At 47.9% G+C, this 112,393-nt stretch overlaps 2 protein-coding genes and 3 pseudogenes across 7 annotated transcripts; 4 read left to right on the top strand and 1 right to left on the bottom strand.

Annotated features, from left to right (window-relative positions):
* The first annotated feature begins 8,581 nt into the window (after positions 1 to 8,581).
* On the top strand, positions 8,582 to 9,303 carry LOC101976101 (schwannomin-interacting protein 1 pseudogene; annotated as a pseudogene).
* A 12,502-nt stretch (positions 9,304 to 21,805) lies between these two features.
* Ubl7 (ubiquitin like 7) lies at positions 21,806 to 36,012 on the top strand. 5 transcript variants are annotated; one of them, XM_005316794.5, is made up of 11 exons: positions 21,806 to 21,896; positions 23,204 to 23,416; positions 24,420 to 24,539; positions 28,619 to 28,701; positions 29,473 to 29,557; positions 30,121 to 30,178; positions 30,857 to 30,990; positions 31,245 to 31,294; positions 31,556 to 31,723; positions 32,300 to 32,422; positions 35,761 to 36,012. In XM_005316794.5, the coding sequence occupies exons 1-11, from the start codon at positions 21,857 to 21,859 to the stop codon at positions 35,896 to 35,898; spliced, it is 1,212 nt and encodes a 403-aa protein (XP_005316851.2). In that variant the 5' UTR covers positions 21,806 to 21,856; the 3' UTR covers positions 35,899 to 36,012. The 5 variants fall into 5 exon arrangements, with proteins under 5 accessions (XP_005316851.2, XP_005316850.1, XP_077905421.1 ...); XM_005316793.4 differs by having other exon boundaries at positions 21,845 to 21,946; XM_078049295.1 differs by having other exon boundaries at positions 21,885 to 22,016; positions 32,342 to 32,422.
* A 10,101-nt stretch (positions 36,013 to 46,113) lies between these two features.
* Positions 46,114 to 69,880, top strand: Sema7a (semaphorin 7A (JohnMiltonHagen blood group)). 2 transcript variants are annotated; one of them, XM_005316790.4, is made up of 14 exons: positions 46,114 to 46,334; positions 59,967 to 60,118; positions 60,583 to 60,624; positions 61,318 to 61,410; positions 61,611 to 61,695; positions 61,843 to 61,953; positions 62,492 to 62,631; positions 63,166 to 63,350; positions 64,171 to 64,279; positions 64,370 to 64,568; positions 67,184 to 67,311; positions 67,495 to 67,649; positions 67,843 to 67,904; positions 68,219 to 69,880. In XM_005316790.4, exons 1-14 carry the CDS (start codon positions 46,163 to 46,165, stop codon positions 68,578 to 68,580), a joined length of 1,995 nt encoding a protein of 664 aa, XP_005316847.1. In that variant the 5' UTR covers positions 46,114 to 46,162; the 3' UTR covers positions 68,581 to 69,880. The 2 variants fall into 2 exon arrangements, with proteins under 2 accessions (XP_005316847.1, XP_021583979.1); XM_021728304.3 differs by lacking the exon at positions 46,114 to 46,334 and adding an exon at positions 51,910 to 52,803.
* Positions 69,881 to 102,041: 32,161 nt separating this feature from the next.
* LOC101966657 (large ribosomal subunit protein uL10 pseudogene) lies at positions 102,042 to 103,120 on the top strand (annotated as a pseudogene).
* Positions 103,121 to 107,560: 4,440 nt separating this feature from the next.
* Positions 107,561 to 107,982, bottom strand: LOC110598012 (high mobility group nucleosome-binding domain-containing protein 3 pseudogene; annotated as a pseudogene).
* Between the last annotated feature and the right edge of the window lie 4,411 nt (positions 107,983 to 112,393).

Below are 112,393 nucleotides of genomic sequence, written 5' to 3' on the forward strand. Positions count from 1 at the left end.
ACTAATCTTTAATTCTATGAGGGGAAACAGAGTGAAGTTAGCCCTGTGTCCTTGTGTTTGCCCTCAGTGCCATGGGGTTGCTGCTATCCGTGCTATGGAATTGAGTTCTCTTTACTTCCTAGAGGCACACAAACCTAGGAAAGGCCACCGGAGGACTCCTTTAGCTCCTCTGTTGAGTTTCCAAAGAAAATTAAGATGTAATCAAGTAAAGACTTAATGGGCTGCAAGGAAGGAAAGGAAATGATGTCAGCATGGGAAGGGAAACTTGAGCCAAATTTGGAGGGTGGTTTGTGGACGGTTAGACCTAAGTTTATGATGGTTGCAGAAATGGTGGGGAGAAGACTGGAAGGGTAAGTTGCAGGTAGATGTGTGCTTGGTCTCAGATGCCAGGTGTTATGGTTTTGATAAGAGATATTCCCCAAACCTCCTACGTTAATGCAGGAATATTCAAAGGTAAATGATTGGGTTATGAGAGCTGTGACCTAATCAGTTCATCTTAGTTAAAATGAACTAACTGGATGATAACTATAGACAGATGAGGTGTGGCTGGAGGAGGTGGGTCACTGGGGGCATGCCCCGGAAGGGTTCATCTTTCCTGCAGCCGCTTCCCCTTTCTCTCTGCTTCCTGGCTGCTTTAGGAGGAGTAGTATTGTCCAACCACACCCTTCTGCCATGAAGCTCCATCTCGCCTTGGGCCCAGAGCAAAGGAGTTGGCAATCTGTGGACTGAACTTCTGAAACTGTAAGCCAAGATAACTTTTCCTCCTGTCAGTTGTTCTTGTCAGATATTTTGGTCATAGCTACAAAAAGCTGACTACATACCACGCTCATTCCCCAAAGCTGTCCTTATTTCACCCTCTTATCCTTGTTTTTAAAAGGCCAGTACATTGACTCAGAGGGGGTTAAATGTGAGAAGCTTGTTGTTGAGGCAGGAAAATTGCTTGAGCCTAGGTGTTTGGGGTCAGCAAGGGTAACAGTCTCTTAAAGAGACCCAGTCTCTTAAAGAATAAAAAATAAATGGCATGGTAAAAAGAACTAGTTTAGTTTGCTTTCTTCTTTTATAGGATTCTGTGATGAGATTCCACAAATCTTGGAAAACCTTCTAAAATCATAGTATCAATTATTGAACCACGGTACTGGGAAAAAAGGAATTTATTCCCGGGGCTGTGGCTGTGGTTCAGCAGTAGAGTGCTTGCCTAGTGCATGCAAGGCTGTGGGTTCGATCCTCAGCACCACATATAAATAAATAAATAGAGTAAAGATATTGTGTTCAAATACAACTAAAAAATAAATATTAAAAAAGGAATTTATTTCCTTAGAAGTAAGATCTCTATTTGCAGGATGAGATGGGCAAGGAATGGTATGAGGTTTCATCAGGTGAACTCAACAGTAGATGAGACTAGAGCTTAACTTCACTTGAAGACATAAAAGCCATAAGAATTTCAAGAGGGTGACAGGTGGGTTGTGTGGTAGCTGTCCTTATATCCAATTTGTTTAATTTACAGAATAATTTCATAAAAGACATGTTATTTAATATAATTTACTATATACTAGAAAAATAAGTCTAAAACATATTTCTTGTATCCCTTCTGTTTATCTGGTTTTGGACCAGAAATATTATTTAATGGCTGCTGATAATAAACTATTCATCTGAGTCCAAAATTCATCTCAGAAATTTCTAAGCCATATATATGAACTTGATTGTTACACATGATTCTATTGGGATTAAAACAAATGGCTTGATTTTACAAATGAAAAAGAAAATAAAAATGAAAAAGAAAACAGAAAAAAAATCTAAAAAGAACAAATTGATTCAATTGCTCTTCCTGAGGAAAAAGTCAGTCAAGTAGACAACCCATTAGCTAACCTAAACAAGAACAAAAAGCAAAAGACATAAATATACAAGAAATGACAAGGGACATAACTATTGAAACAGAAGAAAAATTTAAAAATTTCAGTCATTACTTTTCATAAGTCTGGACAAACATATCTGAAAACCTACATTGAATAAATAATTTCCTAGAAAAAGTTTACCAAAATTGGCCCCAGAAAACAGAAAATTGAAACAAAGAATTAGCCCTCAAGAAGTTCCAAGGATTCACTGGAATATCTACCAAATCTTTGAAGCTACTTAAAGTGTTCCAGAGCCTAGAAAAGAAAACTCCCACATTATTTTTAAACAGCCACATGAGGGTTGGGGTAAAGCTCAGTAGTAGAGCATAACAAGGTTCTGGATTCAATTCTCAGCTCAAACAAAAACAAAAACAAACCAAAAAGAAGAAACACTGATTCCCCCCCCCCCATTGAAAACAAACAAAAATCTCATGCATTATGAAGAAAGTAAGAGGCGGGGGAGAAACACCATAATGCCCCATTTTGCTTTCCACAGTTTTAGTTACTCAGTCAACTGTGATGTGAAAATATTAAGCAGGAAATTCCAGGAATAAGAAATCACTAAGGTTGGGGCTGGGATTGTGACTCAGCAGTAGAGTGCTCGTCTAGCACGGGCGGGACCCGGATTTGATCCTCAGCACCACATAAAAATAAAGGCATTGTGTTGTGTCCATCTACACCTAAAAAATAAATATTAAAAAAAGGAATCACTAAGTTTAAAATTATGCACCATTCAGAGTAGCATGATGAAATCTGTCAATGTCCTATTCTGTCCTCATGTATACATGAATGCCCCTTTGTCCAGCATCCATGCTGTATACACTGACAGCCCATTAGTCACTTAGTAGCTGTCTTGATTATCAGACACTGGCCTGGCATCCCAGTGCTTATGTTCAAGCAAACCTTACACAGTAGCTCAATGCTACATCACAGTGCCTACATCACTCAGCTCATTTTCTCACACATCATCATAAAAAAGGGTGAATATAGTACAATAAAAAAGTTTTGAGAGTGAACATTCACATAATTTTTATTTCAATATATTATTGTAATTGTCTTATTTTTTATTGTTGTTGTTAATCTCTTACTATGCCTACTTGATAAATTAGACTTTATCTTAGGTGGGTGTGTATGTACAGGGAAAGAATACAATGCTACATATAGTGTTGGGTGCTACATGGTACCAGGCATCCAATGGAGGTCTTGGAATGGATCCTGATGGATAAGAGAGGACTACTGTAGTTTTTAATGTGTATTCACGTATTCACCATTTCAGATGTCCTGCATTATTTCCTGAAGATACATGTTTTCATCTGGTTCTTGTGGGAAAAGAAGTAGAAAGGAGAGAGTAAGTGACCCTTATGCCCGAAACTGAAGTTTTTCAGATATTCCAGGCATGGCTTTGCTTGTTTCTCATTGACTGGAAAACTGATGGTCACCCCAGTTGCAAGGGAGTTGGGAGATTGCAATCTTTTATCTGGGCACTTTTCTTACATTGATGAATTCAGGATTCTAGCAATGAAGAAGAAAAGAATAGCTGGGTGCTCCATACACCTGTAATCCAAGTGTCTCAGGGGGCTGGGACAGGAGGATCACAAGTTCAAAGCTAGCCTCAGCAATTTAGTGAGGCCCTGTCTCAAAATAAAAAATAAAATGGGCTGAGGATGTGTCTAGTGGTTAAGCGCTGTTAGGTTCCATCCCCAGAGAAGAGGAAGAAGAAAGAGAATGAGGAGAAGAGAAGGAATCATTGGATAGAAAGAAAGCTGTGACAGCCTGGTTTATTCTTTTGGCCTTCCATCTGTACATGCATGGAACTCTCTGAGAAAGATAGTTCAGAAGTCTCATCTAGAAACTATATCCATCTTAGAACCCAGAGTCTCCAGACACTATATCCATCTCAAAAAGTAGAATCTCTAGTTGATGCATCATTTTCTTCATTGAATCCTGATGTCAATCCTCATAGTCTATAATCTATAAACTAAAAGGCAATTTATCTTCCCCCAACATGTCTCAGACAAGAGTGGAGAAGGAACTTCTATGGGAAACTTCTAAGGGAAAGGGAAGGAAGGGAGAAATCCTTGTTTAAAGCACTTCAAATCTCTAGCAAACATCAAGTCTACAGCAAGTGTCAGATTCTGCTAGACATGAGTGACCTATGCTCCCTTGAAGACAGGGGTTAATTTCCTTACTCAGCCAACCTACTCTGTACAAGGAACTCTGTTTCCTCTTGTACTCAGTGTCCTGAGTCTTATCTTGTTCGGTTCATCATTCTCTTTAGCCATATCTGAGGTAAACTTGGGAGAGGATACCCCTTCTGATGTGTGAAAAATTAACAGCTTTTGCTATCTAGGTTTTAAAATTTTTACTTTTGGTAATATGATTCCCTCAAAAGTATTATAGACTCCTAGTATATTTGCCTCTTGTTGCTTCTGTGTGTGAATAATCATAGCCAAAAATCCTACATAGCTATAGTCTTTTAAGCCTGAACATCCTCCTCTATTTCCTATTGGTCTCTGTGCTCTGTCTATCCCTCTAACCTTTATGTTTACTGACTTGAGATAATTTGAAAGAACAAACTCTAGTTGAAGATCATTTGCAGAGCCCATTTCCTCTGTTGAGAGGTGAATTTTTAAAGGAACGTGATTAGAAAGGCCTGGGACGCCAGTCTTATCTTCTTTCAAGGTATAGCTTGACAGTGCAACCACCATTCCTGTTTGGAACACAGTAGCAACGGATCTCCAAATAATGAAATGCTCAAAGTAGATTTGCAGGCCATGGCAGAGAGTGCTGTCTTTAATGAAGTGGTATTTCATTCCCTTTCTCCTTCAGCCTGGATAATTCTGGTTCAATTGGTCTCTTTCAGGAATTAATTCAAAGTGGAACAAAGTCATCAGCACATACCAAAATTTTGCATTATTTCAGTCACTTCCCCTAATACTACAGACTTGGTTGACATGTGACGTGTTTCTCATAAAAATAGCAGATTGATCAAATATTTCACCTGCATAATAAGGTTATCAGTATTCCAGTCCTGTAGTCTCTTTGCTCTCACTGTCCCAAAGTCCCATCTCCACCACTCAACAAAGTTCACATTTCAGGTGATATGACATAGAGCCCTCCACTTCAGTGTGCTAAGTTCTCTATTTGATGGGATTGCATTTGGTGGCATTTAACAGAAATCCATCAAAGTGGCTTAACCAATTTTTTGGCTTTACTCTATTTTTTTATATATATATTATAAGGAGTCTGGGACAGGCAGTCCGGGGCTGGAGCAGCAGTTGAAGAAATCAGGATCTTTTTACCTACTGCCATCCTCAGTGTGTGTCTTTTGGCTTCATGATAACAAATAATTCTCATTGTTTCAGGCATGGTGTCTGCTCTGCAGGCAGAAAGAAGGGATGAAGAAAAGCAGAATGTATGTGAGAGTTGAGTCTGCCCCCCCTCTTTTTTAATAAATATTTATTTTTTAGTTGTAGATGGACACAATACCTTTACTTTATTTATTTTTATGTGGTGCTGAAGATTGAACCCAGGGCCTGCACATGCTAGGCAAGTGTTCCACCACTGAGCCACAACCCTAGCCCATGAGCCCAAACCCCAGCCCAACCCTCCACTCTATTTTTATTTTTTATTTTGGGACAGGGTCTCTCTACGTTGCTCAGGTTCTCGATAAGTTGCTGAGGCTGGCTTTGAACTCATAATCCTCCTGCCTCAGCCTCCAAGCTGCTGGGATCACAGGCATGCACCACTGTGCCTGGTGAGTCTATTCTCTTTTTAACATTTTTAAATTGGGTAGTCAATAGCTATTTCAGAAGCACCAGCTAGTAACTTTCACTTCCATCTTGTTGACCACAATGTCATCCTTAACTCCAGGGGAGTGTGGGGAGATGAATTTTTTTGAACTATGAATAGAATGGAGTTTCTATAAGTAAGAAAAGAACAGATGTTGAATAGTCAACTAGGTTTGTCAGAAAATACAAACTGGTACACAGAAAAAAAATTTTTTTCTTTGGTAGTAGAGATTGAACCCAGGGGCATTTTGCCACATGGCCCATCTTTTTTTTTTTTTTTTTTTTTTTTTGAGACAGAGTTTCCCTAAGTTGCTGAGGGGTCTCACTAAGTTGCTGGGCTGGCCTTAAATTTGTGATCCTCTTGCTTCAGCCTCCTGAGTCACCAGGGTTATAAGCATGCATGGCTGTGCCCAGTCAAGAAAAGAAATTTCTTGACTTAAATCACTGAAAAGTCCAGAGATTGTGCCAATTTGATCCAGGACTTACTGAAATCACCAGTAATCCTAGTTCTCTCCAGCCGTCCACCCTGCCTTACTCCATGATGTCAGAATAGTCTGAGACTGGGTCTCTGAATAGTTCACCAATAGCTTGCAGGGATTCATGCCCAATAAACAATACAGAGGATCAGGATCCCAGTATTTGTGGCTAACAAGCTGAACCCGTCACTGGCCTTAGAGGAGGGACTGTGCTGACTGGATTCACCCATGTAGTGAGTTTCAAATTTAGAGCTAGGAAGAAATCTTCAAGGAGCTACATGGCTTTATCCCCAAAAGGAAAATATTGTCTGTTGAAAAGAGACCAGTGACCTCCAGATAGTGAGATGGGGAAAATGATGATAAGAAGACAACCAGCAAATGTTCTCTAGGATGGCTAAAGAAAGAGCCCATGAGACTGGAGATTAGTTACCACCAGAAACACAGAAAATAGGACAGTCTCTGAGGTGACATTGGCAGTGTTCATCTGGGCATGCTGGGGAAGGGGGAGCCCTGATCCAAGGTCATATTCCTATCCAGTTGCAGTGGCAGGTTTATCTTTACCATGAGGGTCTTGGAAGCACACTCCTTATCTTTCTTGTCTTTTCTTCTGTGCTGGTGCTTGGCTCTCTATTGAAGTCTGCTGATTATATTTGGTTTCCATTGCTGTTTTCCTGAAGGGAGAGAGTGTCCTAAGCAGAGACTGTGATGCCTGGCAGCTGTGGTAGATAGTATGAATCAATATATCAGCATTCTGGTGTTGATATTGATTTCTGATTCACTGCATATGCAAAAACTCTTTTCCAAGCCTGTGTGGCTGAGGACCATAGAATTCCTGGTGTTTTCAAGATATCTGACAACTTGTGAGTCTGTGAGGAAATAGATGATGAATTTCTCTTGTGAGGAAACAGATGATGAATTTCTCTTGGAGACCCCCACATTGCCACATGCCTAACCCATCACCTATTTCTTGGGTATTAGTATGAGGCCTCAGAGAGATCAGTGTTTTATGCTGGAATCCCATTGTGTGTGTCATTCCTGGTTTTGGTAAGGCTGGGTTTCAGCTGGTGCAAAATTCCTTTTCATCTTAGCATCTCTTGCTGTGAGCATCATGACAAGACTTGCTGCTCTCTGGTCTTAGAGTAGAAGAGCCATGAGGCAAGCTTGAATCTTACTTTAACAGACATTTCATCCATAAAAGAGGATGTCCAAATGTTCATATGAAAATTTACTCATGCTCATTTGTCATAAGGAATATGTCATTGAAAACCAAACTGAGATGCTACTTAATAATCATTGGAATTACTTTATCAGACTAATAATACCAAATGTTGGCAAGGATGTGGAGAAACTGAGACTCTTTTATAATTCTGGTGGGAGTGTAGTATAGCTACTGGGAAGTCTGTTTGGCAATCTAATACTGAACCTACATTGATACTATATCCCAGCAATTCCATTCCTAAGTACTAAATTTAACAACAGTAATGTGTACACATGCTCACCAAAAGACATGTACAAAAATATTCATTATTCTTAGAAGCTTTAAATGGAAAATAACCCAAATATGCATGAACACTAGCATTAAAAATACACTGTGTTATATCCATATTGTGGTGTTCTAAAATGCAATGAAAGTGAAGGAACTACTGTTATTCACAGCAACCTGCATGAACCTCAACATAATTTCTAATGAAAGAAGCCAGACACAAAAGATTATATGTATAGGGTATTTAGAAGAAGTTTAAAAACAGACAAAACTAATTTATGGTGTTAGAAGTCAGGGTAATGTTTACCTTTGGGGGAAGAGTGGTTATGATTGGAAGCAGCAGGAGAGGGGCTTCAGAGGTGTTGTTAAGGTTTTTATTTTTAATCTGGGCAGTGATATACATGTGTTCACTCTGAAACTCCATCAAGTAGTGCTATTAGAATTTGTACACTTCCCATGGCTGGGCTTGCTCTTATGTCTATAGGTGATCTGGCAGATAGCTAGCTTAGACTGGCTTAACAGGGGCAACTCAAGAGACTGAGCTTTGCAACATGTATGACCTGTTCCCATGGTAATAGCAGAAGAGCAAAAGGGGAGTTCCAATGTTCAAGTCCATTTCAAGCCTCTGCTTCTGTCATATTGACTAATATTCCATTTGTCAAAGTTGGTTACATGGTAGAAGCTAGGCACGGTGCAGGCTGTTCCACTCTTAATGGGAGGGAAACTGCCAGGTTATGTGATAAAGGCCTCCACTTCAGGAAGGTGATGAATTGGGCCATCAACATAATCTACCTTAATGTTAGAGAAAGAGAAGTGAATAGTGACAAGATAATGAACACATACAATAACTGAGAGAAAGAAGCACAGGGTGCTTTAGGGGTACAGAAGAGGGAAAGCTCCATATTTTTGCTTATATGAAAAATTATTCATGGAGGCCCCATGCCTGCTGTGGGCTGTGCTAAGCAACCGTGGGTCTGCGTACTAGGATGCCCATACCAGGCACAGAAAATCCAGAGTCTATCAGACAAGTTGGTGATCAGAAGCTGCTTCAATGATGGTCCGGGAATTTATACCAGCTGCAGCAGGAGTGGCAAGCCCAAACTCTCCTCTGGACTCCAGAGTGGGACAAACCTGCATATTTGCTTGTCAGTGACAGTGATAACAACAGCAAGATGGGACACATCCTCATCCCCTATGAGCAAACAGAGCTCTTTCTATTCCCATAGAGATACTCCTAGACTCCGAGACTTGGGATGATGTGGACTTCCTAACAAGGCAGAAAAAATTGCAGGCTGAAGCCAAGATGGCCCTCATCTTGGCCAAGCCCATGGACAAAATGCAAGTGGAGGTGGAGAAACAGAACAGGAAGAAGTTTCCCATGGCTAATCTCCTGCCTCACCTGCCTCATAGCAGGGAGTGCTTGATAAAGAGGAACCTGAAGATCACTTGACCTTCATGGCATAACCCTGGTCAGCTGCAGGTGATAAGTCAATGATCTCCATTCCCAGATCAAAAGCTCTAATGAAGAGTTGGTGCAGTTGCTCCTTAACCAAGACAAGCTGAATACAGAGCAAGATACCATGCTGGTGGACATCAAAGTCTTGACCAGACATGCTGAAAGTCAGCAGAAGCACATGGCAGAGAAGATGTCTGCAAAGTGAGGAACCATCAGCCAGAGCCCAGTGGAGTTGACTTTGCCTCTATACTTTGAAGTGCTGTTGCTGAAAGTGACTCAGAGGCAGACAAACTGCAGTGTCAGTCATGGATGATGCCTGAAGCTTCATGTTCAGTGATCTGCCTTTGCTTTTTAATTTATTTTTTTATGTGTGTACTTAATATTAGGCATTTTAACAAAATGTTGTTATAAAAAATGTACTGTATTTATACCATCATAAACCATGGTTGATCGGAGGGTGGTTTTAACTTTATTTTTACTTATTTAGAGGTTTTTAAGTTGGAGCAATACTTTGCATTGACTACTTCATCCTTCACTATAATTTAAAGATCTGTAAATGACAGTGCTACACAAGTCAAAATATACGCCTGCCTCCTTGTGAAGTTGTAGCTTTCCCTAATATGTATCTGAATCAGTTTTCAACATTTTGTGAATGTTGACTACTTGAAGTTCATTTTCAGATGTGCTATGAACATTATGTTGGCTTCAGACAGTTTCTTGAAAGTTTTACATATAAATATCTAAAATAAAGTTAAAACTTTGTTTAAAAAATTATGCATGGAAAAACTCATGCATAGACCTGTCCCCTTCAGGACTGTGAATTTCTTGCATCTGCTTCATTTCCACATTTCTCACAATTCTAAGCATAAGGCCTTGCATAGAACAAGTATCTGAACATTTGTAAAATAAAATTTCATCCATAAAAGTAGTCATCTCTTCTTTATCCATTTTTATTTCTGCTTCCAGGAGAAGAAAGAGACCCATGGATGTAGCAAGACATATCTTTGTATTTTACAATAACTTCCATTCTTAGAATAGACCCCAATCAAGTGAAGGATTGGTGGAGTTCCAGAGTAGTGATTGTTGAGTGGAATCCTTCAAACTTTTTCGTTGTCTCTTATATGTTTCTTTTCAAAATTATGGGTATATATAATGTAGAACTAACACATTTACAATGTTGTACAACTATTGCCATCATCCATCTCTAGAATTTTTTTCGTTTTCCCAAACTAAAACTCTGTCCCATTAAACAATAACTTCCCATTACCTCCTGTTGCCAGGCCCGGGCAGCATCCATTTTACTTTCTGTCTTTATAACTTTAACTATTGTAGTTATCTCATATGAATGGACACATATAGTATTTGTCTTTTAGTAACTGATTTATTTCACTAACATGTTGAATGACATACATTTTTCATCTCCCTACATTCCCTTTAGGAAAAGGGCAGCTAGTTGTCAAAAATCAAAAACCCATGGGCTAGGGATATAGCTCAGTTGGAGATACACACACACACACACACACACACTCACACACACACCTTTCCATTAAAAAAAGCAATGAACAATGTAACAAAACTAAGTGTTATGATCTGAATTGTATGTCCCCCTCCAAAATTAATTTGTTGAATCCTAAATGTAACTTTAAATAATATTTGGAGATAGAATTTTTTTGAGGGGGTACCAGGGAATGAACTAAGGGGCAGTCGGCCACTGAGCCACATCTCTGGCCCTATTTTGTGTTTTATTCAGAGACAGGGTATCACTGAATTGCTTAGCACCTCACTTTTGCTGAGGCTGGCTGAGCTCTTGCTTCAGCCTCCTGAGCCACTGGGATTACAGGCATGTGCCCCAGTGACTAGCGGGAAATAGTATTTTTAGGAGGTAATTGGGATTACATGAGGGCTAGGGTAGTAGTTCAGTGGTAGAGTGCTTGCCTCACAAGCGTGAGGGGATGGGTTTGAACCTCAGCACCACATAAAAATAAATAAATAAAAATATAGTATGTCCACTTACAACTAAAAAAAATATTTAAAAAAGAAAAATTACATGAGAGGTTGTGGTTGTAGCTCAGTGGTAGAGCACTTGCCTAGCATGTATATATGAGGCATTGGGTTCAATCCTCAATGCCCCATAAAAATAAATTAATAAACAGCTGGGGCTGTGGCTCAGTAGTAGCGCACTTGCCTGGCATGTGTGAGGCAGTGGCTTTGATTCTCAGCACAGCATATAAATAAACAACAACAACAAAAAGGTTTATCAAAAACTAAAAAAATTTTAAAAACTAAAGTAATAAAAATAAAGGTATTAGAAATTAAAAGAATTATGTCAAAAGAAAGCCCAAATTATATATAACTGTAATGCACTAACTTAAAAAAAAGATTAAATGAGGTCATGGAGGAGGATCCTTATCCAATAGAATTGGTAGCCTTATAAAGAGAGAAGGAGTTTTTTCTTTCTCTGTCTCTCCCTTTCCAATTGCACACACTGGGGAAAGGTTGTGTTAGAATACAGCGAGAAAGTGGCTATCTGCGAGGGGAAGAAAATCCTCATCAGAAACTGAACCCTGCTGGAATTTGACCCAGCCTCCAGATCTGTGAGAAAATAAGTGACCATTGTTTAAGACATCCTTTAGCATGCACGAAGGCCCTGGGTTCAATTCCCAGCACCACCAAAAAAAACAAAAACAAACAAACAAAAACAACAACAACAACAACAAAAAAACAAGGTATCCCCAGTAACTCATAAAAACAAGTTGGTGAGGACAAACTACTGGCAGCTAGAAGTCTCATCTGGTCTCAGCTCCTGTGCAGAAAGAATCAGAGGAAGAAAACAATACATCTGATGGATCTGAGATTAGGAATTCCTTCAAACAGCCAGCAGATATTTGTTAGAAAACTCAATTAATTTGAGACAGTAGCTGAAACTGGGAATTTGGGGCCTGTTCCAATTGACTATGTGCAAGGGTCTGTTTAAGATTGGAAGGGACAGGAGCAGTCTAGGCTAAAGCTGACCTTCCAGGATATGGCCTCACACTGAGGAGAAACTGCGAGTAATGGAACCAAAACTGAGCAGGACGGAGATAAAAATGGAGGAAACAGAATATCTGGATAAAAATTGGGAAGGGTAGTTGAATTGCAAAAATCTCATAAAGCAAGCTGCCATATATTTTAAAACTACATGAAAACAGTAGAGGAGGGACCTCTTCCAAGTTTGAAATGCACCTTGAGCCATATCTCCTTTTTAAAACTCAGGAAAAATAATTTCACACAAAAATGAACAAAAGAAAAGAAGCAAAGCTAAGTTTCATACTAAATTATTATAAAAAAGAGCCAAGTTTCATTCCTATGCATATAAAAATATAACAATAAGACTTGACCAGAAAACAGATAAAAACCATAATCACTTATTCCAAAATAAACAAGAATATTAAGCAAATGGTAAATAAAATCATAATATCTATTATAACTAGGAAAACTCAGAAATGAGGTGACAGAACTCTGGAAAGAAATGTATAAATAAATGAAGAAATCAATGCAATATGAAGATGAAAAGACACCCAGGACAATGAAACCAAAACCCCAAACAAAAAAATAAAAGGAATAGAGAAGGAATAAATATATTATGTCCACCTACAACTAAAAAATAGATAATATGTTTGGGACAAATAAAAGGTAGAAAGGAGGAACATATTAAAAGCAAAAAAAAAAAGAAACAATGGAAGATATATAAAATATTTGAGAAAAATGATAAACGTTGAAGAGCAATGACAAAGATCCAACATATGGAAAACAGGAGTCCTCTTACAAAGCAAACCAAAATAAAAGAACAGAACTATTCTAAAACTTGCAACACAAAATTTTCACTGAAATTTTAAAAAGCATTTGAAACTACATTTTGAAAGAGCATATCACATGTCTGAGACTATTGACCTTAAATTAAAGACATTGGTAAAATTATTTGACCTTAAAGGAAAGATTTTTTAAAAAATTATTTGGGCAACTATGTTAATAGAGAAAGTAACTTCTAGGGGAAATAAAATTAGATTTTCAGCATCAGAAGAAAATAGAATGTCTCCAGGAAAAAAAATGTGAACCAAGAATTTTGCATTTAGAAAACTAATTTTCAAATTGCTATTATGCAAAATCCTGGGAAATAATTATTATTAGGGAATATTGCAGCCCTTTATGAGAAATCCAGTAGAGAATGAGTTTCAATCATAAAAACCAGGAGTGAGCATCAAACATATAATTCTTTGTAGAATTAAGAGGTTAAAAGAAGGTAAAATATTTGATAGGTATAAATTCAGATGATATACAATACATCTGTTAAAATGGAAAAAAAAGGAAAATAAGAACATGTGCAGAAATATTTATCTCATGGAAATTTAAGACTTTTTAAATTATTGGTACATTATAATCTTACATATTAATGGACTTTGCTACATATTCATATATTTAGAACAGAAAAATTTTAAACTTTTCTCAATAGTTATATTGGTTATGATAGAGTTAGTTATTTTGAGATGATTTAATATGTATTGTGGGATAAAATAAATCAGTAATTATAGGATATTAAAATTATGTAATCCTATATGTTCTCGAGAACTGGGATTCTCAATGTCAAAGAAAGGAAATAAAGACATAATTTAGAAAATGTTAAATTAAAACCTTGTAGCAATATAAATGATCTCTATTTCTAATTCTATAGATAGATAGATAGATAGATAGAGATCTTTCTCTAGACCCACCCACTAAAGCAGTTTGGAAATGACCAATTCAGTAGCAAAAACATTCCTACTGCCCAGATTGTGGTCTTGAAATACAATTTCCCACTAAAAACTATGTGAATGTCTTAAAGAAATGACTAATTCTTGTGTCTGGGGAAGGAAATAAACAAGGTGAACTTGTAACTCTTGTCATGCAGACAGCAAGAACACTATCAAAAACTGAAAGTTATGTCAAAAGGATTCAGGAATCAAATTGAAGAGTCTCCATTGCTATGGTACCATTGATTTGAACATGAGAAAATACAAGTAAATACATGGGAAAATGGAAGCTGAGTTTCTTTTTTTTTTTTTTTTTTTATTGGTTGGAAGCTGAGTTTCTTACTGTTGGAAATGGGTGAAAATTACAGAGAAAGGAAAGGCCAGAAAAAAACTGTGGTGTTGGATTGAAATTTGGGGTATTGATATGAATTCATATACGTAATCTATATATGTATAATGAACTCAGTATTAAAAGAGTAGTGAGTTAATTAATGTTAGAATCTGTAAACAAGTCAAAATAACACCTGGCATTTTGCCAGGGGAATGTTAGAGTTGGTAAACAAGTCTGCATGGTGCCTGGCAAAATGCCAGAGGGAGTGGTTTCAGAAGTAACAAAAGCAAGCCATTAAGTGTGGAGATTCCTTATTGGTTGACTGCTGTATCTAGTTTATGCTAATTAAGATAAGCTGTGTAAAATGTATAAATACCTCTGTTGTCCTACAATAAACGGCTCCTACTCCTGCTGTATCAATGTACACAAGTTATTCGTCACCCCTGGGTTATTTTGCTGCAGCCAGACTGTGGCAGATTAACTTAAACCCTACTGGGACACTTGATGTAATTTTCTTTTTTTAAAATAGGGTCTTGCCATGTTGCCCAGGCTGTCTCAGCCTCCCAAGTAGCTGGGGTTAGTGTGCACCACCATGTCTGGTGATAGTTGATGTAATTTGAATGAGATCTGTGGATTAGCTGGTAGTACTGTTTAATTTCTAGATTCTGATGGATTATACCATGGCTGTATGGTAGAGCATGTCCTTATTTTCAGAAAATATAGACTGAAATATTTAGGGTTAATGGGACTTCATGTATGCAACTTGTTCTCAAATGATCTGGAAGGGGGAAAAAAAGAATAGTACATAAATACACAGAAAGAATCATGGGCATTATGTTATACAACGTTAACAATTGGGACTTTGGATGAAGGGCAGGAGGGAGTTATTTTGTACTATTTTTGCAACTTTACTGTAAACTTGAAATTATTTCAAAATGAAAAGTAAAAATATCACTCTCAAGGACAATTTGAGCATATGGGGAAATATTCAAGTTAAGTGAAATATGTAGATTACTAAACAAATGTGCAGTGTAATTTAAATTTTGTTGAATATATACATATTTATTTAATTCAACAAAATTTTAATTTTAGAAGCATATAAAAAGTTAACAATTGTCATCTACAGCTATGCCCATCTTAAGTAAAATTAATTTGGAGGCTTATGCTACTAGATATCAAGACCTACTCTGAAGGTATAGAAATTAATTAATATGAATCAGCCTGAGCAACACAGTGATATTCTTTTAAAAAAAATTAATATGTGAGGTATTGTCACAATGATAGAAAAATAAATGAAACAGAATAGTCAAAAACTGACCCATTCATACACAGTCATCTGATTAATGACAAAGCTTCCTCTGAAATTTGGTGGAAATAGGATTTTTAAAAAATAGTGCTGAGTCAACTGAATACCATATGGAAAATAAGAATCTTGCTGCCTATCTCATACACAAAAATTAATTTGGAGTCCATCACATATCTAATGTGAAAAATATTAAAACTGTGGAAAGGGTGATGGGCTGGGTAGGGTAGCTAAATGGTAAAGCATTCGCCTAGCAGGAGTGAGACCCTGGGTTTGATCCCCAAAACTGGAAAACAATAACCACCAACTTAAAAAAAATAGGAAATTATCTTCAGAATTAGATTAGGGCAGGCAAAGATTTATAGAATAAGACACAAAGAACACTAACCATCAAAACAAAATTTCATAAACTGAACTTTACTAAAATTAAAAAATTCTTTAGAAATATAACTAAGAGGAAAAAAGCAAGCCACAAATGGGGAGAAGATATTTTCAATATACATTTTTATAAGGATGCACTTATGTTGGATTTTTAATTTTAGTGACAATAGTTTTTATTCCTAAGAGTTTTTTGTTCTCAAATGTGTTTTATAATTGTCTTATTTTTAAATAAAATTTGTAATCCAATGAACACCCAAAACCATGCTGAAAAAACAGTTTCATAAGTTAATAAGTGTTAGGAAGTTGGGAGAGAGGCCTAGGTCACAGGAGGAGTGGACAGACTATCTTTTTATACAGGTGCTGTGTGGCACTTCTATATTGAGGAAGCATGGCCCATGCTGAAAGGATGTACATTTATTAATGAGTGACAGTACAAAGTCTAAGTTTGAAAATAAGATTTTTTTCTAAAAGCAAATTTTTGGCACAGATTTAAAAAGTGTATGTCAGGGAAATTTGACTTTTTAAAGTTATTATATAAAAATATGTTATATATTTATATATTCACATATTTGAGTTCTTCACATCCCACCAAGAAATAAAATCCTTCTGTCTGTTCTTGCTCAATTGTAAACTGTACATCCTGGTGAGTCAAAAGTGGTGGAACTAGAAAATTAGAAAGGTGACAAGTCATATGAACAGAGGAAGGGAGGGGATGTGGCAAAACAGAAACAAAAACCCAATGAAATGTTCTTGACTCCAAAGTTTCAGCAGAAGTTCCAAGTTCCTTTTGAGAGTTTGTGATGTATGTTCACATACACCAAGTTGTCCAGGGTGTCATGGTCTGTATTTATTGTGTCAAAGTCCAAGATGATAATTTAGTGCAAAGGGGGTTCTGTTTTTGTTATTGTTGTTTCTTTAAAAAAAATTACACTGATCTGTTCCTTTTCTCCGAAAAGAGAAGCCACAGCCCCAAGGTGTCTGCAAGTCCATCAGTTGGTGGTTTGTCTTGGGCAAAAGGGTCCTATAAACAGACAAGATAGGAGCAGCACCACCACCTGAAGTCTGTTCCATGGAGTTAGACAGGTGCATGGTACAGGAAGATGGTGTTTGGTGGTAAGAGTTTGTCCCCTTTGCAACTTCTCCGTCATCTGGCTGGATTTTACAGAGTTCATTTTTTTGCAGCAGTGTCAGGAAAATACACTCAGGTGATGACCAGTCAGCAGCTCACACAAAGACAATGAAAATCCTAAGGTGGGGAGAGATTTTGGAGATGCTGGCAAGGAAGTCAGGGGCCAGACTGGACAGGTGACTCTCAGAGAACTCACAGAGTGGGAAGATCTGTAGCACACTAAGGGAGCTGATTAGAGCCAAGGTTGGAGACACTGATGATCTCTTATACCTGCTTGGCCTGCGGGTAAGTGATAAAGGTAGCCTAAAGAGAAAGTCTGGCTCACCACATCCTCCTGGTCATGATCACAGGGCAGAGCTAGCAGCAGATAGTAATTTGTCTCTACTATCACATTTAGGCAATCCCTTCCAGCTGTGAGGCTTCCAGCTGCATCTTCTGGGGGATCTCTGATGAAGGGCCTCCTTCAAGAGAAGGGGAAGGACCATTGGGCCAAGACATTGTTGCCAGAGTCAAAGTGAAGTTGCAAAGCAGTGGTGTCATTCTTGAGTGCCAGCAGGTTTTGCCACATGATCAGGTGCTTCTTCAGAAATGACCTTATCTGCAGCTCTCTGCGAAGTCAAGTGTGGAGAGGAATCTTGTTTGTGGGTTGGCTGGTGTTGTGTCTAACAGACTTGTTATCTTTATGTCTTTAGTAAATTTTATTTCCTATCTTACTGACTTCCTAGTATCTGACATTTTTGGTGTTGTTGACTCTCAACAATGAATTGTTTCCATGAATATTTGCTAATTCTTGGTGTGAAATAATTTTCAGTTTGCTTTTCTTCTTACCTGTCAGATGGTATGGGTTTGATACAAAGTCTAAGCATAAAAATAAGTTTTTCTCCAAGCCTGACCCTTGTTTTGGAGCATAGCACCTATTTGCTAACTTGATTTCCAAAGACCCTGTTTGGTTGGTTCTGGGTTATCCTTTTATTCACTTGCTCATTTATAATTTATCATTATAATGCTTTTGAACATTGTTTGATTAAGAATTCAGAAAATAAGTGTTACTCCAAAGAGGATTTATATTTGCTATGGAAAATGCACCAGGACCAGTTTTGGATGTTCCTGGATAGCCTTGGAAGGTTTGACCTCAAACATATATAAAGCACATGCTTGAGGTTTCATATTCTCAGGGAAAACAATTTTTTTTTCTACATAGACTCCCCTTTCATTGCCCTTAGAACCAGAAAGAACTTTGTCTTCTTACAGTGCTAATACAATTTTCCTTCTGTTTTTTTCTCTCTTCCTGTCTTGCCTGCCTTTTCACTTAGGGTGCAAATATTTTAAGGATTTCAACTTTATGTAGTTTCAGTCTTCTCCCCTTTCATTGCCCTTAGAGCCGGAGAGAACTTTCTTGTCTTCTTACAGTGCTAATACACTCCCCCCGCCATTTTTTTCCTGTCTTCCTTTCTTGTCTGCCTTTTCACTTAAGGTGCAAATATTTTAAGGATTTCATCTTTATGTAGTTTCAACCTTTAAGGGGCCCAATCTTCAGTGTGAAAATAGAAACCCCAAGCAAGATTTCAGGACCACAGATCTTTCTGGAGAAGTACTCATTCACTCTCAAATTCACTGTCATGTTTTCAGTTCCTTCTTCATGTCTAGTACCTGAGGATTTCCTGTCTTTCCGTAATCACAGCTATGTGATTAAAAATATATATTTTTAGTCGTAGTTGGACACAATACCTTTATTTTATTTATTTTCCTGTGGTGCTAAAGGATTGAACCCAGGGCCTCACACGTGATAGGCAAGTGCTCTACCGCTGAGCCACAACCCCAGCCTCCATCTGATTTTTAATGTGCATTATTTTATACCACATTTGTGTTTGTAGTAGGAATAGAAATACTTTTAGTTTGCTATCTTGCCAGACTTAGAAACCTGGTATTAATTTTATAATCTTGAAAAATTTTATCTTAAATATACAAATATCCATTGTTATGTTTTCCAACTGAGTGACGGACTAGGTCAAATAATCCCTTGAATGTTTAATAACTGCCCAGCACTTTCTAGAAAGAGCTAATGAGATAACAAGCCTCCAAATGTGAATTGGCTGAAGGACTGGGCCTGGACACTTTTCTTCTCAACAAATATCTGCTCCACCTTTGTCTTGTGTCCAGGTTCTAATTTTCTCTAAGATCTGATTCTTGTTTTGGAGCACAGCACCTACTTGCTAACTTGGTTTCCAAAGAACCTGTTTAGTTGTGTTATCCCTTTATTCATTTGCTCATTTATAATTTATCATTACAGTGTTTCTGAATACTGTATGATGAAGAACTCAGAGAAGCTTCCTCCTTCTCTTGGAACATAAGACTATACCAAGAGAATGACATTTGGTAAATAGCTTTGGCCTGAATTGTTCATTCAATACATATTTATTGCTAACCTACTATGTGCCATGCCCTGGTCAACTGCTGAAGGTAAAGGGGACAAGATAGTCATAGTCCATTCTTTCATGGAGATTATGATGAAATCAACCAAAACAGAAATTTATGAGCAGCTAGTATATTCAGCTCCACTTTGGGGAAAAAAAAAAAAAAGAGGCAGGGTTCCTGGTTTCTCCTGGAGGCAGTGAAGACACAATATTAAAGTTTAAAAAAACGTGGCTCAAGCGGTACCGCGCTTGCCTGGCATGTGTGCGGCCCAGGTTTGATCCTCAGCACCACATACAAAGATGTTGTGTCCGCTGAGAAGTAAAAAATAAATATTAAAAAATTCTCTCTCTCTAAAAAAAAGTTTAATAAAACAATAAAATATGGGGTTTAGATGCAAGTACCACAGTAGATAGGACAGAGCTCAAGAGAACTGTACACTTCTTAGGAAGAGTTTCTGAGCCGGACCTGTAATGCCAGTGATTCCAGAACCTGACAAAGGAGGATAGCAAGAGGCCAGCCTCAGCAACTTAGGGAGATGTGTCTCCAAATAAAATAAAAAGGACTAGGAATGTAGCTCAGTGGTAAAGTGCCCTGAGTTCAATACCCAGTTTTTTAAGAAAAAAAATTCATGAAAGAGGGGGTATATTAAAGATGGGAAGGATGGGGAAAGGACTTTGGGGACCTCCATGATTAGCCTCTTCCCAAACTCTGTCATGTTTTCAGTTCCTTCTTCATGTCTAGTACCTGAGGATTTCCTGTCTTTCCTATAATCACATATATGTGATTTTAAATATATATATATATATATATTTTAGTTGTACACAATACCTTTATTTTATTTATTTTCCTGTGGTAGAGTGCCACAGTCTGGCTGGGCACAATCAGGAGCCACTTGTCAAAAGAAATTAACTTTATTTTTAGAACCACACAAGCCAAATAAAACAGCTCCTCAGGAAAAACCCTCAGAGCCCAACTGCCACCACCGGCTTCCCACCTCCCACAATCCTCCTGCTCTTGGGGCCGATTGGCTGGGTCGCATGGGCGGAGCCAAAAAAGTCCCCCAATGAGCAGCTCCCTGGTCTGAAAGGGCAGGGAAACAGCCCAATGAGCATCACCGCAGAGGAGCCAATCAGCTAGATGTTGCTGGGGCTGTGAGCCAGTCATCAGCTGGCAGTCTGAAAGTTTGCTGGGGCCCCTTCAGCAGTGGCTCTCAACAACTGCGGACAGAGCTCCATGATTAGCCTCCTCCCAAACATGAAGTTTGTCTGCACTCCTCAAATTATCTTGCTCAAATACTGCCCTAGTCCCAGGCTCTACAGAGGAATGTTCAAGAATTCAGCTTTTACATCTGTGCATGCAGGATCAATCTCTATTATGATCAACTTCATTTTCTGTTTCTTTTTTGGTACCAGGGATTGAAACCAAAGGTAAAGTTGCTGAGGCTGGCTTCAAACCAGGATCCACCAGCCTCAGCCTCCGAAGCCACTGGGATTAGTCATGCAACACCACACAGGGCTCTCATTTTCTTCTTTTCTTAAATATTTAGTTATAGGTGGACACAATATCTTTCAAACCCAGTGCCCCACGCATGGTAGGCTAGCGCTCTACCTCTGAGCCACAAACCCAGCCCATTTCTTATAGCCTCCTTTTGTTGTTATTGCTTTCCTTAGTTCTTTAATTCCTTGACTCCAATCATAGCCCCTTTTTGATTTTAGATAATTCTAACTGTTGTGCAAGCACAATCTAATTTTAACCATGTGAAACTTTTTCAATCATCTAAAATATGCAGTTTCTCTATGAGTTCAGTGGAAAGTCCCCTCCCCACACTGACTCTACGAATGTTATATGAACCTCAACGCTGAATGTTCAAGGTGTGCCAGGAACCCGACTTTGTAACTCCTCTCAAGGACCCAATTTTTGAAGGGTCCCTGTACATCCCATTGGTAAGACCCCTGCAAAAATTCAGCGGCGAGGAGCACAAGAGGCTGACTTCACCCGAGTACAGCCATCTTCGCCGTGAGGTCTGAGGGGAATCGGTGGGGCATGTTGAAGAGGCCGCCTGGGAAAAGGCCGTTAGGGAGGGCAGGAACCGGGCGGGAGGGGACCCAGGGTCAGCCATCCCACCGAAGGCCCAGCAACAGGCGTTCCCTCAGCCCGGCAGAACCGCTGGTCTTCATAGGCTTCTCAGGAGAGCGCGGGAATCCAGGGTCTGTTTACCTCTTTGGAAAAAGCTACACCAGCCCTCCCTAATTCAATATATCGCCGGTTAATCTGACAGGAAATAGTATCACCTCCCGCGAAAGCTCTCCCGCCGGGGATTTCAAACGGATCAGGAGCCACGCCTCCCCGGAACCGGAAGCATGACAACTAGCGCCCCTTGCTGGTCGACTATTTATAAGGGGCGGGGCTGCAGCGTAAACTGCAACTCCCGGAATGCAGCGCGGAGCTTCCGGTTTCCGGCGAGAGGGCCAGAGTGAGTGTTTACACCGGCGGCTCTGCGGCCGGGTTCCTTCCGCGGGACGGGTGAGGGCGCAGGGCCCCTGGTCGCGCGGGCTCGACGTGGGTCGGCTAGATAACTGGTCCCACCGGAGAGGTGGGGTAGCTACCAGACAGTGTTCCTACCTCACTACTAGCTATCTGTGACCTTGGCCCAGGTGACTTCACCTTTCTGAATCTTGATTCCATCATCTGTAAAATGTGGACAATAATGCCTTCCCCGGGGAACAGTGAGGATTAAGTGAGATTGGTGTACAAATCTTGTTTTAAACCTGGAGGCGGATGGTGCCTTGAGTATAGATGTTTTAAGATGGGATGGGCAGCCTTTTCTTTTCGAATACCCTTTCAGAGACCTCTTTGGAAGCAATAATGATGACTAAAACAAGGACTTGTCTTGCTTTGCCAGACTTTTCCATCCTCAGAACTTTTGACTTCTAGCCATCCATATGTGCCAGGCATGTGGACAAGAAAGGCAAAAAATTCTAATGTTTGTATTCAAGGACTTTAAAGAGTTGGTGTGTGTGTGCTGGTGGAAAGTAAATAGCTGTTTTTTGCCCAGTGAGAACAACAGGAAAAAGAAGAGTTTAGAGGAGATAGTATTTGTGTTGGCCTGGTAGGAGTCTGCTAAGAGACCAAAAAAGGAAGACTTGAAAAGTCAGGAAATTAGCAAAGGTGAGAGCTTTGTTTTGAATGGAGACATAGTGAGGTGTACTTAACCTGTTGGGAGAGTGGCACAGGGCAAGGCTCTGTTAGAGAGGAAAGGTGGCAGGAGGCAAAAGGAATGATTTTGTGACGTTTCAGTTTATTCATAGAGGTGGTTTGAAGCCAATTGAGGTGCTCTAAGCAGGGGAATGACTTGATCAGTTCTATATTTCAAAATCATGAGTTGGGTAGCAGCATAAATCTTTCACAGAGAAAGACCAAGAAAAAAAAAAAACAGGGTACTTTATATAAGCTGTTGTAAATAAACCACCAAGAAATGAAGAAAAAAAATCAGAAACAAGTAATGCATAGGAGGGAGAGGATTGGATAATCTCACTTGAACCTCACAACATTCCTTTTAAATTGGATGGTATTTATGTCCACTTTAAAGATGAAGAAACTGAGGCCTAAAGAGCTGAATAAAGGGAGGGCCACATATTCTAGTTCTGGCCTCCTGATGTTGCATCTAATGCTTCTCTAACAGTGTCACACTGAATTGTCTGTTATTTAACCCTTTGGTGGGTGGGAGTGGATTAGGATGGTGATCTGTCCTTCAACTACTGAGGCTTTATTCTTTTACAGGGAGAAAGAGAGAGCGCGAAAGAGAGAGGATGTCTCTCTCAGACTGGCATCTGGCAGTGAAGCTGGCTGACCAGCCACTTGCCCCAAAGTCTATTCTTCGGTTGCCAGAGACAGAACTTGGAGAATACTCACTAGGGGGCTATAGTATTTCATTTCTGAAGCAGCTTATTGCTGGCAAACTCCAGGAGTCTGTTCCAGACCCTGAGCTGATTGGTGAGTCTCGGTGGACTGGTCTTGAACTGCTGCTCTGATCTCTTATGTGGGGAGGATACTTACAGAATTACCAGAGTGAATTAAAGGCTTGGGATTTGTTGCCTCATAATGTTAACACTTCAGAGAAGTGAGTGTTAGGCAAGTCACAAATCATAATAGAACTCTTGCTTGCCATTTCAATCATGTATTACACGGAACTGCTTCATCACAATTCCTAAACTATGATATTGTTGAGTTTTTTCTCTAAAAGGATAAAAATTTGGGGCAGGTCAAGAAATGAGTTGTTGATCTGGGGAGGCTCCTCAATGTATCCCTTAAATCTTAAGAAATGATTAGAAAAATTTTTGTTTGGCTGGTTGATTAGAGGGAAGATGGAAAATAAGGAAATGAAGACAAGGGCATTTCAAGTGGAGGAAGGAGGAGTTTAAGTATAATATAATTAAATTATGCTGTAAATGTAATTTATAATAGCTAAGGGTTTTAACTGGTGAGTAGGTATTTTCTGCCTCACCAGATTGGATTCATCCTTTTTTGTTTTTGCATTTTCCCACTCATTTAAATGGAGCAATTTCTACAATGTTAAGTTCTAGAGTTCTTTTATGGTTGGATTCTGTATAGCTCCATCTTGTGGGTTTGTACTTGCTAACAATTGTTGTTTAAATTTCTTTCTTTTGTTTTTGGACTAGAGATTGAACCAGGAGTGTTCTACCACTGAGATACTTTTTACTTATTTTCAAGTTTTGAGACAGAATCTTACTAATTTGATAAGGCTGGCCTCAAACTTGGCAATCCTCCTACCTTAGCTTTTGGAGTCTCTGGAATTACAGGTGTGGGCCACCATACTTGGCTAAAATGTATTTCTTAAATAAGAGTATGTTTTAAAGTATGTATCATTCTCCAGCTTTCTGCCCAACCAAAATAAGGTTCTCAGGGGACAAAAATCATCTAAATTGTTTTGAGGAACAAAATAAATGGACAGGTTTTTTTTGTTTTGTTTTTTTAGATCTTATCTACTGTGGCCGGAAGCTAAAAGATGATCAGACCCTTGACTTCTATGGCATTCAGCCCGGGTCCACCGTTCATGTTCTGCGCAAATCCTGGCCTGAGCCTGATCAGAAACCAGGTGAGTGAGCGTTGGCCCTTAGTCAGACCAGCAGAGTTTCTGTAATTTCTTCAAGGGAAGCGATTGTGTTTTCTTGAGGCATGGACCTGGGTGGATGACTTTATTACTTGATTGTATCACTTTGATAAACAGTAAATTGCCACTAATGGTAGGAGATTTATTTCTCTACTTTCTAAGTTCTTTACCTGATGTTTTCTAATGGACAGAGAATGTGTTTCCATTTAAATTCTTTAGATTAATAGCTTATTTCTGAATGAACTTTGTTTCCTTTTATTATTGTTGCTGTTGTCATTAAGAAAAAGCTGGGGGGGCTGGGGATGTGGCTCAAGCGGTAGCGCGCTCGCCTAGCATGCGTGCGGCCCGGGTTCGATCCTCAGCAGCACCACATACCAACAAAGATGTTGTGTCCGCCGAGAACTAAGAAAAAATAAATAAATGTTAAAAAAAAAAAAAAAAAAAGAAAAAGAAAAAGCTGGAAACTTCTTGCACTTCTCTAATGCTGTAGTTTGTTTCCTTGTGAGCAAATCATCCTGCCAACTGCATCAGGCAATGATTTGTTCAATCAACTTACAACTCCTGATGTACTGGTAATTTATTTTCCAGAAAATGTTCCAACAACATTAAAGTCACTCTTGGAGAAAATATACAAAGCCTTTAAAGCCTTTCTGATTTATTAATAGAAGGTGCTACTTGGAATTCATAATTTAAATTTTATATTTGTGTTTTAAAAGTTTCCTCAAGATAAAGGCAAGCTATATAAAAATTATCAATTTGACATATTTTTATAATGTTCATGATTGTTGTCACCTCTTTTCAGTTCTAAACATAAAGGACAAAAAACATCTTCTTTTGTATTCTGATGGGAAGTGAGAAAGAAAAAGGAATCCCTTGACATCCAAGGGTTGACCTGGTTCTCACAGTAGACCTTGAAGTCCTTTCATGGAACATGAACAAATGCACAAGTCACCAACTTTAGACAAGGACATTCTGAGGTCATCGTGGATCAAGACAAAAATAAGATCTTTATCATTTCTGAGCAGAGACCAAAACCTGTACATTGTCCAAACCGCAAAAGTGATCATGTATCCTATTCTGGCTAATGAGAATGACTGTTGCTTCTTTACCAGTAACTGCTGTATTTTTTCCTTCCTTTTTAATATAAGGGTTATTAAAACATCCAATCATGCCAGGTGTGGTGGCGCAAGCCTGTAATACCAGTGGCTCAGGAAGCTGAGGTAGGAAGATCACAAGTTCAGAGCCAGCCTTAGCAATTTAGCAAGGCTCTAAGCAACTCAGTGAGACCTTGTCTAAAGGTATAAAAAGGGCTAGAGATATGGCTCCGTGGTTAAACACTTCGAGGTTCAGTCCCGGTATTAAAAAAACCCAAAAACAACAGCAAAAAAATAAACCCAATCATGAAATTGTCCTCACTTCCTGTTGGCTTCAAATTCAGAGCAAAATCCTACTTTTCCCAAACTTACCCAGCCAAAGCTTAAATCTTTTTTCCTCCCCCTGTACTGGGGTTGAACCTAGAGGTGCTTTGTCATTGAGCTTCATCCCAGCCCTTTTGATTTTTTATTGTAAGACAGGGTCTTACTAAGTTGCCAAGGCTGGCCTCAACCTGTAATCTTGTCTCAGCCTCCCAAGTAGCTGGGGTTGCAAGTGGGTGCCATTGCACCTGGCTTCAACGCTTAAATCCTCTATGTCCTTTCTAATATCATCTTGTTGAGACACCTTATAGTTCCCTTTGGTTTGCATTCTCCTCTATGTAGTGAGCAGTAAACCCATCTTGTTCAAATGCAGATGTTCTCCTGTGTTTGGGTGCCAGTTCTTTTGCTAGAGGGCATTAACAAAAGAAAGGAATATTTATGGCTTCTGTGAGCTAGGTTTTTTTCCCCTTTGATATCTCACTTAATCAGTGGCCCTGCAGGGTAGGTAACATTAGCATTTTATAGATGAAGGAAAAGGGTTGGAAAGGTTACTTACTTAGAAATGAATGCAAGAGTCAGATGCAGTGACACATGCCCGTATCCCAGCTATTTGAGAAGCTAAGGTAGAAGGATTGCACGCTTGAGGCTAGTCTCAACAACTTAGCAAGACCATGTTTCAAAAAATAAAAAGGACTGGGGATGTAGCTCAGTGGTAAAGCACCTCTGGGCTCAATCCCCAGTACCAAAAAATAAAACAAAAAACATAATGCAAGAGCTGATAGGGACCTAGGTTTTAGAGGTTCAAGAGACAAAATGCTTTCCACAGGGCTAGCTACCTCCCACCCTTCAAAGGGTACAGAGATGCCCATTACTATTAGCTCATTGCTAGCTTAGAATACTTAGAATCCATTTCCTCCTAACTTCTGCCTGGAGATTTATTTTTTAAGCAAATGGATGTTTTATTGGGAGGTGAAAAGAAGCTTTTCAATCTGAAAAGAAATGGCTTTGTGGCAATACTTTAAATATAGTTTCTCCTCTAGCACTCTTCTTCCAAAGGAAGTACATTCTTTTCCCACTAGATGAGGGCTTATAGGATGAAAACTGGCCTGTCTCTCCCTTCCCACCTGGATCCCTTTGGTGTTTCTCTATAGTGTGTTATAAATTCTCAAGATTTTACTTTAGCCTGCTATTTGAGCAGGGATGTGTACCCTGAGCTCCAGACATAAAAAATGACTTGCTGTTCCTCCCGAACACCACATTCTTTTTCTTCCATATCTTTGCACATGTTCTCACTTAGGCTTGGAAGAGCTTCTTCCCTAAGTAAACATCTGCTCTACCTTAAGTGCCCCTTGGGAGGTGGCTGTGGATCCTGGTCCTGTCTCTCAGAGATGGCTAGGGCCCTTGCTTGCATTCACATATCTGCTGAGGCCCTCAGTGTGGTATTTTATAATTGTGTGTTTGATCTAATCTCATTTCTCCTACTGCCCCAAGAATTCCTTTGTTCGTAAAGATTCTTATTTTTTGCTTCCTGTGACTTGCCCAAAGTGAGGCACAGGGTACATGCTCATATGTGTTTGTTAAATGAGTAAGTTAAGTAATTTATTTGAGTATTTTTTGAAAGAGTTAGCCCTTGTTATTAGGGCTATAGGACATGACTGCTACACTGTATCCAGGAGTACAGTTCATTTTCCTTGGCAGTATGCCCCTGAAGTCAGATGATACAATCTATACAAACATATAAACACAAGTAGCAGTCCCTTGGTGAGGATTACCACACTTTAAAAAGTGTGACCCAGGATGAACTTCCTACCTACCTGGTCTCCTTGCTGTTACCCATATTTCTTTGAAATGGACTGGGGTCTTTTATGGTAAAGTAACCACAAGTAGCTGAGGGTATTACTAAACTTTCCCTTATGTATGAATTAATGTCTAAAGATCAAAGAGGAGTTTGGGGCCTTGCTGTTGGGCATGTTATGGAAAGTTTTTAAGATACTTGGGAGCACAGTGTGTTTTCTTGGTCCTTCTTTTTTTTTTTTTTTTTTTTAGATTTAGATTTTTTTTTTTAGATTGAAAATAATATTACAGAAACATGAAAGAATACCAAGGAGAAAAGCCCCCTTGGACCTGTTACTTATCTAAGTGCTCTTATCCTCTCGTCCCCTCCAGCTTTGGGCCACAGACACACTGACACTTTTTACATAGTTTTACTAGAAAGTACATATACAACTCTGTGTTCTATTTCTTTCTTTTAACATACTGTGTTAGAATAGCACTGTATTGTTAAGATGGTTTTCAGAGCACTTATTTAAATCATTGCATAAAAGTCTACTGAGTTGATTTTACCTTCCTCCTTGTCAAATGTAAGAAGTCTAGAATTCCTGTAGTGAGTTGTTGATCAGAACACCCTTTCATGTGGTAAGATTCCCTTGGCCTGAACTTGAATTTGCTTGATTTATCTAATAAAACTACTTAAAGGAGAGTGCAGTTTTCACGTCTGTGGCACAAATGGGTCTGAGTGGATTCTCACATTCTTACAGAGTGATGAGGGGAGGGAATGTGTGGACCAGGTTGCAAATGGCCACTTGCTGAAATGATGTTATTATGTCTGTGGCAAGGACATAACAAGGTTAACTGTGTCTTGTCCCCCAGAACCTGTGGACAAAGTGGCTGCCTTGAGGGAGTTCCGGGTACTGCACACTGCTTTGCACAGCAGCTCCTCCTACAGGGAGGCGGTGAGTGTGAGCTGGGGCTGCAGGAAGAGGGTGTGAATGCTGGTGTTGATGGTGGAGAGTGGGAGCTGGGAGTCCCGTTGCCACAGCAACCAAGAGTTCCTCTGGGAGTTTTGCCTTGTCTGTGGGCCTCAGTAGAGCCCTATCTTTTCCCAGAGAGCCTGTCTTAGCTAGGTGTTGGTTGGTGTTGATTCCCTCTAATGATAATGATATAATCTCTCTCATACTGGCCTCATGGAATGAATATGGCAGTAGCCAAAGTATCTACACAGTTTTTGCTGGGCCTCATTCTTTGTCTTTGGCTGAACTGCGTGCCTACCACCCCTTAACACTGGTTTCCTCACTGGGGAATGGGCTGATGCTTTTCTGTAGGAAAGTTGACAGGAAAATTAATACAGCTGTGAACTTCCCAGTATATATGAATATGAAATAGTAATTGTATGGAGATTTAAAAAGGCTTTTGGGATCTAGAGAAACCTTTGTTATTGGGCTTGTAATGAGACCTTTCATTTTGCAAGTGTTAGAACTATGGTGGGGGAAAGAACCACAGAGACTGAGGTATACTTGCCTTTTTTTTTCTTCAATTCTTTGTTTCCTTTCCAGTAAGTCACAATCTCAGAGCAAAACGAGGCTCATCTATTTCTGGGGGTATTGTTTCGTTGTGGTGGTGTATGTGCAAACATGTAGAGGGAGGAAGTCTTTGAGCAGAGTGTGGGCATTTGATGAATGTTTGAAGCTAGTTTAAATGCTTAGTCCTCCCTGTTTCTCCTGCAGGTCTTTAAGATGCTCAGCAACAAAGAGTCTTTGGATCAAATCATTGTGGCCACCCCAGGCCTCAGCAGTGACCCCATTGCTTTGGGTAAGTTCAGGAAAGGATTTGAGGAAATAAGAGTTGTTGGAAAAGGAGAAACCAGGAGAAGGCCATAACCCTAAAGTGATTCTGACCATTTTTTAAAGAATCAGTGGTCTTATGGGAAGAGGGAAAGTGATCGAGATGTGTTTTACGTACTCATCCCCTAAGAGTTCTCAGTCCTCCAGAGTATTAATGGTCTAAATAGCATAATAAATGAGAGTGTGAGCATGCCAAATGAGGGCTACAGTTAGCCTGAATCACTTCAATCACTGAAGGGAAGACTTCCTATACAACTTGATGGATGAGGGAACCCAAAGATACAGAGGAGGAAGACTGGTGTGTTAATGCTTAGTGTTTGAAGCACAGTGGGGAGGTTCAGGACAGGGGAACATCCCCACTGGAAGAGGAAGGAGTGTACTTGGATTGTGTTGCTTGGGGTGTTTCCTTCTTTTCTCATTAGGGCAGGTCCTATGTTCCTGTTGAACTAGTTGTTCTGAGACTAGTGCCTCTTCACCATCCTGGATCTGACTAGATTTCCATTCTCTGAAGGGGGTTGTGTTCTCTTTTAGGAGTTCTCCAGGACAAGGACCTTTTTTCTGTTTTTGCTGATCCTAACATGCTGGATACGTAAGTGTAATCATCGTATTAGAGAGCATCATGTCTGTTCTCATGTGGTTAGGCCAGAAACCTAATTGTTGCCCTGGATTGTGCTCATAGAGCCCATCCTCAGCCTGTCACTGGATCCACCTTCTGAATATGTTAGGAGGTGAGAAGGAGCAAAGGCTGTTTGGGAATGGTAAAGCTTAAAGTCAGGGACATGTGAAGAGTGTCAGGATGAAGCAAAATTATGTGGGACAGGGCTTTGTGTGCCTGGGACAGTTAAGATTTTGTTTGGTAGATGTTAGAGAGTCCCTGAAGGATTTAAGCTCTCTCTAAAATATTAGAGCTAGAAGGGACAGAAAAGACCACATCCCCTTGTTTTGCCAGTGGAAACAACCCTACCCAGAGACTGAGAAGGAAGCTGTCAAAGGTTTCCCAGTATAGTAAGAATGTTGAACCTGAGCCCACAAGCCTATGCATTTCCCATCATGCTTTGTCTGAGATGAAAGTGATGGATTTGCAATAGATTCCAGAAACTGAAGGCCTTGCTTCATTGCTGAGGGCGGATCAGCTTCTTGGCATAAGATGCTGAAGGCAGGGCAGGAAAGGCATCTCTATCATAGTGAGGGGGTACCCAGAACTGTCATAGTTGAGGATGTCTTTTTCCTTCTTGGTCACCCTTGGGTTTTTCTTGTCCCGTCTTAGATTGGTACCTGCTCACCCAGCCCTGGTCAATGCCATCATCCTGGTTCTGCACTCAGTAGCAGGTAGTACCCCAATGCCAGGGGCTGACTCCTCTTCCCGAAGCATGCCCTCCAGCTCGTACAGAGATATGCCAGGTAAGCTCCAGAAGAGAGTACCATAGGCCCTTCAGGAGCCGGTAATGGCCCAAGGATTTGCTTTCCTCAGCAGCTATGTATAGTGTTGGCAGAGGACGTTCCTTGGGAACTCTCAGTTTGAGTCAGGAAGTGCATCTGTCCTGTAATTTTCCAAGGGGAGATGAAATATGAATTTGGAGTAACTTAAGCTGAGATCTGGAGCTGCGCCTGTGCCTTTCTGTTCTTCCTCCTGAAATCTGTTCACTCTCTTCCAGGTGGCTTCCTGTTTGAAGGGCTCTCAGATGATGAGGATGACTTTCACCCAGTAAGTGGCCCAACTGCCTGCTGCTTAGGGGAGATGGTGCTAGGAATGAGCCCCTCCCTGGGACTTGGCACTCCCAAGGCTGAGAAGTGGTCATAGGTAGGCCCTTTGGGGGGCCAAGACTTTGTCATACTGTTCCTTTTCTCTATTCTTTTTGGGATCTGGGAGCTTAGGCAGTCTTCCCGGGAACTGTTTCTGGAGTGGAGAGAGGTTCCTTTGGGGATTTCAGTGTCTTTTCCTGATTCTGGATCCTCCCTTCTCCAGAGCACCCGATCTACACCCTCTAGCAGCACATCCAGCTCTCGACCAGCCTCCCTGGGGTACAGTGGAGCTGCTGGACCCCGTCCCATCACCCAGAGTGAACTGGCCACTGCCCTGGCCCTGGCCAGCACGCCAGAAAGCAGCTCTCACACACCAACTCCTGGCACCCAGGTATGGAGAGAGGACTGGGAATATCAAGGCCGTGCCCCCAAGGGAGAAGCTCCCCAGTGGTAGAATAGGATTTGCCTTTGCTGACCCTGGTGCTAGATCTGGTTTGAGCTATACCCTGAAGCCCCTAGTGGGATTTCTTGGTACAGTTCAGGTGACTTTCCCCTCATTTGCCTGTAGGGCTAAGAGGTTTGACATAGGCCTGGCTGTTTCTTCCTAGTATTCAGAAGAATCTCCCTTCATGTAATATGCCCTTCCTCATCCCTGACTGGGACTAGGTATTACCAACTTATGCATTCCTGGTGATGAGTTACTCCAGCTTCCAAGGCCTTCTCCCAGAACTGGAGTCTTAGACTGGGTTGTGGGCTTAAAGTCCATTTTCATGGAGTGGAAGAAAATGGAACTTTTTTTGCCCACATAAATAGCTTTTAGGTACCTTCATGTGGTTATCTCGTAGCAGATTCCTGTTGGGAGGTTGTAGTTGGGTACCCAAGGAGCATATAGGGTGATATGATAATTGTAGATATCTGTAGCAAGTTGAGATAGTTCTTGAGGTGACTCTGATTGATTTGACTCTAGGGCCATTCATCAGGGACCTCACCAATGTCTTCTGGTGTCCAGTCAGGAACGCCTATCACCAATGATCTCTTCAGTCAAGCCCTCCAGCATGCCCTGCAGGCCTCTGGGCAGCCCAGCCTTCAGGTCAGTCTTCCCCATTTCCTGACTTCCATGTGGCATGGAAGTATGGGCATGGCGTGTGACAGGTGAGGAGTGTTCTTACCAAGGACAGTTGTCCCTGTGGCTTCTACTCCTGCTCCCAGTGACCATGACCTGACTCCCCTGACTGTCTGGCTTGTATAATCATGTCAGTTTTAGTCAGGAAGTCATTCATTCATTCAGTGAGCATGAGCTGATCATTGAGCATATGTAATATGAGGTCTGGCTCCAATGCAGGGGCATCGGGCAAACTGGTTCTCATCCCTGCCATAATGGGGCACCAGGCAGGTTTGGAACTAGGGAACAATAAGGTGGGAAACCCAGCTTCTTGAAATGAGGGCTTAGTTAGGCAAAATTTTTCTTAGGAAAGGTTATTTAAGCTGATTGTCAAAGAATTAACTGGTTTTATTTTTTGGGGGGAGGGGGCTACTGGGGATTAAACCCAGGGGCACTTAACAACTGAGCCACATCCCCAGCCTTTTTTCATATTTTCTATGGAGACAGGGTCTCACTGAGTTGCTTAGGGCTCCAATAAATTGCTGAGCCTGCCTTTGAACTTGAGATTCTCCTGTCTCCCAAGCTGCTGGGATTATAGACATACACTACCACAGCCAGCAAGAATTAGCAGTTAACCAAATAGGGAAAAGAGATATTTATGGTAGGGAAGGAATAGTTTCCAGGTGGAGGCAACTCCCTGTTTGAGCAAATGTGTGGAGGCATATATTATATACTTAAAACTACAAGGCTCCAGGGGCTAGGGTTGTGGCTCAGTGGTAGAGTGCTCGCCCAGCATATACTAGGCCCTGGGTTTGATCCTCAGCACCACATAAAAATAAATAAAATAAAAGGTATTGTGTCAGCTACAACTAAAAAATGTTTAAAAAAAAACAAAAACCCACAAACAAAACTTCAAGGTACAGGCAACATCCTAGTGTAAAAAGTTCTGAGATGGAGCTAGAGAAAGGGAGCCTGGGTATGCTGGGTGTGAGCGCCCTTAAATGCCAGTTTAAGGGGGCTGGGGATGTGGCTCAAGCGGTAGCGCACTTGCCTGGCATGTGTGCGGCCCGGGTTCAATCCTCAGCACCATATACCAACAAAGATGTTGTGTCCACCGAGAACTAAAAAAAAAAATATATTAAAAATTCTCTCTCTCTCTCTCTCCTCTCTCATTCTCTCTTTAAAAAAAAAAAAAAAAAAAAAAAGCCAATTTAAGGAGAGAGTCTTGGCAGGTTTGAAGAAGAGGAAGGGTCACCCTAGCAGCTAAGTGGAAAACCCAAGGCCTCAGCATTTTATCATATGCCTCCACTTGTGAGCTGTTAGCTTTACGTCTGCTTCCTTTATTCCTTACAGTAAGCCTCTTCAGGGAGTGTCATTCCTAGAACTTGTCTAGATCCCAAAGCCATGAAATGGTAAAGACAGAGTTCAGACCCATGTGGTTTTCACTATCCCACTGGCCCTTAGGGACAGTGAGTAATAGGCACAGGACATGAGGACAACTTCTCCATGCTTTCATCTTCCCCTGTTAGAAGCCTGTTCACTTGGCTCTGCAGCTCTGCACTTGCCTTGGTTCCACCTGACCTATCAAATGCCTCCATGTTGATGTGTGCTTTTTTTTTTTTTTTTTTTTTTTTGGTACTGAGGATTGAACCCAGGGGCACTTAACCACTGAGCCACATCTCCCTGCCCTTTTTATTTTTTGATACAGGGTCTCACTAAGTTGTTTAGGTCCTTGCTGAGTTGCTGAGGCTGACCTTGAACTTAGACTCCTCCTGCATCAGTCCCCTGAGTTGATGTGTGCTTCACAGTCTCACCCCTGCCTGGCTCTTTGCAATTGCCTTTCTTCCCCACTGCCTTCTTCCTGCATGTGTACACACAGGTTTCCCTACATTGCATACTTCTTCCTATCATGAAGTAGGGATATTAATGACACTATGAAAATACTAGAATAAAATGTGAGTGTATTTCTTTAAATCCTTATAGTAGAAAAGGCCCTTTCATGGCTGAAACTAAGAATCCAGGAACCATTAAATAAGAGTTATAAGCCAGGCATGGTGGTGCATGCCTGTAATCCTAACAGCTTGGAACGCTGAGGCAGGAAGATTGCAAGTTTGAGGCCAGCCTCAGCAATTTAGCAAGGCCCTGAGCAACTTAGTGAAATTATATCTCAAAATAAAAAATAAAAAGGCCTTGGTATGTTGTTCAGTGGTTAAGTGCCCTTAGGTTCAATCCCTAGTACCCCCCCCAAAAAAAAGAGTTATAAATTTTGAGTTTATAACTCAAAATTTGAGTTCTGCCTGGCAAATCAAACCCATATAACAGTAACTACAAAAACTAAACAAAGGCTAACTAAACTGAGGGGGAAAGTCTAACGTATCACACAGAGGATGAAATCTTCCTGATGTATAGAGGTTCTAGAAATTAAGACAAATAACTCCATAGAAAAATAGGCAAAGGGACTGATGTAACTAGGTAGAGTATTTGCTTAGCATGCACAGGTCCTGGGTTTGATCCCCAGCTTTACAAAGTGGTGGTGGCAAAGAATATGAACAGACTATTCACTGGAAAGGAAGTACAGATAGCTATTAAACCTGTATAATAATTCCAGCAACCCCTTTTCTCAGAATTTGTTCTGGAGGTTTATGTGCCTGTAGAAAATGACAGTTGTAGAGTCAGTCACTGCAGCTTTTGTGATAGCAAAAGATTGGAAATAGCCCAGTTTTTGTGTGTTTTAAGGACACGCATTTGTTAGAATATTGTTTGAGTATTAAAAAGTTCTTTTATGTACCAACATGGAAAGATCTCCAGGATAAATTAATTACATTAAAGGCCAGCTCAGGTTATTTAGTGAGATCCTGTTTCAAAGAGTATTTTTTTTTAAAGGGCTGGGGATGTAGCTCAATGGTAGAGTGCTTGCCTAGGAATATACATTTATATTTCTTGAAAGAAATAAAATAGGTTACTTGGGGTAGGAGTTGGACTAGATAAAAGTAAGACTTTTCACTACATATTATGCTAAAAAACAAAACTAGTTTTATTCCTCTCCCATTTATTTGTGTGTGTGTATGCACACATGCACACAAGAGAAAGAATTGAGACAGTAATTTGCATTTTCTCTTTCGACCCTTTCTTACTGTAAAACTTTGAATTTGTGTTCTTAACCCTCAAGCCTTTTAATGTTCCTCAAGTCCCCATTCCATGGAACTTAGTATACCACCTTTTCCCTAGGAGTCCCATCTTTTTTTCTTTTCCCTGAAAGTATAGACCTAATTGCATCTTCATTAGGGTCCCAGTTAATAGCTTCTGTCTACCCTGTCTTTCCACAGAGTCAGTGGCAGCCCCAGTTGCAGCAGCTGCGTGACATGGGCATCCAGGATGATGAGCTGAGCCTCCGGGCCCTTCAGGCTACTGGTGGGGACATCCAAGCAGCCCTGGAACTCATCTTTGCCGGAGGAGCCCCATAATCTTCCTGCTCCTTCTGAACCCCCAGCAAGTTACAGAGGCTGCTGATGATGATGGGAGACACTTGTGAAGATGTCTCCATTTCTCTTCTCCCCAATATACCTGATGGTCATCAACTCTCCTGCTTTGTCCAGTGTTTGGCCTTTCTGGCTGATCTGAGCTGGTAGAGGCGGGGGGCAAGCAGAGTGTGCGGTCTTGGTGCTGTGGCATCAGGGAGCAGGGTTGGCCCCTGGTTCTGCGCCCCAAATAGAGGATTTTAGATCCACAACATGGAATGCTGTGTAATACCCTTGTTCACCTTTGGGATTGGTAGCAGTAGCCCCCAGACTCTTTGGTGCTTTGGGGTATGACAGCCTTAGGTTGTACCCAAGGCTGGAGCAGGGCTATGCCAGTATTCAGGGTGATTGTTATGTGACAGTTATGGCCAGAAGAGGCTCATGCTTCTGAGATAACCACAGTCTGGGGAGTAGCCAGTGGGTTTTCAGAGGGAGCAAGTGGGTGACTTGCCTTCCACATTACTGCTTCTCCCAAAGTCTTTCAAAAACTTCCTTGTCCCTGCCTTGGTCTTGCCTTACCAAACATTTTCTGATGCATTTTCTTTTTTTTTTCCTTTTAATGATGTCAGAATCCAGGCCTCAAAGCTGAGCCAGAATTCAGGGTTCTTTCCTCTGTCCTAAAGGTATAAGTACAAGAGCAGTTGAATAAGGATACTAAATAACAAGACCAACACTAACAGGGCTAAGTTTTAATATTAAAGAGAGGGCACCAACCCCCCCAGCAGCTGCTCCATCTGCAGGACCTCTGGTTCCCTGGGCACTGCATTCCCCGCTTCCTACAGCGTCAGACGTGTTCAGGTTGAGAAAGTGGGTTTTATATGCTTCAGGTACTTTGTTAGCAAAAAAAATCCTTTGCCTTCATTGGCATTTGAGTTCATTTGAGAGCTCATCTGTGTGGAAAGATGCTCAGAGCTCTGTTCTTGCCCCAGACCTTGGCAGGTGTACAATCTTTACCATCCCCAGTCATGGCTGTTTGGCCTCTTCTTGTTTCTTCCTGGGACAAAAGTCTTAAATTTTTAAGGATAGCCTATTCATTCTTTAATGTTCCCCAGATAATTTACCCCAAGACCCTTTCTGCCCTAAGGAACCACGTAGAACTGTTCCCTCTTTGCATTAGCAGAACTTTAGTTACTTAAAGAGTGTAACACTTATCCCTTTGACCTGTCCTTGTTTTGGTCCCCTGATCTTTTCTCTGGGTGTCCTCCAGTTTATCAGTTATTCTTACAGGAAGCACTCAGAAGAACCCGCTATTCCATATATGTCCCAAACAGCCCATTGTTCTTTGTCTCCTACAGACATTTTGAAAAGTCTTTCAGCATTCCTTCACAACCCTAGGATTAATGTTGAAAAGTGTTTGCATTGGCAGAAAGACTCGATTTCTGGGCCTCTACTGCCAGGCCTCTCTGGGCCTCAGTGGTCTGCCTGAAACCCAACTATCTCATGGTTGAGAGCAAAGACCAGGAAGCTTTGTCTTTGAACCCAAGGTCTCTTGCTTATTTGTGGTTCTATTCTCTTGTGATAGTTGAATGGGGCTGACATAGCCCTTTCTGTTCCCATGATACAGCTTGCCCTAGATCTGGTTTCCATTTTGTGGCAACCCTCACCCTGACTCTAGTGCCCTTCAAAGATATTGGGGCTCCTTAGCTTCCCAACCCCCTTAGGCTGTGGAGTATTTGGGTAAGCCTGCCCAATTGCCGGAACCACCCCAGTACCAGTTACACAGCTTCCCAGAATTGAACTGAACCCACTGTTTCCCTTTCCCTTCTTTGTCAGCTCTTTCCTCCAGGGCCTTGGCAGGTTGGGTTCGCTTCCTGTGGCCAAGTTTTAAGTAATATATGTTGGGTCTGATAAGTGCCCCCACTGAGCCTGGGGCTTTCCAGGGCCAAAGACTCCTTCCTCACCATTGTCTCTTTCACCCTTTCAACAAACATTAAGCTTCTGTGCCTGGTAAACATGGTGTCCTTGCTCTCATAGAGCTGTGTCATTGGTAAGACAGACAACACATTTATACTACAGCCTAGTAAGAACTGGACCAGGCAAGTCCAAGGCCTGTGGAGGTTTCTGGGAAAGGGAGCTCACTTATTTGTGAGAATGAGTGAAGCTGGTTAGAAAAAGTATAATCCAAGATGAGATCTGAAGGGTGTGGAGGAATTGGGCAGGGAAGTGTATGTGCTTAGCAGCCTGGTAGTTGGGAGAGAATATGGCTCTTCTATCCCTGTCAGGATGGATATGAAGATGGATCATGTAAGGAGTTTTGGCTTACCCTGAGGACAGTGTAGAGTTAGAATTTTAATCACGAGAGTCAGATTCGGTTTTTAGAAGGTCAGTCTGGCTGCTTGAGGTAAATGGGGGGGGGGAATGGAGACAGGTTGGAGAGAGGGAGCCCAGCAAGAAAGATGAGGCAGTGATCTGCTTAGAACTGAGGGCTGGCCTAACAGCGTGCAATGAAGGAGAAGGGTGGAAACAGGCCTAAGGGGTTAGAATTGATATCAGTCTTTGGAAGAGGTGAATATAACCTATTGTCATCTCCATAGAACAGATGGGGATACCAAAATCAGATGGGAAGATCATCTGTCCATGATCTCATGGTTAGAAAGTGTACAGTTATGGCTGACTGTTAACCAAAGTAAGGAGGACTACACGATAAGGGCTTAGATCAGCCTGAGGAGCTCTGGCTTTATCCAGAGAAGACTAAAGAGCACCCCTGGAATGGCTTTGGGTAGGACAATTGGGGATCAGATTTGTATGTAAGATAGTTTGACAGCTGCATGGAGGGTGCATTTGTGGGAAGTGAGAATGGGGGTGGGTGTCCAGCTAGGATGTTTGCTGTCTCCAGATGGGACATGGTGGAGGCCTTCACTTAAGCTTACAGCAGGGGAGCTGGGTGGAGGGATATGAAGTGTGAAGGACAGACTAGATTTGAGGGTGAGAAAGAGGGAGGAGGCAGAATGTGAGTGAGTAGGTGGTGGTACAGCAGGAATAAGAAATTGGGGGTTAGGATTTAGAATGCAAGACCAGTTTTGGACATGTTGAGCTTAAAGTACCAACCAAGCAGAGATATCCAGTAGACAGTTGGATGTACCTGGCCTTAAAGAGAGATCAGGGGGTTTTAAGTTCAAGACTGGATTTTCATCATGTGAGAAGGTAATTCAACTTTTCAGGGAAAGGTGGAGGACAAAGAATAGCCGCTAAGAAGCTTGACTTTATAGGAAATGATAAGTGGTTGGTAAGAAACCTTAAGGGAGTTGGGATCTGCTACTTCTGGGAAGGCTAGAGCAGGACTCACCAAAGCAGAGGAAGTTGAAGGAACTGGACAAAGGGCATGGTCCTCACTGTAGCCAAAAGGCTGACCTTGGACTTACCAACTTATTTCATGGTGACCTTGAGGAGATGACACAGTAGACCAGAGCCAGATTGGAGGGTTGAGGACTGGATACACTGGGGGGCAGTGGAGGCAAAAGGCAGAGAAATCTGGAGGATCTTGTTGGTTAGGGACAGGGCCATAGCTAAAGGGGAGATGGGATTGAGTAAGCATTGCAGTTCAACAGAGGTGAAGTTGGAACTGATCGCAAGAACTTTTCTAGGAAGCTGAGGGGAAAAAAAAGGAAGAGAGACCCCAAAATAGAATATGCAAATATGCAGAGATGGGTAAATTTTCTGAACAGATCCCTTCTCCTGATATAACTCAAATTTGGCTGGGCTGACATGGGCTGGGCTGGCACAGCTTGCTGGGCACATGGGCCCAGGTTCTGCTCCTCGCCTCAGCCCCATCTGGCCTGGGCCCCAAACCAAGCAAACTCAGATTCCTACCCTGAGATGGCTTCTTGTTTCCTCTGCCCCAGGCCTTGGCAGTGAACTGTTAGTGAGGATTTTAGGAATTCATTCAGGACTCCCTCTGCTTCCCCAGACTTTTCCAACATGTTGGACCCCCTCTGGCCCTGGGCCAGGGTTCAGTTCAGCTCAGCTGTGCCCCTGGTTCCCTTGGGCCCTGCAGTTACTGGTGACAACTCGGCTTTCTCCCTGCTTGAAATGGCTTTGCAGTACCCTGGGCATTTGCCTCCCCTACCTTGGCAAAACTAGCTAACAGCAATGCCGTACAATAGTGCTCATTTATCACACATCCTTTGTGCCAAGCATTGAAATAGGCACTTACATGTGCCATCTCAGTTGATCCTCATAACCACCTTCAAAAGGATATGTTATTACACCCCTGTACAGATGAGTGCTTTTTGTTAGAAGATGTCACTGATGGGGAATGTCTTTCCAGGGTTTTGATGAGTGTGTCAGCCATGATTTCATCAAGGTATCCACCTGGGGCCTTGTGCTTTTCTGGCAGGCCAGAAAGTCACTCAGAGGGCTGAAGGGTCTGCTCACCACTCATTCTGAAGTGGCAGCTCAGATCTTGGAAGGGAATTAGGCTTCTTAGAATGACTAAACTTCAGGTCACTTTTCCACAGATGACTTGACTTCTTGGATCCTCTGAACCTGAATTTTGTCCTATTTGACATTTCCCCTCAATTTACATAAGTGAATATTGACCCTGTGTACATCAGATATGCCAAGTGCTCAGAACTGGGCTGGGGAATATTCTAGGTGGAATCAGGATCCAGACAGCAAGGCAACTCTAACTAGAGAGACAGCAGCAGGGAAAGTTCAGAAAACAAATTGCTTTTATGCAAGAAGGGGTCTCATTTCTTCTCCTGGGTTCATATTCAAACTCAGAATCTTTAATTCAGCATCCTAGAAAATTGGAGAATTGAACCAAAGATGACCCTAGGTTTACAGGAACAGGAGATAGCACCATGGTGTCTAAACCTAATCAGACAGAGACTTCCTAGGTGCTGGAATCTGGAGTAAGAAGTCTGCTTTTTCAGCCTCTGTCATAGGCGTTGTGTATGACCTGAGGCCTGATTTTTGGAAGGAAAGGACACAAACTGGACTGCTTAGTGGCAGTTTGTTAAATGACTAATCATGTCCTAGGAATCAACCAGGATTAGAGAGACTCCCAAGGAAAGTCCCATGAGAGACTTATTTGGAAATGGGTTATATACCCTGAAAAAGCAGATTTAAAAGGAAATGACTTATAAATCCTCAAAGGGCTGTATGCCAGAAAGAGGGATTAGACATTGTGTAGTTTTATTGGGCAGAGTTAGGACCACTGTTTGGAGTCTTATATTGGGAAAGAAAACTTTGGGTCAGAGCTAAAGAAGATGGGCAGGGCTGCTTGGTGAGGAAGCACACCATCACTGGAAGCAGGTAGGCAGAAGCTGCATGACTACCAGAGAAGGGCTATGGTGAGGGGCTCCCAGGTTGGACTGGATGCCTCTGAGAACTACTTCCAATTCCAAGAATTGAGATTCTTGGATCATTGAGTTCATGAGAAAAAGTGAACTCTCTGTGAGAAAGGACCAGTCTGCATGTCTACCTCCTCAGTGAAGTGGCCCTAGTAGGCCTAAGGATCCATCAGAGCTGGACGCTGGATCATTAACCCATGGAGATCACTTTGAAACATACTGAATTCATCATACAAGAGAAGAAAGTACAGAAGGTAGAATGAGAAAAATTTGTGTGTGGTTTAGAGAGGAGATAGACCAGGAGAACTGCTGCTTTAGATCTGAGGCCTGGCCTGGGGCAGGAAATTACCTAACTGGAATTGGTGGCCAAGCCAGGACTTGACCTTTGGCCTCCCAGCCCCATGTAGTCAGGAGATGTTGTTTGGATTCCACATGACTTTCATGGGATTCTTCTCTGCCCTCAGGCCTCAGACACTGAGAATAGAGGCTTAGAGATGAATTTGGGGCGTGGGAATGAGGTGGAGGGAGGAGTTTGTCTTAGGAAGTTCGGGAGTATCTACATCTCCAATACTTGGCTGATCCAGAGTGGACACCAGGTGGCGCTCCCACCACAAGCCAAGTGCCATCAGCATTGGCTGAGTTTTGGCTAAGGATACTCAGCTGTCCCCAACCTGTCATGTTTTAGGTAAGCTGAATGTTCTAATGGAAAGAGAAGAGTCTGTCTTTTGTCTGCCAACCCCCTGTCCTCACTGAATATCCCTCTGTGGATTTTTACTTGTTTTCCCTCTCATTTAACTTAGCTGGCCTGACCCAGATCTTAGCAATTTAGAGAAGGGGCAATCAAATTAAAATGTACCTAGAAAATGACTAGGACAGAGAACATAGATGAAGGAATGGAATGCACCTGGGAAGTGTAGACCCTTGGGGCTAAGCAAGCTGGTGGAAATTGTGAGAAGCTCTCTTTTCATAGGGGCTGAGTAAATGCCTGAGAGGTGATAGGCTCTGTGCTGGCTTAGGAAAAGGAGGCAGGTACTAAACGGAACACATTGGCAGAGGTTTGTAGGTGGGCAGAGCTCTTGGAGTGAAGTATGGATCCAGGGCCATATTATTTAGAGTCATGGGAAGGAAAGGACAGGAATATGCCTCCCCTTCAGATTTGTCAAATCCACATCGGTTCTGAAGAGGGTTTCTTCACTTTCCTTGCTGGACCTATTCTAAACCCCAGTGCAATCTTCCAAAAGCTTTGCCAGGGGCATTGGTATCCTCTTTACCTTTTGAATTATTTGTCAGTATTTTAAAACTGATAGTTTCAATAAAGATTGAATTTTCATCTTCTCTTGAAAAATCAGATCACCTGTCACTTCTGGGTATACTTCTTGGTTCCTATGACATGGAGTTGAATAGAAACTACCCCATAATCACAGTTCCCGAGGTCCCAGCCCATTGGCTTCATTCATTCTCATGACCTGCCTGGTTTCTTTGTCCCCCCTGCAATTGGGGAAGGGTCATGGTGGGCAATAGTGATTATTGCTGTCGCTAGTAGAGGCCTGGATGGCCACTAAGCTCTGAAGCCTCACAGCAGAATGGAATACATCATTTAGAGAACTCCATCAGGTTGAATGCCTTCTGAGAGCTATAAATAATCCCAGGAATTGGGACTCTTGGATCACTGAATCCATGAAAGAAGGTGAGTAGTTGGTGAGTGACCACACATGTGCCTGTGTTATCTCACTGTATCCTTACACCTCCCACTAGCTTGTTCAGGGTGGGCCACTCCTTCAAAGGCTGTATTTAGCCATGGAATTAAATTTGAGAAGGGGTCAGAGGAAGCTCAGAGAATGGAGAGATAAACCAAGTTTGGCCATGAATGGTGAGAGGCTTTGGCTGGAATGTTGGACTAGACTCCCAGGGCCTCTGCTGCTTTGGGGTCATGAAGCTCAGGTCTATGTCCATTTCCTTGTCTAAGGTCACTTCTTGTATTTGGCTGTGCTTCTGCTGCCCTCAGGAAACTACTTCTAAGTGTTTTTCTCCTACATCTTTTCTCTCAGTCTCTTCTTCCCCTGTCTGGATTTTAGAGTCATGGGAAGGAAAGGACAGGAATATGCCTCCCCTTCAGATTGTCAGATCCACATCTGTTCTTACTCTGCTGGTCCATCTCCCATCATTGACTGTGAGCGGGAGTTGTGCCCCTTCCTCATTTCAGGCCCAAGAGTCATCCTTGGCCTCTAAAGAAGCATGCAGGCCCTTGTCATAATCTATGTCATTCTGAATTGATTTCCCTGTGCTGCTGAGGGCAGTAAAGTCTGTGCCCAAATACTGGTGCTATTGCTCCATCAACTACTTGCCTTTCCCTTTATAGAGCTGTTGCTTCAATCACAGACTCAGTTCTTACTTCCCCTAGTTGCCTGCCTAGAAGTGGGCTACCATTTGGTCCTGGCCCTTTATCCGCAGGTTGGCTGGCTTGGGGTGATGATGGTTTTCAGTACTATTCCCTCTCATCCCAACTTCAGTCTAAAAAAAAAAATACCTGGGCATTTACCTAGTTTTCATCTGCTGACCTGTTGTTTGGAAGGTTGAGCCTAGTCCCTGGCCTGCCCTTCTGGCTAGCACCTGGCCCTGTCTGTGTCTTTCTGAGGATCACTTGTACCTAGGCTCCAGCCTCAGATAGGAGGCAGCAATACCAGGGCATGTCACTCTGGGGGAAGTTAAGGACCCTAGAGAGAATACCTGAGTTTCAATCCTTGCCCTACCTTTAACCAGCAAGTGCTCCTGAGCACAGTACATTTCCTTTCCATGCCTTTATTTCCTTGTTTGTAAAGGAGATGAATATTAACACCTATCTAATTCCATACCCTAGGATTGCAGAAGTTAAAATGAGGCTATGAAATGTGCACCACACTCAGTAACTACAATGTTAGCAATTGTTATTGGAATCTGAAAACCTGGGTTCCCATCTTGATTCCATCATTTACCAATTGACCTTGGTCAGGTCCCTGTCCCTCTCTTTGCCTCATTTTCTTCTCTAGAATGGAGTTATGCTTTCTCCCTTAGTGAGGGAAAGAATGCAGGACTGGCAGGAATGGTGTAGGTGGAAGTGGGTTGCATTTTGCAAGTTGCTATGCACATGGGTAATGTTTTAATTTTGAACCTGTTTGAATTCTTAGTTCTTAAATGCATGGATGGGTGATTTCTTAATTTGCCTTAACTTTTTTAAAAAATATTTTTTAGTTGTCAATGGATCTTTATTTATTTATATGTGGTGCTGAGAATCAAACCCTGTGCCTTATACATGCCAGGCAAGTGCTCTACCACTGAGCCACGTCTCCAGCCCTTTCCTTTTTACAGAGAAAGACAATACTAGGGGCTCTCTATCTGACAGAGGAGGCCCTGGGCTGGACACCAAGTGTCAGTCTCAGAGGATAGCCTAGGCCAGGCCATCCTGCTGGCTTCTGGGCAGGGTGCAGGTCTCAGAGCAGGTCACACATCTTAGACTCTCCACACCGGCTTCCTTCTGGAGCAGTGTGAACCTGGGTCTTTTGAAGCTGGCAGCCCCTGTGTTATCTCTGAAGGCATCTTGATTCCCCCTTTTTGGCCTGCTAGGATTCCTTGGGGCTCTCGGGTAAGGAGTAGGAGGCAGTTAGAAGCAAAATGTAGAATGGCAAAGCTAAACTTCCTGGTAGCAATACTTTCCTGGCCATGGAGCAGAGCAGAGGGCTGGGGCTGGGGCTGGGGCCAGGGCATCCTGCCCAGTGTCTTTGCTGGTGTCTGCAGTGCATGAATTAAGTCTATGAGTTCTGAAGGTCACATCTTCATTTGCCTCTGCTGCTGCCTCCTCACCCTGTTTCCTGTCAGTGCAATACACCTTGGGCTAGATCTCCAGCATGCACTAGATAAAGACTTACTGAGCTGGGTGGGTTTCCTATGTGTGGTTCCTTGGGGCTCAGGTAGAGCTTGTTGGTTCAAATCGTTTCTGACCTGAGGGCAGGGAGATCCTTTTTGGCAGAGCTGTCTGGGCTGCTCAGGTGACTGCAGCGAGAGTGTGCCTGGACCTTCCAAAGGCACTATCATTGGGTCATCAGGTTGCCTGTGATAGCTGAGCCCTAGGCACCTTATGGGTAGAGATCCCTCAAGTTGGTCCTACCCTGCCTCCCTGACAGTGAGTCTTGGGCATGCAGGATGTTCCCCTCTTTTCACTTGGGGAAGGGGCCTTCCTAATTATATCCCCCTCTGCTCACATGGAAATGAGTTTGGATTTTCTGAGCGTACACCAGCTGGCTGGGGGGAGGCAGCCCAGAAGGCTGCTGGCTGGGGAAGGGAGGAAAAAGGAGAGGGAGGGGAGGGAGCCAGGCCAAGATGAAAAATTCCCAGTGTTCTTACAGGCAGAGCAATAATGGGGCGCTGCATGCTCCCCACACATCATCAATCGCCCTCCCGCCCCAAGGGAAAAAGCATCATGCTCCTGCTGATAGGCTCAGGCAAACCCATCCTGTGAGAACCTGACTTTCAGGCTCCAAACCTAAGTGCTGGCCAGAGTGAGGGTGTCTAGTGTTAATCTGCGTTCGCAGAAGAGACTCCGTCCTCCACGACTTCTAGGCCAATCCTTTCATGGGGTAGGAGGAGTGGAACTGAGGCTCAGAGAGGGGATGGGGCCTTCCGCGGAAGACAGAACGCCACAAGTCTGTTGTTTGCAGCCGGGTTCTCCAGGTGGAGTTGCTCCGAAGCCCGTGGCGAAGAATCCCCTGGCTGCCCTCACGGCTCAGGATTGGGGCAGCAAGGGAGCCGAGAAAAGGCTGAGGGGCGGGGGAGGGGCGGGGTGGGGTCAGGCGTTTGACTCCGCCTCCTGGCGCTAGGTTCAGCCTGCGGCCGGGCGCTGGCTCAGTCTCGGCTGCTTGCCGCTGTCGCTCCGGGGCTGCGGGATGACGCCTCCTCCTCCCGGACGTGCCGCCCCCAGCGCACCGCGCACCCGCGTCCTCAGCCCGCCGGCTCGGTCCGGGCTCCTGCTGCGGCTGCTGCTGCCGCTCTGGGCGGCCGCCGCCTCCGCCCAAGGCCACCCGAGGAGCGGACCCCGCATCTCCGCCGTCTGGAAAGGTAGGCGGCGCCGCGCGGCCGGCGGGGCGCGGGATCGGACGCTGCGCGGGGCGGGTACGGAGTGTGCAGCACCCAGAGGGAGTGCGTGCGCGCGGCTCTGCGGGTCCCGGGCTGTCCCCGCAGAGAGCGTGTGGGTCTGGGTGAGTGTGTGTGAGTGTGCGTGGTGTCACGCCGGAGCAGGCTGTAACGCTGCAGCGTGCGAGCGGCTGGGGCCAGAGCCCCAGCTAAGTCGCTCCAAGTCCGTAGGCAGCCGGGAGCCGCAGCGCCCGGACGCGGGGGGGGAGGGTGCGGGCCCTCTCTCGGCCCCCAGCCGCTTTCGGTCTTTTAGAGCGGGGTCTTCCCCGCAGGACCCTTTTTCTGTCCCGGCTCCCCACCTGGACCCCCTCCTTCTGAGCTGTGGGCTCTGCAGGCGCGCAAGGCTCTGGCTGGGCCGGTGAAGGGGGCGCGGACCCGTTGCTGCCGCCGCTGCGCTCCGGCTGCGGGAACAAAGACCCCGCCGCCTGCCCCCGCCCCCGCCCCGGCCCGGAGCGCGGGCCAGGCAAGGGGGTGGGCACCCTGCGGCGAGCCGGGACGAGGTGTGGTGCGGGGGCTTGGGGCACCTGGGCGCTGTCTCTGCTATGCCGGGACCGGCCGCTCCCCCCTTGCCCGCACGTGGCAGTTGTCACCAGGAATCGGCGCTAGCGTGGGGGGCAGTGCCCACGGGGTGGGGCGAGGCCATTGGGACCCCCGGCCGGCCAGCGGATCTGGGGCTGGTAGCCTTTAGGCCACAGTGAATATGAGAACCTGGGGGACGAGAGTCTCCTCCAGGGCACCTCAGTTTAGACCCCTGTACAATGGGACAGAAAGCTGGCTAGGTGGGGGTTTGAGGCTTTCTGCCGCTAGGGACTAAGCTCCCCTCCCCTGCATTGCATATAAATGCCTCCCCGCCCCCAAGCGGACTAGGTCTGTCCCCAAATTTGGCTGCATCTCCCTTGTGGTTGTGATGGTGGGACTCACAGCGGGGGCTGTTTGGGTCTGTCCCCACCGGGAACCCTTTGATGTCTTTGGCGGTTTGCAGGGATTGCTGGAGTCTGAGCATTATCTGGGGCAGGTATTCTTAGCAGAAGTGTGGGGGGGGGGGGTGGACCACACACAAAATGAGTGTCCTGAACTGCCGCAGCAGCTGAAGGAATGTGACTCGCCCAAGGTCACTGGGCGGCTTGAGCTCACGGTGCAGGTGGGGGCTGTGATCAGGTGCAGGACCAGTCCCGATTTTGCATTAGGGAGGGGAGAAGGATTTAAGTGGTTCTTCAACCATAAATGAGATGCCTGTGGTCTCCAGCGCTGCTATCCAGCCAGAGGTGTGCCTGGTGTGAGTGGAGCAGTTTGGCTGGAACTCTGGCAACCCTCTGTGGTGAACATTTGCACACCCTTTGCTCCAGCAGGGGCTTCCTGTGTTCCCCAGGAAGTTTGCCTTGCCTCAGTCCCCTTGACTGTCTTAGTTTACCACAGCACATGAGCTGTGACTGGAGGGGACAAATGGCCTTGACTAAATGTTCTGGAATCTCCCCCTGCATCAAACCCCTTACATTTGGCTCTGCTCTCTGCCCCCCCCCCCAAATCTTCCCTTGATGTCCCCCTCCACACACTTAAAGTACACCCACTTCTTAGCACTTAATGCATATCTCCTCATCCTGGGCACTTAGGTTCCACCCTGAGGCTATTTAAAGCTGCTTTCAGACTTCTTACCCACTTTTCCAAGCTCCCAGCCTAGCTCTATGCCCCCCTTCCCCTGCCCACAGATCACTGCTGTGACCACACGGGCCATGTCCTCTGCTTGGTAATGCACCATTGACCCCCACTGGTTGGGGCTCACCAGCCACTTACCAATCTAATCCAAGGACAGCCTGTGGTCTCCTTCACCAGTGCCAGGTACCCCACTGGCCAGACAGGCCCTGCCATTCACCTGCTCACCAGGGCCACCAGCTGGTGATAGTATGCGCGGCTGACAGCTGCCTCCTGTCTCCTGTGGGGTGACACATGGCAGTCGGACAGAATTGAGTTTGGGTCAGGCAAATCTCACTGGAGTGAGAGGGGGCCCTTGAAGGCTTGCTGTAAAGCTAGAGCCCTGTCCACCAGTGGGTGTGGTATGGCACTAGGAATGACTAGATCAGGGACAGCAGTGGTTCCAGAGCCATATCTCTAGAAGGCATAGATTGGGATTTTAGTTTTGAACCATGACAGGTATAGGGACAGGTATGGAAAGGTCTTTATTTTCTACTGTTTGAACTCCTAGGGAAATGTTGGAGCAGGGGGCTCTGGAAGGGTCCCAGCCTGCACTCGTTGGAAAGTTTGCTGCTTCTTCAGCCCAGTGAAGACCTGGCGCAGTGAAGACTTGGGCCAGAAGAGATGTGCCAATGTGTTCTGAGTTCTGCATCTATCTTTGACCCTCAGAGCTTACTAGGGCAAGATGGGTTTGGGGGATTGTCCTTCCAGGGTGTCACTGACACAGTTCAGTCTAGGGTGTGTGTGGTCCTGACCTTTCTCAAGCAGGGGCAGGAAGAGTAGATTGCAGGTGAGGGCAAGGGATTGGCAGAGGTTGACAAACGTGTGTAAGCTGTGCACCTGTCCCTAGTCCACCAAGGGTTGGAGGAGGAGGAAAAACTCAGGAAGGTGTTGACTTCCAGGGTCAGAGGTGAGCCAGTCCACAGTGGGGGAAACAGCCCATCTCTAGTCTCTACCTACCTACCCAGCTGGTTCTGCCCTCTCTCTGGTCCAATTAAACAACAGGATGTTATTGTTGACTCGGTGGCTGCTGGGGAGTCATTATGAATCAACTCCCCAGGGCAAGGGGTTGTTGTCACCTTCTCTAGGGGATGAGGTCACACCTGGGGCTCCCCAAGCATCAGCATTTCCAGTGGAAATCCTTACCTCCTCAGGGACTTGGGTGTATTCATCACCTTCAAGGTGAACTCCCCCTGCAGAACTGCAGGAGGCGGGGGCAATTCCCAAGGCAAAGGGGGAGTTTCCTAAGCTGGGAAAAATGCTTGGTGATGTCACTGTTTATTAAACTCTATGATCTCTGTGTCCTGGATAGTGAAGAATATGAGAGCAGGGGGTGGGGGGATAGACACTGGCACAGGCCCAAGATGACCCTGGCATGGGCAGAGGGGAGAGGTAGGAGGGCAGGTCTGGTCCCAGCCCAGCTCTGGACATAATTGCTTTGTGACTCTGGACAGATCATTGCCTGTTTCTGAGTCTCAGTTTCCCCAAATGGCTGAAGAGGTTGGGGGTAGGAGCTTGTTAGTTTCTGAGGCATATGCCTCAGGATTCCTGATTCTCTGAGGTGGGAAGGGCTGGGCAGAATCTGGTGGCCTAGTCACATTTTTTTAAAATTTTGAGTGATAGAAACCTCAAGGGAAATTCTTGAGTTTTTTGTTTTATTCTCTTTTTCTCTCATGGGCTGAAAGCTGAGGATCAGTTGGAGGAAGTAATTTCTTGCCTTGTGGCCTCAAGGGTAGATATATTCATCCAGCATATATTTTCTGGGGTGAACTTTCTGCTGGTCTGAGGGCTGGACTTGGGGACCTAGCAATGAGAAACTTGATGAATTGGTGCCCTTGTAAAGGGGGAGACTAGGCAGATAGATCTGTAGTGAGATGGAATGTAGCAGGGCCTGTAATGGTGGGCAGCTATGGGGGCTGAGGAGATGCTTAACCCAATTTGCCTAATAAGAGGACATCCTGGACAAAGTGGCAAGCTGAGATGGCACTAGTAGGAGTTGGCTGGGGGAGAAAAGGGACAGGAAGATTTCAGACCCCCAAATTTGCATCTAGGACCACAGAGATAGTCATATGAGAGCCTCCCAAATGGAGGTATGGAGTCAGCCTGCCGTGGGACCTGGGGACCAGGAAGGTTACTTACAGGAGGCGTCCTCTGAGCTGGGCCGCTTGTCATTCCATGGTCAGCCCAGCACTGGGGAAGAAGGCTGTATCATTTTAAGAAGTACCTGCCTCTCCGGTGCTGGCAATGCTGTGGCCCACGGTGGCTTCCTGGTGGGAAGCTGGGACTGGGTGCAGGGACACCAGGGCTTTCCCGATTGACTTCTGTCCGCAGGGGATTCTCCAGGTGAGGAGGCCTGTCCCTCAGCTCTGTCTCTTTCCACTCTTCCTTTGTAGAGACTGTCCATGCCGGAGGAGCTTCCCACCCACCAGCCAGGTCCTGTTGGGTGGGTGGGTGGGGGGGGTTGAGCAGACACCCTTCCTGTAAAGGGAAATGTAACAAAGGTCGGTGCCTTATGGCCTGGATTGACTAGGGAAGGGCAAGCAGGGGCATGGTCCTCCACCCTCTGGCTTAGGAATTTTGATCCCTTTAGTGGGAATAGATCATTCCGAGTTGGGGGTGGGTCCTGAGCACTTGGAGGGAGCAGGGCAAGCTGAGCATCTCTCTTTGAGGAAGGCACAGCCCGGGGGACAGGGTCTGACAGCTTGCAGAGGGCCTCAGCTGATATCTGGTCTCCATCTTCACAGCCACATCCCTCATTTCACCCCATGCAAGATGACTGGTTTTGTCACAAGAGGCTGAGCATACTTCCCCAATTTTTCTGACAGCTCGGGGGCTGAAAGGTTTCCGTTTCTCTTGCTTTCCTTTTTTGGCCAGGCCTGACTGCCCCAGAAGCCTTCCTTCTTTCAGATGTGGGGAGAAGGGGGCCTTTGACCCCTGGCCTTACCAGCTCGCCTGTCCTCAGTGAATCAGGCAGGCCAAGGAGAAAGCCAGAGGTGAAGGACCTGGTCCTGTCTCTTCAGAGGCTTGCTCTTCCCTAGTCAGTCTAGCTAGGTCGAGGCCATAATGTACCAACCTTATACAGGATGATTCTCCATCCCCTTTCATCAACCAGACCTTGGCCCTGGCTCTGCCATCTCTCTAGGACAGTGCCCTGCTCTCCTCACGTCTCCTCTGTACCTCTGTGTCATCATTCTACCTAGAACACACAACCACAGGGCTGCCACTTTCCTCAGTGCCAGATAGTGGCCTGGCCACTCCTATCTCAACTCCATGATTCTTTCCTCACCACTCCCCGCTTCACTCCTACCTCAGGGGTGCCCCCCTCTGCATTCCATTCATCCTTCTCCTCCTTTCTGTCCTTCAGAATTGAGTCAGTTCTTTTTCAGTTCCTCTGAGGAACCTTCTTGGATGACCTTAGCCCACACAACCTGATAGTACAGAGCTTAGGACGTCAGAAAAGAAATGTCAGATCAGCTGGGTCAACCACACAGTTCTCAAATTAGGAAATTGAAGCCCAGAGATGACAGAGACTGGCCCAAGGTCACCCAGCAAAATAGACAGAGCTGGGACCAGGCAGGACTGAGTCCTCTGTCCTGAGCCTGCGCTGGCCCCAGTTCTCGGCTTTTCCCCAGTTGTCTATCTGCCCTCCTGCCCTGTCAGGATTGGATCTCCCTGTGCCCATCTCCTCCTCAGCCAGCACAGCTGAGCTCAGACTCTTGCTGCCTCAGAGCTGTCCTCACGCAGGAGCCACATCAGCCAGGACTGTCATCTCCCCAGGACCTTAGATTTGGGACAGTTAGATGCACCTCTTCTGGTCTTTTCTTGGGATGGCTAGGCTCAGGTCTCCAGGGCAGGTTGATCCCTGTCACTGCTTGGGCTAATCTGGGTTTAACCATCAGGGCAGTGTGGGATTAGGCTGATCCTGCTGTGCCTCCTGTACCCCCTGCTTCTAATCAGGGCCATGGGCTTTCTGCCAGCACCCTGGGGGACCCCTGATTGTAGAGGGCAGCCAGCCCCAATGCCTGCATCTATGTTCAGCTCCTCTGGGGGAGAAGCAGGAGAAGCCCTAGGGTTGCCCTTGGGGAGCCCCTAGGTGCTTAGAGCTGCCTGTGACTTAGTGAGGACTCCTGGGAGGTAATGACTAACCCAGAGGTATAGCCTAGGACCTTGACAAGAGGTGAGAACCGGAAAGGTTGGGGTAGACTGGTACTATCAGGGAAGGTTTCCTGGGGGAGGGGAAGGAGCCAGGTTACAGTGAAGGACAGGGACACAGGGGACATGGGAGTTGGAGGGAGCTATTTGTAGTGGTATTTGCATTCTAGCCCAGGCCTCTGGCCCAGCCTATTGAGGAAGGAAGGTCGACAATGGACAGTGAGCACCACCCTATCAGCAGCTAGAAACCCTTCCTGAGATGCCTACTCCTCTGCCATGGGGCCTGGCCCACTCCAGTGAGGCCTTTCCCTACTGTCCCAGCTGCTCCTTCTTGCCAAGCCCTAGAAATCGATGACGATGGAGCCACAGGAGGCTTAGTCCTCACTTGCTCTAGGACCCTGTGGTCCAGGTGAAAATCCCACCAGACAGAGTGATCTGAGAGAAGACAGTGCGTGCCAGATGGTGGACGGTGCAAGGTCAAGAGCAGTAAAGGCTGGAGCAGTCTGGAACACTTCCTGGAACACAGGGATTTAAGGTGGAGCTTCCAGGACAGGTGAGATTTATGTGCAGGAGCGAAGGGACAAGGGCAAGCACGAGCGGTGTGCAGATGGGAATGAGCCACGGCAGAGGTGCATAGAGGTGGGGTGGCTTTGATGGCCCTGCCCTGAGGAGTCAGTCCCTATTGGGAAGCACAGTGGGAGCCCTGGTGGATTCTTGAGCTGAGGAGCTGGGGGTGGAGGCTAATGTTTTGGCCAGCGCTGGCGGGGTAGAAACCTGTGTAGGCATGCAGTAAATAAGGACTGGTCAGCACGCCCTGCCCTTCACCATGCTCATCTCCAGACCAAACTATATTTTTCTGTTGGGAGCAAAGATCTCAGGAGGCTTATCTTCCCAATTATTCATTTTGGTCAGTACTCAGGGCTAGAACCCGTGCTGCACCCCCAGATTCCTGTTCTCTGTGGGCTTGCATACTCATGCTTGCTTATACATACTCTGGGACGTCATAGGTGGAGGTCATGTAGCCAAGTAACCTCTGGAAGGGCCCGTTCCTGGAGTACAGTGTTACAAGCACTGATTCTACAGTCAGTCTGCCTGAGTGTCGACCTCTGTTCCCCCAATTATGAGCTGTGTGGTCCTGGGTAAATTACTCAACTTCTCTGTGCCTCACTGTCCTTATCTCTCAATGAGAATAATAACAGACATACCTCATACAATGAGTGATTAAATTAATTAATACATCTAAAAATCACTTGGAGTAGTGCCTGGCACATAGTAAATGCTTTGAAGGAGTTGGGGCAGGGGTATCTTTGCTATCAACATCAAAATCAACATCCTCTTTCCCTCTGGTGTCTTTGGTTTCTGGTGGAATGCAGTCCTGGCAGTCAGGCCCGTGTAGCTCCCCGTCATGGACTGTGCTGGCTGTCTGCCCTTGTACTGTCTCCCCTGCTGGTCCAGGCCCCGGCCAGGGCTGAGGAACCTTCTGTTTCACAAGAGTCTCCACCTGCCTACCTCCCTTTACTTGGGGTGCTATTTCCTTCTTCTACCCTCTCCCTGACCCCTGCCCTGGCTCTGGGCCCAAGGGCAGGCCCTAAACCTCTGCCTGTTCCTCTGCTTTGAAGGAGCCACCAGCTGACCTTGGCTTCACTGGGGTTTTGGAACCTGCTGGGCTAAAGAACAGGTGGAAGTTAGACAGGACATGGTGTTTGTCCTGGGCTTCCTGCTTTCCCTGGGCTTGAGCTCAGAGCCTCCTACTCCAGCGGAGCTCAGTGACAGCCTTCATTCCCTTTCTGAGCCCTGTTCAGTTAGTCTCCCCCAAAGCTTCCTTTTCACATGGCCCATTCTTCCCAAGATTTTGCCCCACTTAGACTCCCAGCAGCCAAGCCTGGTCCTCTGAGCACAGGGATGCAATGCAGAGAGCACCAGCCCTTAGAGACTTGGAGGGATCTTGGTTTTCCTTTCTATGAAATGGGGATGCAAACCATTGTCCTGTCTTCTTTGCTGGGTGGTTGGGGGATTTGGTGGGCTAGTTATTGAAGCAGATGAAGTCATTAGCTACTGTCTGCACTTCCACAAAGTGTACTCTGACTTCTCTAGCTTTCACAGGCAGGGTTTCCCAAAATGACCCATGAACTTCACCCTGATTGTTTCGTGATTTGTTCCAAGAATCATCGTGGGTCATAAAACTTAGATCTTAACAAGTGTCAACTCCCCCAACCCCCATCCACAAAAGGGACCCAACTGAGGAAGGCCAACCCCTGCTCATAGACACAGCCACCCGGATGACGAAGTGAATATGAGTCTTCTTGGAGCCAAGGCTGAGCCACAGGTCAAGTGCACTCCCCTCCCACCCACCACTGACCTTGGTGGACAGTGGATGCTCCCACTGCAGCCCAGCACATAGCTCGCTGTTCCCCTGCTGATAAAGACGGGTGGATCCCTCCTTCCTCTGGGAACTGAGTACCACCTCGAGGCCTTGCCACCAGCACAAATGTTCTGTCCTTACCAGGCATCTGTTGGAACCTGGCTCTGCCTCAGTGTTGCCAGGACCCTAATAACGACCATGACCTTTGCTTAGCACCAGGCCAGTGCCACCCTGGAAAACAAAGCTTCTCACACCCTCTTTCCTGGCCATATTGGAAGAGATAGCATCATGGAATATTTGTTCCTATGCACCCGCTGCCAGCAGAAGGGTTTTTCTTCACCCCCTGACACAGCACCTGCAGTTCCACCATTAGTCATGCCTTTGGGTTTAAGACTTTGATTGCTAAAGACCCCCTGGGAGATCAGGGCCCCACCTGGAAGGTGGGTGGGCGGGTGATTCCCTTTAGTTGTCAGGTTAGTGACTTGGTGCCTAGTGAACAAGGAAGAGAAGGGTAGGGAGAAGGATGACGCAGGGAAGTAGAGAGAGAGAGAGAGAGAGACTGAGTAAGACAGCTTTTTTTGAAAATCAGAGGCTCTCAAGAAGTCTAGGACGTGTGACTGGAGAGATACAGTGAGGTGATGATTCCAGAATCCTCAGTCTCCCTTGCTGTGTGTTGTTGGGCCAGTGGCAGAGCCTCTCTGGCTTCTGGAGCCCCCTCAGCTCAGTGACTGTTTGGATTCCCTCCTTTCCACCTTGACCTGAAGGGTGTGGTTTTCCTGAGGGTGGAGAAGCTGCAGACTAATTCCTGGGATCCATGTGGCCCATAACTCTTCTCTCTGGCCATGCCAGGGTGTGAGGGGGCCCAGCAATGCAAGATGGAAAAACTGTGGGTGGGTGGCTGGGTTCCCGACCTGAAGTGGCCTGGCTCCTGCTCCTTGGCTGTCTGACTCAAGTGTTTCCTGCTGGGATGCCCACATTCCTGCCATTCTCTCTGCCCACTTTCAAAGGGCTTCTTGAGGTGAGCGTTCAAGGTTCACTGGGTCGGTGGGTCATGTTGGAAGACTCTCCCTGCCAGACTAGACCAGCCCTTGATGCCTCTTTTGTGGACAGCAACCCCCTCTTTGCCCTCCTCTTAGGATGCCTTCCTATTTTACAAGCAAGGAGGACAGTGGGGACCAGGGTGAATACAAAGAATGGTGTCCCTCCAGGCAGACCTGTTTTGGGATAATCCACCCTGCAGGGTCTGCAGCCAATTTGCTAGTCAGTCCATTACTGAGACAGTGGGGTGTAGAAAGAGGAATCAGGGGTGATTCTTGTGTGTGTGTGTGTGAGAGAGAGTGTGTTACTGGGCATTGAACCCAGGGATACTCTACCCCTAGAGCTACATCCCCAGCCCTTTTTAGTTTTTGAGATATGATCTAAGTTGCCGAGGCTGGCCTCGAACCTATGATCCTCCTGAGCTGCTGAGGTTATAGGTGTGCACCATGGTGCCTTGCCCGGCCCGATTCTTTTCAGCGGGATCAGAGCCCTCCACCTGGGGGCTGTATCTATGTGAGACCACCTCCCACTTGACCCTTATTATATCTGTCCAGAGCTGGAGCTGGGCCTTGTAGGCCCTGCCCTTATGAGGTGGTGTGGACTCAGGGGACATGGGGCCTGGCTAGGTTTAGGGCATCCTGAGTGTCCTCTTTATTAGTCTAGCAGAGCAAGGTTTGGCTCAGAATCACATGGAGTGGGGGTGGGTTTTCTTGTGCCCAGCCTGCCTTTGGGCCATGTCCTCCCCATGTGCCCCTAGCCCCCTCCTCTGCCTGAACCCCTGGTTATTCTGGGAGCTTTTAGCTACCACTTAGTCAGCCACTAATGCGTCAGGCCGGGGAGTGAGGGGGGAGACACGGTGCCAGACGGTGCTCCTTTTAGACACAGGATGGGAAGCAGGGGGAGCCAGGAGGTGGGGGGATGCCGGAGGAAGGGGAGGCATTCCCACTCCTGGCCCTGCTCCTCAGGAGAAGGCAGCAGGGGAGACTGATGGACAGTGGGTCAGTGTGTCCTTGGGCTGTCTGCTTCTCCCCTCCCCCATCACACAGGGCCCACCTTCCTGATTCTTCTCTCATTAGAACTCTGCTAGGCTGTAGCACGTGTCCTCTGTCTCTGTACCTACCATACTGTCAGCTTCTCCACCTTTGCTCAGGCTGTTTGTCCTGCCTGAGTCCCTCCCCTCACCCGGCTTTCTGGCCCATCTAGCTTTTATTTGCCTCCCCATCCTTTGGGTTCATAAGCCAGCAAAAAATAAATTCTTTAATGATGTGATACTTCCTCCCTTGGCCTGCGCCTATTTAAGGCAGTCCCCAGCCTTGCTCAGACCCTGCCTGGGCAGAAACCTGAAGTCAGTCCCCTCCCCTGGCCAAGCTCTCTTGTGTTGATCCAGCCGGGCCACAGATCCTGGCCATGATGGCTTGGTGCTGCCTTCACTTCCAGGCAGCCCTCCTGCCCCTGAGCCCCCAGCCCCCTCTCCTGCCGACCTGAACAAAGCTTCCTTTCATGTATTCATTGAGCTGCCGCTCTGACACTTCCCCAACACAATCAGGCCCTTTGAGGGCCTCGGGCAGTGCAGGAGCCTGGGCTGGAGCTGTGGTGGAGATTGGGCCAAGGTCTTGTCCTGGGGCCGAGCTGGTGCCATCCCCCCACCCCATTCCATACACATCACCAGGCACAGAGCCAGGAGAGGCAGGAACCTGGGGGTCACAGGAGGCAGTGATGCTGGGCTCCAGTTTGTTCTTCTGCAAAATGGGATGAACAGACCTTGTCTTCCCTTACTGTAGCCATTACAGCCAGTGTTTGAGGGGAATAGGCTTGCAGATTCACACAGGACAGTCCTGGTCCTACCACCATCACCCTCACCCAGCAGCCGGCAGCCCTCTCCCTCCCTTGATGTCGTCAGCATACACTTCATGAGCAGCCCTGGACTCTCTTCTGAGGCTGTTTGGCTTAGAGGGACAAACAGCCTCAGAAGCTGTAGAAGCTGCCTGTTGTACAGCTGTCTCACCCCCAGCCTGGATTCCCAGAGCAGGGCCAATTCTCCCCTTCAGTCCTGCCCTCCAGGCCGTGCCTCACTTATCAGGCTTGACTCCCCAAAGCAGGCTGCGTCTCAGTATCAGATGTGACTCCTTTTTCAGGACTGCTCTCCTCCCTTTGATAACCTTGAAACCCTCAGACAAGGGCTCTCACCAGGGTCCTCTCTGGTGTCTCTTCCCATATGAGTAGAGCTATGGTTGTACATTGGCCTTGCCTGTCCCTCCAAGATCTGGGGCTATGGCCCTGGGGCTGGTGTGGGATTAAGGGACTGGTGGAGTTGGCCAGTGCAGCCCGAGGACTAAGACTTCTTTCCCTTGTCCCACAGTGCTATTTCTCAGACCCCAACCCAACATCTCCAGATGCAGTATGTATGTTTTCCTGGCTGCCAGGCTGGCTGTGGAGGTAGCGGGAGGGGAGGTGGGGCTGCAGACTGTCTGAATCCCGGGCTGGTATGCCCATGGGGACTCTGGCAGCTAGCTCAGGCTGCAGGTAAAAGGGGAACTGTGGAGCTGACTCAGGAAGGCCATGTGCCTGTGGGCCGCCGACCCCAGAATTCCAATTTAACCCCAGCTAGAATTAAGTCAGAGTAGGGCAGAGCTGAGCAGAGCCGGGCAGAGCTGAGATCTGCCAACATCCTATGCGCACTCCAAGCCAGCAGCACAGAGCTGGGCTCTCAACCCCTGCCCTACGCATCTGGGGCTGACGTGGGTAGCTGATTCCTCTGAGCTTCTGGGTCAAGCTATTGGTGGAGTGCCCTAGGAGGGCCAGGCCAACCAGAGGGCAATGAATTTGGCACATCTCTGTGGCCAACCATGCTGACATTCCCTTGAATGCTCCTGAGAACTGTTACTGTCTGGGTGAACCAATCTGTCTAGCTTGCTAGCGTGATCTTGGCGAGGCTTATGCCCCATGGCTTGTACCTCAGTTTCCTCCCCTGTACAGTGAGCCAAGCCACAGCAAAGGTACCAAATAAGAAAACACCCACTGCTACGGATGACTTGGCCACACAGTGATACGTATTTCTAAGGAAAGAAAATGAAGGTATAGGTCGTTCAGTGTGAGGTCCAGCTACTTCTTGCCCCTGTTGAATGGAGGATCAGTAGGAATGGCCCAAATGGCAGCAAGAGGGATTGGGGGCAGATTTGAGGAAATGACAGTTTTTCTCTGTCTGGGCTGCAGCTTGTCCTACTTGGGTGTCACTGCCAAACTGGCTGACCCAGAGTTGGTTGCAGCTGAAAAAACAGTGGTCAGACCAAGTTCCTGGGTGAGGCCCGAGGCTGAGCAGAGGTGGGAAGATGCTGGCAGTATATGATTGTTGAGGGCACAGCCACAGGCTATCCCATCCCTGTAATTTAGTCCTGCAAACAGGACAACCTCAGCAATGTCACCGGAGATGAGACAGCCTCTCCCTGGAGGCGGCGGCTACAGCTTCTTTTTTTGGGCAAAATTGTCCTGGTCAGCTCTTCTGTTGAAAGCCCAACCTATTCTCTGTGAAGGTCCTCCTGTCCCAGAGTTGCTGGAGAGGGAGAACTGATCCTTATCCCCAGGAGATCTGGCATCTCGGTAGGTGAAGCCAGGCTCCAGTGGGTGGTGCTACAGAATGGTGCAGGGGACAGAAGCACAGGCCCTGGTTCAGAGGCTGCTACTCATCAGCCCCAAGGGGGCTGCCCGTCCCTTGACCTCTGTTTACCCAGCCTCAAAATGGAAGGGAGTGGATGTTATGATTCCCTTCAGTTCTAATCTAGTGTCCACTAAGGGGCGGCTGGACGGGGTTGGACAGAACTTCCTCAAGGAGGGCTTAGGGTTCTGAACAAAGGGATTCTGGGAAAATCTGAACTCCAAGGGGTATGCTTAGAGTCCCTGCTGTTTGTTCTGTCTTGTGGCAGCAGAGCTGATAAGCACTCGTCCTCCTGCCCCAGCCCAGCCCCTCAGGAGTGCGCATGTATTTGGGGGATGGGGTCTGTTCTCCCCAGACATTCTCCAAGCCCTCCCCCACTCTGAGGTCACATATAAAGTGGAGAGAGAAGCCGTCCTCCTAGGGGAGTGGCTATGGCTCTGGGAGAGGACAGCCAGTTGCTGGACCCTACTAAGGGACTCATTATTTCTCCTGTTCATGGCTCTCTGAGTTCCTGTGCTACCCCACCCCAGACCTTGTCTCTGAGGCCTCAAGTGCCTTGAGCACCAGACATCAGTTGCCATAAAGTGCTGGTGTGCCAGGGGCAGGTCGGGGTCCTTTTGCTAAAGCCCAGCCTTAATGCTTCTATCCATTGCCTCCTTCTCAGGCCGTGCAGGGCAGGACCGAGTGGAGTTTGGCCAGACTGAGCCCCACACCGTGCTTTTTCATGAGCCAGGCAGCTCCTCCGTGTGGGTTGGTGGTCGAGGCAAGGTCTACCTCTTTGACTTCCCTGAGGGCAAGAACGCCTCTGTACAAATGGTGAGCCTGGACCCTGCTCTGCTCCTTTCCTTTCCCCTCCCATACTACCTCTTCTCTCCCTCTGACCCTGGTGAGGAGCCTCATGGAATGAAAGCTTGGATCTTTCACTTCCATATCCACAAATGATTTCTGGGAGAGGCTCCCTAAAGTTGGTCCAGTTTGGTGTAGGGAACTAACATAACTTGTCATGTGGGTAGCACTGATCTGGGAGGCTGGGACAGGAAACTAGGCTCCAGAACCCATGACCCATCTCCTGAGGTCTTGGCTTTGGGCTCCTAGTATCAGACTAAACAGCTGTGTAATCTTGGGAAATCTACTTACCCTCTCCAAGCCTGAGTTGTGCGTCTTATCTAGAAGATGAGAATCGTGGTCACTTCGTCTAGGGCTTGTCCTGAGGCTGCAGGACAGTATTTCAGGGCATGTTACCACTGGCAGAATGGGCTAATGCTTTTTCCCTTCCCCAGGTGAACATCGGCTCCACAAAAGGCTCCTGCCTGGACAGGCAGGTGAGTGTGTGTGTGTGTGTGTGTGTGTGTGTGTGTGTGTGTGTGGCGCTGGGTGGCCAGCCCCCTTGGAGATGAGGGAGGAAACCTTGAGAATCTGAGACAGGCCAGGAGTGGTAGTATATGCCCATAATCCCAGTGATTCAGGAACCAGCTTCAACAGTTTAGCAAGGCTCTAAGCAATTTAGCAAGACCCTGTCTCAAAATAAAAATTTGGGGCTGGGGATGTAGTTCAGTGGTTAAGTGACTCTGAGCTCAGTCTCTGGTATAAAAAAACAAAAACACAACAAACAAATCACAAATATATACTCAAAATAAAAATGCCTAGGGAGCTATAGCTCAGTGGTAAAGTGCCTCTGGGTTTATCCCCTAGTAGCCCCCGACCCATGCACAAACATGAAAGAAGAAAAAAAGAAGAGGTTCTGAGGAAGGAAGCATGATTCTGCTCGGGGTGCCCCAGGCTGAAGGGGGAGGTGTGGGACTATCCTAGGGGCCCTAGTCTGAGCAGGAGACATGATCCCTCTTTGGAGGCCTCTGTTCTTGGTGGAGGCAGTGGGAGTGGAGTCAGCTGGACTGTCCTGGGAAGCTGCCACCTTCACTGAGCCACTTCTAATGTCTTCTTTCCAAGACTGAGGGTCCTACTGCCAGGGCCTTCCACCAACCCAACTTCTTTTCCCATCTTTCTTCCTGGAATAGGACTGTGACAACTATATCACGCTCCTGGAGAGGCGGAGTGAAGGGTTGCTGGTCTGCGGCACCAATGCCCGCCGCCCCAGCTGCTGGAACCTGGTGAGAACCTCTGTCCACCATGCCTGAGCTCCCTCTCTCTGGGTGGGCTTCAGCCCCTTATGGCAGAAAGGAGATGGGGAACTTTGAGGTTGGGCTTACCCAAGAGCGGAGTCCCCGTGAGGGAGAGCCTTCTGGTCAAGGTCATGGGAGGTAGTGACTATGAGATCATGCGGCCATCTAACCCCCTTGGTGTACCCCAGGTGAATGGCACTGTGGTGCCACTTGGTGAGATGAGAGGCTATGCCCCCTTCAGCCCGGATGAGAACTCCCTTGTACTGTTTGAAGGTGAGGCAGCACTGCTGCGGGGGCCCTTGGAGGATGCTGCTATACCAGGCTGGGGGAGGGATGGTCAGCTCCTTGTCCATTGGCCTGGGCCCTAGGGGAAGGACGTAAGGAGCTGCCCTTACCAACACCCCCCACCATTGTCCCTAGGGGATGAGGTGTACTCCACAATTCGGAAGCAGGAATACAACGGGAAAATCCCTCGCTTTCGTCGCATCCGGGGAGAGAGTGAACTATATACCAGTGATACCGTCATGCAAAGTGAGTGGGACTGCAGCTGGGCCATGCTGGACCAGGGGATGTGGATGCCCAGATCTCCCCATGGGCCATTCAGAAAAGCAGGGTCTTGGCGGAGACCTGCGCAGCTCATGCCAAGGAGTTTGGGCTGTGAAAGCAGAGGCAGGGTGGGCCTACATACCCTGGGAGCAAACACAGAGGAAGCCCAGACCAAAGTTCATCCCTTTACTGAGCTCCTAGGGGGGCCACCCCTCTCCTTATTAAGGCTCTGCCAATTAGGCAGAAGTGACATGGGAGTCCCCAGGGACCTTCCCCCAGTCCCCAGGCATGAAGTCATTGCTCCTGGGCCAATGACATCTTATTGTAGGAGGAGGGCAAAACAGGTGTGGAGTGGTGCTGCAGAGTTTAGGGCCTCTTGGGGTGTTGGACCTTGTGTTCTGAGTTTATTCCAGGTATAATTTGCCCTGGGCTTGTGTAGACCCTGGGAAAGCGTGGCAGGGTTAGTGTGGGTCTCTCATGCAGGCTCCCCAGCTTCACACCTGTTCACCTGTGTCCCTGGCAGACCCGCAGTTCATCAAGGCTACCATTGTGCACCAAGACCAAGCCTACGATGACAAGATCTACTACTTCTTCCGGGAAGACAATCCTGACAAGAATCCCGAGGCACCTCTTAACGTATCCCGTGTAGCCCAGCTGTGCAGGGTGAGTGGGTGTGTGAGGGGGGATGATAGGTGAGTATGTGTCTACACACAAATAGGAGTGAGTGAGGGTGTGCACGCTTGCGTGAGTCTGTGTGTGGGGCAGTGGGGGCTAATGTGGGTGCACAGATCATCATGCGTCTGAGTGGGTAAAGATGGTTGAGCTCATGTGCATATGTGATGTGCCCGAGTATGTGAGTGACAGTGTGTTGATGAGTGTGTTTTGCTTATATGAATAAGCTGTGCCCTGTGTGTGGGGGGGGAGGCAGATGTGTGTCTGAGCCTGTGTGTTGTGTGGGGACGGAGCACTCTCAGCATCAGGACCTCACTGTGTGCCCTGTGCCCTTGGTCAACCAGGCCTATGACTGGAGCCTGACCTGAAAACCTGCCTATGCTCTCCCTGGAAAATTCTGACCCCTTTACAGCTTGTCCTTCTCCTCCATAGCCCTAAGGCTGACATTCCTCATAGCAAATGCCTCGGGTGTGTGGGGCAGCCAGGCAAATTCTGAGAAATCACCTCTTTCCTCTGTCCTTCTAGGGAGACCAAGGTGGTGAAAGTTCACTGTCAGTCTCCAAGTGGAATACCTTCCTGAAAGCCATGCTTGTGTGCAGTGATGCTGCCACCAACAAGAACTTCAACCGATTGCAGGATGTCTTCCTTCTCCCTGACCCCAGTGGCCAGTGGAGGGACACCAGAGTCTATGGAGTTTTCTCCAATCCCTGGTAAGAGACCTTCATCCTGGGACTGAGGCTGGCATTAGATATGTCCAATAGGGATCTTAGTGTTGGGCCCTGCTGGTGTGGCCTGAGCAGGGATCACAGGCTCAATGACAGGACTATTGCTGGCTGTGGGGTAGGAGTAGGCAGTGTAAACGTGTGTACTGTTGTTCGTGATCCTGTACACATGGTGTGTGGTCATGCATCATATGCACACTCATGCCTGTGTGTCTTACCATGTGTATGCTCAGAGCCCTGGGAAAGGCTGCTGAGGTCTCTCCTGGGGTGCCGGGTGCTGGGTGCTATCACACCTGCTCATGCACCGCCTACGCCTGATAATTCACACTTCTTAATCGCTCTCATTGATGGAAAACAAGGCAGACAAAAGTGCTGGGGAGCTAAGACCCTGATCTGTGGTTCCTGTGTGGTGGAGCCACCAACTGGGGAGAGATGGGGGTCTTGCTTCCTGGAACATCAACATTCTGCATCCTGTGCCCAGGGAGTCTAGAGAAGAGAGTCACCCAGCTCATGTTGGGATTCCTCCTGCCTTGACATTGGGTAGAGGTGGCCTCTGAATTCAGTGATGCTGTAGCAGAGCAAAGGTTGTGGTTTTACATGTCAGTGGAGAAAAATTATGTTGAACTTCTCTCCCTCCTGCCTTTCTCCATTGGTGTTTGGTAATGCTGTGAGTTTGGCTCCAAAGATAGTCCTGGCTCACAGACCAGGGAACTGTGGATATGGCCCGCCTTCGAATGTGGCTGGTCTGGATGAGTGGGGTTGGGTGGGTCCTGGGCCCCCTATTGAGGTGGTCTCTGTATCCCTGCAGGAACTACTCTGCTGTTTGTGTGTATTCCCTCGGTGACATTGACAAGGTCTTCCGCACTTCCTCACTTAAGGGCTACCACACGGGCCTTCCCAATCCTCGGCCTGGCAAGGTGAGCAGTAATACCAGCTGTGACCCAGGTCCCAGCCCTCTCCTAAGTCCCCTCCCAGCCATCTGACTGACCCAGGCCTGATTTCCTTAGTGCCTCCCAGACCAGCAGCCGATACCCACAGAGACCTTCCAGGTGGCTGACAGTCACCCTGAAGTGGCGCAGAGGGTGGAGCCCATGGGGCCACTGAAGACACCACTATTCCACTCTAAGTACCACTACCAGAAAGTGGCTGTCCACCGCATGCAAGCCAGCCATGGGGAGACCTTCCATGTGCTTTACTTAACCACAGGTGAGGGGCTACCCTGGGACCCCCTGGTTTGCTTTGTAAAGATGGATGTGAATGGTATAAAGAAGAACATAGGTAACATTTGGATGGATCTTCATATGTGGAAGGAAGAATTGATTGGCTGTAGCTTTTAGAGATTAGTCCATGAGGTTGGGGAAGATCAGGAAAGTGTGGAAGGCTTCCTAGAAGAGGCAAGACAGAGGGAAAAGTAGGAGACATCTAGGATGAGAGAAGAGCACACAGAATTTGGGTAGAAATGTGACAAGTCTGAACAAAGCCCAGTATAGCTTTGGTTCAGATGTTTGTCTCAGGGAATAAGATGGTGAAAAGAGATGTGGAAAGTCAGGAGGAGGGGCCTGGGAACTGAGCTTCCTGAGAGCCCCTGCCAGGTAGGATGAGGACCACAGACCCTTTCCCTGACTTGGGGATTGTGTGGATGAGACAATACATTCGAGAACATGAGGAAGGAGTTCCAGATGGGAGAGCCATGACAAAGCCTCACAGAGGACAGGAGTAGCCTCTCCTCTTCCCTGGAGGCCTTCCTGGGAGAAGTTGGGTGGAATGCCCTGGGAGATGGTTCTGCATTCTGGAAAGCTGCTGGGCATGAAGGAATCAGCCCTGAACTGGGTTTGTGGCAGCTTCCTGGTCTCGGACTGTGGGCCAGGATGGATCTTGGGAGTGGGCTTGGAGGCTAGAGAGGTCCAGGGTTGCAGGCTTTTCTCAGACTAGAAAGGACCCTAGCACCTCTGGGGCCACCCATTTAGGCCCCAGACACCCACCCTCAATGATTCACAATCCCCCATGTGACTTTCTGCTGCTGTTTCACCTTGGGGCTATCTGGGCTGTGGTGACCTGATTGGAAGCATAAGTCCAGGGCCATTGTTTGGCTTCTGGAAGCCTCAAGGAGAAGAATTTCCCATGGGGCAGGACCTGAGCTCTGGGTCCTGAGATTCCATCCCTTTATCCTTCCATTTATTCTGGCTGCACAGGCTCTCTGTCCTTGCTTTGCCTTCACAGTACATGGCCTAGCTGTTGTGGTTAGCCAGGGGATGGCAGGGCACTGGGAGTAGGGCTGAAGAAGTCACAATACAGGATTGGGAGCAGGAATTAGGACAGGAAAGGCCAGACTTAAGTTGACTTCCTGCACACCTGGGCTGCCAGCACACTCAGGGATTAGGGGAGGTGTCTGGTTCTCCTTGAGGGCCATGTGAGAGGTACTATTTTGGAGCCTGCAGCATTTGGAAATATTGGGGCTAGAACTTTTTGAATGGAGGGAGGTTACTGGGAGAAATTATTGACTCTGTTCCTGAGAAGTTTACCAAGGAGGTGTTCCTAGACCTGTTTAGAAGTAGGCAGAAGGAGGGCTTTGTGTGTGATGTGTGTGTGTGCGCATGAGAGAGAGAGAGAGAGAGAGAGAGAGAGAGAGAGAGAAAGGGAAAGAGAGAAAGAGGTAGTGACTGGGCTGGGGGTTTATTAGGTCCAAGGAGCTTCTGGCCAGATGATGAGAATCACAGAGGCCTAGAGAGAAACTGTCCCAGGCAGGCAATCATCTGACTGCTTTTTTTGGGGCAGGTGATGCCCTGGGAAATGGGGAGGGAAGGAGAAAGGGAAGGAGGCTATTCTAGAAACTGGGACAGCAGGTGAGGTGGGATTAGGAAGACCAGGGGTCGGATGCCCATTAGTCCCCAACAGGTGCCAATGGAGAGTGGAGAGAGTATTGGTGTAGCGAGCAGCCTGCTTATGTGACCTTGGGGAGTCCTTATAAGGAATCTAAGGTTCTTTTCAGATCTAAGATTTTGAAAAAATTAAAATATCCCCTAAAACTAAATGCATTGTGGAGTACTGGATTGGATCCTGGAACAAAAGAAGGACATTAGTGGAAAAACCCGTGAAATCCAAATGAAGTCTGCAGTTTAGAGAATAGTAATGCACCAATGTCAATTGCTTAGTTGTGACAAATGTGCCATTGTTATGTAAGGCAGTCACATTAGGGGAAACTGGGGGAAGGCTAGACAGGAACTCTCTGTACTATCTTTGCAACTTTTCTGGAAATCTAGCATTGTTACAAAATAAAAAAAAATATTTAAAGAAAATATATCTTCTAAGAGTCTAGGAGTCAGGGGAGTCTTAGAAGAAGCTGAGGGGTGGGGTTCTGACAGGTCAAGGTTCCAGCTTGTTCTCTTCTGATCACCAGCCATGTGACCCTGAAATAGTTGGTAATTTTTCTGAGTTTCTTTCCCTTATCTGTGAAGTGGGAAGAGAATGTCCATCTGGAAGGGTTGTGGAGGGGTGACAGAGATAACGCATGAGCATGGGACTCCTGGTTTGCCCTTTACGCTGCAGCCTCGGGCACATTGGGGCTCCTCTTGGAAGAGCGCTAGGCCTCCTGGAATGGCTGCTCAGGACTAGCCTTGGAAACTTCCCGGCTGCCCTTGGGCTTTGCGTTCCTTCCCAGTCACACTCTCCTCACCCCACTCCACCCCAGTCCTGTGACCCTTGCCTGAGTCACAACTTCCTACCCCTCCCCATCCCATCTTTCCCAGTACCCAGTCTCGAGGGAGGCTGCCCAGCTCTGATGTAGGGCCCTTGCCTGCTGACCCTCTACCTGCTGTCCACAGACAGGGGCACCATCCACAAGGTGGTGGAGTCAGGGGAGCGGGAGCACAACCTCGTCTTCAACATCATGGAGATCCAGCCCTTCCGCCGGGCGGCTGCTATCCAGGCCATGTCGCTGGATGCTGACCGGGTGAGCCTCCCCACCTCTGCTCTGGTTCTGTGGGGCTATCCCAACAGCCAGTGTGCATGTGTTTTGCATGTCATTTTAAGATCCTTTGATTCTTAGGGCCTGTCCAGCCACAGGACCCCTTGTCTGGGAGCTTAGGATTCAACATAGTGGTCCTGTCCTGACCCAGTCTTGTTTTCTTTCCAGCGGAAGCTATATGTGAGTTCCCAGTGGGAGGTGAGCCAAGTGCCCCTGGACCTGTGTGAGGTCTACGGTGGGGGCTGCCATGGCTGTCTCATGTCCCGAGACCCCTACTGCGGCTGGGACCAGGATCACTGCGTGTCCATCTACAGCTCCCAACGGTATATTGCTTGGGGTTTCTTGGCCCTGGGAGAAGGTGGACATGGGTGTGGGGGTGGTGTTGAAGGGCTACAGGAGGTATTGTTGCAGGGCCATTTTGGCCAGACTCTTCTCTTTGCCAATACTATGTAAGGAATGAGGTCAGGCCAGGGGCCTGGCTGCCTCCCATCTGAGCCTCTCTTCTTCCAACTCCAGGTCAGTGCTGCAATCCATGAATCCAATGGAGCCACACAAAGAGTGTCCCAACCCAAAACCAGGTACCTGATCAAGCCCCACAGGCCACAGTTCCATGAGTGAAGTACATGTGTGCCCCTGGTAGCTTTGGTCTGAGGGAGACATGAGTTGACTTGCAGGCTCCAGGCAGATGGGGCAGGATAGTCTGGCCAAGGGAGCCCTATGCTGCTTTTGAGAGGGATGGAATGAGGATTGTGGGAGAACAGAAGAGAAATCTAGGAACTGGGTCCCATGTTCACTTAGAAGCCTTGCCCTAGAAGCTCAGTCTGCATGGGAGGACACAGCCTCCCTTAGGATCCCTCAACCCCTCCTTACAGCTTCTCCACTGTCTCCTCAGATGAGGCCCCGCTGCAGAAGGTTTCTCTGGCCCGGAACTCTCGCTACTACCTGAGCTGCCCCATGGAGTCCCGCCATGCCACCTACTCATGGCGCCATGAGGAGAATGTGGAACAGAGTTGTGAGCCTGGCCACCAGAGTCCCAACTGCATCTTGTTCATTGAGAACCTCACGGCCCGCCAGTATGGCCATTACCGCTGCGAGGCCCAGGAGGGCTCCTACCTCCGTGAGGCTCAGCACTGGGAGCTGCTGCCCGAGGACCGTGCCCTGGCTGAGCAACTGATGGGCCGTGCCCGTGCCCTGGCTGCCTCCATTTGGCTGGGGATCCTGCCCACGCTTGTTCTTAGCCTCCTGGTCCACTAGTGCCTCCAGGGGCTATAAATGTCCCAGGCTTCTGCAGCCCAGGGACACTGGAAAGGTCTCACACTCAGAGCCGGCTGGCCCGGAAGCTCCTTGCCTGCTGTTTCTTCCAGGGGGACTGAATAACCCAATAGGGGACCAAAGGCCTGGAGATGTCCAGCCGCAGGCGGCTGCTGGGCTCCAAGTGGGATGGGGGTGGAGGGGGGCCAGAGAATGAAGGCACTAACTGTGAAGTGGGGTGGCAGTGACCCAAGACTTTATCTTCTGGAGAATATTTTTCAGAAACTCCTCACACTTGACTAAATGCAGCGATGCTCCTGGCTTGAGAAGCCTGTGGGCTGGGATGTGGGTTTGGAAAAGGAGCTGGATCCCCACCTCTGGACCTTGGGGCTGAGGCCTGAGTCCTTCTGGACTCTGTACCCAATTGCCGTCTTCCTCACCTCCTTCCTCCATGTCTGGATGGCTAGTGTCCCTACATACCCAGGGCTGCCCTGCCAGGCCCCGCCCTCTGCAGCTCCATCACAGTCTGGGTCCCACTGAACAGTCGCCTTGCATGTTTATTGAAGGATGTTTGCTTTCCGGACGGAAGGACGGAAAAAGCTCTATTTTTATGTTAGGCTTATTTCATGTATAGCTACTTCTGACTGCATCTGTATGAAAATACCAAAACTACTCGCTGGGGGGGGAGAGGGAGGGGCAGGGAAGGGTGGGGTGGGCGCTGGTCCCAGTCTGAGGCTCCTGGGGTTGGGATAAGAGTCCAGGGACGGGCATGGGTTCTAGGAGAGTGGCATGAGCTGGCTCTGCCCCAGGAGCCCAGCCTGAGGGCACAAGCCCCTGGTGTGGGGGGGTCCTGGGGGTGGGGGTGAGGGAGACAGGGGAGAATGAAGGAGAAAACTGAGCCCTAGGTTCACCACATTCATTTAGAAGGAGGAGCCGGGTCCTTGGGGGAGGTTCCAGGACTCTGCCCTTGGCATTGGGGGTTGGGGGGCAGGGAGCATCCTCCCTTCCTCTCAGCCCCCTTCCCCAGGGGCTGTGCTTCCATGCTCCTAGCCTCCCACCTTCAGCTCAGGACATGTTATAACTTAGGCTAAACTGTGAAAATTCCAGTGGGGATGGCCTGGGCCAAGCTCTCCAAGTGGACGGCCATACCCCAAGTCCATGGATTTCAGCAAAGAGCTGGGCCCTTCTCCAGCTGTGTCTGGGGCAGGGCCTGGGGCCGGTGGCCTTCTAGCTTCCGCCCTGTATCTCTTCTCAATGCACTTTAATAATGTAACATATTACTAATAAACGAGCTATTTATTTATCTGTGCCTGTTCCCTGCCTGCAAAGCTGTCCTGACGGGGTGGGGGCGAGTGAGGACTCCTGTTTGCTACTGGTATCTCCTCCCTGTGTGAGCACCATACATGTCCTCACATTTCCTTAATAGACCTTGGGAGCTGGCTCAGAAAGCCCCAGCTAGTGAGAGGCAGGGATGAGGATCTTAACATGCAACTTCCTGCAGTGTGCTGCTCCTCCAAGCCTTAACCTTGAAGCCCCCATGTTTCCTGCACCTCTTTCTGTCTTCCCTGCCTCCACCTAGACTGCTTCCCCTGGGAGGCCAGGCCCGGGCCAGGCTAGAAACAGCCTCAGGCCTCCCTGCCTTCAAGGAGTGGTTCTGGGAGGAATAGCTGATCAAATAGTGCCCCCTGAGATACCTTCATAGAAATGCGTGCACTGAAGGCTGGTGGCCTCAGCTGGGGCGGGAATGCATGTTCACTCCAGGCTGGGCTGCCAGGCAAGGTAGGGGTCTGGGCAAGGGCTGTGTGCAGAGGACACAGGGCCAGAGAGTAGGCAGAGTGGAGGAGGGGATTGGGAGCTGTTCCATGGATGGAGGCCAGGACAAGGGCAATAGTTCAGGGATGGAGGGTGAGGACAGTGGGAGGGGGGCTGCAGAGAGGAGCCCAGCTATCCCTCAGAGACCTTCCCTCCCTCTCTTTGCTTGGTTTTGCTCCCTTCTCTTTGTTGCCTGCCCCTGCTCGTGGTATAGTGGGGAGCCTTTGGAAATTTGTTGGGAGCTTTTCCTGAGAAGTAATAGCTGGTGGGGGCTGGGGGTGCATGGCAGCCTCGGGACAGTTCCCTACTCTGAGTCAGCCCAGCTTCTGGCAGACCCCACAGGACTGGAATGGCCCCATTCACAGCATTCCCTCTCCCCTTCGTTCTCTTCTGGACTCTTCTGGGTCAACCCAGGACTGAGAATTCTTCCCAGTTCCTTCCACATCCAGCCTTCCCAGGGTGACCAAGGTGGCAGCAGGTGCTCTGGACCAGGAATCTTTGGGAATTTGAAGAATCCAGAAGAGCCCTGTGCTGGGGCAAGAGGCCTTGGCTGCTGTTCCCCTTGGTGGTCGTGGGCAGGCCCTTGCCTTCTCTGAGCCTCATTTCCTTCATGTGCTCATCTGGTCTTGGCGGTTGGCTTGTTTCCCAGCTCACAGCCAAGCAACAGCAGCAGAGGGGCTTCACATCTTCCCCCTCAGTGAGCCCTCAGCTGGAGGCAAAGCAAATGGTGGGAGGACTGGGTCCAGCCCCAAGAGAGCAGAGTAGCTAGTGAAGAAAGTGTGGGTCAAGCCCTGTCCCTCCGATTGCTGTGAGACCTCCAGGGTGGTCCCTGCCCTCTCTGGATCTCAGAGTCTCTTTTCTTTCCTTCAGGGATGCTCTCAATGTCCGGATGGCCTGTGGAAGGGACTTGAGGGATGGAGCACACTCCTTTGTCTCCACAGAGGCACTGGGAGAGGTTGGGTTAGGCGGGAAGCCATGCGCATTGAGGCATGAAATGAGCCCATGTAAATCCCATGTAAATGAGCCATCAGGGAGGGGGCTGCTGGGCACAAGGCTCCTGTCTGTTTGCCCTGATGGGCATGCAGCTCCAGGGGCCTCTGGCTGGCAGTGGGTGGGTAGGACTGTTAGGCTGGGCTTGGTGGTACGAGGATCTGCGGAGATACCCACAGTGCCAACGTTGACTGGGGACAGGAGCCAGGCCTGTCCTCCCCTCTGTTTTGTGCATCCTCTTTGGGAGGCAGAGAAAGGATGAGGCTGTGAATGCCCAGTATTCAGCCCCTCCTGGGAGACCGTGCAGGGCTGGCCACTCAGGTCTACCCTCTCTCCACACATCCTGCCATCAACACTCCCCTGAGAGAGGCCATGGCTGTCTTGTCTCTCTGCTACCTAAAACCTTTTAATTGCTCTCTCCACTTAAAGGCCAGCAGGTCCTGTCTCCATTCATGCCCTGCCTTTGCTGGAACCTGTTTACAGCTTCACCCCTAATTTGCTCCTTTGGAATGCAAGAGGAGGATGCTCCCACGTGGAGGTTTCAGAATGGCCTGGAAATCTCCATAGGAGTCCTGCCCCCCCCCCCATGCCTTAGCCTGCTCACCCCAGAGCTGTGGGGAAGAAGAATTCTTTAGAGGTGCATCTAAAAGTAGACCCTGGGGTCCCAGGAGAAAAGGCACTGTCCCTGCTCTTGAGACACTGGTAGGGGAGGGAAACGTGGGACTGAATGATGACCATCCACGGGGTGATCCTAGGCTGGAGGTGGGAGATCAGAGGCACCTAATCCACCTGGGGTTGCTCAGGGAAGGCTTTGAGCAAGGGCTTGGAAAATGCACAGAAATCATCTAGAAGGAGAGGGAAAGTGATGGCAAAACCAGACCTGGTTGAAAAACGTTATGGGAAACCAACGCCTGGGGAAAGGGTCAATTTCTCTGCCTCTGTCAGCCTTTCTTCAGGAACACTAATTAACCATGGGTCTCTACCTTTTTGGGTTGTAAATAACTCTCTCTAGGAGCCTGACTACTCCCTCTTGAAATGTAAACACCCCTGTGCCAGGCTTTCAAGGCTAGAGATTTAACAGATGCCTGTGAAAAGAGCCCTTTCTTCTTATCTGTTTCTGTAAGCATGCCTTATGTTAGAGACCTTGCACAAGGCCTTCAGTCACATAGATTAGGAATGGTTTTTTTTTTTTTTTTTTTTTTTTGCAAGAGGGAAGAAGCCCAATGATAGGATGGATCTAAAAAGATGCCAAATAATCTATACATGTTGTGAGGAAACTGTGGATCAGGATTCAGAATTTGGAGTTTGTTCTCCTCTGGGCCCACTGGTGTAAAATAAAGTTTTGAGTTCTCCTCCCCAAGGGCTCCTGGCTGCTTCTCCACCAGTCTGTTTCCTACAACAATACCATGGGATGACTAGGGCCTGGCCAGAATGCAGTGAGCTCCATGAAGCCAGGACTCCTGGTCAGTTTTGTTCATACCACACCAACACCTGGCCCATCGTGGTGCTCCATAGAATCTGTTGAATGTATGAATAAGATGAAAGAAGGGAGAGTGTCTGGAGGTGAGAGCAGATGGTTCTGTCAATGTCAAATCCTGGGAATGAAGGCCCCAGATCTTTATCTTGCAGGTAGATACTAGGGAGACCCTGAAGGATTTTGAGCAGGGATCGAGGAGATGGTGATGATAATGATGGTAAGAACAATATAGGCCTGAGATCTAGTTCTTGTTGTACCCCACTCCTATCTGTCTTAACCCAAACAGCCCATTCCCATCCTTGGTTATTTCTAGCTCCTTCTGTAGCCTTATCTTAGCCTCTCATTATGTGGGAAAGAATGTGGAATGATCTCAGTTAGGGTGGGTGACCCCGGTGAGGGTGCAAGGTCTGTGGGTGGGGGCCTGTGTAGTGGGGCTAGAGTGGCTAAATCAGGCTCAGGAAGCCTTTTTATGTTGGTACTGGTTAGATTCAGGAAGAAGAGACCTTGGGAAACAAACAAAACAAAACTCACATTCTCAGGGTCACCAGTGGCCATGAGCCAACTCCACAGAGTAAAGAGCCCAGGACCACACCCAGGAGGCACTTGCCTTGTTAGCATGTTAGAACCTCTTTGCAGAATGGTGCCCGTGCCAGAATTGCTGGGCCCCTGCAGGGTCCAGGGCTCAGAACTCAAATTGGCAGCTATTTCAGGGCAGGCCAAATGGATGGACTGATGGTGATGGGGTGCGAGTAGAGGTAAACATATGCTTGGGATTGGTCCTACAGCACAGAGGAAGAGGTGGAGGAGACTAAACTCAGGACCTGCAACTCATCCACCTTCGCCCCAGCCCATACAGACATCACTAATCAATTGTGGCATTCCTTTCTCTTGCGTTTAGATGAGCCATTTCCTCCAGGACTGCATTCTCTAAGGGCTACTGAGCCCTTGAAATGTGACTCATCTGAATTGAGCTGTCTGAAAGACACTCTGGGTTTCAGAAACATGATGTGAAAGGGAAGGATTTATCTCATATTGTTAAATGGACAACACATCGAAATTGTAATAGTTTGGATACATTAGCCTAAGTAAATTATATAATAAAATCAATTGCATCTATTTCTTTAACTTTTATTTAAGGAGGCTTACTAAAAAATTTACAATTATTCATGTGCTCATATTACGTCTCTACTGGTCAGCACTGCTGTAGAACGTCCACTCCGTAAAGGCAAGGAATTTCATTTTGTTGTTTCACAACTGAATCTCCAGCATCTAGAATAGTGCCTGACACATAGTAGGTGCTCAATAAGTTATTCGTGGAATAAGTGAATGAAACTCATCAACTCTGTTCTTCAGGGAGGGATCATATTTGTTACTCCCAGCCCACGTCAAGGCGCCACCACTGCTCACGTGACCCCCTCACCCTCGCTTTGTGTTTTCTGATTTTAGAGCTGTGTCACCCTCCCCTGACACCCAGGAGGGCAGCTCAAGGGGGTCTCGGGTGAATGCACTGCTCGCTGAGAGTCCCCTGAAAAAGGACTTTCAGTTCCTTCGGATCAGGAAGTGGGGCAGTGTGAAAATAGTATGGAAATCACCTGTCCAGGGCGTTTGCATACCTAAGGTGCTGGAGATGCTTCCAGTCTACTTTCTGGGCCAGTCCCTGGTCCCTGGGGACAAAAGAGGAAGCTCTGGAGGCCTTGAGCTGGTAGGAAAGGGTGGTTTGAGGAGGAACTGGGACCACCTTAGTCTTTCCCCAACAAAGGAGGGCTCGTAGCCTGGAGCATCCCTTGTCTCTCAAATCGAACAGGAGCCTAAAAATAGTCTGCAGTTCCAGCCTCCCCCACAGCCACCCGCGCCAAGCCGGGCCCTGTGCCGCCAGCTCCTCCACAATCCAAACTGTCTGCACAATCTGCCCCCCGCCACCGACCCCCATCTCCAAGGCCTCAGTCCTGCCCTAGGCTCTGGGGACCCTGAGTCAGCACTCCCTGCTGCTAGGCCTGCATTGATCTGCCTCCTACTCTGTCCTCAGTCTGGGTCCTGATCCCTGAGGCCTCCTGACCCTATGCTCTGTCCATACCCTGAGCTCAAGGCCAGTCTCGCCAGACACAGATGTGGGGTGAAGGTGTTCCAGGCAGTGGACCCTGAAGTGCAAAGCCAAGCAGTGTGAGTGGGAGAGTGCAGCGTGGGAATGAAGCGTGAGCCACCGGCAAGGCTGGTGGAACAGGCAGCGTAGGGCCAGTGCAGGTAGGGCAGGTCTGTCAGCCCTGCTCTTAGGGACCCAGTCTGTGGTGGTGTGTCTGTCCTGCCCCACAGGGAGCAGGGCTGTGCCTCTCAGATCTGACAGCCTGCAGCAAGGCTGCTGCCACCCATACCTCGCATAGTTTCCAGGAGGAGCTCTTGGGTGCCAGGGGCCTTTCTTCCTGTGTTGGGTCTTCTGTACTTATTATTTGTGGTGTCACCAGTGCAAGGGTCTGGGTAGGACCCGTAAATGGGAGTTGGGCCTTGATTCAGGACATGAGGTTCCAGAAGGGAATTTAAGGTCAGGTCTAAGTGAGGCACAGATTGATTTTATTGAGAGAAAAAAAGAAGTACACAGTCTGAGAGAGAGAGAGGGAGGAGTGCGAGGTAGAGAGGGCGAGCCCTGTCTTAGCTGGGTGTATTTAGACACATAAAACCTACAGTAGAGGGATGTGATCTAAGATGTGCTTTTAGTTCTCCTTTGTGTTGGTCACTGAATATGCTGACCATTACCGGTATGGGGGTGGGGTGTCATTTACTGTGACGTGTTGACTGTTACTGGACGGGTCATTAACTTTTCCTCTTTGTTTTTGATGTGTTCTGCTTTGTGAACACAGTATTTATATTGATGTATTTGTGGGTAAGGTCTATGAATTGGTTTAATAGTGTTGTTTGTGATCAAGTATGTGTGACTTTTTTTTTTTTTTTTTTTTGGTACCAGGGATTGGATTCAAGGGCACTCAACCACTGAGCCACATCCCCAGCCCTATTTTGAATTTTATTTAGAGACAGGGTTTCACTGAGTTGCTTAGTGCCTCACTTTTGCTGAGGCTGGCTTTGAACTCATGATCCTCCTGTCTCAGCCTCCCAAGCCACTGGGATTACAGGCATGTGCCACTGCACCCAGCCAATGTGTGGCTTTTTAAAATTTATTTTTATCTGTTAGTAAGTGACTTAAATCTGGACTTTTAATCAAATATGAAAGTGGACTTTAAATCATGGCCACTCATGTTATCTCACGTGCCTCTTTTCTGCCTGTCTTTATTTCTTCTATCCTGCCTCAGTGGGAAGCCCTGTGCCTTCAGGCTTAGGGCTTCTGCAGCTCCGGCCTGCTCAGCACCCCAGGAGGACAGGCTGGACCTCTTGCTGAGTCCCCCAAGAGAAGTCCTCAAGACCACCAGTACTTCAGTGGCAGGCTGTGGCCAAACCCTGCAGATCCTGATGCCCAGCCTGGACTTAGCCCTTACCTGGAGGCTGGGGGACCCCTGCTGGGGCATCTTACTTTGAGGCTGAGGTGTGGACCTCTTTCCTGGTGGCAATAAATGACTGTGCAAATGACACTGTGGGCTCATGACGGTTTCCACACTCTAGGCTGAGCAAGGTCCCTGTTGCAGGAAGTGGGGGCAGTGGAAGCCACAGTCACCTTTCTCTCTTGGGGGGCGACTTTAGGGGAAGCTGAGAGGAAATGCTGAGCTCATGGGGCCGTTCTCACAGCTGGTGCCAGGAATCCTATAAGCAAAGCCCCTTCTTGTCCTGACATCTCCTAATCCTTGGAGGTAGGGCACCGGTGGTGTGAAGATTATTGACCAGTGTTAGACAAAGGAATGAGGCCAGAGAGAAGGAGCTTCTTGCCCAGAGCTACCTGGCTGTCAGAGCCTGGCCTAGAATGCAGGTCTCCTGCCTCTTCCCACCTACACACCACACCATGCCCCAAAGAAGCAGGGGTGGGTAGAATCTAGATGTTTCTTGGTCAAGGCGAAGGTGTAAGGGAAGGTTTCCAACTCCTGAGGTTTTCTCACCTCCACCCCTCCCCTCACTTCTCAACGGACCTGAGTTCTCCTCAACATGCACATGGGCCGCTCCTAAGGTATCAGAGTCTAACCCCTGGCTCTGAATGTTCCCCTTTCCCCAGCTACCTCGAGAGCCCAGAGCCAGCTGGAGTTCTTCTGCAAACTGGATGGTTAGGGATACCAGTCCCATTTCTCAGCCTGAGGAAACTGCAGCCCTTGGAGAGGTTCCAAACTGGTTCTGTGAGTGAGGAGGTGCGGGGCCTGTCGGCCTTCTAGTCTGATACAACCTCTCCTGAACTCCACCTTCTGTCTACTCACCTCCTAACTGGAGACCAATCCCAGGCATGGGTAATAAAGACAGGAAGGACATCAATAACATGAGAGAAGAGCCCTCTGCCCTTCCAGGGAAGATGGGCCTGTGTGTTCTTTCACTCTGACCTTCTGTTGTTCTGTTGGCCTCACTCTCATTCTCTGTATGTGTCTCTCTGCATCCCTCCTGAGTCTCTCTGGCTTGTTCTCTGTGTTCACTCATATAAAACAATCACCACACTCCTGGCCCGCTCCCTGGTACACATGTGTCATCTGGGTACATGGGCATCCACACACAGAATCCTCCCTCTTTGGGTTCCATACATGCACTCAGAGAAGCGGGCACTGGTTAAGTTCTCCTCGCGTGTGCACAGGCTCAGGGCAGACCCACATCCGATTTCCCTGCTTCCCTGTCACTGGCAACTGGGAGCTTGGAGACCTAGGATGGGATCCTCACTGATATCTGGGATTCCAGTGGGGATCACTGGGTCATGATGACCTCCCAGCAAAGACAGAGAGGGACAGAGGGTGAGGGGGTCCCTGGAGGTGAGCACAGGAGGAGGATGGGAAAGAAAGATGAGATTCAGAGTTTATGGCGCTCTCCTGGGTGCCCCTTCCCTGCTGAGATGCTGTAGGACCCACCTGAGGGCTGGAGACAGGAGGTGACTGAACCCCAGAAAACCCCAGAGTAAGGTGACTGCAGGGAGAAAGCCTGATTGCTCATGTGCTGCAACCATGGAGAGCTGGGAACTTTATGTCCCTAGGGTGCGTGGTCATGGTGACTAGGCCTCTGTTCCTGTGCCTTCAGGACAATGGACCGGATGAGGCCCTTCCAGGTGCTTGGGTTTCCTGGGCGGATCAGTGCTTTCCTGGAAGGCCCAACCTTTCTGGTATCCCAGGCTGGAAGTGCTCCCACAAAGGGGGAGCAGCAGGAAGCCCGTGAGTTCACCAAGGACATGTCTTGCCCTGGGCCCAGCGCGTCCCCAGAGCCTGTCTCCCTCTACCACCATCAGCCCAGGGTCTGCTGCCTGTTCAGAGGAGCCCTCTACTGAGCACCCCTTCCATGCAGGCTCTGCGGGAGGAGGCTTGTAAGGGGCAGGCAGAGTCAGGCCTGGCTCCAGGGAGGGGGCACCTCTCCCTGTTGGGGTGTAGGAGCTGAAGTCCCTGTAGACCTATTCTGGGGACTGGGGATGAACTGACAGAGCCCAGAGAGCTCTGAAATGTGTCCTTTACCTCCACCTTCCTGACCAGCCAACCATCCTGGCTTTAATAGGACAGCTACTGTTAATAATAATGAACATATGGGGCTATTGACACCCGCCTGGGAGGCTCCTTAAAACTTGACATGGATCATCTTGATTTTTCTCACCAACTCTTTGAGATTTATACTGTTATTGTCATTGTTTTGTTTGTTTCTTTTGTACTGGGGATTGAACCCAGGGATTCTTAACCGCAGAGCCGGATCTACAGTGCTTTTTACATTTTTTTATTTTGAGGCAGGGTCTCACTAAGTTGCTGAGGCTGGCCTCCAATTTGAGATCCTTCTGCCCCAGCCTCCTGGGTTGCTGGGATTACAGGCTTTTGCCACCATGTCCGGCTATTGTCTTCATTTTATAGTTAAGGTCACTGCAGTATGAAAGTTGTTTACTGAAATCTCACAGCATTGGATGCATCTGATCTTTGTCCTTAAGAAACAGAGGTTTGAGCCAGGCGTGGTTACACACGCCTGTAATTTCAGCAGCTTGGGAGACTGAGGCAGGAGGATTGAGAGTTCAAAGCTGGCCTCAGCAACTTGGTGAGGCCCTAACTCAAAATAAAAAATAAAATAAAATAAAATAAAAAGAACTGGGGATGTGGCTCAGTGGTTAAGTGCCCCTGGGTTCAATTAGTGGTACCAAAAAAGAGAGAGAGAGAGAGAGAGAGAGAGAGAGAGAGAGAGAGAGAGAGAGAAAGAAAGAAAGAAATAGGTTTGAGACGTCTTCCCCAATCTCGTTCACTCATTGAGCAGTTGTCTGCTGAGCTCCCTTTCCTTGCTGGGCTCATGGTTAGAGAACATATAGAGCAGAGGTGGGGACAGGCAGGTCACTCTGGGAAGTCAGGCCTGAGGCAGAGCCAGCCCCGGTGGACCAGGGCTCCTCACATATAGGTCCTTAGGACCCAAGGCCAAACCACTGTTTCCAAGACCCAAGGAGGCTGAGATGCTTCACCAATCTGCCCTTTGAGGGACTTGGCAGGCGCTGGGGGGCGGGGCTCCACTGTGGCGGGAAGCCCTCCCAGTGCAGGCAGTGGGTGATCAGCCTTCCTCTTCAGTTGGCTCCCACCAGAAACCTGTCAGGGAGCAGCTGTTGCAGGGGTCAGAGGAAACCCACATCCTGCCCCATTACGGTGAGGTGATCATCTGGGACCCTCATGGAGGCCTGAGACTGAGTGAAGGCTGAATCAGACTGACTCAGTGGAAACCTCTGCCCACTGCTGTCTCCAAATGGAATACTGTGGTTGGAGCAAAGGAAGAACTTCCCGACTGCTGGTCCACATGTGGTTGGAACATATGCCAAAAGGGGCCTTTTGGGAGGGTACCCTCATCTGAGGTTCTGGCATACCACATCCTGCCCTCAGAAAGACGTAACTGCTGATGAGAATAGGTCCGCTGCTGGGACAACCTCTGGACCTCAAGGATCTTCCTCATGGAGGCAGTGGCCCTGAAGCTGGGAACACAGGGAGGGCTCCACTGTGCTGCAGGGCCCACGGGGACTCCCTGAGTCAGTCCTCTCCCACCTACTCCCCGAGGCTGAATCTGAGCGCAGGGGTGGGAGCTTCCCTGTGCAGAGAATGGCTTGTGTGTGCAGATGTTTTTGTACAGACACAAATAAATAAACACACCAGCGTAGCCACATTGGTTTGGCTTTCCAATCACGCCCCTGGGGAGATTGTTTGCCTTGTTTTTTATTTTATTTTATTTTTTGCCTTGTTTTTTTTTTTTTAATTGAGAAAAAAATTTACATAACAAAAATCTCCGTTTTAAAGTGTTTGATCCTGTGGTTTTGAGTATATTCATGCAGTGTGACCCCTACCATGAAGTAATTCTAGAACCTTCCATAGCCAGAAGAAACCCTATACCTATCAGCAGTCACCCCTCTTTCCCTTGTTCTCCCACTAATTTGTCTTCTGTCTCTATGGATTTTTCTGTTCCGGACATTTCATATAAATGGATTCATACAATATGTGACCTTTTGTGTCTGATTTCTTGCATTTAGCTTAATGCTTTCAAGGGTCTTCCATGTTGAAGCAAATACTTCACATCTTTTTATCGCTGAATAATACTCCAGCGTATGACTATGCCATATTTTGTTTCTTTAGTCATCGGTTGGTGGACATTTGGGTTGCTCCCACTTTTGGCTATCGTGAATAATGCTGTATGAATATTTGTGTACAAGTTTCTATGTGATCATATGTTTTCAGTTCTTTGGAGTATCTATTTAACCGGGAGTGGAATTACGGAATCATATGGTAACTGTTTAACGTTTTGGGGAACTGCCAAGCTGCTTTCCACAGAGGTAATACCATTTGCATTCCCACCGGTGATGTGTGAGGGTTCCAATTACTCCATGTCCTTGCCAACTCTTGTTATTTTCTGTGTCTTTATTCTTTCGACACATATTTTGTTGAGCACCTGCACAGGCAGGGCTCAGGGTAGTGGGTGTAGGAACCAGGCCACTCTTGCAGAGGTTAGGGGACATAGAAAGCAGTGGAGGCTGGCACTGAGCAGAGTGAGGGAAGCCATTGAGTGACAGGAGCCCCTACCTGGATGGGATGAGCAGGACAGGTGTCAGAGGGGGCAACATGTATGCTGTGGGCAGGTCTTGGCCCTTGCTGCCTGGGGCCTTCCTCAGCACCACATCTCTGGGAGGGGTGGTGGTCAAGGTGCCCAGGGCCTTGGTGTCTTGACCTGGAGAGTCTCATCTTGGCCTGAAATCCACTCTCCAGAGCCTATTCCTTTGTGTCGAGGCCTCATCTCCAGACCACATGCCAGTAGCCCAAGCCAGATGAGGGCACAGAAGCTCAGAGGTGGGAACAACTTGCCAAAGCTTACCCTAGAAGCCAGTGGCCACTGGGAGCATGGAGCCCTGAGATATGGACACTCAGCTCTGACAGGGCAAGGCCTGGGCAGGTGAGGCTGGTGGAGGAGGCAGCAGGAAGCTGAGAGTCCAGGTGAGAGAAAGCCAAGCTTTGAATTTCCCAGGCTGTGGTCAGGTGTGGGTGGGTGAGGGGTGAGAGACAAAGGCCCCTAGGGCCTGCCCAGACCGGTTTCTCCTCTGCTCAGTTTCAGTTCTGCCTTCCTTGTCCCCCGAGACCCCGGGCTTGGGGTGGGGGTGAGGCAACTCGTAGCCAAGCTCATCTTGATACCTAGGGGTTGGGGGTGAGTCTGAGGTGGAGTCCGGAGACCTGGCTGGGTCCTTCCTTGGCATGGGTAGAGCAGAGCCTGCTGTCTAGCTATATCAATGGCCTCTCCTGCTTTCATACCTCATAGCTGGGAGCCTCCACTGGGTGGTACCTGGCCCCAAAAGCAAGGCTTGGGAAATGTTTGCTCAATGAGCTCATACCTCACAGAACTAAATTGAAAGCCCTCACCACCATGCTCATACGCCTTCACTGACTCACAGGGTCCCAGGGTGAATTGCTGGTCATAGTGTGTGGGGACATATGTCCTACAGCACCCTGTCCTCCTGGCAGTGGACAGGCCTATCTGACTTCTGGCAGGCCCAGGGCACTGGCAAAGATAGGGCTGGTGCCAATGAGGGTGCTGACCCATTGCCAGAACGTGGAGGCTCACGTTCCATAGCCCTCAGTCAGAGACCATGACTAGGATTGTCCCAGTGCGAGCAAGGCCTTGAACTACATTGGGCTTCCCACAGGCCTTTATGGCCCTTTGGGGGAGGTGGCTGGGGCTGCTTCTATATCTTTGGTTGGCCAAGGTCTTCCCATGGATGCTTTAAGGGCTCTCGGCCCTGGTAGATGAGATCCAGACTGCTAAGGAGGGGACCTACTTTCTCTCTGCCCCCTCCTCCCTTGCACAGAAGGCTCGGCAGTGGCTCTGGGAACTGGGAAGAAGCTGGACGACTCTCAAGACCATTTTCTGTTCTCATGCTCACAGATGTTTCCTCATTTCCTCATCTTGGGGCCCACCCACTCAGGCTGGCGGTACCTTTTGGTCTACACCTTGGCAGCTCCCAGGCCTGTCCTGCGGGCCACCATGCTGAAATTCAAGTGGTTGGGGGAAGCCCAGAAGATGACATCCTCTACGTACCTCCCTCTAACCTGCTCTTGGGAAGGCCCACTTCCCCATCGCATAGCCGGTGGGGCTTCCGGGCAGTTTCTGGGTCTTTAGCGAGAGGCCTCTGAGGCTTGGCTTTTCCTAGGGGCTGCCCTGTGCTGGGGCACCGTGGTGTGGGGGAATTTCAGCACTACCAGGGGTTCGTCATGGCTGAAACCCCCTTACCACACAGACAGCTCAGTGACTGCAGGCACAAGCCCCTGTGCTGGCCCTGACAGACCCGTGTGGCTCTATGAACAGACTTCAGGATGTGCAGGGTCCATATTTAGGACAGATTCTCTGGGGAGGTTGGGGAGCTTTGACAGTGAACCTGGGTGGCGTACTGGGGGACCCAGGAAGGGGCATTTAAAAATGACAAGGTTCTTTGTTGGTTTGTCGGTACTACCAGGCTAGGCAAAATGAACCTGGAATTCTGTCTCTGTGGAAATGTAGGACTTAGTTGGGTAAAAAGGAGCTGAGGAAAAGTGTGTGGTTGAGAATGACCTTTCTCCACAGGACTGACTGCAGTGCCAGGGGCTGTGGGACAGGAGGGCAGAGGACAGGAAGCAGGTGAACAATCCAAGGACCTTGAGGGCTTAGCCAAGGAGCAAGCAGAGCTCTCCTGAACCGGCAGAGGGCAGAGAGTTGGCACCTCCAGAGCCCTGCGCACATCTGCGTAGGGGCGCCTCTTGCATGGAGTTGGCATGGGCCTCCGAGGTACTCTGGCTCCCACAGCCCCCGTCCCCTGTGCAGATGGCGGCTGACTCAGCTCCTCCTCGTGTGGGCTGCCGGAGGTAGGAGCCGCGGCTCGGCCTGGGGCTGGCTCTCCTGGGCTGCCCTCCACGCTGTCTGACGTTCTGTGTTCCCTTCTAGAGGGGTCTGGCTGCCAAGGCTGGCTGGGAACTGGGGCCTGGGCCACCACTCCAACCTCGCCATGTCTCTGAGGAAAGCATCACAGAAACACTGGTGTGCATGCTGCGGAGGCCAGAGGCAGCCTCTAGGAGAGAAGAGACCCAGGTCGGGGGAACCCGGGCAAGAGTCCACACCCCCTCCCAATCTTTGCGGAGGCAGCTCAAAGTGTTCTGAAAGGGTCTAGGGGGTGCCCTCCCTCCCTGGCTATCTACCGTGCCTTCCAGCTGGGCCACCAATGCCCCCACATTTGGGCTCAAGTGGGCTGACCTTGACTGAGCAGAAAGCAGAACTGGCTTCAGCCTCGCACAGCTTGGGCCCTACTTTTGAAGAATGTAACGAGGTACAGAGAGGACGGCATGAATCCTGGGCTCCTCAGCCCTGAGTCCAGCTTATGGCCCTGTTGGGGAGCACCTGGGGTTGGCAAGATAGTGTGAGTTGGCAGCTCCTACCTCCAGGCCCGGCAATCCCTCTTCTGGGAATTTGTCTTCCAGAGACCTACTCTCACATGACATAGGTACCTGGTAATCCACAGTAGCACTCTGTGATGGCAGAAGATTGGAAACACCCTGCATACATCATCATACAGTGATGACCAGGGACTGGCTGCAACCATGACATGGCCCCGTGCTGGAATATTATGTGGCTGTAAAAAAGAACGTGAAAGTTTTCTACATATGAGTGTGCAAAACAGCTCTGGGATTTTTGTTAAGTGAAAAAGCAAGTGCAAGTCTGTGAAGAGCAGAGAAAGCCTCTGATGACTGGGTTGGGGAGCGGCATGACATGCTCAGAAAACTCTGGGGAGTTCAGTGTGATGGGAACAAAGGGACACTGTCAGGCCAGTGAGAGTCAGACCAGTCGGGGAGGGCACCTGGGCTCCAAGGAGAAACTGAAAACTAGCAGGATCCAAGGGGCAGTTTTCAGCAGACTTGAAGCTGTTTTGTCTGGAACCAAGATAAGGTGACTGCAAAACAATAATGCACATTTATAATATACTTTATGTGCTCTGTATCATTTAAACCTCTCAACCCTCCAAACCCCACGAGAGAGGTATAGTATCATTATCCCCATTTTGCAAATGTGGAGGTGGAGCACCAGCTCAAAGCCACAGGGCTGGAATATAGCCAAGAGAGAGAAAGAACCCTCGACAGTCTGACTCCTGAGCCCACATTCAAATCACTTTTGTTCCACCTTTCAGAGTGGTGGCTGGACTGGAATAGGGTAACTGGAGGTGAGGGAGGGTCAGGAGCTGTTATGAGAAAGCTAGAAGGCAAGGACCCAGACAAGAGAGGCCCTGGCTCTTTCCGCAGACACACACACACACACACACACACACACACACACACACACACACACGATTTACTGAGGGCCTGGGGAGGGCAGTGACATTGGGGGTGGGGACTCAGGTGTACAGTTGAGAGCTTTTAAGGAGGTGGGGTCAGTAAGACCTGGTGATGGGGTGGGCATGGGTGCTTTGGAGGAGGGAGGAGCTCAGAACCCATTCATTCATTCACGCAGCAAAATTATTGCACCCTTACTGGGCACCAGGGGTTCCAGTCACCAAGTCAGACAAGCAGCCCTACCCTTGAAGAGCTTCCATTCTAGGTGGTGGAGACACAGTAAGTTAAACAAGAAATGTGCAATCTGTTAGAACCGTGGAAAAACTGCAATATGGGTAAAGATGGTTGGCATCAAGGAGACATCTGAAGTTTTAAGTGGGGAGGCAACATGAGCCTTGTTAAAGGCCATTTGAATATAGACACGAAGAAAGTGAGGGAGTCATGCAGAAATCTGGGAAAGGCGTTCCAGGCAGAAGAACCAGCCAGAGTGAAGGCCCTGAGCAGGGATACATCTGGCATGTTCCAGAAGCAGCAGCAGGGTGTACATGCCTCACTCCAGCAGTGCCAGTCTCCTTGACTTCTGGGCCCAGGGCGAGGCTACACATCTTCCCTCTGAGTCTGGGCACGGTCTGTAATAAAATCTGGTCAGTGAGATAAGAGTGGAAAAGGTGTATGTGCCTTCCTGGCTAAAACATCTAAGAGCCAGTGAGTGATTCTGTATTTCCCTCCCCACCCTGCTCACTAGCAGGTGAAGTCCCAGATGTCCCCCATGTGGTCCCTGAGTCAGGGTGATGCAGAGTAAAGCTCCCTGCTGACCCCATGGACAGAGAACATGGATGAGAAATAAGCCTGCCTGGGGCTTTGGATCCCTGGATCATGCTGCACCATAGCAGAGCCACGGCGCTGCCACCTGATGGTGCAATAGGAGAGGCCTTTGCAACATAGCTGGAGGGAGGCAGGCAAAGGGAAGAGAGAGGTGGTCAGAGACACAAGGGGGCAAGCCCCTGGCTTTTACCCTGAGGGAAATACAGAGCTAAGGGAGAAGTTTAAGCAGGAAAGAGACCCAGTGACAGAGAGGAACAGGACCATCTGGTCACGGAACTGAGCATAGCTGGGGCAAGAGGGGTGAAGGTAGGAGCAGGGGGATCAATTAGGAGGCCATTACCGTCATCCAGATGAAAAATGATGGTGGCTTGGCCTAGGGTGGTGGCAGCCATCAGATGCTGGGTACTGTTTGAAACAAGAACCCCAACACTTGCTGATGGACTGGAGAGGGAGAAGGAGAGAGAGAGGGGATGCCTCCTTGATTTTTGGTCTGAGCAACAGGAAGGAGAGAGTTGGGAGGCTGGGGCTGGGGAGTCAGAGCGGGGGAGGGGCTGGGATGCTGGGAGGAGCAGGAGCTGGGAGACATCAAAGTGTAGTGTCTCATGGGAAGCTTGAAAGAGGCCTGGACAGGAAACATCCAGGCATGTATTTAGGAGTGGACAGCATTGATGCCTTTAGATGGGGTGAGATGGGGAGGGAGGGAGTGACAGCGGATGTCCCTTTTGGCCTCCAGGCTAAGGATGAAGGAGAGGGAAGGTGGGCCATGTTTTGGGGGGTAAAACTAGTTGTGACTGTCCAAGGGACGTCCTGGAGGTGGTGTCCAGTGGGCACATGGATTATCTGGTCTGGAGTCAGAGGGCTGGGGCATTGAGGATGCAGGAGGAGAGGCAGACTGGGGTGGGAGAGGTCTGTCTCTCCAGGAGTGAGAGGGGAAAGGCCAGGACAGAGCCTGAGTCAGGCTCCTTTGAGGGCAGCATTGGAAAGAGGAAGGAGAACCAAGAAGGGCCCAGTAGGTGGGGTGGTTAGGGAGGTGGAAGGCGCCTGGAGAGTGGGTGCATGTTTTAGGAAGAGAGACAGGCCAGCAGTTCGCAGCACTTCTGAGTAGCCGAGTCAGGTGTGGGCAGAGGACTGCATGGGAGGAAGAACGGGGAGTCTGCATGGCCTTGGTGGGGTGCTGGGATGGCAGTCAGGTGGGAGCTGTGGGCCATGGAGGCAGCAAGTGGGGGCCACGATCTCAGGGCTGAGGCAGAGGCTGGCAGGCTCCAGCAGGATAGGAGAGACTCAAGCAGCAGGTTTGATGCTAAGAGGAAGCAAGAAGACATGGGGGGGAGGTTGCGGCGTGAGCCAGACCAAACAGAACGGTGGGCCTCACTGGATCACAGAAGGGAACTCCTCTTGACTCACTCGGCCTCCTGAGTGCTGAGCAGGTTGGAGAAGGGAAGCTGGGGTGGTGACCAAGGAGAATGTAGTCAGCTGAGGAGAGGCAGAGGCAGGAGTGGAGGGGAGCCTTTCCCATCGTGCCTCACCAGGGCCAGGTGGTCCCTGTGTGTTACTCCATGGCACTAGTCAGAGCTGGTGGATTTTTTTGAGGGGGGTACTGGGGATTGAACTCAGGGGCACTCATTCAGTGAGTGAGATAGGGTCTCACTGAGTTCCTTAGTGCCTCACTTTTGCTGAGGCTGGATTTGAATTTGTGATCCTCCTGCCTCAGCCTTCTGAGCTGCTGGGATTATAGACATGTGCCATTGTGCCCAGCTATATAGCTGCTGGGTTTTTTTTTTTTTTTTTGACTGTAGTGAGCCCACAGAAAAGAGGAAAAGCCTTCTGGTTGGGGCAGCCCAGCCGACAGAGATCTGGGGTTGGGGCTAGGGTGGAAAGATGGTTTTAGCAAAGTCTTGGACACAGGAAGCCTGTGGGCATTTGGGAAGCAGGACTGGAGGGATGGTGGGAGAGTCTGGGGCCTGACCATGGAGACTGGCCACAGGCAGGGACATCTGGGTGTGGCTGGAGTCTTGGCTGTGCACCCACAGGCTGGAGACGCTCGCTGTGCCTGTGTCTGCTTCCAGAGGCTCACAGCCTTTCTAGAATCTGGCCTACAGGATGCCAGGAGGGATCAGATGGAGGGTGGATGAGAATTCAGATAAGGGGACTTGGTTTTGATTGCCCTTTCTGGGCATGGTTGGCTCTCACCTACTGAATCATCAGAGGGAGACACTTGCCTGGGGTGGATGGATCTAAGGTTCCTAAGAATCTACCTACTTCCTCTTCTCTGAAAGTTAGAACTATTTCAGGGAAAAGGAATTAGCCCTGCTCTTGGGCCTTTCCTGTACACAAAGAAGTGGGTTATCCTTCACCTGGATGACCCTCAAATGACCTCCTGGAGCCAGCATGGCTATTCTTCCCACTTAGCAGGGGAATGTGACCCACTTGGGCCTGCACTGGGTGGCAAGGGAGATCACAGGCGTGGCACCAACTGTCCCCTGCACAGGGCTGCCCAGATGCTGGTGTGGTCATGTAAGTTCTTGTGCTTCTCTCTTATCTCGGTTGATGGTTTCCTGGATGCTTGGAGTTCCTGTCACGGATATATGGTCACATCTCTGGTCACAGGCACTTCATGTAGGGCCCCACACCATCATGTGCTTCCTCATTCTTGTTTTTTGAAGGTCATGGGCTTCCTCTAGAAGAAGGCTCAGGAGCGAACATGGATCCCCCCACTGGACTGTTGGCTCCTTGAAGGCAGGGCCAAATCCTAAGCTGCCTTTCATGTTTCCTTTCAGAACTGACCCAGTCCCAGCATCTAGGGACTGGCTGTGGGCATCAGCCCTGGAGGCCACTCACAGGAGAAGAAAAAACCTGGAAATCTCTTCTTGTTCTGTCGGTCCTCCAAAGAGGTCTCTGGGACCTGTGTGAGCTCAAATCCTGGGGTGCCCATGAGGCAGGGTCAGTCAGAGGGTGTGATGGGAACCGGGCCAGGTGAATCACCCAAGGGCTGGGCACTTCTTAGAACCTGGGAGCTGCCATCTTAATGCAGGACATGGCACCTTGGAACCTTCCAAATGTCACACTACCCCTTCCCTTGGGTCCTCTGTTCTCCTGAGACCCTCTCTACCTGCTTGTCCCTGGGGATGGCATCTGTCTCCATCAATAGGTTGGAGGGCAGGACCTGAGTTGGTCCTCGAGCCCCATTCTGGGCTCACAGAGGGGCTCGGAATGTCTGTTGCTGGAGCGTGAAGGGGTGAGGGGCTGGGTTGAAGGCTGGAGTCCTGTGGCATTCCTGGCACAAGAGAGGCCTGTGCGTGCATTTTACCTAATTGCTCTAACGACTTTACAAGGCAAATTTTATTATCTTCATTTCATAAATGAAAAAGCTCAGAAACACAGAGAAGCTTGTGAGTGATCACCCAGGGAGTAAGTGATAGTGGAGAATTTAAATGGCGGCAGAGCCGTGAGGCTCTGGGGAGGCAGGTGGGGGTGGGGTGGTGTAGGCTTGTCCCATCCTGAGCTCAGCTGCAGCCTCCTCTAGTACCTCTTCCTTTATGGACAGGAGGAAGAGCTCACTCTGTGCTAAGATCATTATCCTGAATAATCATCCTGAAGCAGGATGATTTATAGTGGGCCCTTGAAGGAGGGGCTGAGGCTGGAGGAAAGAGGGAGTCACTGGGCAAAGTCCTCCCCGGCAAGAGGTGCTGGCATGGGGAACAGCAGGAGGAAAGGCTTGGCCACAGGAAGGAGTCCAAATAAGGGAAAAAGGCACTGGAGCAGGATGTGCAGTTGGAAGGACCTTGGAGGCAGACAGGTAGTTCCGCTGCATGATCTCTGGGGGTGGGCAGAGCGTCACTATCTAGGTTGTGTAACTGAGGACCACAGGCTCAACTTCTCTGTGGCTCTCCCAGCTTTGAGAATAAGCCCAACCCTGGGAACAGCTGCTCTCTGGGGTGCCCCTGTTTCCTCATCTGTCAGGACTCAGCTTGCTGGGACCCTGCACCCACCACCAGCATTGAGGGCATGGCCAGCTGGTGTGTCGGGGGTCTGTTGTTCACTGCATCCCTGCCCACCCCAGCTTTAGCTGTGTTCACTGCTGTCCAGGAGGGGTCTTCTGAATTCTTTCCCCAGGGGTCCACCTGAGAGTTGGGCTAGGGGACGAGGGCTTGTCCTCCGATGCTCCCACCCCTAACCTTTGCAGGTCTGGAGTAAAAATGGAAGCCCCACACACCATATGTCTAGATATTTAAAAGTTACAAATCTAGCCAACAAACTGCTAAATAGAATATGTTCTCTCCTCCTACACTGGCGAATATACCTTCGTGACAACAGGGAAGGCCAGGTTTCATTTAGAATTCTTGGACTCTTGAAGTCAAGTCCTGGAACACAGCAGCATAGAGAGAGAGAGCTGATCCCAAGCCCCACCATGGCCAATGCACTAAGCCATTCACCTGTGGGCTATCCTTGTGCCCAGCAAAGGCTGCCCCCTGGCCACCCCTTACACCCAGGAGTGAGACCTGTATAGACGGTGGAGTGGGCTTTGAGGCCTTGTGGGCAGGGAATGCTGGGTTCCTGCCTTTGGAGGAGAGAGAATGGATCTCATGTGGGCATGTCTTCTTGCCCCCTGTTGAAGGAGTAAGGCCAGAGAAAGGCCAGATGAGTTCCTCTAGAACCTGCTCTGTCCTTTCCTGTCTGTATCCTGGCCCTTGAGGCATCCTCGAGCCCCATTGAACCAGGGTGAGCAGGCCACTGGGCCGTGCTGACCCCGCAAACCAGGGAGCTGGCTGTGCTCCAACAGCCCTCCCTTCCTACCCAGCATGCCTCTCTTTCTTCATGTGCAAGTGGGGAGGGGGCTTCGGCCACCTGTCCCCCACCTGTCTGAGACTCTACTGCCCAGGCTGGCTGTGTGGAGCTCTGAGCGCTGAGCCCTCCCACCCTGACTCTGGCCCTGCAGGCAGTGGGCAGCCCTTCCTAGTTCGTGTCTAGAAAGTGGGGCACCAACTCCACTTTAGACAATGTTTCTCGCTCACTCAGCTGAAACGCCACAGCTTCCCTGAGGCTCCCAGCCCTCACCCAGTACTGGCAGTTCCCTCGCTGATGCTGTGTGACAGGCTGACATTAGGGCTCCCACACCTGTCCTGCCACCCTGCTCCTGGGTACCTTCCCCCATGGGGCACAACATTTGCCACAAGGCTGTCAGACGGTGGCAGCCCCTTCTCCCCACCATGCTCTGTCTTTGGCTCAGCTTGACCCTTTCTGGGCTCCCCTGTTAGGGGACATTCTCCTGCTCCATCCTCCAAAGGATGGTGGGGAGGGCAGGGGAAATGGAGTGAGCCGACACTACCATCAGGGGGAGGAGGCAATTCAGAGGCCTTTCCATTGGGAGGGGGATTTTCAGGGTAGAATGCAGCAGGCCCTGAGCTGTGCCCATAGGCAGGGCTTAGTTCTGCCTCCCAACTGTCTGGTCAGAAATATGCTGGACTGAGCTCTTGGGGCAGAACAGGCTCAGGCCTCCTCCGTCGCCCATGCAGACCACAGTGCCTGACACCAGCTCAGAAGTGGTTCCTGCAGACGCAGCCCCTTCCCATCTTTCTTTGTCCACTGATGGCCTTGCTTTTGCTGCGTCAGCACCATTATCGTCCCCTGCCAGGCGTGGTTGTCCTGCAGCCAACACGGCTCTCCTGGGAGGATGCTGCTGGGGTGAGTGGGGCCAGGCAGAAAGGGTGTCCACCTCATCCTGATGAAGCCAGGACTGAAAAATAGGTAGTCAGTGTGGATAGGCAAATCGGTCAGAGTGAGGAAAACAGACCAAACGGGTTTGGGTCCAAAGGTTGGAAACTGTGTGCGTGGGAGATTAAAATGTTAGTGTACCCAAAGCCCAGCCTAAACTGCCCATCCTAAAGAATTGTTAATGAAGTGACTTCTGAACAGATGGGGAACTGCTAATTAATCCACCCAGGGGCCACTTCCTGCCCGGATTACTCCTCCCTGGCCCCCTAGCCCACCTGTTTCCCACCTTTTGGCCAGCCCACCGAGCATTTCCTCGGCCTAGTCAAGTACCAGGAAGGAGAGAGAGAAGGGGAAGAGAGCAGGAGAACAAAGGAAGCCCAGGACTATGAAAAGGCAGAACACCTCACTTCCTGGGATACCAGGATACCAGCTATGGCCCCTTCTCCCTCCTTGGAGAAGTCTATGTTACCCGCTTTTTAAATAAACCCTGCTTTATATGCTTGCCTCAGCGTGCTTGTTCCCTAATGTTATAATTCAACATGTGAGGGAGCAGAACTTGTGGCCGATAACCCGCAGTATCACTGCCAGGTAATGGACGTATGCTGGCCCCTGTAGGTTTCCCTGCGACAGGCTTACCCCTGCCTCTTCTGAGTGGTCCCTTCCCCTTCTCTCATCAGCATATTCCAGGCCTATCTCCCCCTCTGTCAAACCTCCCTCCCTGCTGGCCTGCTACAGACCAGGCTGACCTGTTGGTCAGCAGAGAGACTCCAGCATGGGGGACAACTACCACACATGGGGCCCAATCCTACCAACTCCTAGTGGGCAACAAGCCCAGACTCTTCCCTTGGCCCTACGGGTGATGTGGACACAGGGCAGGTGCTCATATGCCATGGCCCCTCTGCTTTCCACGGCATTGCCCCTGCAGGGGTGGCCCAGTGTCTTCTTCCCTCTTTGTTGCCATGAACCCCCATGCCAACCACCTTGAGAAGCCCTCCCAGCTGCACAGAGCTGCCTCGCCTGTGTCTGAGTGAAGCCCCTTCCCAACAGATCCTTGTTCTGAGTCAAAGCTCCCAGGTCCAGGTCCAGGGACCCTCGTACCCCACCACTCCTTCAGCTGTAATGCTCCCGGGGCTCAGCACAGGCTCTTGCAAGGGACAAGGGGCTCACAGTGCTCTGGCCTGTGGCCTGTGCCTCGGTTGCCCATCTGAGAAATGGGGGCTCTGTCACATCAGGTTTCCCTGATGGAATGCATCCAGGGAGGAAGCACGCTGCTCCTCTTGGAAGGGCTTGGGAAACCCTTGAGATCTGTCCTCATGCTTGCATCCACTAACCCTTTTTGGTGTTGTCAGATGTGAGGAGCCTTTGGACGGGAAGGGGGAGCAGGCAGAGATAGGGCTGAAGGATCAGGGGCTACACCTGATCCGGGCTCCTCTTAGGATGAAGTTTTCCTCTATTCTGAGTCCCCAGTTGAGGGGCAGTGCAGGCCACACAGTTGGCTGCCAATGCTATCCTGCCCAGAGCTGCCCTTGGCACATGCTGAGGGGGAAAAAAGCCAGTGGATTCCAGACCTCAAGGCCACCTGAGGCCCAGGGACCGAGAAGACAGATCTGGGGCTGGAGCCAGGCATGAGGCTGAAGGGCAGGAAGCGGGGCTCACTGTCTGAGCACCAGCCACCTCCTCTCTAGGGACTACACTTTTGAACAAGATCACTACCTGTCTCACTGCCTGGCCCACTCCCTTGTTTCAGGAGCATATAAGGTGATGCAGAGACTCTGAAAAGCATAAAGGTGGTATTATTATTAGCAGGAGTCATATTTGACTTGCTAATTAGCTGCCTAAAAATACCACGTTTATTTTAGCATGGGGAGAACCCTATGCAGGAGTCGGCGCCCTGGATTCTTGGCATAGCTCTATGACGGCTGTGCTGTGTGACTTTGGGCTGAGCCCTGACCTTCTCTGGGCATCTGGTTTCTAGGAGGAAGTTGGATGATCTCTGAGGGCCATAGACCCTGAGTCTGGAAATAGCATTCAGATGAAAAATTGAGGAGAACTTCTCCAGTCTTGGGCTGGATTCTAAGGGACTGGCTTCTTCTGAGTCACTGGGTCAGAGGAATTGGTGTCATTGAGGCTATCCCAGTATCTGCTGGTGAATTTCCAGGAGTCTCAGTTTTTTACTTGGTCTTGCGGTATGTGATGGTCCAGGAGGCTCTGAGGGATGCAGGTGAAAAGGGCCCAAGAGGAGCCCAGGCTGGATAAGGCAGGGTGGGAGGAGAGGGGCTGCAGAGTCACCACAGGACATCTAACCAGTTGAGGAATCCATCCATTCATTCAGTGATGTTTATTGAGCGCCTATTATGTACCTGGCACTGTGCCACAGGCTGTGGAGACAATGGGGCCAGCTAGACCAGGTCCAATTTCTTCCCTCCTAGAACTTAAGATCTAGAGGGGGGAAGCAGGTGCTCATCATTAACCACACACTAAACTCTCGTGAGGGCTGCAGATTGGGGTGCATGGTGCCAGGAGCACATGTCAGTGGGGATTGGATATAGTCAGAAGGACGGGGCAGGATCCATGGGGTTGAAACCTGAAGACAGAGAATGGAGGGGACTCCAGGCAGAAGGAAGACCAGGAGTAAAGTGGTCCAGAGGGGTGAGAAGAGGTGCTGCTGGAAAGCTGGTGTGGTGACAGCTGGAGCAGGCCCAGGAGGCTGGCCTTTACCATCAGCGCCTCACACAGCCTGGAAAGGGAAGGGGTTTTCCATGTGAAGCCCTTACTGTGGTCCAGGTCAGGGGGTGGCAGTTGAATCAGGGAGGTGATATCGATGGTAGGGTAGAGTGTTTCGGCTGTGAGTTAGAGCACCATGTCATGGGCCCATCTCAGACATCATGTCATGGTGAGGTGGTGGGAGTGGTTGCAGTGATTCACTGAAATGACCTCCCTCCTATCTGTCTCTCGGAGGAAATGCTCCTTTGTTGGTCTTCTGAGTCACCAGTCCTCCACATAGTGTAAGCCAAGCACCCTCTGCATGCGTCCCCATTTCTGATTTCCTTGTCTCTTCCTCCCCAGGATTTCTGCTGTGACACGCCCCCCACCCCCAGCCTCCGGCTGCCCTGTCTCCTCTCTGGGCAGTGGAGTCAATTTGCTTCTGAGAACCAAAGGGTTAATTGTGAGACCACCGGCCAGCAATGGGGGCTTTCCCACACACAGTGCCTGGACTTGGAGATATGGTGGCATCAGTCCCTCCTCGGCAGGGCATGGCCAAGTTAAGGGCTGAGGAACACAGCCTGAGAGAGTGGTGTCACATGGAGCCCCGAGCCTCCAGGAACTTTAAATTCTGAGAGAGGCGGGTCTTGAGGATCTTTCTGGCCTGGAGGCCTCCAATATCCTCTATGCCACCAATCTTACATTATTTCTGGTCCTGGGACCTTTGCCCCAAGAAGCTGAACCTGTGGAATTTGAAGGGAGTGTTGTCGTAGTCTGGGCTTCCACTGGGCAAGATCCCGGAAGATTGGTTATAGAATACAAATCCTTGCTATTGGGAAGAGTATTGGGCTGACAAGGGGGACATGGAGTCTCCTCACCTGGGTAGGCCAGTGGCCCTGCACCTGGAGGTCGCTCTTGAGGACCTGTGTGCTCCTGTCTACCCTGAGGACCTCCTTAGTCCTCCTTCCACCTCCTTCCCTGGCTGTCCTGGGGAAAATTCTTTCCTCTTCCTCTAAGGAGGGCCAGAGACAATAATGGAGACACCTCCTCCTCTCTCCCCAGAGCAGTTGAGTCATCTTATCATCACCCCTAAAATATGATGGTGGTAAGGGACAACCCTGGAACCCATGGGGGACACTCAGTATGGGGACCTCTGGGAGTTCCTCCTTAGGTTTAGTTTCCTTTACAAGATAATTTTCCATGCAGGGCTGTGGCCTGGGGAACATTCTCTTCTCCAGTTCTTCTGCCCTCCTGAGAGCAGAGTCTGGATCAAAGTGGGTGCATTTCCAGAATGCTCTCTCAACTGGTGGATGTGCCAAGAGAAAGAAGGGCTTATTTTCTTCTGTGCTCAGGTTAAAAGGGACTGGCATCCAGATAGGCTCAGGAGTCTTCCCACCCCAAGAACCACCCCTCCTTCTGTCCTCCCAGCCCCAACTCTGGGCTAGGAGCTTAGGATGGACCTGAGGCACCTGGAAGGAGCCTGGGGGCCACCACTTCTGGGCAGCACTGCCCCCTTCTGGCTATCCAGACAGGCCTTGGGTTAGCAGTTTTATTCTGTCCCTGACTGGTTAGCTCAGTGACCCCTGCTAGGCCTGTTGGGGGCTGTTTCCTTGGATTTCTGCAGCTAGATGGCCCTGGGACAGGTCCTGGCTTGGCTCTCTGGCATGCTGAGTGGCTTAGGCAAATTTCTGCTGGGCTTCAATTTCCCTGTTCTGCACAATTTGCAGGGTAATTTGGAGGTCTGTCTTAGATGTCAGATTTAGAGGTCACTTTTCACCTGTCCCTCAGCCCCCATTCTATTCTTCCCACCCTCAACTTTCCTCTCCACCTCTATATCTCCTTGGTGTTTGGCAGATCCCAGCTTTGGGACCCCCTACTTTCCCTCCATCTCTCTGGGCCGCCTCTCCTGCCTCCCTAGGACCAGCTGTCTCAGGGAGATCCCAGCACTCTGCATGTCCCCCATTGGCTCTGGGCGCGGCTGGGAGAGCTGCATTCGGAGCAGCCCTCAATCCTCCCACAAGAGCATTATCCAGTGTGAGTAGGCTGCTAATGGGTATATGATGAGCCCATAACATTAGTCAGTTTGCCCTCTGTAAAATGGGATAATAACTTCCAACTCCCAGAGCTGTTATGAGAATTAAACAAACTAATGACATGTTTGTGAAAGAGCTTTGCAGGTGGTGGATGTGTGTCAGTGGAAGGGCAGCGAGGAACACTGGGAGGCTGCCTTGGAGGCCAACATCAGGGGCCTGGACCACCAGGGCCTGGAGCCCTATTCCCATAGCCCTGGCCACACTGCTGCCAGGCCCACTATCCTGGGCTGGAAGTGGGGTGGGAGCCTCCAAGCCCAGTCCTGGTTGCTCTTGGGCCTGGAATCTAGTGAGAAGAAAGATCTCTGTCTGGCCTGGCTCTGGTACTTACTTGTACCATATGGATGTGGGCCAGACCTCTTAGCACCCTTGGCACGGAATGGTTCTCAGCTTCTGCGGATGTCTCCTGGGTACTTTATAAGGCACCAAATTGACCAGAGTCTCCAGACTTCATCCTGAAGGCTCTCCACTCACCTCAAGAGAAAGTTCACAGGCTTTAGGTGAACACTGAAGCCCTTAAGGACCTGGGCCCCTGTCTCATTTTATCCCTTTCCTCCCATCCCCTACTGGCCACTCTGAATCCCTCATAACTGTTCATAGGCAGCTGTAGGAAATAGATACTAGTAAGACAACAAAGGTCAGAGGGGTTAGGTAGCCGTTCAAGGCCACACAGCTAGTGAGTGGAGGAGCAAGGAATGGAATCCACTGGAGCCACATTCTTTGCTGCCTCTTGGGTATGTGTGTGTGGGGGGGGAGGAGTCAGACTCAGGCAGAGAGACCAGGTAGGGGGCTTTGCAGTAGTCTAGATGGCAGAGGGTGGTGACCTGAGGTGGTAGCTGGGGATCTGGGAGCAGAGGTATGGGATACTTGGGAGAAGGAGCAGGAGGTACAGGGTTTGAGGCTTTGAAGACTGGGTGAAGGGGCCTTTGTGGGGGCAGGGGCAGTGGAAGCCAGTGGGTTGGATTGGGCCATGGTGTGGATGTGGGCCTGGGGGCTGCCCAGGATGGCTGGGCCATGGCAAAAGGGTTAGGGGACCAGGAATAGAGCCACCAGGGAGCCATGAGCTTGGGGTCCTAGGAGGGAATATGGGCTCCAGGCACCTGCTAAAGAGGACCAGCAGGTGGGCAGGGCCATTGACTCATGAAGATGACCTCAGAAGGCTGAGGTGGGGCTGGTAGGTAGGAATTGCATGGTCTGGATGTGGAGCCCCCCAAATAACAGAGGCTTCCTCTCAGGGTACGAAGCTCCCAGTCATAGGTGGTATGAGAGGCAGGGCTGACGACCTCTTTGCAGGGTGGGGGAATCTTTGTGTGGCAGCTGTTGACAGGAATGAGGCCAAAGATGTTGCATGTAGTTGGGGATATTGCTGCTGCTTCTTCTTCTTGTTCTTCTTCTTCCTTTTTGGTGGGGGGTGGACAGGGACATTGCTTCTTAAACTTTACGTAGCTACCTTCCTTGGGCACAAGCCCTGACTTGTGCTGTGACATCCTGACAGACCCCAGTGCTCTAAGACTCAATGGCCATGTAGACAGAGGTCTCCTGCACAGCTGGAAGCAGCCCCCCACCCCCGCCCCAGGTCTCCAGCACTCAGTCCATGCCCACCCCAGGGCAGGCCTCTGTCCAGGGCTTCCTTCCTGGAAGAGAGCCACAGAGCGAGCGTCCAGCAGCACCTGGTGGGTGCCAGCCCTCCCACTAACATCCGGTTGGCCTAGGGGCTGCAGTCAAGTGGCCCTGGGGAAGGGGCTCCTGAGATGTTTCCTGAGACACGACGTAATTGGAATTGCATGGCTTGGTAATTAGAAGAGGCAGCAAAGTGTTCTAAAAATGACTGTAATTATAGTTACAATCCAACAGCCAATCCAGGAGTTTCGGGGATCACCTGGGGGAGTGGGGGAGGGGGAGGGCTTGTGGCAGGGAGGGCTTGCTGTGGGCTGTTTGCCCGCCCTGAGTTTCACCCACCCCCAAGAGGCCCTGCCACAGAGCTCTGTGGCCCTAGACCACTCCTCCCCCCCAATAGGCCCGGAGACCATCTGCTTCAGGCCCCGATTTGACAGAGGCGGGAAAGCCTGGAGAAGGGAAGAGACTTGGCCCAAATGATAGAGGCATCAATAGCAGAACCTGGCTTGGACCCAGTCATCCCCTAGGCCAGACAGAGCTACTTGATTTTAGTTCCTGGTCCATGCCAAGTGTCTGCTCCTCTCCTGGTCTCTTCCCAGCACCCCCTGCAGCCTGGAGCACTCCCCTTCCCCCTCTCTGGGGCGCTGTCACTCCTCCCTCAGGTCTGTGAGGCTACCTCCTTCTGCAAGCCTTCCCTGAGGCCTGGGCAGGGTCAGCGCTTCCTTGAGTTCTCTGTGGCCACTGTGTGTCCCTCTGTTCCCCACTGGCCATCCAGTCCTGGGTGGGCCCGTCTCCCTCAGAAAGCACCCTCAATCCCCCACCACACGCCAGCTCATACTGGAATTTTCAGGAATTCTGTGAGCCAGTTGTTAAACACAGCCATTGTTAATGATGAAATTACATAAACTTATAATTAAATACGCTCCATTTCAAAAGGAAACACACACTAGGAACTCCTCATTTTCTAATTTACTACTTTTTACCGTCATCTCTGCACACAGTTTTTTTTTTTTTTTGTCTACTGTATCTGGTGGTGGAGACACTATAATGGTATGTTTTGTCACATTACATCTGTGACTTCACACAGTAGGACTATTTACACCACAGAAATGGGCAAAGTCGACAAATTGGGTTCCCTCGCCCCAGCCCAGAGAGCTGCTATTGAACATTTTTCAATTTACACAAACTCATCTCTACCTCTGGCCCTTCTGGCAGGGCCTGCTTGCCCATAGGAACTCAATGAGGGGCTGGAAGGAGAGAGAACACAGGCTTAGGTGTTGCCTTGGGGAGGTGGGGGTACCTGCTTTCATCTGTCACCAGGGCTGACTCAGGCCTTGGCTCCATTTTCCTGCCCTCATCTAAGCCTCTTGTGGGGACACAGGCAAGGCCTATGCCAGAGGCCTGAATTTGAGGGCCCTGGAGGTAGTGGGGGAGCCATGATCCCAGGCCAGGGCCTAGGGGCCCTAGAGATTCAAGCAGGTGTAGGCGGCCTTGGCAAGGATAACAGAGAGTTGGGCCCCAAGGAGGTCTTGTCTCTTCCTCTCCCAAATGGTCTGGGCAGGGTGCCACCTTCCGGCACCCTTCCCACCTGGCCACAGCCAGAGGGGGCATGGGGCTGTGGGCTGTGGGACTGGACCAGCTGCAGGGGCATGTGATGAAGGTATCTTACACTGCATGGGCAGGCTCCCCCAAGAAAGAATTATCTGGCACGAAATTCAGTTGTGCTGAGGTTGAGAAGTCCTGCTCTGGAAAGATGCACTTGGACATAGACATGCAATTTCAGGGTGCCCTTCTGCCCCAAGTACCCCTGATCTTGCCAGCCTATTAGTGTGCAGAAAGGAACTAACTGAGGGCAAGATGAGTAAATCGTTTTTAGAGGTCACCCAGCAAGTCCTCTTTGCAACCCGGGCGGTGAGCACGTTGTCTGCACACAGCAGCTGCTCAGTAAATGTTTGTTAACTGGAGAAACAAAAACCCAAACCAGGAAAGGGGGGTGGGGGACAGGCCTGAAATTCCTCCCAAGGTTGCCCCGGACAAGTCTCATCAACATCCTGTTCTTCACTGGACCACAGCCTCTTGGCAGCTGTCACCGCTACTGACTGACTGACTGTCCCCTTCTTGACTACCACAGAAGGCCTGAGCCAGGATAATGTTGGGGGACAAGGTAGAAGGCGGGAGGGAAAGCCAACTTCACACATTTAAGCCAGAGAGGCTCCAGTGGTTGGAAGGGCACACCATGGTGGCTGGGCATGGGAGGGCTGCTGCAGGTGGTGATGGAGTTTGCTGGGCCAGGTCCCTGGAGGTTCATGGGGTGCATGTGTGAGAGATCTCAGGTTTTGTGACCTTACCCACTTGGTTGGCTAGAAGCCTTTGTCTGGTGCCTACTTCTGGAACTGATCTTAAAGACCCCTTTGGGATTCTGTCTGTGGGGACCTCAGCTGCCTTCGCTGTCTCCAATTGCCCCTCCTTCCTCACAGAACTGCATGGGGTCAGGAATGCAGGATTTACTCTACTCCAGATTCAGATCCTTGATTTACTCTTTTCTGTCTGTGTGGCCTTAGGTAAGTTATTCAACCTCTCTGAGCCTATGTGTCCTTGGAGCTAATACAACTGCACCTAGCAATAGTTTTGGTGGGAAGGCCAAAAAGTTATTTTTAAAAAATATATTGCTTACAAGGATAGCTAGCTTAGAATAACTACTCAATACATATGTATTGTTGGCTTTTTTTTTTTTTTTTTTTTTTTTTAATCAAGCTCCTCACATCTTCTGTGGATGTTGGGAACAGAGAACTTCATCCTCTCCCATTTTTCTACTGCCCTCTAGAGGATTCCAGCAGTACTGTCCTGAGAGGACTTGGACCTGGTGGGTACAGAGAGGTAATTTCCATTTTAAGATCTCCTCACCTCCTTAGTAGGGATTGAATCCAGGGGTGCTCTACCACTGAGCCATAACCCCAGCCCTTTTTATTTTGACACAGGTTCTTGCTGAGGTTGGCTTTGAACTTGCCATCCTCCTGACTCAGCCTCGGAATTGCTGGGATTAAAGGCCTAATGCCACTGTGCCTGGCTCTTCTTTCAGATTTCAAAGAAAGTTTGACACTAAGGAAACCTAAGTTTGATTCTTGTATAGACACAAACAATTATTTCTTCCTCTTCTTCCCAAACATAACTCACCTGTGGGTAGGCATTTGTTTATTAATGTGAAGTAACACCTGCTATTGTAACATGGGGCCAAGGGACCAATTCTTTCTTTTTCCTCCTCTTCTTTCCTCTTCATCCCCCACCCCATACTTGGGATTGAATTCAGGGTCTCACACAGGCAGGTGTTCCACTGAGTTACATCCCTTTTTAATTTAATTTAATTTTTTGCATTACAATATTTAATACACCATTATACAATAATTTATCATATCTCTGATTATATATAAGGTATGTTGACACCAAATTCACATCTTCATACGTGTATTTTGTATAGTGATGAGGGTCTCCTTTCACCATCCATGCTATTCCCCTTCTCCCTCCCTTTCCCTCCCACCCCTATTCCTTATCTAGAGGTAATCTTCCTCCCTTGCTCTCCCTCCCTACCCTTTTTTATTTTATTTTGAGACAGGGTCTCATTAAATGGCTCAGGCTGGGCTTGAACTTGTGATCCTATTATCTCAGTCTCCTGAGTCATTGGGATTACAGATGTGCACCACCATGCCCAGCAAACTTTCTTCTTGATATTGACAACTGAATATTTTCAATTTTTAAATTTTTTTTAGCTGTTGATAGATCTTTATTTTATTTATTTATATGTGGTGCTGAGAATTGAACCCAGTGTCTCATACATGCTAGGCAAGTGCACTACCGCTGAGCAATAGTCCCAGCCCCTATTTTCAATTTTTACAGGTGTGATGACCTGTAACCTCAACCCATTTCTGCAAACATCCTTATCCCACAGCTTAAGATGTACCTCAGTTTGGGGGAAACCTGTCAATTTCTTCAAGCTCTCTGTCTTATAATTTTGTGTGAAAACTGGGTAATAATAATGCCAAGACCTTGTCATTGAGCTCATAGATGCCTTAGTTCTCTTAACATCATATTTGAGACTGGTTACAGAAAAGAGCTTTATTTCTTATAGTTCTAGAGGGGTCTGCATCTGGTTATGGTTTTCTAGCTGCATCATCCAATGTGGAAGATGGAAGGGCAAGAGAGCTGGTGTGAGAGAGAAAGAGGGGCCAAACTGAAGTGACACCCCCTTTATTCACAGAAAAGTCTTAACTGGGCTTCTCCAGAAATCTTCACCATGGCTGATTTTAGGACTGTCAGCAAAAGAGTCTCTACAAGCCTTTTCTTGCCAGGTGTCTTCGTGAGAGTGACATCGTCTTTAAACCCTGCGTGGCAATCCCTGACGCACTGTCATGATGCCCAGGGAAGACAGGGCAACCTGGAAGTCCAACTACTTCCATAAGATCATCCAACTTTTGGATGACTATCCAAAATGCTTCATTGTGGGAGCAGACAATGTGGGCTCCAAGCAGATGCAGCAGTTCCGAATGTCCCTCCGGGGGAAGGCTGTGGTGCTGATGGGCGAAAACACTATGATGCGCAAGGCCATTCGAGGGCATCTGGAAAACAACCCAGCTCTAGAGAAACTGTTGCCTTATATCAGGGGGAATGTGGGCTTTGTGTTCACCAAGGAGGACCTCACTGAGATCAGGGACATGCTGCTGGCCAATAAGGTTCCAGCTGCTGCCCGTGCTGGTGCCATTGCACCATGTGAAGTCACCGTACCAGCCCAGAACACTGGTCTGGGGCCCAAGAAGACTTCCTTCTTCCAGGCTTTAGGCATTACCACTAAAATCTCTAGAGGCACCATTGAAATCCTGAGTGATGTGTAGCTGATAAAGACTAGAGACAAAGTGGGAGCCAGCGAAGCCACCCTGCTGAACATGCTGAACATATCCCCCTTCTCCTTTGGGTTGATTATGCAGCAAGTGTTTGCCAATGGTAGCATCTACAACCCTGAAGTGCTTGATATCACAGAGGAGACTCTGCATTCTCGCTTCCTGGAAGGTGTCTGCAATGTTGCTAGTGTTTGTCTGCAGATTGAGTTATCTAACTGTTGCATCAGTACCCCATTCTATCGTCAATGGGTACAAGAGGGTCCTGGCTTTGTCTGTGGAGACTGAGTACACCTTCCCATTTGCTGAGAAGGTCAAGGCCTTCTTGGCTGATCCATCTGCAATTGTGGCTGCTGCTCCCCCAGTGGCTGCTGCTACTACTGCTGCTCCTGCTGCTGCTGCGGCCCCAGCCAAGGTTGAAGCCAAGGAAGAGTTGGAGGAGTTGGATGAGGATATGAGATTTGGTCTCTTTGACTAATCACCAAAAAGCAACAACTCAGCTTTATATGCAAAACAAAGAAATAAAGGCTTACTTCTGAGAGAGAGAGAGAGAGAGAGAGAGAGAGAGAGAGAGAGAGAGAGAGAGACTCTACAAAAGAGTTCAATGTAGATAAACTTCCTATTTTCGTGTTACCCTGTTTTACTTGGCCTCTGGCAGGGAAGATACCAGCACTCCAGGTGCTGGACACCCCCTTACCAGTTTTTCACAAACATATCCAATATAGTAGTTTGTAGAAATGAGCAAACAAGGCCTCTGGCCTTGAGCTGGGCTTCACAGAGTTGTCTATATTTTTAAGATAAGTTACCAATTGGGCTCCATGATAACAGCTGGCAGGGGGAGGAAAGAAAGGGAAGAAGAAGCTCTCCCCTTCTCAGGTGTTGTCCTTGAAGGGTTAACTTGCCCAAAATAATGAAAGAAAAAGCTGCTTTTTTGTGAACTTCTGCAGACTGTGAACTTCTGAGCCTCTCCCCTTACATGCTGGGTATAAAACTCTGAAACTACCTGAACTTGGGGTTCAGGGAATTGACTGATTACAGCAAAAGCTGTGCCCTATGAGCCTGGCTGAAGCCAAATAAAACTGTTTCCTGCTATCTTCGGTGCCTTGTCTCATATGTCCCTACAACAAAACTTATTTTTATAACAAATCTACTCTTTCCATAATGAACATATTTCCATGATAGTGACATAGTTCATCATGAGAACAGAGCATTCCTAAACTAATCACCTCTTAAAGGTTCCACTTCCCAATAGTATTGCATTGGAGATTACATTTTCAACACTTGAACTCTGGGGGACAACTTAAACCATACCCCAGCTCTATCTCTGGTGCTCAGCACAGGACATGCCTATAATAATAGGTGCTCAGGACAAGTCTATAAAATGAAATAATTCACTTCTCATAAACAGGTGGGGCCATATTCCTGTTCACCACCCCGTCTCCCACCTTAGAGGTGTAAGGATAATCACAGAGAGTGGGAAACAGCTAGGGACTGGTCATGCAAAGCTTTGTGACCTGGACCCTAGAGAGAGGCTGCTTAAGGTAAAGAAGAGAGTGTAGGATGAGATGGAAGGATTGGAGGAGAGCTGGACGTCGGCCTGGTTCTGCTGGCAGGAGGTCGGTGAGAGCTAAGGAAGGAGCCGTCTGGAGTCTTGGATTCACGTTCAGTGGCCTCTGACTGGGAAACGTGAGTTCTGGGAGAGATAAGGCTGCGCAGAAGGGTACACACCTTGTTGCCCGAGGGAACCTGAAGCTTGGTTTCTCGCAGCACACTTGGGACCATATGCCCATGTACTTAGAGACAACACGGCCAATGCCCACCCTAGATGCTAAATAAGTCGTGCAGCTCAGACCTCAGCCCAGCGGGAGCCACAACACCTGCGCCAGGTCTCTGCACCTTCCCGGTGCTTTCGCTCTCCAAAGCGTCTAGCCCCTCAGCCCCGCCCTTGTCCCGCCTCCTCCCCTCCAGCCAACCCGAGCACCCCAGCAACCCCCTCGTCCAATGCGGGAGACTCCGGGCCTGAGCCCCGCCCCCTCCACCTGCAGCCGGGGCCTATGAGCTCATTCTGATGCTTCGGTGCTCGGTTCACTCTGTTAGGTGAAGCCCGCGTCTCCACCGCGCTCTGTCCTGGCTCGCCCAGGACCATGCTGGAGTGGACGGCGGCCCTGTCGCCTGTGCTGGTGTACGCTCCTGGGTCAAGAGAATACTGGTCCCCGCTCCCAGGATCGCCCTTCCTGAGGTGGCATCCTCTCCACCAGCGCCCTCCCCAAGGGCAGGGAATGGAACTGTGAAGGCGGACGCTCGGCCTCAGCTTTGTCTTAACTCCTTTGACGTCCTCTCAGGGCCTCAGGCTTCATCTGGTAAACGAGGACTAGCGACTGCCGGAGTCCGCTCTGGGACCATTTATTAGGTTTTACCGCTAATTCAGACAAAGCAGACAATGTAGGCCAAATAAGCCCACCCTGGGCCGGGGCCGACTGTCCCATCTTCTTCCTTGGTAGGTCTCCGACTCAGCCCCGGTTCCTCAGTTCGTTTTTGAAAAAAAAATTTTTTTTGTAGTTGTAGATGGACAGAATGCCTTTATTTTATCTGTTTATTTTTATGTGGTGCTAAGGATTGAACCAGTGCCTCACACATGCTAGTCAAGTCGCTGAGCCACAACCGCAGCCCCCCGGTTCCTTAGTTCTTTGCCTGCGGAACCCACTTTCTTGGATCGCGAGGCGGAGCATCCTAGCTCAACGCAGTTGCGGTGGACTTTGGCTCCACCTAGTGGCGCGTTGTTTCATTTCAGAGAGGCCCGAGAAGGACGGGATGAGAGGGAAGGAGACCGCTGGTGGGCACTTGGAGACTTGAATGTCACAGACAGGCAGAAGTAGCATTTCTCTGCCTCAGTCCCTGCTGCGGACATGGCTGACGAGTGTCGCAACTCAGCCTTCCCTCTCGTTCCTAGGGGAGGCTGAAGTGCCTGTGCACTTGTCTGTTTCTCAGTATTGGGCTTTTTGTGTCGTCCTGTGGGATGTTACTCTGGTGCCAAGCAGAAGCCTCTCAATTCCTGTTTGGACTGATGCCCATCTGCCTGCAATGCAGAGGCTGCAGTCCCTAGATTAGTGCAGCAATGTTATGTGGCCACCGGTTAAGACCAAGGCAGGTGGCTCTTTTCCTTCTACCCTGGACCCACCCTCCCTAGAAGGAAAGACGTGTGCATACTAGTCCCCCAGAATAGCTTACTTCAGCCTTTAGTAGCTCCAGCCACGGGTTGCAGTAAGTCCTTTCCCACACAATGTGGCACGATTGGCTTCCATGTCCTTCCTTTGAATTGTATTGTCCTCTTTTGCATCTGGAGCTGAACTCTGCCTGTGCAGTCCAGCCAAGATGAGTGTTCCTCCCATCTGTACTTGTGTATAAAGGGTGTGGAGTATGAGAGGATGGCAATACCTATTGGCCCAGGTCGCTAATGTACTCAGTCCACTGAGGAGCCCACTGCCTGGGAAACTCCCAGGGACCTACACAAAGGTCACAGCTGGAAAAAAAATTATTGGCTCTAAAATAAGAACACTGCCCAATGGAAATCAATAAATTCTTAATCAAATGTCCAACTGTAACAGTATGTTAAATTTCGTATTTATAAAAATTTCATTATGTTTGAAAGAATGCGTGGGCTAGGTTTTTCTCATTTTTTTTTCAAGAATTCCCCAATGCAATTCAAAGCAGTTACTCCTAGCCAAAAAATTTCAAGAGAAAACTATTCCTTTCAAATCCTTTCAAAAACTTTAGAACAAAATTTTAATATTTTAATATTTGCACTGATGTGGAGGGAAGCTGTCAAAAAGAAAAATACCAGAGCTTACAGAGGTCTTAAACTGCCCTGGTGGGGGCTGCTGGGGTGAGGGCGGGAGCACAGGAAGGCCTCAGGAGATGGTGGCGGAGATAGTGATAATGATGGGGAGAAGGAGATGTACCCGACTACTCAGTCTTTGGGTTTTTTGGGGTACTGGGGATTGAATTCAGGGGTGCTTAACCACTGAGCTATGTCTCCAGCCCCCCACTTTTAAAAACACTTTTCAGTTTGAGACAAGTTCTTGTTAAGTTACTGAGGCGGTATTGAACTTGGGATCTTCCTGCCTCAGTTTCCCAAATTGCTGGGATTATAGATGTGTACCACTGAAACCAGTTCAGTCATCTCTTTTTCTGTTGTTTATTTATTTATTTTTGGTATCAGGGATTGAACTCAAGGGCACTTAACTACTGAGTTAAGTATCACATCCCAAGCCCCCCTTTTTTTCCAGACAACTTATTAAACCACAGATAATAAGTGGCCACAACTGTCCATGTTTCATTAAAATCACATAAAACCTAGGTACAAAGCACCACTGATTATTTCTCTGGAAAAACTACATGACAAATTTAAATATGCACAGTAAAAACACCATGTATGCACAGGACCAAGTTTTTAAGGCAGATGTATGGAATGCTGAATCAATTTTACAGATAGCTTCTAATATCAAATTGATATTATTTTATTTGAGGATGATGGAGATTTCCAAAAAGTAAAATGTTCATCCTTATATATTTTGTATGCCGACTAGTAGGGTCCTAGCATTTACACAACACTTGGTAAAATAGCTTTTAAAGGTTATCTCAAGCCAGGCACAATGGTGCATGCCTGTAATCCCAGTGGCTATGGAAGCTGAGGCAGGAGGATCATGAATTCAAAGCCAGCCTCAGCAATTTAGCGAGGGATATATAAGGGGGGTGGAGTATGAGAGGCTGTGGCTGTGGCTCAGAGACATAGCACTTGCCTAGCCCATGTGAGACCTAGCAACTCAGTGAGACCCTGTCTCTAAATAAAATATGAGAAAGGACTGGAGATGTGGCTCAGTGGGCAAGTGCCCCTGAGTTTGATTCCTGGTACCTGCCCCCACAAAAAAGAAGTTATCTCAAGAGATGCATAAAATCAACCCAAATTTTTATGGTAATTCATTCTCTCTCAATATGTACAGATTCAGTTTTTCTATGCCTCTTCAGTTTTAGTTTCACCATTTCCAGATGGTGCAGTAGTTGCAATTACTGGAAAGGAATTGCAATTCCTTTCCAGTTTCCTGCTTTTTTTCCCCCTGTACCTCTGCTAATCTTTGTTCCAGGTTCTTTCTTAGCAGGTGCTTTTCTTGATTTAGGTTCAGGTTTTGGTGGAGCAGGTTTGCTGACGACCTGGCAGACTGTCTCGTGGCCTCCTGTTTGGATACTTTGGATCCATCTTTGCCTTCTATTTTCTGCAGGTTTTCTCTTCAGCATATGACTATATTGGTGCAGCAAAAAGTAAAGCAATGGGCTGGAACTGCTGGCACTGCAGTTAGATGCTGCCTCTGCTGCTGCAGCTGCTCACACACAGGACACAGCATAGCCCCGCCTCTCTGACCTACACCTCAGCAGCTCCCTCCTGGGGGCTATTCACTCTTGCTTCCCAGCTTTTTAAAATATTATATTTAAAGACAAGGTGTCTCTAAATTGCATAGGGCCTTGCTAAATTTTTGAATTCCCAATCCTCCTGCTTCAGCCTCCCAAACTGCTGGGATTACCATGCCCTGCCGGCTCAGTCATCTCTTAAATTGGGGTATGGGAGTTCCTCTGGACTTAGCAATCTTGGGTCTTAGCTACACAGGTAGCTGAGTGAAGATCCCTATGGTGTGGGATCATCCCATAGGAAGTCCATGTGGATATGTTCTCGCAGGAGGGCAGCATCAGGTAGCACCCTGGCCAATACTCAGAAATGCCCTTTGCAGGGGCCCCCAGCTGGGAATGCTGCTTTGCTGAGGCTCTGGGCCCTTGGTTTTATGGAAATAGAAGGAAAAAATCATGACAAAAACTATACTGAAAGAACTTTTCAAAGTGGAGTAGGGAGGTGATTGGAAGCAGGATTTATGCCGGATCCCAGCTGAGGTGTGTGAACTTTGGTCACAGATTCTGACTGTAGAACAGACAAGCACATTGGGCCCTGAGACTTAGGATGTACATCAAGAGGTTATCAGAGGGCTGTGACTGTGGCTCAGTGACAGAGCACTTCCTAGCCCATGTGAGGCACTGGGTTTGATCCTCAGCACCACATAAAAATAAATAAATAAAATAAAGGTATTGTGTCAATCTACAACTAAAAAGATATTTTTTAAAAAAGAGGTTATCAGACCTTTGTTCTGTGGACACTTTTACTAAGTGTACACGTTCTATTCTTTATTTTTTAGTAGTGTCATAAGCCCTGTCCTGTAGCACTTGTTTTCAACTCCAACAGAAGTTGCCTCACAAAATAATTTTTACTGCTTTGTAATAAATCAACACAGTTTTTTTGTCTTAAAAAGATCCTTTATTAGTTATATAATAATACTAATATGGATTATTTGGGTCATGTAAGTAATTCCAAATGGCTACAGGATAATTTAGCAAATATAAATACATTTTTGCCTAATGGTCAATACATACAAGTTTGTGAGGTTCTGTAACTCCTAGTAAGAAACAAGTTTTGAAAATTATTGATTTATACACTAATAAATACATACTATATACCATACATTGTACTAAATCAACACAGTTTGTCCTTACAAGCTCCCACATTCCCTGCCTTTTCTGGAACACTAATTTACAATGAATCTGTGTTGCTGAATTGCAATTCCTAAGATCCCAATAAAATCCTTTTGCTTTTTCAGTTTCTTTCTTTTCCCTCCCTCCCTCCCTCGCTCCCTCCCTCCCTTCCTTCCTTCTCTCTCTCTCTCTCTCTCTCTCTCTCTCTCTCTCTCTCTCTCTCTCTCTCTCTTTCTTTCATACTGGAAATTTAATCCAGGGTGCTTTACCACTGAGCTACATCCCCAGCCCTTTTTATTTATTTTTTAATTAATTAATTAACTAATTAATTTTTTGAGGCAGGATCTCACTAAGTTGCTTAAGACCTTGCTAAGTTGCTGAGGCTGACCTTGAACTTTCCATTTTCCTATCTCAGTCCTGGATTACAGGCTACTTTTGCAGTTTCTGAGTTGGAATCAATTGACAACTTCTAAGTACTATCTTCTCCCTCCCCAGCCCTGATTTACTCCTGCCCCCAAAGTTCTGTCAAATGTATCCTTTATTTTCTTTTATTTCCTCTTTAGGGTGATTTAGTCTATAGTGGTATCAAAGTCCGGGTTTCTTTATATCTTTCCCCAAACTAGTTCTTTGTAGTTGAAAAATGACTGCTAAAAATCTCTGGGGGTTTGTCAGGTGTGGTAACACACACCTGTCATCCCAGATAATCAGGAGGTTGAAGCAGGAGGATCATATGTTTGAGGCCAGTCTGGGCAACTTAGCAAGACCCTGCCTAAAAAAAAAAAGAAAAAGAAAAGAAAGAAAAGAAAAAAGACTTGGGATATAGGACAATGGTAGGACACCTTTGGATTTATTTAATCCCAAATACTATAAAATAAAACAACAAAAGCTTGGGGATACAGGCTTCCTCAGTGTGGCTCTTAAATATGCTTTGACACTTCCTTTCAAAGATAGACTCCTACTCCTCTCTGCTTATATGTAGGCTAGACTTAGTGAGTTGCTGTAACAAATAGAAAAAAGTAGAAGTGATGTCCTGTTACGTCAGAGAGTGGTGATTTCTGCTTGCTCTCAGACTTCTTGTTCGGGGGAAGGCAGCTGCTATGTTGGAAAGACACATAGGCAACCCTTGAAGAAGCCCAGGAGGTGAAAAATGGAAGTCCCCCAACAGTCAGAGGAAACAAGGCCTCCTGCCAGCAGCCATTGAAAAGTCTTAGAGTTGAGCTGATATTGGAAGCTGATCCTCTAGCCACTGTCAAGCCTCTAGTTACAGCAGCTCCTCATGAGAAACCATGAGCGGGAGCTATCCCACAAGCTGATCCTGGGGGCCAGTCCACAGAAGCCATGTGGTAATAAGCGCTTGTTGCTGTAAGCCACTAAGTTTTGGGGTAATATGTTAAGCAGCAATAAATCACTAATACATTCAGCCTCATCCAGCTGAAGTGAGGCGTCATGTTTTCTGGAATCCTCTAGCAAACCTTTTCTCACATCTCATTAACTCCAGGCCTCTCCTCTGACATTGTAAAAAGGACTTCAACTCTTCACTCACCTGCAAATGTGCAATGGGTGGCTAATAGTGGGATTAAAGACTTGGCCTCTTCCTCCATTTTACATCCAGTTTCTTTGCTCTGAGTCACCATGGATTCCAAAAACAAGGTCTGATCTGATAAGCATCTTTTGTTGAGCTAGAGCTACACCCCAAGCCACAGGAACTTTCTTATATGGGACAAGACCCTGCCTGACCAATCCTGAGGTAATGATGGACAGACTACACTTGATCAGTATCACCTGCTTTGGCAGCTTTGAAAGCCTCCAACACTTGCTTTCATTTCTCTTTCTATAAAATGTCAAAGTCACCGTCAGTGCCTTGAAGATAGGGCCAAGGAAGTGAGTCACTTTGTCTTTCCTGTGATCTCCAGTGATAAAAGTTTCTTTTGTGCTTTTCCCCAATACCTTTTCTGTTTGGATTTTGGGGCAAGTGGCTGGACCTAATTGATTGGGTCCCTAGAGTCATGCCTGTGGCCTAGGACTCAGGTAGCAATGTGACTGAGGCCAGTGGGCAGGACCAGGTGATGGCACATTGGCTGAGAGGGAGGCATGCAAGTCTGAGCCCAAGGTGGAGCAATTACTATGGAGAGGACCACAAAGTCTTCCGTGGGGAACTGGTGGAGTTGACCTTCCTTTTGTGATCCTATGTGGAAAAACATGACTTTCTTTGTGGTGGCTCATTACCTCCAGTTCCATCATCACAAGGTCTTGCAGGTTTGAGGCCATCAATGATGCAAAACAGATTCTTTCCAGGCTGTCTCTATCAGCAAGTCCATGTCTGATTGAGCAGCCTCCACTCCTTTAGCATGAATGACAGATGCTCTTGATAAGTGCTTATTATTTTTCTGCTAAAAAACGGGTGCTCTAAATTTGTTGGAAGTGATTCAATGCTATTGGAATCTGTTCAAGAAGTTGTATCAGGATGACTTTTGCTCTTGGGGTGATTCATAGGCTGATAAACACAAGAGAAGGGGCCAGAGGGACACAGATGTGTCCATAGATGTGAGTACATGTTTGATAACAGCTCTGTTGAAATAGAGATACCATAAAATTTGCCCATTTAAAGTGTATGATTCAATGGTTTTTATATATTCCCAGAATTTTACAACCATCAGCACAATGAATTTTAGAACTTTTTCATCTTCATCACCGTAAGAATCCCCATATTGGCTGGGCATGGAGACACATGCCTATGATCCCAGCAGCTCGGGAGGCTAAGGCAGGAGGATTGCAAGTTCAAAGCCAGCCTCAGCAACCTAGCAAGGCTCTAAGTAATGAGAACCTGTCTCAAAATGATAATAATAATAATAAATGTACATATATATGTATATGTATGTGTGTGTGTATATATATATATATATATTTTTTTTTTGTCCTGGCCTTATCTGTAAAATATATATATATCTTAACCACTGAGCCACATCCCCAGCCATATATATATATATATATATATATATATATATATATATATATGGATGTGGCTCAGTGGTAAAGTGCCCCTGGGTTCAATCCCCAGTATTAAAAAAAAAAAAAAAGAATCCCCATGCCCTTTATGTATCACCCAAATACCCCAAGCTCCTATCCCTAAGCAACTACCAGTCTACTTTCCATTTCTTATGTGTGTTTTAAATTTAACCTCTACTTATCAGGAGATAAGATTTGGGAAAAAAAGAGAGAGAGAGAGAAGTGATTCTTCAA

This window comes from Ictidomys tridecemlineatus, chromosome 5 (assembly GCF_052094955.1).
Source record: "Ictidomys tridecemlineatus isolate mIctTri1 chromosome 5, mIctTri1.hap1, whole genome shotgun sequence".
Lineage (NCBI taxonomy): Eukaryota > Metazoa > Chordata > Mammalia > Rodentia > Sciuridae > Ictidomys > Ictidomys tridecemlineatus.

Bases quoted from the DNA above. Each gene is read 5' to 3' on its own strand.
- Ubl7 (XM_005316794.5), top strand. From the start codon at position 21,857: ATGCAGCGCGGAGCTTCCGGTTTCCGGCGAGAGGGCCAGA. The intron at 21,897-23,203 runs GTGAGTGTTTAC...ATTCTTTTACAG, and splicing joins TTTCCGGCGAGAGGGCCAGA to GGAGAAAGAGAGAGCGCGAA. The intron at 30,991-31,244 runs GTAAGCTCCAGA...ACTCTCTTCCAG, and splicing joins CTCGTACAGAGATATGCCAG to GTGGCTTCCTGTTTGAAGGG.
- Sema7a (XM_005316790.4), top strand. From the start codon at position 46,163: ATGACGCCTCCTCCTCCCGGACGTGCCGCCCCCAGCGCACCGCGCACC. The intron at 46,335-59,966 runs GTAGGCGGCGCC...CCTCCTTCTCAG, and splicing joins CATCTCCGCCGTCTGGAAAG to GCCGTGCAGGGCAGGACCGA. The intron at 60,625-61,317 runs GTGAGTGTGTGT...TTCCTGGAATAG, and splicing joins GCTCCTGCCTGGACAGGCAG to GACTGTGACAACTATATCAC.